The sequence below is a fragment of the Netta rufina genome (genome assembly GCF_964035555.1).
Source record: "Netta rufina genome assembly, chromosome: 17".
In the NCBI taxonomy this organism is placed as follows: Eukaryota; Metazoa; Chordata; class Aves; order Anseriformes; family Anatidae; genus Netta; species Netta rufina.
The window spans coordinates 10090658-10199974 of record NC_140141.1 but is presented as its reverse complement, the minus strand read 5'-3'; the positions used below and the strand labels follow the sequence as shown (position 1 = coordinate 10199974).

At 46.4% G+C, this 109317-nt stretch overlaps 4 protein-coding genes across 5 annotated transcripts; 3 read left to right on the top strand and 1 right to left on the bottom strand.

Annotated features, from left to right (window-relative positions):
- Positions 1 to 8544: 8544 nt before the first annotated feature.
- On the top strand, positions 8545 to 30500 carry FBXO21 (F-box protein 21; the record flags this gene model as incomplete). The annotated part of the gene is made up of 12 exons (XM_084297030.1): positions 8545 to 8750; positions 11628 to 11763; positions 13461 to 13555; positions 15640 to 15761; positions 16963 to 17109; positions 17931 to 18064; positions 18297 to 18433; positions 19210 to 19386; positions 20190 to 20322; positions 22862 to 23052; positions 24061 to 24218; positions 27323 to 30500. 12 exons carry the CDS (start codon positions 8545 to 8547, stop codon positions 27499 to 27501), a joined length of 1815 nt encoding a protein of 604 aa, XP_084153156.1. The 3' UTR covers positions 27502 to 30500.
- A 574-nt stretch (positions 30501 to 31074) lies between these two features.
- TESC (tescalcin) lies at positions 31075 to 35705 on the top strand. 2 transcript variants are annotated; one of them, XM_084297257.1, is made up of 8 exons: positions 31075 to 31165; positions 33766 to 33835; positions 34264 to 34344; positions 34626 to 34765; positions 34852 to 34913; positions 34986 to 35093; positions 35504 to 35551; positions 35621 to 35705. In XM_084297257.1, the coding sequence occupies exons 1-8, from the start codon at positions 31108 to 31110 to the stop codon at positions 35696 to 35698; spliced, it is 645 nt and encodes a 214-aa protein (XP_084153383.1). In that variant the 5' UTR covers positions 31075 to 31107; the 3' UTR covers positions 35699 to 35705. The 2 variants fall into 2 exon arrangements, with proteins under 2 accessions (XP_084153383.1, XP_084153384.1); XM_084297258.1 differs by lacking the exon at positions 34264 to 34344.
- A 3710-nt stretch (positions 35706 to 39415) lies between these two features.
- Positions 39416 to 90839, bottom strand: FBXW8 (F-box and WD repeat domain containing 8; the record flags this gene model as incomplete). Its single annotated transcript, XM_084297023.1, has 12 exons — positions 39416 to 40777; positions 40997 to 41141; positions 41859 to 41975; positions 43923 to 44096; positions 47774 to 47901; positions 57814 to 58023; positions 59307 to 59503; positions 66791 to 66948; positions 80084 to 80172; positions 80784 to 80948; positions 87775 to 87879; positions 90537 to 90839. 11 exons carry the CDS (start codon positions 90837 to 90839, stop codon positions 40997 to 40999), a joined length of 1791 nt encoding a protein of 596 aa, XP_084153149.1. The 3' UTR covers positions 39416 to 40777.
- Positions 90840 to 93785: 2946 nt separating this feature from the next.
- Positions 93786 to 94052, top strand: HRK (harakiri, BCL2 interacting protein; the record flags this gene model as incomplete). Its single annotated transcript, XM_084297154.1, has 1 exon — positions 93786 to 94052. The coding sequence occupies one exon, from the start codon at positions 93786 to 93788 to the stop codon at positions 94050 to 94052; it is 267 nt and encodes an 88-aa protein (XP_084153280.1).
- Between the last annotated feature and the right edge of the window lie 15265 nt (positions 94053 to 109317).

Sequence of the window (109317 nt, the reverse complement as noted above, 5' to 3'; positions counted from 1 at the left end):
CGTGACGCTGGGGGGAGAGGGTCAGGGACCGGCTGCATCCTAGAGCTTTGCACGCTGTGAACGCTTGAACCCTCTCCCAGGTGAGACTGGAAAGCCACCAGGCTGGGAGAGAAGCAGCTCCAACCCCGGGTGCAGGAGGCACCTCCCGGTGACGGATCCTCTTGGGAAGGCAGAGCTTGGAGGGCTACAGAGGCTCCCATCGCCTGGTCCCGACCGAGGGCTCTCAGCAGCCTGGAGAGCATCGCTTCCACCTTAGTGCAGGCTCACGAGCAGTTCTGGGACAGCAGACCCCAACCCCACCCATGGATTCGGGAGCAGAAAGTGCCAGCAGGGAGCGACCTGCCTGCCAAAAGAAACACGCGGCACCTCGGTGGCAAAGCCCGTTCCCTCTCGCAGGCTCTGTCCCAGCAGCACGGGATGTCTCGTGTGAGAAGGGAGGCGAGAGCAGCTGCAAAGCTGCTGCGTGACTCTGGGTCCTGCCGTGCTCACACCTCAGCCCAGCTGCAAAAGCCTGGCCCCACGAGCGATCTGTTAACACCGTCGCGGGGAGCTATCAGTCCCCTTAGCAGAGGAAAGCTGTCCGCAAGGTGAAGCGCACGCGACCTTGTGCGTCCTTCCTCCCTCTCCTCCCTTCCTCCCCCTCGGGAAGGTTTTTGTCCTCCTTCACTGCAGGGCACGGCTGCAGCCCCTGTTGGAAGCAGGGACACGGGGCTGGAGGTTGGAGCTGCTGTCCCCCTGCTGTCCCCCCTCTGCTGCACTGTGCGCCGGCATGGAGCAAAGCACCCGCACCGGCGACAGCAGAGGGTTTGTCCGGGAGCTGTAACAATGAGCTTTGCAGTCAGAGGGCAAGGATTAGCCGCCCTAATACAAATCCAGAACAAAAAGAGCTGCAGGAGGTTTGCTGCTCCCCCAGCCTCGTGGTGCAAGGTGCACTGGCTCCCCTGGCAGCACAGATGTCACACGCTCAGCCCCGTCTCCTCGTGCTGTCACCGCCTTCATCAGCCTCAGCTCCCTGGGTGCTCGGAGCAGCTCCAGCCCAGGATCCCGGAGCTAAAGGCCAGCAGGCGCTGGAGAATTCAAGATCAAGGTCTCAGTTTTGCTGCTCCCTGCAGAGCACTTGGCAGGGCACGAAATGCGAATGAATGCTGCCACGGTGTGGCCGCAGCCGAGCTCGTAGGGCTGGCAGGGCTGGGGCTGCAGCAAGGTGCAAGGCTGGGTTGGTGTCACCCCTTGGGGACTTCCTCACGGGGAGGTGAAAGCTGGACAGGATGGGACAAAGGGCACCCCCAGACCTCCCCTGGGGGTTGTGCCCCAGCCCCAGGGCGGGCAGCAGGGCAGAGCGGGGTCCCTTTGGTGCTGGGATGTGTGAATTCGGGCAGAGGTCCTGCTGCTGGGAGCCAAATCCTTGGCCCTGTGTACGTACAGCAAGGCTGGCCCTAACCCCCAGCCCTGTGGCTGCAAAAACAGAACTAAAGACCAAATTCATGTCTCATCCCTGCCTTTTGGGGAAAATGATTCTGGCTCTAGACGTCGTGCTCTGCTCCTCCTGTTAGTAGAAGCAGCAACGCAGCCTGAAAAAGAGTGAGTGCCCAAAGAAACGTCCTTGTCTTCGTCCTCTTTCTAGCTCATCCTGCGTTGCTGGCAATTAGGTTTTTCCTGTCCCGCCTTCTGCCTGTATTGCTGGAACTTCTCACGTGGAAGTCCTATTGCTGCTGCAGTCTGTGCCTGGGATGAACTGGCATGCTCTCCCTGCGCCCCAAAGCCTGCCATCTCCACCTCCCCGCTTCCACCCCAGATGCCTGTGGGAACACCAGGCAGCACACGGCTCTGTGCCTCGCCTTCGGTGGGATTTCCAACGGGGCAGGCAGCCAACGCTGGCTGGAGCTCAGCGGGCGTGGGGTAGGTGAGTCCCTTAGAGCCCTTTGGGAGAGAAATGCCCTACAGGAGGACGGTGCTCCCTGCCACGAAGTCCATGAGGTTTTATGTCCCCAGGGCTCCGAGCTTCATCCCTGCTCCCTCTGTCTCAGTAGGACTATTTGCTCCTCGCAAGCCACACCACTGGGACTTCTGATTGTTTTTTGTTGAGTCAGTCTCCGACGTCTTAACTCCCCCTTCATTCCCCTAACCTGCAGGGGCTTCGCACTCCCCTCGCGCTTAATTTTCTCCCACGGCGGAGGGGGAAATAAACCTGTGGATCTGCTTTATCATTCCGCAAATGCGGCTCTTCCGCCGCTTGTCTAGACTCTGCTCGTCTCGGTGTGACACGTCTGACGCGTGGCTGCAGCCACAATATCTCCAGCATGCATAAATGGCAGAGAGCGGGGTGGGCTCTGTCGTGGATGGGTGCCCAGAGCTACCCGGGGGCATCACGCCTGGAGGAACCGAGCCCCTTGCACACCCAGCTCGTGAATCCATCACCCATGGGTGCTTGCTGCTCACCCAGGCTCCTGCACAGCCCCACGCAGCTCCTGAAGCACGGGGATCCGGGACCTGAAGGACACCGGTCCTGTCCCAGTGCCCCAGTCCCTCCCCTGGAGGACATCCACCACCACTGCCCCTTTTCCAGCAGCTCAGCTCCTTTTCGCTCCCCAAGGATTAAACACAAAGAGGCTCTTGTCCAAACAGGAGATTGAATTTTCAAGATGCTACAAAGTGAGTTTTTTGTTTTGTTTTGTTTTGTTTTGTTTTTCTCAAAGATTTTAATTTGTAAGTTTTTCCAATGTCCACAGAAAGCTGTGTATGAACTTGAAAACTCGTGGGAAACGGTTCTGTGTTTTCCCGACCTGCTGTGTCCACTAGCAGGGGAAAATAAGTTGTTCATTCAGTGCAAGGGTACCTGCTGCCTGTGTTGTTGATGACTTCAAAGGTTTCATCTCCCCAGAAGGACTGCTTGGGAGTTTGCTGCTCTTCTTTCTATTGCTATCTATAAGAGACAGCGGGAAAATAATGAGACTTCTCCCATCAGGAGCAGACTTGCAAAGACAACACCTCCACGATCATTGCTGGGTAGACCTGAGCTCACTGCGCCAGAGGAACTGAGCCAGCTGCAGCCACACTGGCCAGAAAAATGGGGTTTGAGTTTGGGCAGCCACGCTCCTTGCCCTGTCCTGGGCCTACAAGTCCCCAGTGGTGGGCACGGGGCTCAGTCCATGCTCTGAGCAGCCTGAGCCAACGTGTTCATGCAGGACTGGAAAATTCACAGCTGTGTCCTGAGCAAACGAGACTGCATCAATGCAGAAAAGGAGGTGAGACGAGGCAGGAGCCGTGTGTCCAGTCCAGCTCCAAGCACTCTGCTGGTTCCTTTGTTGGCATGCGATGCCTCTCGCCTGCCCTGAGCTCCCTCCACCACCTCCCTCTGGAGATCTCTCCTTTCTCCTCCTCAGCCCTGCCCTTGTGCCCGAGAGGCGCAGGGAGCTGCTGGGCCAGGGCAGGGCCTGGGGGTGGCGATGGACTTGCAGTGCCTTGTGCTGGGAAGAGACCCTGGGGGTGCCCTCCGGTTCCTGCTCCCTCCAGATCTGCTCTGAGCACACAGAGGCGGGGGGCTGAGAGGAACAGATGCATTCATTTCACAAGAGACATTCTCAGCGTGCAAATTTCCCCCGGGATAACCGAGAGCAAGCTTACAGCCCTGCTCAGCTGTGCTCTGCCATTAACCTGCTGCTGCTGGGGCTTTGCAGAGGTTCGGAGGTGTTGCAGGGTTAGGTGTGGGTGCAGACCAGACACCACCTCCTGCACACACGCTGCTCTGTGAACCTGCCACGGGCTGGAGACCACGTATTTATTGAGCTGTTTTGGGGGCTGTGTTTGTGCTGCAGCCACGGGGACCTGCACCAAGCCCGAGCCAAAGCTGCCACCTCCTAGCACGCTATCACTGAAGCCATTCCAGTCCTCTGATTTATACCTACAGGGAAGCTGCAGAGAGTTCCTGGCATTTTTGGAAGGAAAAATTTTATGCTCAAAACTAAATTTTGTTCCTGCCTTCACTGGGGACCAGTTCTCGGCTTCAGAATTGCTCTGATAACTTTGCAATTGCTTTGATCGTTCCAGAGGGGAGCGCAGTCCCTTTACAGAACAGATGGAGACACGCTTTCAGGACCATTCAACTTCGTTGTCGCTCTGTCTTTTGTTAGAACAATTTCTGCTATAATGGGAGGAGCAAAATTTGGCCAGTGCTGAATGCTCTTGAAAACTGTATTCCTGAACTCGGACAAAGTCCACCCAGCATCCGAGTCCTCCCAGGTACAAAATGCCCTCCACAACCACCGGCTTTCTGTGGCGCTGGGGATGTTCAGCAGCTTGCAGGATAAGGCTTTCACAGCAGCAGCAGCAGTTTCATGACGGCAGTGTTTTCGCGTGTGTCGATCTGCACTTGCACTTGCCTGCAATGCATGACTCTAGTACTCCATTTGAAATCTACCCTTGACGGGGAGATCTGAGCTCTAGCTTCTTCCATATGGCCATGTGTATTTAATAGGAATTCAGGGGAGCTGGAGAAAGCTAATGAGATTGCTGCTTTAAAGCACTTGGTTCCAGAAGTAAAATAGATCTTACCAGAGGTTGAAATTGGCTTGATTCTGGCATGGCTACAAGGGCAACTCATGAAAGATGTAAGCACTGTGATGCAGTCTTACCTTTTTCCTGCTGTGTCAGGAATAAAGCAGGCTGGAACGTCTTGGCTTCCACCCCTACAGATGTTGCCACTGAAGGCTGTGATGGAAGTTTGAGCCATCAGAAAGACAGGGGGAAAAACCAACAACAGCAACAAAACCAGACTGAGAGTTCATAGCTGAGCAGCTGTGGCTTGTTTACCAGTGAGAGCACCTCACTGCGAGGGCTGCTGTTTCCCTGCCCACTCATTCATGTACCTACCTGGCCCAATTTCAGGATGGAAGGAGGGAGGAAACACTTCAAAAGCAAGAAAATTGGATGTGTGAGCCTTGCCCTCAGCATCTCTCATTTAACAGGAGCTGGCAGGCCAAGGCTTTGCAGACACTCTTCATTGCCAGGGCAGGGAAGTGGGGAAGACGCCGGGGGTTTCTCTGGGACCTGCAGGAGCCAAGGCTTGCAGAAGTATTTCTGGGGCTGAGGAGCGCAGCACAGAGCTGAGCTGCAGGTGTTCTTCTGCATGGCCTGACTGCAGTATTGGGACGTGGCTCTCCGTAGGGCTGGTTGAGAAATCTGCTAGTGAATAATGCTGGACAAAGTGGTTTTCTTCCGGGGGCTTTCTTAGTACTTCAAAAATAAAAAGATGAGATACTTAAAAAGTCAACCTAAAAGAACAACTGATTTGGGGGCTTCTTTTTGTTGCTTTGTTTTCACATGTTGGCTTTGAGTGGGGAAAGCAAAAGAACATAAATCAAAAAAAAAAAAAAAAAAAAAGGATTAAATTGAGTATTTTATCCCCACAATAATTGTTAATGGAGATTTTATAATTTTCCACAGGCAATACATATTCAGCTCCAACAAGAGGCATTAGTACTGCTTGCTGACAACCCTATTTTTTATTTTTCTCTTGTGTGATCGTGGTATGGAACCATGTCTTAAGAAGATACACTTTACAGAACCCAACAGGATGGCCAGAAACAGATGTTTCAGAATCTTCCCGTGCCCAGCATCGAAGTGATGGCTTCGAAGCCAATGAAATTCAATGCAAGATGTCTGCTTTGCTAGAATTCTATAAAACAGCTGTATGTCCAGAATGCCCAAGGTTAAATGTGCTCTGCTGCCTTGAGATGCCTTCAGAAACCCTGGGATCTATATGCTAAAAAGAGCTTGAGAATAGGTTCCTTAGTCTGTAGCAACATCACAAGTTCTTCTAGATTGTACACAATTCCCCAGGCGGTAGATGAATAGGGTGAGATGACTTTCAGCCAGGACTCATTGCTTTTTAGATTGCATGTAGTTAGAAACATGAGTTCTGCCAGCCACCCAGGGAATTTGATATTCAGTGCCAATTAATTTTTGTAATAGGAACAGGGGTTTATTCCCTTGATTTCCTTAGGCACCTTTGAAAAGCATAAGCATCAAAGGTTGGTTTGTAGGTGTTTTGTTTTTGTTTTGTTTTGTTTTGTTTTTTTCTGGTGGCCTTTTTCCTGAAGAGCAGTGGTTCCAAGCTGAGAAAGGAGACCACTCTGTGAAGGTAGGAGCTTTGGGGCAGGCAACTCCCAAGATTTCCACTGCAGAGGTTTTCTAAACTCTTCAGATGTGGGTAAATTCTGCTCTGCTAGATGGGACTCCAATTTCTCTTTACTCTCTGGTCCTCCTGCTCCTTCCTCCCTCCCCTGAGCGCCTCCTCATGTCACTGTGCCTTCATTTGGTTTGTAAAGTGATGCCGTGATTTAAGACTGGCACATTGACTTCACTCTCACTTCCCATCCCATAAGACAGGTATGTGTGGAGGGGGGTGTTTATTTTGTAAACGTGCTTCTCATGTGATTCTAAGGTAGGTTTCTTCTGAGGAGTGAAGGGGTGGGGACAGCGGGAGCAGGGATGAGCCGGTGTTGTATTTGATCATACCAGTGCTTTAAGCGGTCAGAAACATGGTTTTCCCCTACCTCTGAGCTCTCAATGCTGCTAAAATCTCTGCCATTCGTACAATGTACTCCAGCCCCCTCTCTCGGACTGACTCTGGCTCTGTTTGCAAGATATCCACATTGTTCTAAAGCATGCACCTCTTTCTGTATAGTTCCGATCTTCTGATTTTATGGAATACTTATGCCTGTTTGCATTACAGTCAAAATAAAAAAGTGAACTAAAATACAGCAGACATCGGTCTTCTCTTATCTGTGTGTTTTTAATGCTCAAAGGCCTCTTCTGATAACTTGGCCTTGCTCCTTCTCGCTACCTGCATAATGTCAGAGCGCTATAAATAGGACGATAGCGTCAATCAGCGATATACACTTATCTGCAAGACACAAACACTTTCTTGTAAGGTTGTTTGACTTCACACATTACATGTTTCACATCACTTATACCATGTCCACTGGGAAAACAGCATAGCTGAGCAAGGAGGGCTGTTTGCATGCTATCTGTTGGGCAGATAGGAGCGTTCAGCAGTTTTACCCTAGGCATTGCTGTAGCGACACTTCAGATTCAGCAGCAGCATTACCTTGGACATCACCAGTTACCTCAGAGACCGCCGTGGTGCTGCCTCAGATATGGCGGTGGTGTTACCTCAGATGTGATGGCAGATACGATGCATTAGACATCGCCAGGTCGTTATAGCAGCCACAGCAGCAGATGCTGTGGTGTCATCTCAGTCCCTACGGTGGTGTTACCACAGCAAGAGCGTTACCTCAGACATGGCAGTGTCACCTCAGGTATTACCGCAGCCATGGAGGTGGCGTTACCTCAGGTGTTGCCACATATTTGGTGTCTGCATTCCCTCGCTATTAGGGACGTGGTTTAGTGGGTGATATTGGTGGTAGGGGGGTGGTTGGACCATATGATATTGGAGTTCTTTTCCAGACTTAATGATTCTATGACTACACAGCCACGGTGGTGGCATTCCCTCAGGTATTACCGCAGCCACATCAGTGGCAGTGTAACCTCAGGTATTACTGCAGCCATGGAGATGGCGCTACCCCAGGTACCACCATATAGGTGCTGGCAGCATTCCCTCAAGTATTATCACAGCCACGTTGGTGCAGTGTTACCACGGGTATTACCACAGCCACAGAGGTAGCAGTGTTACCTCAGGTATTACTGAAGCCATGGAGATGGGGTTACCTCTGTTATTACCAGAGCCACAGCAGTGGCATTCCCTCAGATACTACTGCAGCCATGGAGATGGGGTTACCTCAAGTACCACCACGTATGTGCTGGCAGCATTCCTTGGGTATTACCAGAGCCATGCTGGTGGCAGTGTTTTACCAGAGTCATGGTGGTTGCATTCCCTCAGACGTTACCAGAGCCATGGAGGTGGTGTTACCTCAGGTATTACCAGGGCCATGCTAGTGGCATTCCCTCAGGTATTACTGCAGCCATGGCAGCGTTACCTCAGGAATTAACACAGCCATGGCAGTGGCATTACCTCAGGAATTACCACAACCATGGCAGTGACATTCCCTCTGGTATTCCCACAGCCACGGCAGCATTACTTCAGGAGTTACCACAGCCATGGCAGCATTACCTCAGGTATCACCACAGCCATGGCAGCGTTACTTCAGGTATCACCACAGCCATGGCAGTGGCATTCCCTCAGGTATTCCCACAGCCATGGCGGCGTTCCCTCAGATACTACCACAGCCACAGCAGCGGCATCCCCACAGCCATGGCGGCGGCGGCGGCAGCGCCACCCCCAGCAATCCTCCCCCCTGCCCGGCCAGCCCCGTTGGCACGATGCAGACAGCCCAAAGCTGGTAGGGACGGGCAGCGCTCGGGGGGAAGGGGGGGGCAGCCATACAGCTCCCCTCTCCAGCGTGAACTTTACAGACGCTCCCTAGCGCCCGCATTGCCGGCCGAGGAAGGAAGCGACGCTCCCTAAGCCCTGCCCGCAGGGGAAGAAGAGGGGGGGGGGGGGAGCCGCTCAGGTAAACACCCAAGATGGCGGCGGCGGCGGGAGGAGGAGGAGGAGGCGGTGGCGGCGGGCGGCCGGGCCTGGCGGAGCTGCCCGGGGAGCTGCTGGAGCTGATCCTGTGCTGTGGGGTGCTGGGCGCCGCCGACATCGGGCGGGTGGCCTGCACCTGCCGCCGCCTGCGGGACGCCTGCCAGCCCCGCGGCAAGGTGTGGCGGGAATGCTTCCGCCTCAGGTGGGCAGCGCCCGGGGGGCGGGCGGCGGGAGGGAGAGGAGGAGGAGGAGGAGGAGGAGGGGAGGAAGAGGGAGGAGGAGGAAGAGGAGGAGAAGGGGGAGGAGGGAGAGGAGGGGAGGAAGTAGAACGGGAGGAGGGGGGAGGAAGAGGAGGAGGAGGAAGAGCAGGAGGAGGAGGAGGAGGAAGAGGAAGAGCAGGAGGTAGAGGAGGAATAGGAGGAGGTAGAGGAGGAGGAGGAAGAAGAGGGAAAAGGGGAGAAGGAAGAGGAGGAGAAGGGGGAGGAGGAAGAAGAGGAGGAGGAGGAATAACAGGAGGAAGAGGAGGAGGTAGAGGAATAGGAGGAGGAGGAGGAAGAAGAGGACAAAAAGGAAGTAGAAGAATAGAAGGAGGAGGATGAGAAGGAAAAGGAAGAGGAGGAAAAAGAGGAAGAGGAGGAGAAGAATACGATGAAGGAGAGGATGAGGAGGGATAGGAGGAAGTAGAAGAGGAGGAAGAAGAGGAGAAGGGGGAGGAATAGGAGGAAGAAGAAGAGGAGGAGGAGGGATAGGTGGAATAGGAGGAGGAGAAGTGGGGGTGAGGGAGAAGAGAAGATAGGAGAAGGAGGAAGAAATGGAGGTGGAAGAGGAGGAAGAAGGGAGGGGGACCGGGAACAGGGTGCACACACTGTGCCTGTCTGCTGGCCTCCCGGCCCCACTGCGCTGTGCTCTCGTTTTTTGCAGCCACCCCAGCAGCCACGGAGGTTTGTCCTGTCCCAGGATGAGGCTTTGGGTTGATGTTTGCTGCTTGGGGTTTCATTTAGCCCCAGGGTGGTCACAGTGTGCCTCGCGGGGGGCACAGCCCTGCTGAAACCCCTGGAGCTGTTGAATTGGCTGCGTTGCTTCCTTTCATGGCTGTAGAAGCACCAAGCTTTCGCTGGGGCCACCAGCCTGTCTAGAGCAGGGCACGCTCATCTGCTGCCTGCTTTTGTCTGTGTTTTGGCACAGGAAAAGCAGCAGTATGCCTGTAAACACTTGGCTTCGAGAACTCAGCAGAGTTAAACGAGGGGGTTATTCCCTCTCCTCCCTTGAAAAAAGGCTGCCTGACAATTACAGCCTCCCCTTTTCAGCAAGCTAGAGCTTGGCATGGCTGGCCAAGTATTTTCACCGGTTCAGCAGTTCTAATTTCTGAAGCAAACCTGAATTTCTACAAGTGCTTCAGATCCGACAGTTGAAATTGAGTATGGTGGGCGATTAGCACATGCTGCAGTCCTCCTCTGTCTCTGATAATAGAGCTTTTGGCAGGAGTGTGCATGTTGACCTCGTCGTCCTGGCAGGATTCCACCTTGCGTAATTGTGTTTTATTTTCCAAAAATCATCAATGTAATTTCAACCCAAGAAATCATTGTTTCTCCTGCTACAATAAATGATCGTAACTGTTATTACGACGTGGCTGCATTTCAGCGATAGATGAACAGCCAGGGATCCATTAGGAGAAAGGTTACTGTGTGATGTGAAGCTATTTGGTTAGTCTTTGACTTTATTGTGTAACTGCGATGGCAGTGCAGTTTTATTTTTAACAGGCAGTAAAATATCTTCAGGGTATGGATGGACAGAACAGTGCATTTTGGTCTGTTGCTAAAAATTATTATACGGAAGTAGTGATTTAAATATTTGGCTGTAAATATGCAGGTAGGGATATAAGAATTGTCCTGTGTATATATATGTATTATTTTCTATATAAATATATATATATACACACACACAAATTACTATTTATATTTATTTATATAAATAACCTGAAAAGAACCTAAGGCAATTCATGTAGTTGAAGAAAGATAACACTGTAAAAAAACAATGTTAACCAATAGAATGTCAAAATGTGGGGAAAAAAAAGCCCCCCTGCAAATTACAGGAGGCCTTCCTCTTGTCTTTCTGTCCCATGCTGTCCAAAATATTTCCACCTGTGCTCATCCTGCCTCACATTCATACCCAAATGGTCTCTGTGCCTTCAGAAGAGTCACAGGTATAGCTGCACTGGCATATATTTTATTGCGTAGGGCTGTGTAATGGCAGCATGTGCCCACTTCAATAGGAAAGGTGCTGGTGGGGGTAATAGTCCCCAAAACACTGCCTTTAAGTTAGGCTTTCTGTTTGCATACCTTGAAATGCTTCTTATTAAGCTATAAATTGTGTGTTAGCTTTTAGACTTGGTAAAGCAGGTCCAGCTTTCTTTTACACGAAAGGGGTTTGGTTTGGGGTTTATTTTTTAATATTTCTTATATTAAAAATGACCTGCAAAGTCATCTAGCTGTCACGATTTGACTTCAGAACTCTGTTTCCCTCCAGCAGATGCTGCCACCAGCAAGGTAGTAGAGGAAGCTCTGGTTTGTGCGTCCTTTTAATTAGACCCACAAGGGTAGGAGGAAGAACACAAGACAGTGAATTCTCTTTGTTAGTTGGCAAGTTAGCTTGAACGTGGTACATCTTCAGAATAGCAAACTTTTCTATTATAAAACTCTTTATTTGTTTTACTGATGCAATACCTGTGTTTATCTTGGAAAGCTCTGGAGGAAATTTCAGAAGTGTTCAGCAGGTATAGATATTGAGATACCTGGAGTATGAACCTTTTGAAGGTTTCCTGTTAACATTTGCTGTTGACAGGCCACAGGAGAGCTTACTTTTAAAATAACCAGTAATATTGAGTTGAAATCAGTTGGATTTATGCTTTGATGCCTGAGTCAGTCATTGGATTAATTTGTACGATTACATCTGAGGCTGTATTGTCTCTTGTCAGTGGCTCAGCTCCTCAAGCCATGTGGTTACAACTTTTTACAGTTCTGGAGATCCTCAGCGATGCTGAAATACTAATGAACCTGTTCGCTTCTGTCTTGTTGTATAGGTGGCCATCGCTGCTGAAATACTACAGCCACACAGACGGTGTTAGCTGGCTTGAAGAATACAAAGCGCGGCACAATGCTGGACTAGAAGCCCAGAGAATTGTAGCTTCGTTCTCCAAAAGGTTCTTTTCCGAGCACGTAAGTCATCCCTGTGCATGTGCAGTAGCCTAGCTGTTTGGTTAGTACTTTGTAGCAGTTTCAGGTCTCTCCCCACATATTTTTCAGCTGTGCAGTCAGAATTCGTATTGCCTCACTTTATGTGAGAATGCTAGACTGCCGGCCAAAATGAGAGAGATGGTCCAAAATCCAAAGGTACAAACTGTGCAGAGTCCAAGGCACGTTCTGCAGACCACATATGGCTGTTGCTGAGATCCTCATTGTGTCTTTATGAGCTCTTTGCTCATCGCTGCATGTTCAGACCTGGCTCTGTGAGCTCAGCGACTTCTGAAGGACTGATAGTTTCTTTGCACATACCACAGCCTATCAATTTATCTCCCTGCAGGCCTCGTGCAAGGATATGCTCCTCTGAGAGTTGTCAGGAATAATTTGAAAGCAGGACTGAAGCACAATAGGTTCACTGAATTGGAAAGCATATTATTCAAGCTCTTTACCTAACCATGACACCACACTTATGTGTCTTGTGTAAAAAGTGAAAATTTAGTCTCTCAGAAAAACTTACTTAAGCATGGAACATCAGTTTCATTGTCTGTTTGCTCAGTTGGTGGCTGTGGGTTTTGGCTACCTATAAGGTTTGGGTCAACCTGAAATTCTGTGAAATAGACTTAAAAGCTGCACATAGCTAAAACTGATTTTAAAAGTTCATGCTAGAGCCAGTAAATGGTCACTCCTCTCTATCTCCTTTGCAAATACATTGTGGTCCAATGAAGAAATCCCCAGAGGCATTGGAGACCCATATCGAAGTCTGATTTTATGCTGGCAACTGTTTTTTGTTTTTTTTTTCCCCAGAGAGAAAGGCCATGAGGCCAGTAGAAAATTAGGAGATGCATATGTCTTGGCTCTTCTTTTTGACCTATTCCACTGTGGTTGCAGCAGCTAGACATTTTAATGTGGTGAAATGTGTGTCAGGGCATTAACCGACCGCAGAGCCTCCTGGCTTCCTACTGTTTCAATCACGTATGCAAGGACTGTTGAGAGACCATTACTCAGCAATACCCGAATTCCTAAAAATTAGGACTGTCTCCTGTGGGGCTAGAAACTGCAGCTTGCTTCTCTGCTTAGAATTGCAGGGAGGAGACTTTTCAACCCAATTCTGCTAGATCCAGTGGAGTGCCACTAAGATACAGTATAAAAGGAATCCCATTTTTTTCCTTAAATTTTGTTAATTTCCTGTACTGAAAAGCTTGAAAGCAAATAAGATTTTTTACAGTTCAACCAGAGTTTAAAAATTCCAATTTTTGCAAGAAAATGTTACGAATATAGACACAAAAATTACTGTTTCAGATATTTTTTTAGATTAACAACCTGATAGGTCCAGTTTGGCCCTTGTCAATATTGCTTAAACAGTTGAGGTTTGAGACTGAAATGAAAGCTCCTGCTCCACTCCTTCATTCCTTCCTTCCTCCAGGAGCAATCTGCTACTCTAGGGAGGGTATGGAGAGGTTTAGTCAACCACAGGCAGTTGTTTCCACCTTAAAGCTTGGGCCCAGCCTGCCTGTGATCTGAAATGCCAGGACTGGTCCATACACCTCTGCAGGAGCCCCAAATGCTGTAGTAGTTAGCTCAGGTTGCTGTAGGGTTTTGAGACTTCGTATGAAATCACGTTCTTTAGGAAACAATCTCTTGTGCTCTGCATAATTCAGTGTCTGATTTGGCAGGTCCCCTGTGATGGATTCAGTGACATCGAGACTCTTGGATGCCCAAGTCACTTCTTTGAGGATGAGCTGATGTGTATCCTTAACATGGAAGGAAGGTAAGAAAGAATAAGAAGTATTAGAAGTGGAAGGGATTTTCTCCTTTCAGTCGCTAAAGGAGAATGGTACTGTGATGGGTGCCTGATGTCAGCTTCACTCCTTTCATCACCCCAAAAACCAACATCCCCAGGCTTGCTGAGGCTGGGGAGAATTACTGTGCGTTTAATTGCAGAACACATTTAATACTCCCAGAAGAACCCGTGTAAACCATTCTACAAGAAGGAGGTCCTCTGGCTTCGTGTTGCTGTTTGTTGCTTGCTTGTTTCCTTGCAAGTTCACAACAGTTCTCTCAGTATGCGTACTTGCCTCTCTGCAGTAGTTTTGACTTAAGGATTTCTCCTGTTCTTTTTTTTTTGTTTCTATTTGAACCTGGGCCAGTCTGCTGAACTGATTTGCAGGATGGGCCTACAACACAGGAAGGAACAGCAGTACTTCAGTGTGGATTGCCACCATAAATCCCTCCCCACATCATGAAACCACAGCCTTTTTTTTAATCTGTTGCCTTTCTTAGCTGTAGTAGATAGGTACGTTTTTTGTCCCCAAATAAACATTTGAGTTTAATTGAACTACTGCAAAATTTGCAGCTTGGTAAATTCTTTGGACAGGTGAAATGCCAAGTGGGTAAATAAAACTTTTGGTTCACATCTGCCTGGGTGTTCTCATTACCATGGGTAACACTGAGCAAGATGAATAGTTCACTGGCTTGCTTGAAGGCTTTTCTGTTGGTACCATATAAACAATGCTGGTTTTGCTGTGATACAAAGCAGCAATACATTTGTCTCAATGGGGTCTAAAAGCCTTGATTAAAGGGACTGTTAGTAGAGCTTGGAAAAACATAACTGGAATGACAATCATCTCATTTTTGCCTTTTCACATCCATTTTATTACCTTCTCTATTTGAACTGGGACTAAACATCTCTCATTTGACAACTGGTTAAAAAGCTTTTGAGCCTTCGCACTGGCCAAATGCCTCCCAATAAAGCAGAATTGATGCTAATTACACCCTGATTAAGCTGTAGTCTTTGCCATTCAGGAGCGTTAGGCTAAATCATTTCCCTGGAAGATATCCCAATAAAGCAGTTGTCCCTATTGAGCGTCCCAATGTATTGGAAGAGGATGAAGTGTTATGAGGTTTGATTGTTCTCCTGTTCGGTAGGATGGAGAAGACTGATTTGACCTGCAATCTGGAGGAGAGAACAGGCAAGCGGGAAAAAGATTTTTTCATGAAGAAAGGAGCTGGACTTGTTTTAAAAATATGGCAAGGACAGAGCCAGGATATCAGCAGAATCCTCTCTTGTGTTTGTGTCTGTTTTTATTTTTTGATTTTTGGTTTCAGGAGGCACCATTCCTAACTATTTGGTGTAAAAGTGTGCGCTGAAGCAATGGGTAACCCATTGCTGAAGGCCAGGGCTTGCTCAGATGCATGTGATTTGAATGCCTCTACGGTGGGCTGTCATATTTCCAGTGACCTCTTCAAATCAGCTCTCTGCTGCTTTTTGGGCACTCTACCTTCACTTCTTAATATAGAAAGTGTAAGGGATTTTACTATGAAAACTGTAAGGTTCTGGATTGTGTGATCTACAGGCCAACTATTGGTCCCTTCCAGCCTTTTTTGAGTAAAAAAGACATTTTTCTCTGGCAATTTTGTTCTGAATATTATTGGACATACATTCCTGTCTCTCATCATTTTTTTTGATTGGTGAAATGATATTTTAATATTCTGGAGGGACACAGAGTCAGAGGACATTTTGTGAATAAAATATTGTATTTCATTCAGATATTCCTGAACTACTTTAAGCAGGATCTGTGTTGTTTCCTGTGATACTGTATCTTCTCAAAATGCTATGTTAGTGACAGGATAAAAACTGAAGATGATGGGGACAATATTTTGCAAGTGTTGTAAGTTGTGTTTCTTTTGATAAGTATGCTCTTAATATTTACCTCTTTGGCTGACTCTGTGGTGTCATTGGTCTTGTTCAGAAAAGCAATGTCTAAAAGGTAGATGTCTTCACTGGAAAAGTTAAATGGAATGTTCACTCTTGAAGTGCTTGTCTAATACAACTTCTTGTGTTTCATTGTGCAGGAAAGGCCTCACCTGGAAGTATTATGCAAAGAAAATTCTCTACTTCCTACGGCAACAGAACATATTAAAAAATCTGAAGGAGTATCTTCAACGCCCTACTGATCAGCAGTCATTTTTAGAGGGTAAGTCCTTAGCAGAAGTCCGATGCAGAGCAGTTAATGACAGCTTTCCATCATTGTTGTTTTACTTGGAGAGAAGCTTCCTTGCTTACATGTCAACTAGCCCCTGGACAGTGACTCAGAATTAAGTTCGGATTTTTGCTGTACCTAAAATCCTTAAAAAATTACGGTAATTGCATAGCATTACATCAGTAATCAGGATTCCATTGGCTTCTTTCTGTGCTGTATGCTCAAATAGTTGTGCCTGGACAGGTAAACAGAGAAGCAATGGAAAAAAGTTAAAATACTTGGATTTGAACAGTGCAGTGAAGAGATCAGCAGTAGTTCAGCATCCTGACCAGCTGACATTGCAGAAGCGTTTTAACTGTGGCCTAGGGGCTGAACAGGGCCTATCAGACCAAGTGATCTGATTTCAGGTCAGCTCCCTACCATCTCCTTTCCCCAGAAAGGTGAAAAACCTCTCTCCTTTCTCCTTGGACAAGAGCAAGGAGCGTGCTGCAGGCAGGGTGAATCAGTGCAGGTGAATTGATTGCAGGTGAATATAGTTGATTCTAAAGGTTGGGCAATATGGAGGCTTTGGAACGAGCGTGGTTGACAAGATGACAAGGAGATTATTCTGAGAAAGGGCTATTTTTTTTCTGCAGAAGTTTGACAGGAGAGGGTTGGGCAGAAGAAAAATGAAAATCTGTTATAGCGGGTTTCTGACAGGAAGATGGAGGGCAGGCATGGAAGGATGAATGTAGCAGAAGAGGGAGCATTGAGCAAGAATGATGGCGATTGAGGATGTGGCAGGAAGAAATCAGAACTGATGCAGAAGTGAAGTTGAGGTTGTTTGAGGCTCCGAACAAGAAACATGAGCTGGGAGGATGCCAGGAGATGCAGTGTGACAGGAGTTGGCTGGTTAAGTAAGACTTGTCCAGCAGCATACTTGCTCAATGTACAAATCTATTGCTTTCCTTTTCAGAAAGGTGGGGTGGGAAATACAGAGTCTAACTGGCATTTATCATTGTCAGCTTGTTCTCTGCATTTTGTGATAAATCCAATATACAAATGAGAGTTTTGAGAAGAAAGTTGTTGTGTTGTGCTGCAATTTCTTGCTGTATGCCATAGATGTGGAATTTAGAAAAAAATAAGCAAAAAACAAAACAAAAACAAAACAAAAAACAACTGAAGTCCTGTTTCTTATGTAGTTTGTTTTTTCCAGGTGCTGTTTTAATTGACCAATATTGTAACCCGCTGTCAGACATCTGCTTAAAAAGTGTCCAGGCACAGGTGGATGATATCACTGATAAAGTGCGCAAAGTCCTTCGGACGAAAAATGCGAGGCACCCCAGCTTGGCTTCCAAGGCAGGTACTGTATAAAAGCATATGCTTTACTGCAGACCATTTCTGCAGGTCTCAACAGAGGCAGATAAGGTGAAACAGCTGTTGAATTATTGAAGCTTAAAGCATTATTGTCCTTCATCCAATTGAAGCATGTTCTGACATTTGCTTAAACTATCATTTAGGCAGCAGCTGTTTGTTCAGCCGCAGAAGCTCGATAGCCCAAGGTTGTCCATCTGATGCTGTCTAGGCAAAAAGGATTGGTTTGTGGTGGTGTTATTTTTTTTTTTCGTTTGTCCCTGAAGTCTTAAGCAGTCCTGATGTGTGTAGCAGAGCCGTGGGACAGGTCCTTTCCTCAGCAAGTCTTGGCAAGTCAGCAGCAATAGAAAAGGTATAGGCTTTACCATCTCCAAAGGTCAGGCAGCATCTTACTTCTTGTGTTTTTATAAGCATTAGTCTAATCTTTGCTGCTTTTCAAAGAGGGAATGACTGGTCTGTCTGTGTCTGTATATCTAGAGTGGTCAAACTGGGACTCGAGCAGTGAAAGCACACTTCCCATGCCTGGCCAGTGAGACTGTCCAGCTACAGTGCTGTGCTGGCACGGGGTGGTCAGGGTCAGGTCCTGCAGCTGCAGGAGGAAACAAGGCAGCACTGATACGCAGCTGAGGTGTGTGGCAATCCGCTGAGCCAGGCCACACCCTAAGCAGAGCACTAGGGCTGTGTGCTCCAGCCAATCTCTTGACTATTTGAATCAAGATGTCTTTATGTTCTTTGTACGTAAAGGAATTTTGCTATGAGGTTCAGTGCATGAAGGTTAAGTATACTTGTCTTCTCTTTGTATGTTTTCAGGAGAGGTCCTGATTCCAGAAGTGGAGCTTCAGCGGCAGGTACTTGATGCTATGAATTGTGTCCTGTATGAGCAGTTAAAATACAAAGGAAATGAGCTGGATTACTATAACTCCCTGAATTCATACATTCACCAGGTACGTGCATGTTAGGCAAAACCTAGGAGGCTGCAAGGCTTGAAATGCTACTTGGGGTGTTTCATATGACAAAATGTAGTAAAAAAAAAAATCTGTCTCTGAAGAGTAATTTCCTGTAAATTTCCTGTCATCTTTTAGTGCATATTCAGTTAAGTTGGCGTGTTTTCATTTGTGAATTAAAACCTTGGAGGTTTTTTTTTTCTTAATATCCCCCACTTTTCTATCCTTCCAGGTTTTGATCCGCAGGACAGGAATTCCCATCAGTTTGTCTGTGCTTTATTTAACAATTGCCAGGCAGCTGGGAGTCAAACTTGAGCCAGTCAACTTCCCTAGCCATTTTCTGCTGCGATGGTGTCAAGGAAAAGAAGGGTAAGTGATCTGCTGTCTTTTGAAGTTTTATCATTTTATTTTTATTTTTTTTTATAAAAGCCACAAAGAATTTACAGCTCCAAACCTACACCAGGATATTTAGTTATTTTCCATCCATAATTATAAGGAAAAGATCGGCTGTCTAGAGAAACTTTCCCAGAACTCAGTTCTTCTGTTAAGGAAATATAACAGGTTTCCTGAGTGTGAAATAATAGTAAGTATGAGGTGATTGTTCTCCTGTTTAATAAGATTACAAAAAAAAAAAAAAAAAAAAAAAAAGGTGCTTATTTCACTTGACCTTTCACACAGAACAGCTCCTAGAGGCCATTGCGGTTCTACTGTGCACTCTTTCAATTCTCTGAGTCAGTGCAGGACACACCTTTGACCAGATTGTGATCAATTTACAGAAATGTATATTTTGTGAATGACATCAGCAGTCCAATTCAGAGCCGTGTTTTTGTCTATATATACCCCTTCTGGCAGTAGGCTTCAGATACCATATGTGTGGGCTCTGTTACACTTTACAGTGCAGCAGCATCATGTAATCTAGCAATAAATACAGCAAACCTGAAAACACGTGAAGGAAAGAACTGGAACAATGGAGTGAAAAACGAGAGAGAAGGTAGCAGGTGATCTCTTTGTACGAGGGAGGGAGCTGAGGTATGAATGGGACATTTTTAGAAACAAGCTTGAAAGTGCTAGGAGAACAGAAATAGGTAATCCTGCTTTACCACAAGGCCCAGCATCACAGCTTGGTTTCCTTGATGTCTTATTAGAAGCACAGATATTTTTGACTACACTTACATTGACGCCTTTGGGAAGGGGAAGCAGCTGACCGTGAAGGAGTGCGAGTACCTTATAGGCCACCACGTGACGGAGGAGTTCTATGGGGTGGTGACTTCGAAGGAGGTCCTGCAGCGCATGGTGGGAAACCTCTTAAACCTGGGCAAGCGGTGAGTTGTAACTGAAGTCATCTGGCCCGTAAGGGCTGTGGGGGAAAAAAGGGCCCATGGTGTGCTGTCTGCCTGTCTGATACTGCCTCTTCGCAGTACTGGAGTGAGGGCTTTAAAAAGGCATCAGTCACACCAGGCAGTCTTGAAAGCTCTGGATGTCACATCGCAGTGTCTAGTTGCTTTTGATCACCTCCTGCAGCAGTATTGCATGGAAGCAAGAATAGATCGTTTTCACTCAAGAAAATGGACACAACTGTGTTGTGTTTTTTTTTTTTTTTTTTTTTTTTTTTTTTTTACTATGTGAAAAGCAGATAGGAACCGTTCCCTTGAGAGCAGAGACCTTTATGATGACCAGGTAGGCATAAACCATATGCTTAGAGTAGATGGTGCTGTTGGATTGTTGACAATCTGCTTTTGTTTCCAAATGTCCTGCTAATCACTTTCCCAAGTAGCAACAGACAGAAATCAGAGAGTAAAAGCATCGCTTTAGGTGTAATTAAGCAAGGGGAACAAAAGCAAATTTCAGAAGGAAGTGACAGAGTGAATTTTCTGAGTATGATCATTTGACCAAGTAGAATACTGGTGAAGTGGGAGGGTAGAGGCCGGTTTTCAATTGTGTAGCATTTTCCCTTTCCAGCAGGCTGTTGGATGTGATGAGTGACTCCAGGGCTGACTGTCACTTACATGGAGTGAGCATGCCTGTACCTGTAGCACTGCTTTTGGTGGCTATCCCTGTACACCGGCGTATTAGGGATAGGAACTGAAGAGCTAGCCTTACAATTGAGTTTCTTTTTTGCTGGCAGAGAAAGCACTGATCAGTCTTATCAACTCTTGAGAGACTCGTTGGATCTGTACCTGGCCATGTATCCGGACAATGTGCAGCATCTAATGCTCCAGGCTAGGTTATACTTCCACCTGGGAATCTGGCCAGAAAAGGTACCTCGCCACTCGGTCATATGTTTTCTGATAGGCTAAGCATTATTAACACTAGTCTATTGATTTTTGGACTACATCAACTTGCATTACAGTCTGCCACAAGTTGTTTCTGTAATAAACACAATTGAACGAGTTATCACGTTTCGGAGAATCAATTTCTACTATGTGAAGCGAGGAAAGAGGATGACTCTTGCTTGCTCTAGGGGAAACTCGTGAGCAGCCTCAAGTCTGAGTCATAATTTATGATTTACAGCCCCAGTCTGACAATTTGTCTTAAAACCAATACTGTGGACTTGTAGCTAGCTGTAAAGTGTAAGAGGTAAGGACTCGGTATGCCTAGATTGAGGTGGTGGTGATAGGAGTCTGGCTGGAGTCACAGGAAAGGAACAATTACCATATCAGGAAACCTGTAGGAAATTATCTTTTGCAAACAACAAAGCTGTTCTCTGAAACTTTAGGTACACAATCAGCGGCTCTTGTGAAAAAGCAACTTAAAAAAGAATCCCAAGGACAGGGCTGTTAACATCACCTTCAGCCTTGAAGAATCCTGTGAGCGTGGGAAGGACAGCACAGACAGACAGCAAGTTGTCTAAGTCATCCGTGTCTTTGACTGAATTTGGGGGAGGCACAGGGAGAAAACATGTAACTCAACAAACAAACAAAAAAGTATTTCTTTAGCACGTCACTGCAGCAAAGAGAGGTTTCTTTGTTGAAACCGCCTGTGCTTTAGTGGAATTCACTCCCTTGGGCACTGCCTGTGCCATATCCAAACGTTAGGTTTGGGTGATTCGGCAGAAGGATTGGCTGGACAGCTGGGCAGAAGGCAAAGCTCTTCCCATTAAATTAATTGAAACGTGACTGCTGGAGAAGGTGCCTTCCTTTAGAAGAACAAACTGTGCTAAGTTTGCTGTTCCTTTCTTAGGGCAGCAAGTTTTAGGGTTGCCACAGAAAAATCAGCCCAAAGTAAGAAATTATTGGGGGGGCCCACTGAGCTGAAATGATGAGTGTACATAAATAGAGGAGAGCTAAATGAAATACTGGAAGATTTCCCCTTTCTGGCACTCAGCTTTGTGTTCGTGAGGCACGTGGGCTTTACGTACTTGCATTTTGCTGCCCCTCAGGACAGATAATGCCCCCCGTGGCTGACTCTTGCATATAGTTCTCTGCACCACTTTGCCAGACACAACGAAAACGTACAGCTCCAGACTTTTCCTATGGCATCCTCACATGCATCCAGTCCTGCCAGGCTATCGTATAGGATTACAGTTAGCCAGAGAAGCCTGTATGCCTGACAGAACAGAACATACCAGATTTCAGAGAGGTCTGCCAAACTTACGGAAAGTGGCACGAAATCTTAAAACTCAAGCAAAGCTGTCCAGAATGTTGTCCTGAATGTTTGCAAATAAGAGTAAATGAAATTGCCAAGAATCTCTGGCAGCCATGGTCACTGTGCTAGGCCTTCCCCTTTCTGCAGGATTTTTCAGTTTTCACACCCTTCTTAAGGCAGTAAGATGCCTGCCAGCAATTTAAAGTGCTGAGAAGCCTGAGCAGTATTTCTTCTTTTCTTCTGCTTTTTTTTTTGAGTTTATTTTTTTCAGTGCTGGATTGATGCTCATGCTGAGTAGCCTGAGGTCTCCTCTTCTGCCCCACTCTAAATTCAGGTTCACCAAAACTTGCAGCATGTGATCAAGGAGATGATCCTTGATCTCTTGCCAGTTGCTGAGGGGTGTCAGATTTTGGAAGTGAGGCAGCGTTTGAGGTGTTTGATGTTGAGATGGATGTGTCTGCCTTTTCCAAATCTGTTTAGACAACATTTTTGTTAAGAACAAGATGCAAGAAGATAAAAACTTGCTTTGCCTGCCTGTAACAAACCTGGTGGCAGCTGTTCTGTCCTGATGCTCCAATGGCATGCCAGAGGGTGTTGGTAGGCTGGTACTTTGGATCTACAGAGTCTGCTACTTTGGGAACACTTTTGAAGTCAGTGCCCTTTAGTTATCCTGCATCAAGCAGGTTCTCTGTCTCCTGTTCGCTATTTCATGTTACAGCATCGTACGGGTTATTTGCATTTCCTTCTGTGCTGAGGAACTTTTTAAAGCTAAAATGTTTGTTCTGGAGTACAGCAGAAGTCATCTGAAATCACTTCACAGCAGGGGTTCAGCAGACTAGCTTCAGAATTCTTCTAACATCTCAGAAACCTTGAAGCAGTGTCTTTGATGCCCTGTAGCTGAAACACGTGATGCCATTAGCTTGTATGACTTAGTTTTAGGGAGTTACTTTGTTCAGCAGTGCCCTTCCTTATGAATAGGGAGCTTTAAAAATAGAGGAGAGCAATGTTTGCAATTCCTACAGGATAAGCAAGCGTCTACTCCTTGGAACCGTGTAGTTAGAGCAAAGTTTCTCGGTTCTGTGTGGAAAACTTGTGTGGCAGACTTCTAGGCCTGGGCACTTAGACCCAGCTAACACGGGAAGTGTATCTGTTTGTGTTTGACTGCTGTAGAGGCTTGTTCTGAATCTGTCAATCTTGTTTTGCTTGCTGAAGGTTCTGGACATCTTGCAGCACATTCAGGCCTTGGATCCATCCCAGCACGGGGCGGTCGGGTACTTGGTTCAGCATACCCTAGAGCATATTGAGCGCCGGAAGGAGGAGGTGGGACCCGAGGTGAAGCACCGCTCGGATGAGAAACACAAAGAGGTCTGCTTTTCCATTGGGCTGATTATGAAACACAAGAGGTGAGCTCTTCAAAACCTCCCCTGCACTAGCAGGAGGCTGCACTGTAATGACGAGTGCAGAAGTGTTTGTTCTGGCCGTAATGAGACAGGGTTTTATCTGCCAAGGAGGTACCTGGAACAGAAAATGTCAGGCACATGCATCTATGCTGCATACCTCTTAGGAAAATGGGGGCAGCTCTGTCTCTCCTTTGAGAGAGCAAGCGTTTTTGCTGCTGCTTGTTTGCAGAGAGGTTTGCGAGGTGCCTCCTGTGAGTCATCATGTATCACAGATAAAAATTTCCACAGTCCAGAGCTCTCGAAGAAACATTTGCAATCGGTTAATGAGGGACTGTGGAACAGAACTGGTTTCAGAAGAGATGAGATGGCAAAGACAGCTTATGAATCTTACCCTGCGCTGTTATTAACTGCCTCTTCCTGCATTGCGCAGGGGCTTTGTGTTCCTGTCTGCACAGCCCTGCCAGAACGACGTGCTGGCACTGTGTGGCTGTGGCCATTCCTCCAAACAACTCCGCGAGACATCTGAAGCATATTTTAAGTGTCAGCAGTGTCGGTTATGATACCTCACAATTAATCTCATAAATACTCTGACAATAATGCTGGCTTTGTTTCTGGGAATTAGCACTGGGATTACCGTGTCTGTGTGATGGGAACAGAAGTAATTGCACAGCATGGTAGAGTGGTTGATTCCCCTCCCTGTTTCTTGTTTCCTGTTCTCCCTGTTGCTGACATCCCAGTCTCTTCCCCGCTCTCATTTCTTGTTCAAATTTGGCTTTCCTTTGTCCTCAGCTGTTTGTTCCTGTCTGTTTGCCCAGTCACTTCTAGTCATTTCCCACCCACCTCAGAACACAAACACGTACGCACACAAGTTTTTTTATAATGATGTTCTTCTCCTCTCCTCCTTGTGCCTGCTCACAGGAGGCTTCTGTTCCGTTCGTGCTCTATTAGCCTTGACGAAAAGAGCTGGCTCTGGAGTTTTCATAGCCTGTGTTGTGTATTCTTTTTAATTAGATATGGCTACAACTGCGTCATCTACGGCTGGGATCCTGCCTGCATGATGGGACATGAATGGATCCGAAACATGAATGTCCACAGCCTCCCACATGGCCCCCACCAGCCTTTCTACAACGTGCTAGTGGAAGATGGCTCTTGCAGATATGCTGCTCAAGGTGAGCAGGAGTCTCCTCAGTTTGCTGTCTGTTAAAAAGTGCAGTAGGAGAAGGCGACGCTTAAGTGATCAGCTCTTAAGTAGGAGGCATGAAGTGTAAGTTAAAGTTGGGGTAGGAAGGAAAATTGTCTTGAATTCACAGACATATTCTGTTTGATTTCTGTGAAATCAGTCCTGCTAGGGATGAACATTGAGGACCCCTTTGTTACAATCTCCTCTTGCCCTAGAAACAAGTGTGTGTTGGACACGATTGGTTTTATGGTATAAACCAGGATTACTGCTTTTGGAAGAGCTAATTCAACTTTTTCTGAAGTTCAAAGTTCTGTCAGCAACTCTTGCTTTGTGAAATTATGGTCATGCTTTGGGAAGGACCTCAAAGTAGGGTCTTGTGAGAGAACACCCAAACTTTGCTCATTAGGGCATGGTTCTGAACACCTTTCACTGAGAGACTTCGTGTGCTAAGATCCCAGAGAACACGAATAGCGTGGCTTTTGGTGCCGTCTCTGGTAAGAAAGGGACTAAAATGAATGCCTCTTCACAAATGCCAAGAGGTGCAGAAATCTCAGTTGTGTGTTCTTTATACACAGTACCATGAGCAAAATTCTTATCTCATGGTCAGAATATGAGGTTAGGATAAGGGAAGAAGTGTTGAACTTGGGTTAAAAAAGTCTGTAACTCTGTACGTTGCAATCAGGGTGTTTCTTTATCTCCTGTTTTTCTCCCTGTGACACAGAGGCATCCCATCCAGCTGGCAGGGCAGCTGCACAACCCGATCATATTTTGTTAAGAGAAGATGCAGAAGCTGTTGAACAGGAAACTATGGACAAAATGCAGTTCAGCTCTTGCTAGGGTGTGCTCCTAGCATGTTCTGATCCCATACCTACGAGCAAGAGGTGGTTTTACACAAGGGGACACTCCTACCTTTGTAGCCTGAGAGTCACATTATATTCAGTAGAACTAACAAAAAAAAAAAAAAAGGGGATGGAGTAGAGATGCAGGACATTGCAGCACTACTTTGTGGTTCATATTGAACAGTATTTTACTTCTTAAATAGTCTGGAAAAAAAAAATATTTTGTGCCATGGATTAATTTTAAAATATGCACCTCAGTGGAAACTAACGTGGTATTTTTCCACAGCGCTTCTGGGGTTGAGTCATCTCATTTCTTATTCTCTAATTGTTTATAAACAAGTATAATCAGCTCTGATTACAGCTGGTTCCTGAGCACTTTGTGTTTTAGCCAGGCTGTAGTTTGAAACTGCTGTCAGTGGCATCCAAGAGTTTTGATACTGCTTGAGAAAACCAGGGGGTTGTCTTTGCTTGCTGAAGTCTTGCTGCCTGTCTGTTGAGTATCCCCTATAAAATACAACCTAAGATTACTTGGGAAGGGAGTATTTCATAACCTATTGACCTGGCTTTAAGGAGGGAATGGTATTTTTTTTTTAACTGAGTCTTTGTAGATTTAACCAGAAATAACACCAAGCTTATTATAGGTGTGCTCAGTTTGAGTCCTTCCTGTAAATCCGCAGGTTGAGCTGTCGCTAATTCCAAAACACCTGCCCTGTGCAGCAGGCTTGGTGTCTACCTGTCTGCTCTTGTCCTCCCTTTGTTTGCTTGCTGGCAGCACGGGCCAGGTACCTGCTGTTCCAAAACTGCTCGTCAGCACGTATCTCAGGCTCCCCACCTTTTCAAATCCGCTTCTCCCATTCTCCTCCCCCCTGCCAGCTTCTGTTTCATCACCGTGTCTGTCTGTCTGTGCACAGCTCGCTGCTCAGCCCTGTTTCTGCAGGGCGTATCGCAGTGCAAATCATTCCCCTGTGGCTGTACGGGACGAGAAGGGGCCTCGCAGCCCACGGGACCACACCAGCCCGCTGGGGTGCAGAAAGCTCTCGTGCTCTTGGCTGCACACAGTGACATATGGTAGCTCTTACCAAAGTCCAGCTTGCTTCGCAGAGCCTGCACGGATGAATACCACTTGTATGTGCTCTCTGAAGTGAACTTAGCGTGTTTCAGAGGCAGATGGATTATTCCTGAACCACGTTCTCAGCATCCCAACATGTTGCCCCCCTTACCTTGCAGATAAGGTACTTTGGGACACAGGCAGTGTTGTGTTTGTGTGGTTTTTTTTCCTACCTGTGTATCTGGCACTGTGCTGGAAAAAATGACATCATCTGGGGACTGCTGCAGGGCACCTGCACAGGTGATTTATTGCTGGGCTGCCTCCCCGTCACCCTGATTTAAGCAAATAATCAGGGAGCAAACAGGCCCTTGGCTCAGGTCACCGCTGCGTTTTAATGCTAGTGCTTTGTTTACCTGTTGTGCTTCATCAGGTTAGAGTTTAGTGCAAAGGAGGAAATGGGGTGCTCTGGGAAACAATTAACGTGCTCGTTCTGGGGGCTTCTTACTTCGGGAGCCTGGGATTTAGAAAAGTGAATTTTGCTGTGTGAGACATGCTTGGAAAGCAGGCTGGTGCCTTAGAGCTGCAAGGCACTCGAGGCTTTTTGGTGGGAGAAGCTGGCGCCATACGTGTTTTTTAGGGTCCTAATTAGGGTTAGGTATATTATTACGTTTAGGGTTTTGCCCTGTGATGCCTCTAGGGCATCCTAGAGGAAACTGGGGGTCACTGGGTGGCTTCTGGGGGGAGCTATGGGCACTGGGTGTCCCTGGTAAACCTGCAGAGGGCATCCTTGTGCAGTCGCCCACACCTTGGAGCATTTGGATCTCCTGGAAACTGATGTCCCGCGGGACCTGAGGGAGCAGAGCTCAGTGCTGCAGCTTCTCCTTGCATTTACAAACAAGACCTGCGGTCCCCTGCGTGACAGCAGGTCAGCGTCCTGTGCTCCAGCCTAACGTCAGGCCAGGGGGTCTCAGGCAGGAAATATTTTGGTGGCACTGGTAAATGGGGTCAGCATCAGCTAGGAGAATAGGTTCTGTAAGCGAGCCTGCTGGGATATTCTCTGCCTGTTTTCCTGGGTTAGGGTTTTTTTTGGTTGAAAGCATCAGGAGGCAGCGTTTGTAGAGCTCAGAGACATCAACAGGAGTAGAGAGAGGCGCAGGATGTATGGCCTTCGTGGGGGAATAACTGATTTGTTTCCTCTCCTAACAGAGAACCTGGAATACAACTCTGAGCCTCGGGAGATTCCTCACCCTGACATCGGCCGCTATTTTTCCGAGTTTACCGGCGTTCACTACCTAGCAAATACCGAGCTAGAAATTCGGTACCCGGAGGATTTGGAGCTGACGCGCGCCACAGCTCAGAAGATCTACAGTTCAGGCAAGGAGTGAGCGCAAAAGGCGTTGTGAGGACAGAAGCAGCCGGAGTGTAGCTTTGCCCTCTTCTGCAAAACTTGCCTGGAAGGCAAGTTTGGTGACAATCCTTTGGCTTTAATGCATTGAAAACTGCATTAAACTTCATAACCGGTGCTATAGCATCTTTCCGTTGCCTGCCTGCCCATTCTGGCCCACGGGGACACGTCGGTAGCTGAGGCCAGGCGTAAGGATCTCGCAGGGACAGTCGTGCTAGGGAAGCGCCTTGTCCTACGGAAAGATCTGCCCCTACTGCTCGTTCCGTGATCGTCTTGCCTAGGAGGCTGGCGCAGTGAGACCCCTGGTGTGGAATACTGGAAGAAACTCCGACTTCCAGAGAAGTTGCTTGTCCTTGCGATGTTGTGGGGTTTTTGTTTGGTTGTTTTCGTTGTTGGGTTTTTATGTATATCTCATGCAGGTGATAGTTTTTAAAGCCTCCTCCGTTTGACTGTGTCTCCTCCGGTCTGAATCTTTGGTCGGATTGTGCTTCACCTCTGTAGTCTGATTGTTCACAGAGCTACTCCTCCCATTCTGAGCATCCTTACGGGCTGGGAAAGAGCCCCTGCAGCAAAACCAGAAGCAGCAGCAAGGCTTCCAGGGGTGCCAAGCACCGTGGTAACACCAAGGTCCAGCCGGCCACCTCACACCTGACACAGACTCTCCTAAAGCAGAAGACGAGCTGCCAGCCCTTTCCTGCGCCTGCCAAACCCACCCAGCCCGTGTTCTTACCTTGTTCTTTGCTCTGTTCACTGTGTGTGTTCGTGTGACCTGCGGCACAGCCCTGAGTGCTCCCAGGATGACCCTGAGCCCCTCAGCACCTCTTCAGGGGAGCTCGGAGGTCACTGTCGGAACAACCCCACAGCCCATGGGGAGCTGCCCATCACCGCTGCCTCTGGGCTGTGGGTATTTATGCAATACAGTGGGATCGGGACTGGAAACGGGCCAGCCCTGGAGACAGCCCAGCGGCGTGTGGAAGAGAGATGTTAATTCCTGCAGCTCGAGGCCTTTTTCCTTTTTGCCAAAGGAGAGCGGATTTTGGCGGGGGGTGGAGCGGGGACACGCACTGCAGTGCCCAGAAGGGAAGAGGCTTAGCAGCTCCCTGCACGTGGATTTCCACACGGCTTAAAGGCCCAAATGGAGTCACTGCAGAGAAGGTTTTCCTCTGCATTCAGGTATTATGGGGTGCAGAGTGACACATACAGAGCCTGCAGAGCTCTGGTTCCTGAAGCAAAGCCTGCAGGCTGGCTGCAGCAGCGTGCCCTGTCACTCAGCAGTTACAACACCGTAGCTCTGTCAGAGAGTTAGGCACCGTGCCCTGTTAGGTGGAGGCTCTTAGTCTATTATAGCACTTCAAATATCACCACGTGCCATCCCACACCCCTCCTCCTGAGAGAATGCTTGACCTGCATGCCACCCTACTGAAGTACAGTTAATAATAGGAGAAATAAATACTGACAGCCCAGTGATTTTCCCAGGGGAGCGGTGGTGGTGGTGGTGGTGGTGGGCTGTAGGAGCCGTGGTGCTTTACAGCAGCCCTGCGTGGTGAGTGGTGAGGGTGCTGCACTCCAGGTACCACTGCATCTTTCAGTAGCTGTGTACTGAAATGAATTTGGAGGGGGGGATGGATTTCCTCAGAAGCTGAATGGATCCAAGTGAAAGCAGGGCAGGAAATCATCAGGCAAAACCTTAAAATCCACCCCTCTTGGTTTTGAGGGTTGGAGTAGATAGAGTTTGACTCTCCAAACCTTTCTGAGGGTTGAAAGCAGATCCCAAAGCATCCTGACAGGGATGCAAGGTAGGGAACGGGACTGTTGGGTCACGAGGTCAATGCTGGTGGCTTGGAACAAGAGCAGGGCTCCCCATTCCCAGCCTCGGCTCTGATGGTGCCCTGGGACAGCGTCCGTGTCAGTGCATTTCCTGGGGCTCTGGGTGTCCCTCTGCCACTCTGGTGGCACCTTGCCCCTCACAAGCACACCCAGTTACCATGCCCTGGGCTCCTGGGCCTGTCGGTGTGCTGTCTGGATGCCAAGTAGAACCGTGCCATAACAAAGCCGCAGCCACCAACGCGGAGCTGCCCAAAGCTGCTCTGAAAACTCCCGTGTTCCTCCTGCAGCCTGGGGCCTGGCGGTGTTGCTTGATGTGGGTTCAGTCCGTAACTAGTCTTGGGGAGGGGGAATTGCCCCGTGAGTTTTTGCAGCTTTGGTCCTACCGTGTGTTTTCCCATGCACCCGGTGGCTCCCCTGTCCCCCTCTCCCCTCCTGGCCGTGCAGCCGCCGTTTCCCCAAGAAGGCAGGAGAGGATCCCAAAAGTTCTCTGTGTCCATGCACAGGGTCTGGGTCCCCATGAGTGATGTCCCTGTGCTCGAGATGTGTGTCACACCTCACCACCTGTCCTCTCTTGTGTCTGTGCAGAGCTCACTTGGAAAAGGGGCTGTTTTGCTTCCAGGAGGAGGTGAAATTACTGCCTGAGCTCCCAAAAAGCCCTGCCTGGTGGGCGTGGGGTGGCACCAGCAGCCCCTGGCTCCCCTGGGGCAGGGGGTGCAGCTGATGCCCCTCTTCTCCCTTGCCTTTTTGTGCCATAAGCTGGGGCAGGGCAGGTGGTGTCACCTCAAAATAGCTTTCTGGGGAGTGAAGGAAAAAATAATAGAGGGTGGAGGGGGAAGAGGAGGCGTGGAGGCAGCACGGGAGGGGCAGGCAGTATCAGGAGGTGCCTGACCTGGGGGAAAATGGAAAATAACTGTAAGGGAGACTGGCAGTGGCCGTGGGCTGGGTTAGAGCAGGGCAGGGGGCTTGTGGCTCCCCTGTGCCATGGGGCAGAGCCCCTCGGGCAGGGAGCAAGGGCTGGGGGCTGCAGCCTCCTCGAGAGGTCCATCCTGGTGCTGCTGCTCCGGAGGGAGGCCGGGGAGCTGCAGGTCCCTCTGGCAGCGTGGGGCAGCCTGGAAGCGATGCGGTTCCTTTCCTCTTTGTGCGTGGCTTCAAATCAAATAAAGCAAACCATCCCCCCTTGGTACCTGCTGCCGGAGTGTGCTGCTTTGCTGCGCCGCCCCACTCCTAAAACCCTAAAACCCTTCCTCACTTCCCCAGGGTGTTTTTCTCTCCCCCTGCACTGGGGGAAGGTGGTCGTGGTGGGGCCTGGCAGAGGCTGAGGATGCCAGAACCCCCCTGCTCCCTGCTGCAGCCCCCCTGCTTGGGCTCATAGCCTCAGGGGAAGGATTTCAGCCCTTTATTTTTTTTTTGGGGGGTCCCCTACCACCTTTTGCCTCCCCCTCCCACATTTTTCTCCCTCCATCTCCCCACCTTCCACAGGTCACAGGCGCGCGGCACGGCCGGGGGACCCCCTTTTACCCCCCCTACCTTCAACCACCCCCGATCTCCCGGCCTCTCCTCTCCCCGGCAGGGGGCTGTTAACTCTGAAACCTAACGACGGCGAGGCGGCGGGGAGCTCAGGGACCCGGGGGAGCCCCGCAGCAGCCGCCGCCGCCGCCGCCTCCTTTCCCCGTGCGCCCGCCCTTAGCGGCGGCGGAGCCCGGTGCTGCGGCCCCCGGCGCGCCGCCTCCCGGCCCGGCTCGGCCCGGCACGGCCCGGGATGGGCTCCGCGCACTCGGTGCCCGCCGAGATGCGGGCGCTGGCCGACAGGACCGGCTGTGAGTGCCACCGAGGGAGGGGGGGACACGGCACCTGGGGGGGACATGGGATGGAGAGGGGGTAGGGGACGTTGGGGGGCGCATGGCACCCGGGGGGGGATGTGGGATGTGGAGGGGGATGCGGCACCTCTGGGGGGTGGCAGGGCACCGGAGGGGGTGTGTGATATGGGGGGGGCTGTGTGGGGATGGGGACATGGCACCTGGCTCGGGGGGGGGCTGCGTGTCACCTGGGGGGAATGTGGCACATGGGGGGGGGACATGGCACTGCAGGGGGCTGTGTGGCACCTCGGGGGATGCCATCGCCCCAGGGTGCTCAGAGCAGGCTGGGCTGGGGGCGAGGGGGCTCTGCTGGGGTTGGGTGCAGGGGTCCGGCACATTGCCCTTCCTGCTCCTTCCTCCTCCCTGGCCAAGGGCCGGGCACCGCAGCACCCACCAGGGACCCCAGGGTGAGCCCAGCCCTGCCTGCAGGCGGACAGGAGGGGGCCGTGGGGTGGGTTTTGGGGAACGTCCCAGCCTGGGGGTGCTGCCAGGCTGCCCAAGGGTGGCACCCACATCACGGGTCAGTCCTAGAGCAGGACTTAAAGAAAGCAGCTCCCAAAAAAGTCCCGTTAAAACAAGAGGGATGGGGGAATTGCATCAACTGGTCCGACTGCTGGGGAGGGCTCAGGGACAGGGCAGTACACCCTGTGCCTTGAGGCCCAGAGGCCAGAGCTGCCCCCATGGTGCTGGGAGCCCTTTTTTGGGGACCATGCCTGCTCCTGGCCATGGTGAGAGGCCATGGGGGCAGTGCAGAACCTCTCCGGAGCATCCCCTCCCCAGAGCATCCCCTTTAGCTCAAGCTGCACAAACAGCCGCAGGCTGGGAAGCAGCAAACCTTCCTTTTAATATATATCTATATGTTTCCCCCCACCTGCTTGGACACAGGCCCGCTGTGTCAGAGCACTGAGGATGCTTCGCAGCGGTGCCAGCAGCCGCTGCTGCCCTTGAGGCCGTCCTCCTGCCGGGCAGCCTCTGCCCTTTGGGCAGGTGCAGCGCTTTCACCCTTCCCAGGAGCCTGGCTTTGGGGAAAAAGGGAGGAAAATCCCTCCCTTTGCCTTGGAGCAGGGGGAGACACAGGGATGGACCCACAAGCATCTGTCTGGTGGTCCCAGTTTTTGTCCCAGGGGTGTTTTCTGGGACATGAAAGCTTTGGGGCTGCACCCACGGCCCCGATGCCGGCGGCTCCGCGGCCCGGCTGCTCCCACGGCGCCGGCGATGCTGGCACGGGGCGCTGGGAAAGGTCGCGGCACCACGGCCAAAATTGGAAAGTGGAGTCCAGAGAAAGTTTCCATGTGCGTGGACAGCAGCAAGGCACGAGAGGGATTTAGGGAAAAAAAATAATAATAATAAAAAAAAATAACCTCATATGGGTGAATGGGGCTGCCCGTGCGTCACCGCAAAGCCAGGGTTGAGATTGGGGACTGGAGGAGGGGGAGAAGGATTTAGGGGGAAAAATAACCTCATATGGGTGAATGGGGCTGCCCATGCATAAACGGGGAGCCAGGGATGGGGTCGGGGGTTGGAGGGGGGGCTCAGAGCCCCCCGGCCCCATCCCATGGAGGGGAAAGGGCGAGCTGCCAGCGCAGGCAGGCAGGGAGCCACCGCGAGGCGCAGGTGGGTTTCCAGAGCATTAATAGGGCTCTGGAAACGCTCGGCAGGATCAATACGGTTTCTATTTCAAGGCTGCGAAACAACAGCAAAAAAAAAAAAGCAGCGAGGGACGGTATTTAAACATAATAAAAGAGAGAGAGGGAGAGAGAGAGCCAGCCAGCGTGGGCTTGGTATTGACCTGTTGTCTCCCAGCTGCCGGAGTTAACCACTCGCAGCCCCCCAGCTGTATGTCAGGATGCTTTTCTCTGTAGTTTAGGATGCTTTTTTCTCTTTCTCCACGCAGCCAGGGGAGGCCGACGGCGGTGCCGGCTCCGCAAACAGCCCCGGGCTGTTGGCTCCTGGGCTCCTGGGAATTGTCACTGTCAATATTTGCAGCACAGCGCCAGCCTGGTGCCGCCTCGGGGGGTTGCGGGGCTGGGCTCCAGCCCGTGGGGAGCAGCTGGGAGAACAAAATAAAATAAAACCCCGCGGTGGAGCAAGGCGGCTGTGGGACAGCCCTCAGGGATCGGTGGTTTGAAGCTTGCCTTTGGTTTTCGGGTGCCAGTGCAGCTCCCCCCACCCAGCCTTTCTTTCTCCCTGATGGTACACGGGTGGCTGCTGTCAGTTTGGGGGGCTTTCTTCTTTTTGTGTTGTTTTCTGTGTCCCATCAGCCTCCCAGCATACGGCAAAGAAACAACACTGACCCCAGGCTGCAAATGCTTGGGGACAGTTTGCTGGGACAGGAGCAGGAGCAGGAACAGGGGCAGGAGCAGGAGGCTCTTTGGCTCTTGCTGGGGCTGGGGGGGCTTTGGCGTCGTCCCCAGGCTTTGCAGCAGGTTTTGGTGCCCAGCGGTCTCCTGGTGGCAGTGGGGCTGTGCCCCCTGGCAGGATGTGAGCTGGGTGTCCCCAGGTGTCCCCAGGTGTCCCATGGGGAGCTCAGCCCCCTTCTCCTCTGCTTTTTCCATCGGCAGTCACCTCGGAGCAGATCGAGCACCTGCACCGGCGATTCAGGCAGCTGAGCCGGGACCAGCTGACGATCCGGTACGGCGTCCCCCTCCCTGCTGCAGGGAGACCCCCCCACGCTTTTAGGCTGCCATGGGGGGGTGCCCGGCCGTGCCATCCTTCCCAGCCGTCCCAGGAAGGCTGCAGCATTGCAAACAAGAAGAAAGAGGTGGTGAAGCAGTGATCTGGGAGCAAGATCGCCCCTGCCAAACTTCCCCTTTACCCCAGCCCTAAAAATCAGTTTGGGGAGGGAGGAGGTGAGGTTGCTCAATAGCAGCCCCAGTGGGTTTGGTAACTGTATTCTCCCCAGTTTCAAATTGCTTTCATGCTGAACTGGGGCAAATTCATGCAAAATCATTCTTGTTGTGATTGCTTTGGAAGGACGGGGCCAGGACTTCTGTCCCAGCCCGTCAGGGGCTGCTGCAGCGCTCCCCCCTCCTCTGCTGTCTCTGCCTTGTTCTTTGCAGCAAGGAGAACTTCGACAGCATCCCCGACCTGGAGTTCAACCCCATCAGGGCCAAAATCGTCCATGCCTTTTTTGACAAGCGGTAAGAGCACCCCCGGCCCCGCGGGGAGGGCTGGGGCCAGCTCCTGCATGAGGGATGCTGAGGGCAGGGTTTAAAGCTCCCGTCCCCGAGGGCTGAGATGGAGCCAGGCTGGAAATTATGGAAATTGAAGCTGAGTCTTGGGGAAAAAGCTGGTGCCAGCTCTGAGCAACATGATACCATGGCTGAGTAGCACCGGGGCCACTGGGACCCGAAAGCTTTGGGGTGGGATGGGGCGAGGGGCTCGCGGCTTCGCCCATCCCCAGCGGCTCCGCTCTCGGCAGGAACCTGCGGCAGGAGTCATCGGGGCTGGCGGATGAGATAAACTTCGAGGACTTCCTGACCATCATGTCCTACTTCAGACCCATCGAGATGAACATGGACGAGGAGCAGCTGGATCGCTTCCGGAAGGAGAAACTCAAATGTGAGGCTCGGCCGTGAGCGCGGGGTGGCCGCGGGGCGGTGGGACAGCAGGATCTGACCCTGCCGCCCCCCTCCTGTCCCTGCCAGTCCTCTTCCACATGTACGACTCGGACCACGACGGGAAGATCACGCTGCAGGAGTACCGAAATGTAACGTGGAAAGGGGGGGGACATGGCTGGGACCCACTGGTGCCAGCCCCTTCCTCACCCGCTGCCCCGCAGGTGGTGGAGGAGCTGCTGTCCGGGAACCCCCACCTGGAGAAGGAGTCGGCACGCTCCATCGCCGACGGGGCCATGATGGAGGCAGCCAGCATCTGCGTGGGACAAATGGTGGGAGAGGGATCCTTGCTGTACCGCGAGGGTGTCAAAAAAATGGGGCTGGAAGGGGCCGTCCTGCCCTGAGCATCGTCCCCTCTCTCCAAAGGGCTTTGCCTTGAGGTTTTATTGCAGCCAGCAGCTTTTGAGCTTTTTTTTTTTTTCTTTTTTTTTTTTTTTTTTTCCCCATGTCAGAGCACCCCAGGGTGAGGCTCCCCAAAGAGCACCATGCTCACGGCTTCGGTGCTTACAAAAGAGGCAGCTCCCTGCAGCCCCGGGGATGCTGCGCTGGCTGGGAGCTGCTCTTGGGCTGGTCATGGGGCTGTGCACCCATGGGGACATGTCCCGTGGCCCCAAGGGACCAACCCGCAGGGGATCTGGTGCCATGGGCGCATCCGTAACGCGTTCTCTCTTGCTGCACACAGGGCCCGGACCAGGTGTACGAGGGCATCACCTTCGAAGACTTCCTGAAGGTTGGTGGCCTCGCTCAGCTCCCCACCAGGAGCCCGAGCCCGGCCCTGCTCACCCCCGGCCCCTTGCAGATGTGGCAGGGGATCGACATCGAGACCAAGATGCACGTCCGCTTCCTCAACATGGAGACCATCGCACACTGCTACTGACCCTGAGGGGCAGGAGGAGGAGGAGGAGGAGGAGGAGGAGGAGGCTGAAGCAGGAGGGCGAGGAGGACAAGGAAGAGGAGGAGGAGGAGGAGGAGGACGAAGACTCCACAGCAGCACTGAGCGCGGTGCAGCCGCCTGCGTGCCTGTCCCGAGCGGGGCCGCGTTCTGCTCTCTAGAAACATAAGAGGCTTTTATCTGTAATAAAAGATATTTCTCTTTTTACTCTTTGCTGAGAAATACGCTGCCAGCGCCCGGTGCCTGACAGACTTCTCCCTGCACAGGAAACCTCCCCAAACCCTCCTCTCCCCTTAAACCTGTGTGACTTTTTCCACCAGGAATTACCCCAGCTCCGGTCCCCCCAGCAGGGCAGGGATGCGGGGACATGGGCACACGAGGATGCAGGAGGAGGGTTCCCAGCAGCCTGGCGCTGCCGCCCCCACATGTTCCCGCTCCTACAAGCCACCGGAGATAACGGGTTGTTTACTGGTATTAATAACCGGGTGGCTCCAGGCGGATTGCCGGCTCTAAGGCAGCCCGAGATGGGAAGGCGGCGGGGAGGGGGGGAGGGAGAGGAAAGGGCAGTGGTTATTTTTAGAAAAGCTGGAAAAATTTGGTTTTGGTTGTTGTTTTATTATTATTATTATTATTATTTTCAAAAATAGCTTCCCCAGTGACATGGAAATAGCCCCTGCCCCGGCAAGCAGCCAGCAGCCCAGGAGCGAACACTGCAGGCTCGGCCACGCACCCGGAGCCAGCACCAGCCCCGGCCGGCATCCGTCTGTCCAGCTGGGCGGTCTGTCCCCACTGGAGGCTGTTTCTGCAGCTTTGCCCCTCTGGAAGGAAACCACGTTGGAGCACGGGCAGCCCCTGGAGCTGGGGGATCCCCCCCTTGCAGCACATGGGGCTCGCCCTGGGTGCAAGGGCTGGGGAGCATTGGGCTGGCAGTGATGGAGCTCCCAGTGATTCCAGCACAGCGTTTGGGGTCTCCCAGTGCTCCCCGGTGGCAGCCAAATCCTTGGCTGTGCTTGTAGGGCTGCAGGACTCAAGCCCCATCCTCCTCCAGACCCCTCCTGGGCTCACCCCTGGCTGCATCAGCACCAGGAGCTGGGACTGAACCCCTCCTCATCATCATCATCCTCACTGCACCAGACCCTCACTGCTCCCTTCCCTCCCCAGGAACTCAAGAGCCCACTGTCCAGCCCCGATCCCCCAGGTCTGAGGAGCAACCACAGGCTCCTTTCCCCCTCCTCTTACAGGAATTCCCACAGAAATGCTGTGAACAGCCCTGCTGTCCCCACCCAGCTGCAGATCCATGCCCAGTCCTTTTCCTCCGGGACCCACGCAGCGGGCACAGCACCACTGTAAAGTGTGACCAAAAAAAAACCAACAAACCTGCAGTCCCAGGAGCAAACTCCCTAGCAGTTTTCTTGGAGCATCAGCATTTCTTGCAGCCAGCAAAGGCTGCAAGCAGCATGCAAAAAGAAGGGGGCAGGACCGCAGGGTTATTTATAGCCCTTGAGCTAATTATCTGCACCCGGCTGCTTTGTTAGGGCACAAAAGGGCAGCGTGGGGCAGCCCAGGGCACCTTGTCTGCAGCTTTGCTTCTCTCCTGTTTGTCTCCTCTATGGGAAACGGGATGAGGAGTGTGCAGGAGGAAAGTTACAGGGAGCAGATGAAAGGGACAGCAGGACTCGGGCTGACAAGCCTGAGCCTTGCCGCCAGCAGGGGACCAGGATAGAGGGCCAATGTCACCATTCCTGGTCCGGGACAGGCATTTTCTCTGTTAGTTTCTACCTCTTGAGCCACTGCCTCATCTCCCCTTCAGCAGCAGGGAAGGCTCCGAGGTACCAGGGGCTGGGAGGACGCCAGCTCTGGCTCAGATGCACTGAGCCATTAGAAATATGCAATGAGAAATCAGCAGCTGAAGGTTTTAGGGGACACTGAAGAGGGAAATCAGCAGCCAAATGTCATTGAAAGGAAAAAGGGCTGCAGAGAGGGGAAAAAAGTGTTGTGTTTTTTTTTTTTCCTTCTTCTTCACCATCACAGCACATCACTACTAGGTGCTTCTCCACCAGGACAGGGAAGGACAGTGTGCCACATCCCAGCCAAGGACACAAAACACTTCCATGGGGTCTTTGGTGGTGCCCTAGACCCATAGTATGTGGAAGGAGAGCTGTTTTGTCAGCACAGCACTAGAGCTGTGGGTCTCCTACCTCTGTCCTTTGCTGCAAGGCTGCTCCGCTCCGCACCTCCCTTCTCCTTTTTTCTTGAAGCAGAGCTCTGGCTCCTAGAAGCAGCTGGCGGCTGCGATACAGCCACAGCCACCCCCTTTGATCATGCATTCCCTTTGGATAAAAGAGGGAAGAAACTCGTGCTCCAACACTTCTCATGTCCAGGAAAGAAGTACCACACGTTCTCCTTGAATGCCTCCTTCAGCCGTCCCCAGCTGCCCAGGCCACCAGCCTGGTGCCTCGCTCCATCCCCTGCTGCAACGTCAGCCTTCAGCCCCTGGTGAGCCAACAGCACTGGTCCAAGTGCCCCAACTGCAGCTCCTGAACCTTGCCTCAAATCCACCCACCTGAGATGTCCCCACATTGAGTGAGAACCTGTGCCTAGGGGACACAGCAGGGCTTTTCTGATCATGTACCGGTAGCACCAAGTCCCAGGGAGGCCCCAGCTGGGAAAGCCAAATTCATCAGCTCTCTCTGCTAAAGACTGGATGGCGACGCCGTTCTCAAAGTTATTAAGGAACAGACTTCATTTGCATCTTCTCCAGGGTTAGCTGACATTTAAACAGTTGCAGAGGCATTTGCTGCACTCCAGCACGCACTTCAGCACAGTATTAATGACTACCCACTGAAGTAGGACATCATCCCTTTTCAGAATCGAAAATTAAACTCCCATCACGGATACTCTCCAACAGCCTAAGTGCCCTCATTTGCATTACGAATGCCAGTTAAATATATACACAATCCTCTGCTGTGGTACAACTTTCCTAAACAAATTCCAGTGACATGAGAAATGGACCACCCTCCGACCCACCCAGAGGGACTGCATCCAGAGCGGGCAGGACAGGGCCTCTTTCCCCACTAGAGTTTACCCCAAGTCTTCCAGTACCCCAGCGGGGTTGACGTTTGGTCTCAAATTGATGACTAGGAGGTCTTCTCTGTGTAAGCCAGCACATACCTCCATCAATCCAAGTGCATCCATTTTCTAGCAGCTGCCAGGGAGCAGCACAGTGAGACAGACACGTCCTCGCCCCTGGCAGTGCAGAAGGAGAGGGAAGTCAGGAGGTAGATGCCTGGAAAAGGTCTCAACCCACGCTGGCCCAAGGCAAACTTATCTGCTGCTTGCAGCAGGGAGATGAAGAAAGACCAAAGCTGCCCTGAGATAACGAGGCCAGATGAGGAGAGTCAGCAGCTTAACGAGCCGAGGATGTATTAAAGTGAGACAGGGCACAGGGTCACGGCAGTGAGGCAAGGAGAACAATGAAGGCGGAAGCTTTGTGTTCGGCCACATCAACAGACACGAGGCTTGAGCAACCCCAGAACTTACTTGTACTACAGGAACTGTTATTTATTTGACAGGTTTCAACTACGCTCTTGTCCCAGCTACACATTCGTGACACTTCTGGCTGTTCCAGGAATAACGGGGGGGGGGAGCTGGCTTCCCAGAATGGTGGAGGGGAAAAAAAAAAAAGAGACCAAAGGCTTCTTGAAAAGATAAAAATTTATTCGTCAGACAGAATGACCAGAATGACTTCCCCCCTTGCACTTCTTACATCAGTCCATAACCACGAACAAACTCACTGTTAAAGCACAAACACACACATGAAGGTTGGCCTAGGGGTCATGGAGAACCACCCCAAGCCAAACACAATAAAGGGCTGTGAAATACTTCTTCCAGGCAGGAGGAGGCAGAACAAAGCTCTCCAGGGGCTGCCTCAGTGACCAGAGGAAGAATTGAAGCAATTTCTGCTTGACAGTACAGCCAGCCCCTCTCTTGCAAAGGCTGATTTAACAGACTGTACTTATAAACTGATTCCATTAAGCCAGCAAAAAGTTGTTAAAACTTAATTTAAACTTGGTTTACATCACCTTGGCTTGCACCAGGACATTCACAATGGCAGAGGACAAACAAAAAATAATTTTACAACAGTAAAACATATCCATACAGGACTTGAGCTCTTGGTCAACCTAACTGGCTCTACCTATTTCTGTGCAACCTGTGATTAAGGTAAATCCTTACTCTCTCTTTCACCTGAGGTATCACAACTTAGCCCTCAGATTCTTTGTAAAATAAGCGCAAATTAGCAATGCAGGGGGACTGCAGGCAGTTCGTCCCCTCTGCTTATTAAACTGACACGATCAATTGCCAGCTCAGCAGTGAGGAAGGCTTTGGCTTGGCCTGGTGACCATCAGGTGGCACGAAAGGCGTGAGCCATCAAATAAAGTACCTTAGAACTAACCTGAGACATGATGGCCTTGTGTTTCAGTGCACAGGGTTTATTCCACCCTAACAGACCTAAGAACAAAAAGTCACACACACATGTACATATATACAATCAGAAAACATTTAATCTAGGATTTTAGAGACTTAAAAAAAAAATTTACATATTTTAAAATAATTTTGATATGTGTGGCCTGCTGAGTTTCCAGGCACCCAGTCTGGACGAGGCCAACCTTCACGTTTCTCTCCATCAGCCTCTGCTCTCCCAAACACCGTAACCCTCTGAGAATATTCCTGTTTCTAGACACATTCTGGTGCACTTAAAGGAAAAGAAGAATGAGCAGCTCATTATAAGGAAAAAAACTCCAATCACGTAGGGCTCAGCAAGATGCCTGTCTTTTCCCCTCAGGATGGGCAGGCATCTGCAGGCTAGGAACTCCTCGATGCGCTCCCAGCCTGCCACCATCTCAGCAGTCTGCCACTCTGGGTTCTCGCTTCCTGACCAGCCCACATCCCCTGCCAAGCTGGGATCAGTGGCATTTTTCCCTGCAAGCAGTGGGAACGAACGTCTGTTTGCACCGAAGCGTGCTGCTCCCCTTCGTTTGTCGGTCTCTGTTCCACCAAGCAGACCTTTGAACAGCACAGCAACATGTTTTAGTGGTATGCTCGAGGGCAGTCATACTCTGCTCTGGTTCACAACCCCAAGGTTTTTGGGTAAAACTCAGCCCTTTTGATGCGCCTGCAGCTCGTGTGATCTTTTTGGCATTTGTCCCTCGTGAACCTCCTTTTTGCCTACAGCCACGGACTTGGCAGAGAGCTGGACCACTGAAGCCAAGTAAAGTGAGTTACCTAAATGTTATCGTAGGGAACTGCGAGGCCAATGTTGTAGTTGTAGCCAGTCACTTCGTCGTAGGAGGAGCGGCAAATAGGAAGGACACTTTCTACAGCCAGCTGGTCCACTGAGAACTCGTAGGCATAGATGATTCCTCGATGCCTGTGCAAAACACAACCAGGGCAGCATGCTAGCTTAATCATATATTTTAGCAGGGCAAATTAGATTAGATTAGAGTTAGAAATTGCCAGAAAAGACCAAAATTCAGTGCTTCGGAAGATGAATATAAAAACCCATCCCCTCTGCACTGGGGCTATCTGTGCAGATTCGACATGAGAAAACTCCCACCTGCCTCCTTCCATGGACCCCACCAAGCCCTGGCAACAAACAGGGCTGAATTTAGCAACGCGGAGACATAACTGTCATCTGCCGAAACATTTCTAATCTATTCAGGAAGGGGGAAGGAAGTACATTGTAGTTTGATAGTTCAATTAGACATGCTAACATCCATCTGAGATGCAAATATCAAAACCTGGAGTTTAAATACCAGCAGCTTTCCTTCAGGAGGAGACATCATTACTAATATTAGTCAAGCAAGGGAAGGGCTGTATTCCCCGTCTAGCTTCAGTGGCCTTTAGATTCACCTGCTGAAATATGAAATGCATTTTTTTGTGTGTTCAGAAGTAAACAGCCAATTCATCAGCTGTTCTGAAAGTCTTCTCTCTCTCTTTCTCTCTCTCTCTTTTTTTTAAACATGCCATGCCTCTCTGTTACTGCTCTGGATGATGAGTCAGGTGCTTATTGTGCCATTTTTAAACATCTAATAGAGCTGATCTTCGCAGTGCCAAAACTCCTACCCTTCAGAGCTGCCTTACTCACTTGCGGTGCGCAGTAAGGTCATCATCCATGATGCTGCTGCCTCGGGGAGTCTTCTCATCGGGGATGTTTGCAGTGATCAGGCTATGGGAATTAAACCAGATATAGCGGACTGGATGTCTGAAAAATAAACCACAGCACTGAGTGAGATGCCACTTGCATTAGACTCTTAAAATCCAAGCACAGTAAAGGGTTTGCTCCGGATTAAACAAGAATTCATCTCCATCAGTGCCCCCTCTATGGTCAGGAGCTGGGAAGCTGCACCTTTGGCTCCTCTCCTTCTGTCTGAAGTAGATAAACATAGCTTTTATCACCATCTAGTGGACTATTACTAGAATACAGGCCAGAAAATATTTCAGACACTTGGCAGCACACAAGCCATGCCGGATCCGGGCTGCCTGCTTGCCTCTCTGCTATAAGGACCGCATCTGAGGGATGAGCAGGATGCTTCCCAAAGCCAGCTGCTCAGCCAGGACCTCGCAGCCCCCTCCCAAGCACTGAGCGAGGGATGATTCAGAAATCCACTCTGTGGAACAGGCTACAAGGGCTGGTGTTTCCCCCTCACTGGTGAATAAACCGACCCTGAACCAGCGTTTGCTGTTCAAGTAGGGGTAACTCATCAGGTTAAGGGCACTCATCTCCACGGCCCTAACCTTCCTCCTGTCCTCTCCCCTGCTTCTGCCCTCGCTTTCCATTCATGACACTGGCTCTTGGCAGGGATAACAACTCGCACACCTCTTTGGTCTACGAAGGCCTTTTTGATTGAAGTGCTCCTTTCCAAGTCTTATATAGATTAAACAGTATTTTAAACATTTAACCTAATGGTTTCACTTTGAGTACATTTTCCCCTCCACACCAAAGCTCAGCAGATCTGCCCTGCTTGCCCTCCTTCTTGGCATGCTCATTAGTGCTGCTCCAGGAGATAATCAATGCAATATTGTCCTTAATGCATCGGCTGCATCACATTGGGCTTTGTAATTCACGGGGTCAAAAGAGAAGGAGATACCTGCTATTAATCAATGACAACTCCAACATGAACTTCTCTGACTGTAAATACCTCATCTGCCTCCTCTGTGGGGAAGAGGCATTAAAAGAAAAAAAATCAGGATGTATCTGTTCATTTTATTAAGAACAGGGCATCACTCAGTGGCTAAATCCTTGAGGTCTTCATTCAGACAAAGCAGACTCGCTGGGAATTTTACCTTGATCAGAAAATTGTGATTTGTAGCAACTAACAGTCTTCTGTCAATTCCAGGGTACTGATCTCAGCTTGTACTTTCAGCACTGAACATTTTGTGCTTTCAGTACAAACTGTTACTCTCTTATCAGCATCCCCGAGTTTAAATCCCAATCTGGCTTCGCTCGTCACTGCTAAGGGAATGCAAAAAGGAGGTGAACAGGATCTCAGGTACTGTACCAGGGTGCAGAGGACAGAGTCAGACACAACCAGTTACACTGAAGCCAACAGCCAGAAGTCCAGCATTTTAAATCCAAGTATAAAGTAAATACTGGTTGACACTGATAAAGTAAAATACTTGTTGAAGATAGGGCAGAGAGAAGAAGCTGAGGTCTAAAGGTTCCAGGGGGATGGACGGGTCAGAGAAGGAGCAGGGGAAAAGCAGCAGCAGCAAGTCCTTGGAAGTAACACAGAAAAGGCAGGGGAGATTTTGGGGGGAAATCAGTCCTCTGGTGAAAGTTTTTTTCTTTGGGGGTTGGAACTAGATGATCTTTCAGGTCCCTTCCGGCCCAAGCCACTCTATGATTCTACAAAGATGCCAGCTGAGCTCTATGGAAAATCCAGGGGAGAAAAAGCTTTCATTCTCCTTTCCCTAGCTGAAGTGCTCTTTTTAACTATGAAGTAAAAAGCCTCTGAAAGCTCATGGTACACAGAAACATGCACATGAATCCAGTCTGGTTCTCAAATCATGGGAAAACAAACAGAACTCACAGAAGCTTTAGATGTGGGCATGTTGTTATTTTGGTCCTGGATCATCCCATTCCCACATTCCTCCTGTCTGCCAGACCTGACAAAAGCCCTTGCATAAGATCCCGTGTAGACAAAGTTACCTGGCATGCGTTTCCCAGAGCTTGGTGCCCATCCGCTGATCCCACACGCACACCATGCCCTCTTCTCCTCCGCTGACAATCTTCCAGTCATCCATCTGTACCGCAGACACCCCTAACCGGTGGGCGTAGAGGGAGCACAGCGATTCGCTTTTGCGGAGGTCGTACACCCTGACCCTAAATGAAAGCAGATTAAGGACAGAGATAAAAGCGGCTGTGCATCTGCAGCCACTCATATTAAGTGTATTTTCAACCAAACTGAACCACCAGCAATTCACCCAGAGCCTTTTGCAGAGAAAAGATCACAGGAATCACTTGAAATACAGAGTAGGAGATGAGGTCCTGGCTGAGGTCCCTCCACAGCACCAGCTCACTCAGTAGTGGCTTGACACTTTTTTGTGCCACTGTATTTTCACTCGGCCAGCTATTATCAAAGATTTTTTTAATGCAGACTTCTCCCAACCTTCAGGCTCTTGCTGTCTTCTTTGCAAGCCAGAAGTGAAAGAAACAGTAAGTGAAATTTGGAGAAAGCTCCCCTAAATCTGTTCCCCTCAAACAGTTAGCAATACTGTGAGGCATAAAGGATCGTGTATTTGGCATAGCACTAACATACCCTACCCCCTCTGTACCCAACCCACGTCTGCTAAGGCCTAGGGATAATAATATTACAAATATCAAGGAAAGGACAAGCTATTATTATGAAGATCAAGGAAGTGAAAACATGCAGCAAATCATGAGACAAATCAAGGTTTCTACACTTGAGTTAATCACCAATACTGAAACAGAGCTATCCACAAGTACCCAGCAGACAGTATCTCTTCTGGAAAAGGTTTCAAAAACACTCCTAGTGACTTTGGGCACCTTTTAGGTACATCTGAGTTTCAGAAGTTATTGAATGAAGAGTTTGAAGAGAGACTTATTGAAGATAAGACTGTGTTTAATGAAACAGAATGTTAGAAAAAGAGCTTACGATTTCAACCAGTGCAACAAGTCCACAAGAATAAAGCTAATGGTGTTAAGTTTTAAATCCAGTACATGCCACAAAGAGTATGTTTTCTGATCCTTATGTATCAAGACTAAGAGATAAAGCAAAGTGCACGAGAGAATAAAAAAATGCAGTGAGTGAAAACAGAAGTAAAGGGGAAATACTGATCTCAGCTGAAAAGAAGCCAGAGAAAGTTCCTCCCAGCTGAGGGCTATCAAGAATGAAACCATCAGGTACACATTAATTCAAAAAAAGGCCAAAACACACTTGTTCCAATACATTAACTGTCTTTTGTTCAATACCCCCGCTATGATCCTAATGGTGTTGCAAGTCTTTCCTTTTCCTTTCTCAAATGGAGATTGCATCATATGATTTTACAAATAACACATTTCGGCAACTGAAATAAAAGGCCGCGGAACAGTCCAAAACTCCAACAGAGCAACATCCATCTGACAGGCAGAAAAACATGCTGGAACAGAGCGAGGAGCACACTTTGTGTGGCTCTGCACTCACCCTTAGGAAAACCCCCTCACAACAGTTGCTGATGGCAAAAAGGACTTCTTGCTTTCTCCAAATCCAGCAGAGAAAAGCTTTGGCTACACATTAGAGCTGTGCTCTGGGTAAGGACGGAGCGGTTTGGAAGCGTTCACACTCAGCGCTCTCCCTGTCTTCCTGCATGTGTTCTGTGTGACAATCAAAGCTTCTTCTGTTTGGTAAGCACAGTTGGAAACAAAGATCTGATTGTGTCCTGGTTATTTCATTAGCAAGGACCCAGGTTTCAGGCAGGTGTCCATTCTGGCACACCCCTGGAAGAATTACAGGCACACTTGAGTTGCTCAGATGGTTTTTTGTTTTGTTTTTTAAAAAAAGGGAAAGCATTTTGCAAATCTAATGTGATGCTCTGATGCAGACCTGGCATGGCCCTCCATCTCCTGCCTCAGCAGCTGGGCTCAGTGGGAGCACATCAGATGCATCCTAGTTCAAGGGAGCTGTAAGGAAAGCCTTCTTGTGCCCAGGCTTTGACTCTCCTGTTTGAGTGCTTGTGCAATAAACTCACTTGCCTTTAGGAGAAGATGGAACATGTTTTGATCCACACTTTTCAGCAATGGTGTAATACTGGGTTTGCCACACTTGCTCTCCCAATGCTATTTACTCACTGTCTCAGGTCCCACCAAAAAAAAGGTTGCTGTCATGCAGTGCATCAGTACACACTCCCTATTACCAGATCTTGTAGCGGCGTGAAGCACAGCGAAGTAATCAAATAAATCACCAATGCTTCAGGAGTAATTTTTGAGAGTTTCACAGGTCCTACCAAAAACATGTTACTTCAATGGGATCATCCATCATACTTTTCAAAATCATAGCTTTGACTAACAGAACAGCATACGCCAGCAACATTTTGGAAGTGCTGTATTTAATTACAACAAGACATCTTCCCAGTGGCCACGTGGCAAGGTCTCTATTTAGTATACTTGCTGCATAACAGGGCTATGGAGCTTCCAGTCACATCCCACCTGTAGGTAAATTATCCCACATATTAATACCTTTCACGCAGCACTGCAGGAGAAACTGACCTTTGACATACACATGGTCCTGTCTCCTGGATGCCAAACTTATTTGCTGAACTATTGATTCCTAACCTCTTGTTATTTTAGTGATGGTCAGCCCCTGAACTCAGTCAATGCTTGAGCTGAACAACAGAAAATCTTTCTGGAGGGGAAAGGGCAAGACGTTTACTCTGATATAAAGGGAGTAAATTTTAAATCTCACTTAAAGGATATTAACTTTATCTACTCTCTCATCGATGTGGGAAAGATTAAAATCGCAGGTAGTTTTACTGGGGTGCTTTGAAAAATCAATTATCTGCTTTTAGAGGGGGGAAAAAAACTCTCAGGGATTCAATTACACCTATCAAACTTCAGATATTTCCTTTATCCTCTTTGCTGAGGAAGTGTGAGGTTTGATTCCACTGCCTATTCACCGAGAAGGAAAAAAGCTGTTTGACAAAATAATCATTTTTGCAAGCTGCTGCACTGGCGGGACAGAGGTCTGGGATTTGGCAAAGGGAAGTATCCGCCTTACAATCTGATACCCACCGCCACACCAGACCACCACCTGCAGCCTGATGCCCAGTGCAGAAAGGAGGAGGGAAGGAACAGGGAGCCATTAGAGACTGGCTCCTCGCCATCCCACATCTCCTTTGGTGCACTGGATCAGACCCCACAAATAACTAGCCAAAAAAGAAAACCTAAAAATTGGACTCAAAGGGTCTTTTTAAGCACTTTAATCCTTTCGCACTGACTGTTCCCAGCGCGTCCATTCCTGGCACCAGATATTGTGCAGGGAAAATCCTACTCCCCAAGCCAAGGAGTTAAAGAGAAAGCTGCTAATCAGCTAAATAGAAGCTGGAATCTGTTCATATGAAAGTCTCTCTTTTTTTTTTGTCACCTGAGGGACATCACAGTGTTCCGAAATACACTCTTGACATCATTTGGCAGACGGACCCATCTCATCCTACATGATTCATCCCTTAGGTTATTTTTTTAATATCAGAAAGTGAGCTTTTAAATGCCAAACTAATTTTGCGGGTGGTGGTGGGGAAGTGGAAGATATTCCAAGTGGTCTCGCTGGGCTGTACACCAACTGCGTCCACCAAATGGCTTAAAAAGAAAGTCTTCCCATGGAGCTTTCTGAAACAAAGCAAACTGGCAGCCACATCCAACTATTACCTAATATTTTGTTCCTGAAGTTCACGCAGGCTGCATTTGAAACATTAGAGGAGAAACAAATTCTAGCAGGTCCAGATGTAGGACAGCAGGACAGGAAGTAAGCTAATTTGAGAAGGGTTACAGCTCTTGGTAGTACCTACCTTCTGTCTTTATTGCCTGTAACGAGCATGTTTGGAGGACTGTCCTGGAGGTTGACGCATGTGAAGTCACCCATCGAGTTGCCCAGCTTCTTTAGACACTGACTTGTTTCCAGGTTGTAAAGAAGAACCTGGCAGAAAGAGAACAAACACCGGCTAAATGTAGCATGAGCCCAACTACATATTGCTGCAGCGGGAAGTAGAGCAGAGTTAGCATTGTCTCAATGCTCTAACAAGTAGCCAACACACACATCTATCCCTATCGAGATGGTCAACAACATACATTAAAAAAAAAGGAGAAAGTTTCACAGTGGAAACCACTGCAAAGCAGGGATTCAGGGCTCATGTCAACCAGCAGCAGATAGGTTTAGGTCTCAGGCAGTCAGAGAAAGCTATATAGATTTTCTCTCTTTTTTTTTAAGGTTTACATGGAAAAGCAAATCATTTCTTTACCAACTTGAATATTGGAAAGAATAGCAAAAGTAAACAGCATCAACATTTGGTAAGTTTAGACAGATGGACTGTTCAAGACAGACTCAATCAACTAGAGCGAAAATTACAGAGCAGAACCGAGCACTGACTCAGCGCTGACAGGCCCTGCGATAGGCTTTGTGAAGAGCACTCAACAAACAGATTCAGAGACATATAACATCTGAAATGGCAGATCAGATGGGAAAGGAATAAAAACATCTCAGATTTTAAGCAATATCCAAGATGATGCCGCCAAAGACTGGAAGAGAGGTACGCGTTGTTTCCCTTCTGTTCACCCTCCTGTCCGTCGGTTTAATCACATTCGCTGTCTTTCCTGGGGGGCCAGATGAGATTTATCTATATGGGCCTTTCAGCGAGAGGGAAGAAGTATTTTTAGAAACAGAAAAACATACTGGGCAAATCCCAGTGAAGCTCAGCACAGTTCCTGGTTTTACATGAACTTGGAAAAATTATTAGATTTCATGGTGATGCTCCTTTAATTAAAAACCAAAGAAATAAAAAAACAAACCCTATGACCATGAGAAGAGTAACAGTATTTAAAACAACAGAAAAAATCCCTATGGTTTCCATGGCAACATCAGCATGGCTATGTCAATGTCACTTGAATACTCTTAACTTCTACTTTTCTGTAGAAAAAGCACGCAGCTTAATAAATATTACACTGTCTGTGCACATTATTTCAACATTTGCCAGAACAGCGATTGTGATGCTGTCTGGCCTTTTACTTCCTAGCTGTGCAATTTTAACATGCATCTGAAAGGTTGAATTAAGAGAGCAGGAGATCATTTTGTGATGGATGCCTCCAGGCTACAAAAACAAACCTTTATAAACCTCTAGGAATACTGCAAAGATGGGCAGAGACTTTGCAGGTTTCCTCCTTCTGCTCCCATTTCTCCAAGCTAAAAGGAAGGCTTAGTTTTATACATGGATATTATCAGCTTCCTACCAGAATCAGCACATTCATATCCAATTTGCTCAGTTGCTTACATTTATTATCTCCTAACCAGTTCCAATTCCCAGCCTTGTCTTCATTAAGTTATCTGCTGTTTTACTGCTGTTCAAATTACTTGCCTTGAATATGGGTTTTCAATGTTTTTTCATCCCTGAAACCCCCCAAAACAAAGCAACTTTAGCCAAGCTCTGTACAGCAAGAGACACTCTACCTTTGCATGGAGACTTGGGACGTAAAAGTTGCTAAAAATTAATTTGAACTTCCATACCTACTAAAAACATGGCTACAAAATTGTTTGAAAATCTTAAGTCATTAAGGTGCAGAGCAACATGCAGCCTTTTTCCACTTGCAGAGCAGTTTCCAACAGCTCACTAACCAAAACCAGGGAGAATGACATTCTGGCAAAGACGCTTTGCAGAGTTTTCAGTGCAAAGGAAATTAGTATCTCTGCCTGGCAACCAAATTTCTCCTTGGAAAGTTTTGAACAAAAGACAAAGTCAATAAACTGCTGAATTCAACTTATAAACAATAAAGGATGGGGTCAACAGCAATATATTCCAGCTCCCAATTTGTGCCCCTGAACCAGCCATTCCCAGCTGTACATTACAACTCTGGAGAAGAGAGGGCCAACTGCTTCTTCCTCCAAAGTCCCCTGGGGCTAATACTTAAAGTGAGCATCCATAAACTATTAATTTCTCTAAATGACCAGAGCTCCCATCCACCCCATAAACATACAATACATACTTGAACATGCAGTTATGACCATGAAAGACTATAATGAAAAATTGCTTCCACACAGCATTTAAAGTTTCCACTGTTTTCAGTCTGAGCAGATGTCCCATACTCTCCTGTTGCAGTCTCAATTTAGACTTGTGACAACCCTTACATGCAGGCAGCAGCAGCTGAAAAATGACTTCTCTCCACCTAACTCGTAGATGCCCATCACTTTAAAAATGTTTGCATCTGTAAGAAAGAGAATCTATAAAAGTAACAGTTCAGATCCATGAAATGGGGGGAAAAGCTTTTGTCTTCATCACCTTCTTCTACCCTTTCCAATTCCTTCTCTTCTCATGTCAGCCTTCCTTCTTTGGAAGATTGCTTTTAATTTTTTTTTTTTTTTTTTGTAACGCACCTGTGTATTTCTAGCCAATTAGCCCTACCATTTGGAAGGAAGGTGCTCTTTGTGGTTTTCAGCATTCAAGCTTCTCCCATCTTTAAATTGAACTTCTGTCTTGAACAATTTTATGGTCTGTAAATGAATTTCAAAACCTTATGCTGACAACCTGATAGGTAAAGAAACAAAAGGAACTCAGAATGCATTTTAAGGTCTGAATAATAATTTCTTGAAGACAAGGGTTTTAAAAGCATGCTGATGACAATTTTGAAGTTGCTAGAACACTTCTGATGAGCTCTTCTCTAATATCCCAAGGCAACAAGGATTTTCTTTACAAAGGCCAAGGAAAAAGAATGAAAATACCTGGTCAATAGGGACTTGAAATAAGGGCCTGTATGTTAAAGGGCAGATAAAGCATAAGATCTTTAGGAGGTTTATAATCCTATAATGCACACTGCAAGGGGATTACCCTTTTAAAGACATTTATAATCCTATAATGGACACCCAAGACCAGTGACCTAATAGGTACAGAACCGAAGGTAAGCGAACCAAGAGCACTTGGGTGTGAAATGAAGTACCCTGGGATAACACACTAACGAGCATCCCTGCCCCCCCCGGGACTTCTGGGACACAGAGGAGGAAAAGCATTAAATACTCCGTGCAGATGTATCAGGATCTAACACACAAAATAAAAAGCGTTACCTATTAACATTGCTCAAATGAAAAAGTCTAAGTTATTGGCTGAGAGCCAGGCAATCTCCCAGAATGCTTAATAATTCAACAAGCCAGAAATAGCTAGAGTACCTTTACCATTATGTTTAGTTAAAGACCACAGAGATTAGAAAACACATTATCCATCTCAGAGGCGATTCTTTCCATGTTACAAGTCCCTTAACGACCTTTACCATCTCTCCCTCTCTCTCTCTCTCTTTTAATAAGGCTGAGCAAATGGGACTTCATTTTATCCGATTGCCACAGACTGGTGGTATTAATTATTCATGCTCGTACTCTCTTTTGTTAAGGCAGTGCATTAGACTAATTTCCCTCTTTACTGCCTACGTTGGGCAAGTCTCAACCCGTGGTCACCGTCCTGATAGATGCGCTGAGAAACTGGCAAGTTCCTTAGAAGAGGCAGAGGAAGAAAGGCAAACTCACTGTACTCCAGGAAACTGCAGATCGGTGGGTACGGGGAACTCTCTTTAAATGCCGTCCAAGAACTCAAGAAAGAAGACTAAATTAATTCACAAAGTATTAAATCTCCGTAGCCAGAAGAGCTAAGCTGTGAGCTTTGTTACATCTCGCAGCTAAGTGAGGTCAAGCATGGTCTATGTACTCTGGTTGAGATACTTCCAAGAAAAACCAAGGAACTGAAGGAAATGCTGTTGATGGAACTCTTCCATGCATGTCCAATACCCCAGCAGGTGTTTCGGGATCCTGCGTCGTTGGAGATGTCTTTTTTGGACGGAACATTAAAACAACAAATCCCCAAGCACTTGTTATCAAAGAGCCTGTGGTACTTTCAGCAAGAGCAGGGGTGTTCAACCCACCGTCCTGGCTGACAGCCAGCAGACAACTGCTTTGTGAAATCGCAAGCTTCCCTTGCAATCACGCTTCTGCTTCTTGTCCCGACTTACCACATCTCAGGGCTAGTAAAACGCTGTCTCACAACTGGGTGAAGCACTTTTTAAATATATATATATCTATAATATACATAATTCTTCTTCAGATGAAGTATTAAACAGAGTATCATAAGCACTGGCAAAATATATGCCAGAAAACCAAGCCCACAAAGCCTACATCCCTTTCCTTATTGAGTAACACACAATACATTTGAGAACTACTTTCTCAAAAAGAGCTGTCTAGGACAGAGGTTTTTAGCTGTGACTACAAAGAGCAGTAAGCAGTGGATCAAAACAACATCAAAAGCTTCAAAATCTAAGATCCCCAAAGATGCAGAGGAACAAGCAGCAAGACTGGGAACAAAATTTGCATTTATTTTCAGATTATCATTCTCCTCCTTTCCTTCTGTCCATCCCTCTGCCAAACCACAGAAAACATTGCCTGAGTACACATGAATACTGCCAGCAAAAGAAGGGGTCACGAAATTTCAAGTCCACCGTCAATAAAAAGGGAACTGGTTTTTGCTCAGGTTAATACCATTCAATCCAGAGAATATCTACAAAAGTGATAAGGCCACTTCATATGCATTTGCAGGAGAAGTCATCAAATTAAGTACAACATATGGCACACACCGCTGCAAGTATGAATTTTATTTCTAAAGGGATGTGGAAAAAAAATGTTTTCAAAGTTTACAAGCCTCGGGGGCACAGTTTCCCACTGCAACTATATTGAATTGCCTACTGTAAATAAGGCAGATAACACTGCAACAACAACAAAAAAATTTGACTATTAACAAATGCAAGGTCAGCATATTGATACTTGTATACAGAGATAAGTGTTCTGGCTCCATAAATTTAAAGATGAGCTAAGATTTAAAAGGAGCAGATGAGGGAGACAGACAGACAATCAGAGAGAAAGAAAAAGAGTAAATCATACACAAAACAGCCAGTAAAAAAAAAAAATAAAAAAAGCAGTTAATATACATGAATAATGGATGTTTGATTTAAAAGCAGTTTACTCCAATATGATGTAATTTTTGACAATCAGCCAGAGAGACTATTTTGCAAGTTCTTGCCAGATATAAGTCATTGTGTAAAGCTGGTAACACAACCATTTCTCCGAGCATGTGGAAAATTGACTTTCATGCCATCCTAAAGGTGACTTTATGCTGGCAAACAAGCACTCTTATTTCACGTGAGCTTAGCTGCAGCAAGCAGCCTTAAGCAATACTTAAAAACCCGCACAGAGAATTGCAAAAATAACAGTCTGAGCAGCTTGCAGCAAATCCAGCAGCTCAGGTGCCAGCTACCTGTTCCTCCAAATGCCCACACCTGCCAGAAAGTCACGTATAAAGCTAAAAGCAAGCAGAATACAGCTTTTCCTTTTAAGTCTTCCTTTGACTGGAGCCGAAAGTAAGACTCCACGCTGGTGGCAAGCAGCGGAGCCAAGCACCGTGCAGGCAAGCACTGCACAAGCTTGGGCAGTGCAATTCTGCCAATGCACCTGCAACCCCTGCTGTTCCAGCACTGGACACTTTGTGGGCATGGGCTGCCAGCCCCCAGCACTGTGCCAAACCTGATGGGTTTGTGATGTGGACAGATGTCTGCTAGGACCTGGAATGAGGGCACCAGACTCATTTAACTTGTGGCTGAAGACTGATGTAAGAGTCAGGTACCCTGAGATGAATGAGTATTATGTTTACACATCAAACCACCCACCCATTAAGATGCAAGCCCTAGCCCAGAAACGCTCTTTCCCTAACCTGAGAATAAGGTAGGTGAAAGGAAGGCAAAGTAGTCCTTAAAAACTAATGAATTCTCTTGGTTTCACAGATTAGTACCTTAAATATACACAGCACATCCTAGCAGCTACGTTTTCAAAACCTGAGATACTTGCCACCTAGGAAACTGTGCCAATTTTGAGGTATTCATATTAATGTACAAATAATGAAAAAGAAAGCAGAATGTCATTGACAGCAGTCAGTAGAAAAGGGCTTTTTTTTTTTCTTTTAACTTGCAAAATTATTTTTGGTCATTTACAAGCATAGAAAAATCAAGATGGATTACTGCTACTTTCCAGCTAGGCAGAGGTTAACCAATGCAAAATCATCCTGTAAAATTTCTGCAAGGAAAACTTCTGGTCTCTCTGCTGGACGGTATTCCTTGCAGTGCCTGACTTACGGGCAAATCCCACATGTTCAAAATCACTCACCAGCAAGACCTGCCCTGCTACGGGTATGAAAACAAGAGTTCATGAAGATCAATTTAGTGAAAATGAGACTATTTACAAGGTTCACAGTGGTTAAGAAAACTGAAAAGCACTTACAGAATACTGAAGTCTTTGGAACTGGAGACATTATGACACCGAAAGAGACCATGCAAGCTTACCAGTACACAAAGAAGAGGAATTCAGTTAAAATTAAGTACAAGATGTAAAGGTTCATGTAGAACAGCTCTGACCTAAAAATATCATCTAGGAGAAACTGTGAAGTATGAGATTCAATTTAAAGGATTATTTTAAAATTTGTGATTTCATTTTTTTTCAGTTAATATCAGTTCAGATAACTCATGTTAGCAGGCAGCTGAAGAACTCTGTGGAAATGTTAAATAGAGGTACAGAGAGGCAGTATTTCCATCACTGATGAGAAAAGACAGGTAATATTGAACAGCATTCATCAAGTAGAAGCTAATCATGAGCTCAAAAAAGAAGAAAAAGTGACAGCATAACAAACAACTCCCTGAGATCAGGCATCTGATCTCAACATATCTTGCCTTTTGTTTCTAAGATGGAGGATCTAAACCAATTACTGTCCTCCTTTCACCCCCATCTACCTGTTCTGAAATATTGGATACGTCTGTGCAAAAAAAAACAAAAACAAAATACAGACACACTCTGAAGTGTCTTATGCACGCAACATAAGAAGTTCAAAGTTATGAGTTTGAAATTCCCTTGCATACCGTGAAGTTTCTTTGCTGCAGAAAGAAAACAAATACCACCACCTCCCATGACAACAGGAGGTAATCACCAATAACTGCTGAAAACATAAGATGATTTCAGCTAAATTTTAGATAAAGTATTTTTGCTCCCTCAAAAGAATGAATTACCTATAAATTTCACAGAAATAATCCACATCAGGAGAGAGCTCACGTGAGGTTACAGTAAGAGCCCAGACTTACTTGACAGCAGAAGGTCCATTCAGGGATGCTCATAAACATACCAACTAGGAGGAAAGCTTCAGTGAGATCTCCCCATCAGTGAGACAAAAGCATCAGCAATGAGATAATGTTAATCCTGACAGCCACAGCACTACCTTCTTCGGAGATTTATATCCTGACATGAAGAGGACCAAAGCCAGCTCTAGTTTAAAACTGTGAATGCCTGTGGAGTTCGAAATTGGTTTTGCATACAATATGCAAAACCTGAATTGAAACACGTGAACACCACACTTGGTAATGCTGCTGCAGCATCAGGATCACGTGTCTCCCAGCTGTGTGACTCAGGGGAATGTGCAACTTCTGGACACCATCCCTCAAGGTACGTCTGTTGGATGTCATGAACACTGCTCAAGGTTGAAAGGGAAAGGTTAGGATTTAGTATCTTACCTTATTATTACCCATTTATGAGCCAGGATGGGAACAGAGATCTCAGTATTTGAATTTGGTATTTAAGGAAAATAATACATTGTATGTTCAGTTAATACAGCTGAAACAACCCTTACTAAAGATTTATTTATTTATTTTTATGTTAAGCTAACACAAAAGAGTTGGAGGACCACTCAGCAGACTAGCCTTCAAGACAATGCAGCATCCTTGGGTTTTCAGATGCTTACCAAGGTGGAAATTGAACTTTTCCTATAGATGAAGCATTTATATTCCCCCTCTCTCCTGCATGGATGCCTGTCATCTAGTAAGAGGCAAGTCTATGCCACAGATTTGATGTTTTTCTCCTCTCCAACATAAAAGTGCCTACAAAATTTATGCCTCAGATCTCTACTCTGCTGTCAAATTTGGTTAAAATTAGACAAAGGTTTTAAAAAAGGGGGACAAAGATGGTTTCCCTAACTATATTTTCTTCAGAAAGCAGGTTACAAGTCAGTAACCGTAGGATTGCGTGCCTACACTCAGGAAGAAAAATAAAATCCCTTAGGGAAAACAAAGAAAACCCCAAACAGAAGAAACCCAGCTTTTCCACCACAGCTGCATCGCCAGAACCAAGCAGGGCTGGAATTCTTCATGAATACGTTTCTGAGATCAACTGCTCTCCCAAAGACAGATTGTCAACCTGTGACCAGCGTAATCAACCCAGGCAAAGTCCCTTCACGTCTGTGCGAGGTGAGTAATTATCATAATAGACATTAGTAATTAATTTCCGGCGTGATGTCAGCTGGTGCCGCAATGCCAAACAAGCGTCCTTGTCCAACACAGCCCAGCCGTCTGCACGGCTTCAGCCCCGTCTCCCTGATTAGGATGCGTGCTGATGTGCTGCTTAATGCAACCTGCCATCAAACAGCAAATACTTCCGAACTAAATGAGGAAATATGTCCGGCTTTACAGAGCGGCACTCCGGGGCCTAAGTAGGTTTCTCTCTTCCTTTACAAGGCACAAAGGCGATCACCGATGTAATGCTCCTGAATGAGGCAATTTTACCTTCTAACCTCCCACCTCTGGGGGAAAAAAGAATTGGATTAGGACAGCAAAGGAATTAATAAAGACAGCGTGGCCTCGCAGCATCTCTCAACCCTAGAGGTATTTATGGTGGCCTCTGCATTTCCCTGGTGAATGTGAATTTCAAGGGTAAATTAGATGCAGCTGGACAGATTTATTCATAACACAGAGGTAGTCCTAAATAAAGCATTCCTGGTCTAGTTGCTTGCCAGGGAAAACACTGTGTTTTTACACCACAGACCACAGCTCCTTTCATCTGGTTGCTCACCTCCTGCTTCCTACTCCAGCGGCCCAAAGCATTCTCCTTCCCAATTAGTTATTAGCTTATCACATGCCTGAAGTATAACCACAAGCAAAACAGAATGAAATTAGGGGACGGGAAAATTAGGAAAGATGCAGGAAAGGGATAGATACTCTTCTCGAGGTTCCTGGAAACAGGTCTATCTGCAGCCTGGTCCCTGCCCTGGAGTGGGGCATCACGGTGGGGTTGCTGCATCCAGGAGGAGGCTGCTGCCAACTGTGATCTCCAATGGGATTCCACACACAAACAGTTATTTCTGTTACCTGTGTGAGTCTGAAGACTCCCCAAAAAGCCCTTCCTGCAAGAAAGTATGTTTGAGAGCAGCTGTATTAGAAGCCATGAGTTTTCAGCAGGGTTACTAGAACAGTGTGGTTTTGACTTACCTTGCCACTGCTAAGATGTGCTGATGAAAGAAGCCACCTGTGTCACTGGGGTTTTAGACCTATGATTATTATTTAGCTTCCTCTAATACAAGAGTCACACCACTCTCACCAGTTTGGAAGTAGCTTAGTTCAAACACCCAAGTGCACACACTGAAAAAACATCCTCCTAGGACTGCACACGGACATGTGCGAGGCTTGACACACTGCTCAGGATGTCCTCATTCGAGAGGTTCAGGGAGGGTATTGTTCTGTCGTTTTTTGTTGTTTTGGTTGTTTTTTGTTTGCTTGTTTTTTGGCCGGGGGGGTGTTTGGCTTGGTTTTGGTTTTTTTTGTTGTTGTTGTTGGTTTTTTTTTGAGACTAGTTCCCCCTAGAGGATCACTGGTGCAGCACAGAGCTGGGACTCAGGAGCAGAGAATGCAAAATATTTACAGTGAATAGCAGGGAAGAAACAGTCATTAGCATGAAAGGTTCTTTTGTTAATTACGAAGGCGTAAAATTATTATAAAAGATAAATACCTGATTGGGCTCATTCAATAACCAGCCAAAGCCTTTGACCCCAAAGGCTGCTTCATGAGCAGACACATCAAGACACGTGACAGGCTGACCATAGACAGAATGGAGAATTTTGCCAGGATCTTCTCCTTTCAGGACATAGACGATGTCTTCCGCAGCTGCTACTGCCACTGGACTCCCCAGAACATCTGGAACCAGATTAAGGAAGTTGACCTAAAAAGAGCAGACTTTTTATTCTTATTTCAGGCTAAAATTCTTTTACATCTCTACTGCCATATGCTGAACTAGCAAAGCTATTGATAACTATTGGTTATCAGCAACCCTGATTCATCCCAAATTCATTTCAGATGAAGTCTGAGTATCGATTTTGCTTCAGAAACAAGTTTAGCTCCTATGAAATCATGTATTTATGTCCTAAACCAAGAGAGAAGTCAGGACTTGACTACAAGACAACCCAAATTTCAACCCATCTTCTCTTAGGCCTCCAGCGTGACATTGGCCAGATTTATGCGGCCCTTCCCATTTCAGTAAATGGTTAAAACACCGCAGAAAAGCCTTACCATGGGAAAGGTTGAAACTCCATAACAGCACAACTGATTTCTAACCCAGCCTTAGAAGAGTGGTATCTTGAGTGTTTCTTTTGTGTGTGGCAAACTGACATCTCACAGTCAGCAAGATGCAGGCGTACAATGGATCCAACTATGATGGAGCATGGTGTTGTTTTAACATTTTTACCGTGATACTTCTTAAAATGTTTGGGGATTTTGTTTATTTTTAAGTACCATAAGATTGACTTAGCTTTGAAAGAGGGGATAAATCAGGAATGGCTTCGATCCCAACTTCATATCCATTAGCTATGCAGTCTTTTTTTTTTTTTTTTTTTTTTGCAATAGAAAAGAAGCTGCAAGACTCAATTTATTCTTACCACACTTCTTTCCCCTTTCCAAAAAATGTTGATACTCTGAGCCACAGTAGAACTTTAGAGAATGGGATAGCTTTTGATTTTTAATTAAAATACTCTCAAAACTTTAGTGACAGAAGGTGCAACCTAAAGAAGCTGCACGACTAGTTACAGCTTCACAAGTGATACTATTAGCTCATCTGCAGTATCCTGCCTCGGAATTAATCAGATAGCGTTGATCTGGAATGAGACCTTGAGTTTTAGCTCCAATTCTATGCGAGAAAACTGATTTACAAGATGAGCCAACTTAGTTTAATGTTGACAAAAAAAATAATTAAAAACAGCCAACCTCCTGCACCATATGGACTTCTATTCATTTTCACTTGTAGCTTAAGCCAGCATTTCACCCTTGCTCTTCAGTAATGAAAGGTTCATCCATTAACCTGCTAAAAAATCGTAGCCTCTAACTGATAATTCTGTTATCTATTTCATGCAACACTCTTGTAAGATTTTTATAAGATTCCTCTAAACCATATCAAAAATAATTAGCAGATCAGGAGCTCCTGGAACGAAGCTGAGTAGCCTGGAGACTCACCAATTTCTGGATTTCAAATGTTCCTGTAGTTTGCCAGAATCCCTTGTCATCAGGGCTTTCCACTTTGACCTCGAAGCCAGATGCTGTTGCTACCGTTGCACCCTCTGAACCAAGAGCTAAGGCTTGTATCCTCTGATTGTGCTGGTAACGGTGGATTGGCTCTCGCCCTGTCATCAGGCTCCAAACACTAACAGTTCCTTATAATAAAAAAAAAAAAGTAAACACTCATGTGTTATCTTAGAATTTAAGAAAACCTTGAAAGATCACTTGATGATGTAAGCTTATAAACATTTTAATTAAAAAGCATGTATACGGAAAAGAGAGTCCAGAGTAGAACAGAATTTCAGGATGCTACATAACAACACATAACAGCTTCAGAGAAAACTTTCCAAAATTATGGGTGCAGGCATTAGAGGCTGTGTTGCTTTCTATACAACACTGACTTTCGGATAACATTGGTACCTACCTTGAGGAAATCTCCTTGACTTCTCTCTCCCTTTTCCACATTTGGAGAAGATTGGACTTAAAGAGGGACCTAAATTCTTACTCTACTACACACATACTTGATCTCAAGTACCACAGAAATAGCAAGGAAGAACCCACATCCAAACTTAAGTCCTTCTGTTGCACACATAAAAGTTTTAGAGTGAAAGACCTGAAGCTCTACGCACACAGCAGTCACTCTTTACAGTTAGTTTGCAACCAGCAGCAAAGCTCCCAATCCTGGTACTCTGGAAAACTGAAAAAGCAAGAGTTCAATGCTCTCAGAAAGCTAAAAAGCGCAAACCTCGAGGAATACAGAAGTGCAAGTCGAGAGACGATGCATTTGCAATCGCACATTTTCCCTGCATAGATCACTGATACTCTATTTAAAAGCATGGTACATTAAAGCAATAATCTGAATAAAAGCAACCTTAAGCAATTAGGAGCGTATTACAGAACAGAAGGGCCAGACAGAATGGGAGACTCCTGGGCCACCTTTGCACTGAATTAACTGAGAAGCAATCTTCAGACATGATAGACAGGACTGGAGCTGGAGGAGCCTTCCTTCTACTCAAGTATGGCCATTAATGATGAAATGATTAATGATAGCCATTCCTTCAAAAGGAGACATAAAAGCTCTGACAGACAGCTGTGGACGGGCACCAATGCCAGTTTGCAAACACTCCTCCCGCGTCCCAAAGGAGGTGAAGCAAGAGTGTGGTAATGAAACTGCACATAGTGAAATGGTATCTAAATGAGTTTAAATTGATTTATGTTTGCTTTTGTAAAGATTATTTGGTATCTGGAAAGTGCTACCGATGTGAAATAATGCAGATAATCCTTAAGATCCCTGTCTAATGGCACTCCCACTGAATATTTATATTCCTCGCCATGGGAATGAGTACCATAATGGGGACCATTTTTGTTTTATTAGGGATGCATATTTAAATTAATCTGCTATTTGCCTAAACAATTAGCTGCCTCTGTTTGTTTACACAAAGCCAAAACTGCAATTAGGCTTCCATCAAAAAGATAAGTCCCGACTAAAACTGTCCCAATGGAGTCATAAGGGCTCAGAGCAGAACTTCCCAAAAGTACTTCTTAGCATAATGGTAATTATGTTAATTGCTTGAAAGGTAAATAACTGCTGAACTGGTTTTGAAAAACAGAACGCTGGCCTGCATCACGCAGACTTACACTTAAAACAAGTTAACAAATACAAACGGATGGCACGGGCTGCAGTCTCCTCTGCCCGAGGCGCACACCTCGGTCCGTACGCTGCCAGTCCTCAGCTCCTCGCCATGGCAGAGGGGACGGGTCAAGCCTGAGCTCAGGACAGCTGTTTTAAACAAGCAAACAAAAAGGATGATCCAAAATTTTGGTGCTGTCAGGTCACAGATGTTAGACACAGACCTTTTCCTCAGACAGGGAACGTCACTGCTAAGCTCCTCCAGGCAGGGTACTTTCAACTTTACTTTTGCCAAAGGTTTATCCCAAATAAAGATCACTTTTGTGGAGGGAAAGAGGAAGCTGCTTTGCTTTTGGGGGGTCTTTTGTTTACACACCTCTGCAATAAGTATTTTCACAGTTTGTTTTCTTGCTTGTTTTTTTACACACAAAGTTCTGCAAAATTCCAAAAACCATTCTAGTTACACAACCCCCTTCTGACCACATAAGCAAACTGGGAAACCTGGAATTTAGAGTTCTGCTCTCCAGAACCAGGCAGCAAAGCCACTGTTATTGCGTCTCAAACATCACAAAGAGAAGACGGTGAAAATGGAGCATGCAATAATACAATCTGTTCAAGACAGGTACGTGGCTTCCTACCAAATGTTCAATAGCAAAATCTGTCCAGGACACCTAAACATTTTATCAGGCAAATACAGCGTGTGTAACACCTGATGCACAATATGGTGTGAAAATATCCCTAGTACGACCAACAAAACTAATTACTTGTAAGGTCACAAGTTAACATCTGTTTAATGAGGCAGCACAACATAAGGAGTAAAAAGAAGAATTGCGAAGTGTTATTTCTCTTTGCATTCCTTTTATTAGGATGAACAACTATTTTCTCACAAAAAGATTACTTCTCCCCTCCTCCAAAACAGTGTTCTGTTCTGTATGTACATCCTCCATCCTCACTTCCAGTCAAAACAAGTTTATTCATTTGCATATGACAGCAGGAAAAATTTATTTATGTATATTTTTATGCAGAAAAAGAAAACACTCCACTGTATTTATCAATAGGTAAAGCTATTACTAGTTCTAAAAGTGCTACCTTCAATGTTCTTTCTTCTCCATTTCATTGCAGAAACAGCAAAATATATTTATTGGTGTGTAAGCCTTTGTAACAGTTAATCTTGTTTGTGTAATAGCACTAAAATGTCACCATTATAGTTAAAGATATCGGTGTGGCAACATAAAAAAAAATTAGGCATAAGATTTACCAGTGCAGATGAGATCACTGCTTTACATAGTCTATCTTCCTGCCTCCAGCAGTGACCAGTTCATTTCCAAAGCAAAAATCTTTGCTAAGGTGAAGATAAGGTTGCAAGCGTACCATGTATTTTTCCGTGTGAATACTGTAATCTTAAAAACGTTAGAAAGTCATTCAGTCAAAGTTACAAGTAACACTTTCACAGCATGCTAAAACCTGCACTGCCATTGTGATTATTCGGATTGAACTCTAACAGTTAACTCCCGAAATTGATTTGGAAATTACAGCTTAAATGTTGTCGGTTCAAGGAAACAAGTTAAGGGCAAGAGGCTGATGAAGGTGGTGTGACTACCCGCACCTGATGTTACAATTGCTGTGCCGACCTCATGGACTGTCCCTTCAGCCCAGGTTGCACAAAGAATCGAGGTCTGTAACTTCTAACCCAACGCATTGTTGAGATGTGGTCTGATGAAAGGTCCACCTATTGCAATTCACTCTCGATTGCAGGATATTTGGATAAAACATTAAACTGTGAGTCCGTCGTGCCTTACGCAGCGTGCTGCTGTGTGGTCCAATTTTCGCTAGCCTCAGTGAGCATCACACACGCTCCTGCTTTATCAAAGGTGAACGGCTGGAAGCTGCTCTCCATCAACATCAACAGCGCCGGGCTCCAGTGCAGTCCCCTCCTTACAGCTGGAAGCACAAAGCCATCCTGCAAAAGCAGCTGGTTTTTACACCTGTCCTCACCTAGGTTTCTCACCGGTATAATAACCCAACACCTCTGCCACAAAACAAAGCACCTCTTCTCCTATAAACTAGCCTAATCCTCTAACGGGAAAAAGGCTGCATAAACACAGAGGCAAAAAAACACATTAAATCAGGTTTACAACCATCATGACAGGGTGGCCCATGCTCCTAAAAGCTACCTGCAGCTACCTGCTGCCCTCGGCTGAGCTGAGGGAGGGCCACGTCCTGGTGCACAGCATCCTGCGCTCAGCTCCCAGCCACACATTACATCAGCTCTCCCACGTTACGATGCTGCTGCTAGCAGTGCTGACAGCCCTAGAAAATACACAGAACAATTTACATGTCCGTTACCTAAAACAAAACAAACCACAGCGAATACAGAGCGATACATATGCGAGAGCAGGGGCTCTGGACATGCTCCTGGTTTTCATTTTCACTCACTCCAGCTCGTGCACAGCCCAGCTGCACGGAAAGGCCAGGAGCTGCTTAATTCCCATCATCTACGTGACGTTTTTCCTTTTTGTAGGTCGCAGTCCTGCCACTTCCTATTTTGATTGAAGCTCATCAAAAAATAAACAAAACAAATCTGTTCCCCACCTCTGAAAACAGTTCCTATTTGTATTTTTTTTCCTCCAAGCTGGGAGCATAAATCTATTTCCTTATGATTTGGAGGTGCAGATGACAAAGCCTGGACTTCATTCCCAACTCGGCGACTCGAGAGGCAGAATTCTCTGACCTAGGTGTAAAATCACACACCATTTAGCCAGGCCAAGGGTTTTGTATTGACAGCCACCTGCACACCTGTGTACATCTTACGTGAATAGGTATACTGCTGCGTGCTACATGCAGTTTTCTTCAAAGAAACCCAAAACACTCGCTTTCCTTAGTTTGAGGCAGCCTGTTTCCTGCTGGAGCTATTTCACAGCAGGTCCTGGCACTTAGGGGAAGACTCCAAACATATTACTTCATTTCTGTCTCTGCAAACAGGGTACAGAAGGGACAACACCCGCAAGCAGCTCTAAGGGCATCGGAACGGACAAGACAGCAGATTTCCAGTCCCAGAAAGCGGCACTGCCAAAATTCCCTTCCTGGAGCCTGCCAACAAGCAAGCGCCACTTCTGATCCCTGCAGAAGCCACCTTCCCCTTCTCCAGGATGCTTTGTGTCTTGCAAAGGGCCCCCACGTCCTCCCCACACGTCTCAGCGCACTCCTGTAAGCAGGAGCACCACCCCGTCTTGCCTACACGAGTATGAAGCACTGCATTCAAAAACCCCAAAAAGACCAAAACCCCAAACCCAACACCCAAGTATGTTCTCTTGTCGCACCACATTGTTTTCAAGTCAAACTATGAGACTCCGGAGGGCGGGGGGAGGGTGATGGCTAAAGTAGACCGCTGTTTCCCAAAAGCTGTGGCTCGCAGCCAAAGGCAGGCAAGCATGGAGCAGATGGAGTCCTGGCAAGGCCCCTACTGTCCCTGCATTAGCAGCATCTGCTCATTACCCAGAACCCTCGCCTGCTTTATCTAATGCTCCAGGAAAAGCATTTTGATTTGATTCATTTCAGTTCGGTAACGTGCAACACAATTAGTGGTAAAATCAAACTGGAGGGCTGCCAGTGCTGACAATAGGAAACAAGGCAGAAGAAATATGAGGCCAGTGGGTTGGAATTCAAAAATCACAACTGTGGATCAAGTTGCCAAGTCCCGTTGCCCCAGGTGTACATGCAGTGCCCCCACTGAGTATTGGCATGGGCAGAGGAAACTTCATTTTCTCCCCATACATTTCTCTCTCATTTACCTCTCCTTGCAGCTTGTTCCTTGGAGGATGACACCGTCGGAAATGTTCACCAAAAGTCACAATTCAATTTTTCTTTAGTGCCATCGCGGAGTTACAATTCACTTTGGATGCAGGCATCCCAGTACGACAAACCTTTTTCCTTGCTGTATTTCCTATGCCTTGGGAAGTGTTTGCTACTACCGAACCAGAAAGCAGTGCTGCAAGACAGGCACGGCACGAGCAGAATCTGCCTGTTAGCTCTTCCCTGTGATCAGATGCCAAGGACATCACTGCGTGAGCTCTGTTGAACTGGGAGAAACTGATGTTATCTGAACGAGTCTGCTAGCCAGGGATTCGACAGAGAAGTCTAGACTCTTTGCCTGACAGCACCACCTCCAACACTAGCAGATGGTTTCTCTGTGTTAGTCAAACTTACAAACAAAGAGAAAAGGGAGCTGGAAAAGTACAACAAAGAACAATCAAACACATTATCTTCAAAGCCGCCCTCCCCCCCCCATGTTGAAAATAATTCTCTCCACCAAACTGTAAATATGTGCTTTCAGATTCCCGTTAGTAAACATTTCTAAAAACAGTTTTTACAATTCCCTGTTCACATAGAAACTAATCTATTCTGACCAGGGTTCTCAAATCAGAGTAACTGCCATATCACAGAGCCCATTAAAATTTCTACCCAAAAGAATAAAAGATGCAGAGCTTTATGCAAACTAGCATAGTCACAGCACACACAGGACTGACGACAAGGAGTGTGACAGAAAAAAACCCGAGACAGATTATTAGATTAGTCAGTGGGAGACTAGAAAACAAACAAAAGAACCTCTGCTATATTCATTGTTTGGCACATTGGACAAAAAGCCAACACTTAAAACCCTCACTGTTATAATTTCCTATGACTCAAGTAAATAATATTAATGACTGTTTTGTAATACCAGACTCGTTGTTGTCAGAAAATGTTTCCTATCAACAATTCTTAGCCCCAGAAAACAGTAATAGCACAACCCTGACTAGAAACAACACTACGAAAGCTGAGCTTCTTGAACATTTATTTTCAGATATAAAATATATAATTTACTTATAAAATAAAACATAAGGATTAGAGATTTTGTTTAGATTGCCCATTTTGGTTTTGCTTCCACATGCAAAAATGCCAAGATTGTAGTATGTGTGCAATGATGTCTATCTTAAAAAACAAAACAAAACAAAAGCACACAAAAGGAAAAAAAAAAAAAAACGAAAACCCCACTGTCTTTATTCACACTTAAGAAAAGGTGTAAGTGCCAAATCACACAACCTAAAGAAAGATGCTAAAAGCTGAGCTCTGCCTGGGCAACTCAACCTGGGACTCCAGTTGTTAAGCACTGTTCAACTCTGACTTTTTTTTATTTGTTGACCCCAAGTCCAGTAGATGTGTAGTTGGCTTATGACTCTTGTTACCCTTTATACAAACATCTAAGGATATTTAAAACAATGCCTATAACCAGGATTTTATTAGTTTCATTAAATATTAGGTCACAGTTTTTATTTCTCTATATCAAAGTACATAATAATCCAACAATGCAAACCACTATTTTAGTTAAGAAAATGTGCATCCATAAACTGCACAGGGAACATAAGAGGACACAGACTAATCAGACATGCAAGTTTACCACTATTCCCATAACAAAGCCCCACACTACCCTGAGGGAGTTTTGGATAGAGGAGAATGCTGGTGGAAGAATATTTAATATTTTTATAGCCAAACAAGTTATTTGCTTAAGATACTTTGGCTGGACTACAGCCTGGCACTCAAGCTTTGTGTAGCAGTTCCAGTAGGAATTAAACATCAGTTTTAATGGGTGCTATGTTCCAATGCCTCCTAATGCATTTAGGGTTATTGGCCAACTTTCTCACATAAAAGCAAGTGTGTGCGTGTGTGTGTATATACAGGATTACAGACACACAAAAAGCTGAGCACAGCTGCTTCATTTTTGTAAAGCTTTTTTTTTTTTCTCCCCTAAATAGGGAGGAGAGTTGTGGTTACTTACCGTCCTCGTAAGCTGCTACAGCCAGAGAGCTGTTTATCCTCACAAAGGAGACATGTGGCTGAGGTCCAGCATCACCAGGACCGTGCATTGGTTCCAGGATGGGGGCTGTGTAGTCCCAGGTGCGCGTGTCCCACAACCTCACTTCCCCTGATGTGTATCTGGAAAGGAAAGCTATTATTCATTCCAAAAACATCTCAAAAGAGGTAGCCGCAAGAGAAGAGAGGAAGGAACAAGAAGTGTCTGGAAACTCAATGCCATTTACAGCTCCTAGACTGATTCTCCTCGTGTTTACAACCCTATCAACTTTGTTCATTTTATTCCCATTTACTGAATGAAGCACTGAGTCTACTAAGACAGGTAAATTGGAGGTACAAGAACGACACCACTGAGCTACCACAGTTTACCAACTATCAATGTTAGCTTTACAGATAAAATGCAATGAGAGCAGGGCTTCAGGAAAAAAAAGAAGTTAATCAGTAATGAGTCTAAATTACATCATGGCAAAACTTCAATCTGTTTCCTTTTAGTCTTTAAAAATGTATGATTGTGGTTGTGCCAAAGAAAGGCTGTTTAATCAGAGTATTTATGTACATACATACAAGCATTCACATGCATACACCCATCCAACCTACTGCTCTTTATAGAACTAAGCTCCTCAGTGCCTCACCAACAGATCACTTGCCTACATCTCTGAAGACTAATTAATTTATTCCTAGCATCAAGTGTTGTCTTCAGAATTAAAGCAATGCTTCTTTCTTCACAGAAGACTCCCCTACCAAAATATCAGAAAAAAAGAAGCTTAACATCAGACAAACTACACTTTGCTAATGAGAAAATCAAAAAACAGAAATAAGCTTCTCAGATAATACTGAATATATTTAATGGAGTGAAGGCTGTAACACAGCAACATAAAAACTGTTCTGTGCCACACAACGTACTGTTAAAGGAAAAAAATAACTCCTGTGTCCTGCAGGCAAAGTAGAAGAGAAGCTCCCTCTATGACTGGTCAAAAAATATGGTCAATTTGGAACAGCTCAGTAGTTAAAGACAAGTTCTGACACTACTGTGACAATTAACAGTCTCAGATGTCTTTTTCTGCCATACCTGAGATGTGGATTCTGTTGGAAATGAAGGGTGTTTCCTGCTCTGTCAGCTTTGTTGCTATATCTTGCTTTTTAGGAGAAGAACATTTCAAGAGTGTTTCTTAACCTCAAGGGTCTACAGGGCAGAAACTTGCCTGTCCCATATTTATGACGAAAATAAGAAAGGACATGTTTACACAGGTAGCAAAGGAAGGTGCTTAATAAAGGTTCAGAAGATGCTGGACTTCAGGACAGGTTACCCAGCTCTTCGGGGCGGACCATACACCTGGGCTGCAGGCACTCTGGAGCAGATTTCCAACATCTCTGTGTGGAAATTCTCCACTACACACACCTGATTAAAGTACCATAGGAGGTGGTACAAATTGTTAAGCAAAATGAGATGCACATTAATTCCCTGCACTGAACTAGAAAGCAAAGAGACCTGTCCTTGTGAGACCTGCCTTCCTTTTCAATGCTTTACACCATGAAATAGAAGAAAATGAGAGGATCGGGAGGGATAGCACTTCTCCATCCTCCTCCTTTTGCAGAAAAGGCCCAGGTCTCCCCATAAATTTTGCTTTTGTTTCCCATTTACAGCAGCACTATTTGAAAAGAATACCACAAGAAGGAAGCTTCCCCAAAGCAAAGAAAGATGTTTTACTCTAGACAAGCTGTCCAGAGCAGTCCACAGGAAATATCACCAATTTGCAATATGGAAAAGCTCCCATTTCAGATAGGTTTTAAACTTTGGAGATGAAGCACAACAAAAATTGCATCTGGAATGGGTAATTGCACATATCTGTTGTGGTTGCACTCCTATCCTCACTCCCTCTCCAATGATGACAGGCACACGCTGGAGAGCTTTCACTTCCATACCATGAAACTGTGCTGCTCTCCCCCCCTCAGCAAGGACCTGCTGAATACAAAGATTTCCTAGGTGTACCTCAGGTATTCCCTGGTGGGTTTGGGACAAATAATACAGAATACCACAAAAGAGGATCCCAGCCATAATGCTCATTCCCATTCTGTCAGGAGAGAGAACCACAGAATCCCCTAGGTTCGAGAAGACTTTCAAGATCACCAGGTTCAACCATTAACCTGACCTAATGAATAACATCTGAGTGGAGCATTTTATTTGCCAGGAGAAGCACACAGTGCCTACCAAACTCTATCTTCATGCATTTTGGTCCAGACATCCCACCAGTGCACTGCAGGCCAAGACAAGTGCCTTAGGTTTGTCAGGAAGAGAAGGGAGGAGGGCAGTAAGGCATCTCTGCCCCCATCCTTCCAGCATCCCTCCTGCCCCGTTTCGCTCAGCCCCACCACTCACCTCCTTCCCAGTGCAGCATGGCACCACCTCAGTCCCATGCAGCAAACCTCACTGACAGAGAGGCATTCCAAGACCACACTGGAAAGCTAAATGGAGGTCTGGGTTCGGGCACTGAATCAGAATGGGGAAATGGGAGACATAAAGCACCTCCTCAGCTGACAGCACACCCCGCTGGCCATCGCCATCAGTTCCCAGAGCACGGTGGGCCCGTACCAGAACTGAACTGGAAGAGTGTCAAACGCAGATGAGTCCAATTCCAACCTAAAAAATTTAATGGTTCAACTCCCGGCTTTTAATGCTGTTGTAAAGAGCAACACACTTTCAATTTGTAACCACAACAAAAGGCTTTTAAACTATTAAAGCAATGCCTTGCTGTAAAAAAATAAAAAGGCTGCTTTATTGCAGATAATTGACAAATCTGCCATATCAATATAGATGGCTGAAGAACACGCTGCACTGCACAGAACCTATTCCTAGATAACTTCAGTATTTCTATTTATTTCCTACCACAACATTTTTTTTTCCATTTCCCCATGAAAATTTTGCCTGGGCTACCAGCTACTGAATGAAAGAACCCCAGATTGAAGTCTGCTGCCACGGAACAGGCAGAGCGCTCCAAACTCATTCAGTTACTGATTTTTCTACCACAAAGGCTATGAAAAACCCACAGAGCTTTCTGCTGGAGACAGAATAAAATATTTTTAATACAACAACAAATACGTACTATTGTTTGAAATAACCAACAGCATTCAGCTGCTGTTTTCCTCCACAGCCTACCATGCTGGGTATACTGAAATGATTATTCCAGTGGCACATAAACACTCTGATATCTAATACAAGCCAGCTGCAAAAACAAAACAAACAAAAAAAGAACACAAAATCCCGAACCTAAAAATCCGTGTTCTCAAGTTGAAACAAAAATAAAACTGTTAAGACCTGATGTATTTCATCAAGAAAGGTTATTCCAAGTCTTGCTTTCCTGAGCACAACAGGGCGCAATGCAAGACTATTGCTTAATGTCCCAAGTTTTTCCTTCTCCAGATACCCTCTGACCTGATGCCTTCCAACTTTCTCCAGTGCCTGGCTTTCAGCTCTGGGGCTGCATGCTCTTCTCCCAATTCACCAGATGCAGCTGCCCTTCTCTTAGTGTTTGACAGACACTGCCCACCCAAGTCACTCAGCTTTTTTGAGGGACCTACATTTCACTTCGCTCTTGTTCTTTTAAACATCTCAGTGTATCCACGTGAGTAGAAGCAGCTGGAGAAAGAAGAGATACATTTTTCTTACTATACTTCTTCACTCTGACAGGTCAGTACTGTAACTCTAGACAGATACATATATACATCTGTAAGGGAGTCTGCAAATTCAACTTAAGCTTTACAGAGGAGTAAAATAAACTTGCTGAAACAGAACAAGAAGTGGAATGCATATGGTATAGAGAAATTGATAAAAATTAAATTCATACGTTATCTACAAACGTACTACAATAAAAATACCTGCTCACTAATCAAAAGCATTTCAGCATCTCTTTACTGACAGTAATGTCATAATGAGATGAACAATTTCCTCGTGTCCTCTCACATGAGTGAAAGCAGAAGACCGAAGGAGAAGGAGACGGGGGTTAAAAGCTGCTGCTGTCCCACGATGGCTGGGAAGCAGGTGGTGAAGTGCAGAGCACATGTGGGAGGAAGCGGAGATGGAGGCTGTGCACTGCTCTAATGAAGTGGTGCTGAAGAGGCAGACGATTTCATAAGGAGAAAAACATCAGGAAACTGGTCAGAACACAGAATCTCATCTGAAAAAGCTCAACTGTGTTGGATAGCAATAGCCAGAACAAATTTGGGGAAGAGGAGGAGGGGGAGGCTGATCTCTCTCCAGAGCCCCAGATGTCTTTATCGTTGCCTAATGACAATTATACTCAACCAATTAAGACACTGCTATCACAGTTGCATTGTTAGTAAGCCTTTGGCCCTGAGTGTTGATGGCTGTCTAATTAGTGTTTGTGCAAAGTACAACTGCAACTAATATATAAACTGACAAATACACAAAAGAAAAACTGTTAACAGGAACATTTTCAAAACAGTAGACTCTACTCATTCAGTCCATGGCAGCAGCAAAGACAAACCGCTTTCCTTCATGGCCCACTTACTGCTGGCACTGCAGAATTTCACTTCAAACAGGCAGGTCAACCAGACCATCGCTGGCTTTCTGTTGAAAAGGGATGTTGGTGTAAGTCCGTTCCAGAGGCTGCCTCAAGCACACCACTCCAGGGCAAGTCTCACTGCACTGAGTTGGTCTGAACGCCAAAGACTTTTGGTAAGACACCTCACAAATCAGTTTATATTTTTCATATTTTTCTCCAAAGAAATCATAGCAAGAAAATAAAAAAGGAGGAGAAAGAAAAGCCTTTGTTTCACAGTCAGGTTTGATTTCCAGAAGGCAAAGTCTGTTCAGTTTCCAGATACCTGCGGTGATCAACAAAACAAAACAAAAAAATCCAACAACTTTGTTTCAGGCAGTCAGTGACCATCTGTTAATACTCAAAAGATCTTATTATGAAGTCCTTACAATGTCAATGCATTTTATTGAAGTCAGTAGGAATTTCGCTCAAGTAACAATCTCCAGCTATAGCTCTGTTTAAACGGATGCCTGTTGATAAGCAAGTAAAATAATGAGTATTTTGCACTGTCTTGCTGCAACAACGATCTCAGACCTTTCATCCGTATTCCACAAAAAGCACCTAACCAGTCCTTCATGTGGTTAATTAGGGTACCTAGTCAATGACCCCCTCAGTAGACTTAAGAATAGAGTTCAATTAGCTATGCAAATTGAGTCCAAACACCTTTGTTAGTTGGTTCAATCTGCTCTTAAAGCTTCATTTTTCACTAAGGCTCAAGTGAGAAAGTGGTAATTTGTAACGTTCAATTTCAAAAACCTCTTTTTTATTTTCAAAAACCTCTTCATCAAACATTTTGCAAGTTACAAAATGCCTTCGTTGCAACACACAATGATGAAATTATTAAATAGATTCTGCCACCTTCTTTATACTCAACATTAAGACCCACAGCTTTTCCCTGAAGTGAGGGAGAACGATACACAGCTTACTTACGAGAGTCAGAGACACCTCACAAATAAGGCTGGATGAAAGATGTAGCAGCCCCCCAGCCTTCCTGTGCTCTCATTTACAGTTAGAGATATTGATTTTGCCACTACAAATAAAACCAGCAGATAGCTTGGCTAAGGGATTTCTTAAGAGAGATTCAGGAAAAATGTCTAGTAGCAGTTACAGAATACAATGACGGAGTAAAGAGAGCTACTTTGTATGGCAGAAAGGAATATAAATGGAACACAATGACAAAAAATGAAATACAAGTGGGATAGAAAAGATTTTTTTCTGCTATTACACAGAGTGGCAGAAAGTTACAACAAAAACACAAGAAAAAACAGATGGAGGTAAACAAAACCAGCACTTGAAACCATCGTAACACTGGTAGAACAACTTGATGTCTGTGATTCCACCCTAACATTACTTTGGGTTGCTGCACAAGAGCAGCAATGAAAAAAGTGACTGAACTTGTACCAAAACTGGTTTGGAAACAGTTTAAGGCTTAACACGTAGGAAGTATATTCTGAGCATCCCTGCCATCAGTTCCTGAACACTTACAGAAACTAAGCTGGAAAAGAGCTTACACCTTCGTTCTCATAGCCTTATTTAGGAAACCATAGCTCTAGAAAGTGGGTTAAGCTGCTGCAGAGAACATGAAATTCTTCTGTAATCTGTAACAAAATTAACATTTCACCAAGTTCTTCTGTGTGCCTTACTTTCTTATTAATTTTAAGCACATGCAAATGCCATACCAAGGGAACAGAAACAAGCCAAAGGGTTATATGGCAGGCAAAACATTTTAATGAACACTTTAAAAAGAAGTTAGAGAAAGCCAAACTGTCTCTAGCCATTTCTTTTTTAAGGCCAAGAACCTCCCATCATTAAGAACAAGGCTCCATTAACAAAAACAGCCGCTCTGACCAAGGAAACATAGCACAACGTGTACTGCCTATGGCTGCTGCCGTGGGAGGGGAAAATATACATTTTTTTTCAAGAGAACTCAGGAGGAATTACGATGTAATTTGGGAAGGATCTGGTACATCAGCCATATTGTTTGATAAAAGGACAACCCTATAATGGAACAAATAACACAGTGGCTCCGGTTTCAGACACGGGACAGAAAAGACCATTTGAGGATGATGTAAATTGATCTGTTTGTGTATCAGAAGGGATGCAAACTGCAACACACTGCAACAGCAGAGAGGAAAAGCATCACCTGAACTTTAAAGCACTGATGGCAACAGAGGCTGGTAGGTCATGAAAACTGTAAAAATGAACTGTCCAAGAAATTCACAAAAGAAGAAAGATGGGCTGGTCCAGCCTCGGCAGAAAGCTGGGTTTTACAAGCTCGCAAATAACTGCTGTGACTTCAGAACAGCAGGCATCACTTCACATACAGCAAATCCCGCTGCGGCAACGCGTTCTTCTGCATCCAATCAAACCTGTAAGTAAACCAATAGCTTAATGGTGGGCCAGGCTGGAAAGGGAGTTGTCACAAAGAGTCAGTATCAAGCTCCTGCTATTGGTTTCACCTGAAAGGCTCTTTTTTCACCAGATGACAGAGAAGCCGATGTGCTTGTCACTTAACACAACCTTACCTAACTCCCGGAGTTTGTCACCTGACCCCTCTGAACTCGTGATGTCATCCCGTTTTCAACCTCCTAAAGGTGACTCACATGAAAAAACAGGTCTGACACTTATTACTTCTTAACAATGACAAGAAAGAGTGAAGAGAGCACAAAGGGTTTGGGGGTGGTTGAAGGAAGAAGGCAAGTGTTTTTGCATCCTTCCTTCCTGCTTTGTTTTACATCCAGGCTCAGCCACCGGGAGGCGAGGGAGAAACCTCTCAAAGTTGCATCATTATGCCGGTGAAATTTAAGCAATTAAATAAGGAAGGGGTTTGCTCAGGCTGTTTAAGACTTGGGTTTGTTAACTTTTATTCATTTTCATTACTAATTAATATTTTGGTTTCCTCAGGTCTGCATACTGAATTAAGATGCAAGAGCTAATAATAAATACCTAGAGAATAGCCCACAAGCCCTATAGCAAAAAAACAAATTAGATGAGAGTTGACATGAAGTTTTTAAAAGTGCAGAAAAGTGTTTTCAAGCCTTTCGGGCTAGTTTCACACATCATAATGAAGCTAAAAAGGGTGGCAAGCCCATTTGTTAAAAAGTCATTTGCAGGTCACCTTTGAGCAAGAGGAAAGCAGTGTGGAAGGTGATCTTGGAGAACAAAGAAATCCGCCATATAGCAGCAACTGCTTTAAGTCTGTATGTTGCTTATAGTGACTTAAACTGCAAGGCCCACAACGTTCAAAGACACTGCAGTGTTTAAACTCTAACTCCCATAAGACTCCAGAATAAAGACAACTTTATTAATAAAGTTATCTTGGTGCACTTAGCTTCTCAGTATGGCAGAGTCAAAAGGTATCATTACCTCTAGAACAGACGATTCCCCTAACCACGCAGGATATTTAGAGAGTTCCTCTGTTGCCTCTCATTGCCTTTATTAAGCAACACTGCCCAAATAAAGGAGAAACACCATCTGTGCCAGGTAGCTCCACCCTGAAAGGAGAAGTGTTAACCTGCAGATTCATGGAGGGCACTCAGCAGATGGATCTCACTGGCCCCTACCTCAAAAAAAAAAAAAAAAAAAGTATCTAGGAAAGGAGAAGGAGGAAAACCTCTGAAGTTAAAATGTAGAGAGAAGAACCCAGGGCTGACTCCCAGCCTATCTGTAAGGGGTGTTGAGGCTCCATGCATCCACTGATGTGTCTCTGTGGCACAGTGCAGGCATGTGCCACTTAAATCTCCATTTATGCAAGCTCTTAACTATGTACCACATGTTCTTAAAAAAAAAAAAAAAAAGAAAAAGCATCAGACACCTTTGTATTTCCAGGCCTTTGGAACAGTGATCTTATTACAGCTCTCTTCTGTTGCTTTCACTTGGAAAGCCGTCAGAGCTACAAACGGCACCAGCAAAGCCAAAGTGCCCTCTCTGCAAGCATAAAAATAGCCAACACAATGCTCAACAAAACATCAGCCTTGGGACTGATGCAGCCGTGGTGTGGTTGTACACGGTGCAATGCGAGGTGAGATGACAACCACCAACACAGGGCAGGTTTACCACACCTTGCAAGGACACCCACAGGTGAGCACTTCACAGAGCCAGAGAGCCTCACAACACACTACTGACCTGTTACACCACGAGATCCACTGCGCAGTGACACCACCAGCAAGCCCCAGGTTCACACTGAGATCTGTATCTCAAGGAGGACCTGACCTCTGACTACATATGCCTGTCAGCGTGTCTGTCAACACCACCAAGAAAAAAAATAAATACTGATTTTACCATCCAAATATGCTCCTGCCTAAAGAACCCAGATTTAAGATTTTATTAACAGAAAGTGAGCAAATCCAGGCATTCTGTATTGAAAGCAAACACACAATGGTATCAGGTAAAGCAAACATAAGCATCAGTAGTAATTTATAAGAGCCAAGTAAGCAGACATAATTCCTTTAAGTAAACTCTGACTTAAGGAAGAAACTACATTTGAATTGAGTAGGGAGAGGGGGGAGGACAACATCTCTTTAAAGAAAATCCTTCGAGACATGTAACTGTAGAAAGGCTGGCGAATACAACATTGATTGGGAGTGAGGTAACCACAAACACCGCTGTCTCAAATGAAAAGGGATTCAAGGTCTGACCCAGAAAACAAGCATCGTAACCGCTGGGATAAAATTTTAATGATAAACACAAGATGCTCTGCATGCAGGCCAGATTGAATTATCTGATGTCAGCCAGTAAATGCGAGGCGCTCTGAGAAAGAAGAGCTGCTAGCAGCCACCTTCGACTCGCAGCTCAGGTTGCACTTAATCAATCCTTGATATTCTGCCATCTTCTGGCTTGAGCTTTGGCAGCAGCACAGGGAAAGTACAAGAGAGTGCAAGAAAATAGGGACTTTTCTCTAAGGAAGAGCCAACCCTGTATAGCTCATCTTTGCCTCTTTACAAGAAATTAATAAAGAGATCCACTCCTGGACCAGCTCAGGCAAGCTATGCCTCTGTGGATTACACTCATAGCCACTGTTATAAATCACCCTGTCCACAACCTGTACAAATTCCTTTTTGGAACAATTAGAACAAAAACAAAACCTCTACAGCAACTAAAATAAAGCTGCATCATTCCACTTTCCAGCAGAGTCTGAAGCAGTATAATGAAGCATGCAAGATGAGGTCTATCAGAGCACAGGTTCAAATCAAACACCGTTCTTCCCAGGCTTGCTCCAAGATCCAAAATACACAAATATGCTGCTGGAGAACTTTATTCTCCCTTCCTTTTTATTTATTTTATTTTTATAACCGTTCTCTGATCTCCCAAGATCCTGAGCTGAACCTCCTGAAACCAGGGAGCAGCTGCTACGCACTGCCACAGTTTCCAGCCATAAAGGCAGAACGTAATGCCTGGCTGGCCTGACCGAGCTGAGCCAGAGCGCTGCAGCTGCTCCCCAAAGTCAGGCATCAAAAACCTGCTCAAAACTGAGTGGCCCTATTTGTCTCCAGTGCAGCAACCTGAATACAGAGGGAAAAAAAAAGGTAAATGATGCCACAAGCCACTGCTTACAAAAACAAACAAACAAAAAAACACACAAAATTCAACACCCAAAATTAGCTTTAAGATCATCGCCAACTTCTCCAGCCTTGCAAAGTCACAGGCTGTTGTTTAGCTGTATGCACATGGCAAGCCTTGCTGTAAACTATGATTATTCACATGTAAAGCTAAGCACATAAGTGTTTGTGAAACTAGAGATATAATCATTAAATGTAACAGATAATTGATATTTATACTGAGAAGAAAATTGACTTCTGTTAACCTCAGCTATTAAATTACTTCTTCAGTACTGAAAGAATGCAACAGCTAACTATTGATCACTAGATTCATTACACTTTTATGACAAATTTGAAAGCACAATGCCATTAAGTACAGTACTATAAGCTGGGAGAGAAAGGGGTGGGTTATGTTTGGATTTAAACAAAAAAACCTTCAATCTACCTCAATACTTACTAAATGTACATAATGGACAAAGTAATTCCCTGTACGGTAAAGTAATATCCTCATAAGTTTTAACTATAAGTCTGTCTTCTTTGATCTACACTACTACAAATGGAATAAAAACATTTATACAAAAATAATGCAACAAACAACAAATTTGAAAAGATCTGTATGCCCTGCCAGAGATCTGCCAAAAAAAACAAGTGTTTTGTTTTATTTTTTATAGGGGGATGAACTGGAAATTTTAGTCTTGAAGACTTCATTCTCTCAGGTAGTGAAAAATCAAAAGATGAGAAAAGAGAAACAGTTGGGAAACAATGACCTGTGTATGATGCTGAAGACACCTGAGGCAGCAGACACATCCAGCTTTTGTAACAGTACCAGTAGTCACGTTTTCTTATTGTTGTATGTTCCTAAATTAGTTGGATAGTTTTTGAGATATTACCGGGAGGAGAGCAGTGTGCTATTGTCTTGTAGACTTTGATCATCACTGGCAAAACAACAAATTCACCTTCTTTGGAGCAAGATACAGAATTGCTTTTGGATCTCAGCAATTTGCAAGATGCCTGCAGAGATCTCAAGCTATCAGAGCGGAGGGAGTGGCAAGAGGTAAACAGCAAAGGAAGTAACACAATTTTTGTGTTCTACTATCCTAAACATTTAATTTACAGAACAGGTAAAGTCAAACAGCTGAATTTGATTTCCTCATGTTGTTTTATCAAATGTACGCGCACGGCTCCATAAAAGGGCACTTCATTCTTAAAATTCATTTTCTCACTGAAGGGAAATTATTGAAGATTAATTTGAGTGAAAACCTTAATATCACTTTTCCCAGCGGAAGTGCACATGCAGCTTTTCCATCAGTTGTTTCTCACCTGCTCACTTATTTTTGTGAACCTCAATTCCTCAAGAGCACATCTCCTTTCACTGTGCCAACTCAGGTGAACTCACCAAAAGAATCAAGAGCACTGGAAGAACTGGGAATCAGTACGAAAAGATCATCCGAAACCATGCATAAGCCTAGCTTCTGTGATACACCAAGCTAGAAAATGGACTAATGAGTTTAACATACAGAACAAACCTCCTTTGTTTATTAATCCTTTAGAAATTATTCTGCCTACCTTCTATGTACTGCATGTTTGGATAAAAACACAATGGAGAAAATGAAGAAAAAGAAGAGCTGGAGATTTTGGCAGCAACATGGAGACAACTGGGGCTTCTGGCTCCCAGAAAAGTACAGGAGGTTTCATTAGAGACAGTGGAACAGACACAGTAGCATGGACCCCTAGCCAAGGCCAGGAAACACAGTGCCCAGGCTGAAGGGCACAAAAGAATGCAGGCTGCAATCTGCAGAGCTGGATCCCAGCTGCAGCTCACAGCAGCCTGGGACCTGCCACATCCTACAGGAGCCTCTGCAGCCCAAGAAAACTTCAGCATCAGGCAGGAGCAATGCAAGAGCTGCCGTACTCCAGCAGCACGAGTTCTTCATGTCTCTTCCCACAGCCACTGTTTAGGTTAACCACTGTGTGGCACTGCCCGTCCAGAGGTCACACGTTACCCAAGTCTTCCGCAGAAGCATTTTCACCATATTAATGTAACTGATTGCAGCAGCAAAAACATTGCATGGAAAGCTGCGAAAGAGCAACAATAGTCAATGAGATGATAGGACAGCAAAAAAACAAAGTGAGACCTCCAAAGGGAAAAGTAAAACAAGTGGGAGAGAACCTAGTAAACAGTAATCATAGGAAAAGCTTGAAATCCCCCTTTCACTCCCGTTGTCTCCTAGTTCACACTTGAGCTTTCACTTGCCCAACAGTGTGCAAAAGCATTTCAGCGTATATGGGAGTTACCTACACTCACTGTATTTCAAGCCACCTTTCCTTTAACTGACAAGTTAAAGGAAATTTTACAGTATTTTATAGGCAGTTTTCTCTCATACCACAATGTGTAAGCAAACCATTAACTTGGAGTGCTATAAAATACAGGACTCTGGCATATTAGAGGACAATGTCCTCTGCCCCAAGATGATACCATTTTTATTTACTAGTGTGACTTCTTCTGGAAGGCTGGCCATTACTGAACCTGTAAAATTCAAGCAGAATACAGTAAAAACTTACCTCTACGGAGGCAAGACGCAAAAATCTCTGCCAAGAGTTTGGGAGGTTCTTAAGATAGCATTTTAAAAGTGTAAAACAAGTGAATAACTAATACTAAATCACAGTCCTGACAAAGTCTGATATTATGAGAAGAGGAGGTTGAGTTTCTCCACGTTTTTCTTCCTAATTGTCTTTTAAAAATGGGGTAGAACAGCGATAGGCCTAAATTTATCTTGCCACAGGACACACCTATCTTTGAAATGAGAAGTTTTTCGGGGAAAAAAAAGTAATACACTTTTTCAATATGTGTCTACTTTATTCTGTGCGCTTCTGCAGCAAAGCAGTAGATATAGTTCACTGGAAATTGGAAAGTTCATTGGAAAGTACTGCAGTCTCTCCAGGGACTACTGTAAGCTAGCATTACAATAAAAACTTGCACTGGTGAAGTGATTTGTAGATATATATGTAGAATTATCACTTACCTTAGGGCCAAAGTTTCTCACCCACAAGGGAACTGCAGTCAAAATTCACCCTTGTTGCTTCGAACTGATGCTGCTTTTGAATTTGTTAAGAAGCAGCCTGAGACTCGGTGAAGGACAAATGAGCATCACACAACATACTCACCCAGCAATAACGACTCCATCAGAAGAATGTACATCACAGAGAACCTTCCCCAGCTCATACTGCAGCTGACTCACAGCACCAATTCGGTTCTGTGCAGAAAGATGAGACACGGTGTTGGTATTGCAATGCATTCATCTACCAAGTTCATTTGCTTCCTCACAGCAAACTCCAAGCTTTTCTATTGCTCCTGACAAGCTGCAGTGCAGCTGAGAGAGACTGATATATTTTATGCTTCCTTCCTGGAATTTTTTACAGATGGAAAACGAAGGAGAAAGAAGCTATCATTCTCCGTTATCATTCATAATCATTAAGTAGAGAAATGTATCTACCACAACAAAGACATGGCGCTTGCTTTCTGCTAAGATATGTAATGAACTGAGAAGGAGCCTTCATCTTAAGGACCGATTGTCGTTACCAAAGGACGGCTGAAGTAAAATCATCGCTCTTTCACCAAAGTCAAGGGAGTAGCACAGCAAACAGAAAGACTCACTCCCCAAAGTAATCAGTCACAGAGGAGGAAAAAAAAAAAAAAAATTACAGCTGGGGCAAAGTCTCATAAATCCCCCAGCAGCTTTTCCCTTTTAACTAGCAAAAAGAAGCTGCAATACAAAAGACCAACTTTTCACCGCCACTTGTTTGAACGTGGTTCCCACTTTTCCACAGCATCTGGATCCCATTAAACCAATCTTTCCCTTTTTACCTTCCAGTTGGTTCTCAAAGTGTGCTCTTTGGCACGACAGTCCTTAAGGGCGAGCTTCCAGCAGGAATGGTCAGAGATGCTCGTATCTAATAGGTATCCTTCCTGTTGGCACAGCCGGTACCACAACACTTCATCTTCTGCAAGTATTTTCCAGGTTCTGCTGACCTAGAAATCAAATATATATTTTCTGTATATATGTATACAGAATTATTATATGTTAAATTATTAGTAGAAGTTCAGTTTTACATAAAACAATATAACATTTCTGTTCATTCTTTTGAGCATAACTGACTCGAAACACTTGGTTTCTGATCCATTAATACTCCACACCAGTGTTCAGTGGCCACAATCCTAACCTGAAATATGAGCGTCACAGAAAATCTGTAAGGCAAAAGAAGCAAAAAAATGATTAAGGCAGTACTGTAAGCAAAAGTATGAATTTATTTTCTTATTTGTAGCTAAGAAAACCTTGCAGATCACACCACCAACCTACTGACAATGCCTGATTAGGTGGTGACAGTGATTTCACAGCACGGCTGAGGTTGGAAGGGACCTGTGGAGATCACCTTGGTCCAACCCCCCTGCCCAGCAGATTGGTTAAACAGGGTCAGGTTTAGGATTTGGAGAGAGAGAAAGTGCAGACTCCTTTGTGAGTGGGGTTGGGAAAGGGCTGCCAAAGGATGAGGGCTACCCAAAGTTCTCCGTTGTGAGCACTATTTCATGGCAGCCCTAGGTGGGGTGCTGTCAGACCTGGGTGCTGGCTGGGGTTAGGAGAGAGAGAAAGCACCTTTTTGCAAGGTGTGCACCTCTTGTATTACAGCCTGCATAAATAGAAATGAATTATTCAGGTTATCAAGTAGCCTCAAGTTGCTGTTCATTTCAGAGGGTGCAGCTTCATAATTAATTGCAGGCTTAGATTTAAAGATTCAAGAGGTAATAGGCTATTTAGGTAGCACTTGTAATTCTTAATCTAAAAAAAACAACAGGTTTAACCAATGAAAGCTGTTACCAGTGAGAGCAGCAACCAATCACACACTGTTTCCGGAAGATTAAAAAAACCTTCTCAGTCTGACATCACTTTCTGGATGCTTAATTGGAAGCTGCTGTGTCTCACTCCCAGGATTGCACCTAAAAATCTAGGTCCCCTGTTCATAGGAAACTCACAGGACCACCTCCTCACGTTTACTTGCCATTCAGTCCACGTTTACACACAGGTAAAACAAAGCACAGTGGAGAGAAAAATAAACCATCACTTGTTCTGTATTTTTTGAGATGAATTCCTTTTATATTTTGTTATCTGCATGCATGCATTGCATCAGACTTCTTAAAAACACAGCTTTTAGCTATGAAGCACAGCTTCACAAAATCATTTACACTACGAGGACCACTGAAAGTGTAAGATCCTTTTAGCTGCTACAGACATGCAGTAAGGCCACAGAGCACAAGCCACTGGAGTGCCCAAGCATGTGCTGTGGCTTGCAGAGAGGTTGAGGTCCAGAAGACCACTCGGTCCTATTAATGTGACCCTGCTTACAGTTCTCCTTGAGTCACAGGAGTGCAAAAACACCGTATACAAACAGATCTCTCCTTGGAACCTTTATGAAGCTTCTAGCTGTTGTATTTACATTGTGCTCTCTGTGTTGGTCTTCTTGTAAGGAAGCACGTGTGACATTTCTGCTTTCAAAAGCCAGTGTCTCATTAGGAATCAGAAATTGCATCACATCTCATGACCTATTTCTTCCAAGAGACAAGTAGAGGGTTTGATACAAGAGAAAACTTTGAGGAAGACTAAGCAACATACAGATATTTTTAGCACGGCTTGGAGCTGCCACAGGGGCAGTTCAGGCTGGGTATCAGGAGAAGGTTCTCCACCGAGAGGTTGGTTGAGCACTGGGACGAGCTCCCCAGGGTCGTGGTCACGGCACCAAGCCTGCTGGATTTCAAATTTTTCATTGTACAATTGCGTGTACAATGCTCCCAGACATGTGGTCTGATTTTTAGGTGGTCCGTGTGGAGCCAGGAGTTGGACTCAGTGATCCTGTGGGTCCCTTCCAGCTTGGATATTGTTATTTTCTATCCGTACAGGAGAGCAGCTCTCGAAGAGGAATATCCAAGTCCAGGCATTCTAGTTAGTCACCAAGAGACCTCAGTTCAGAGGACACACAACCCTTTCCCATCATCGAAGAAAACAACCTGGATAGGGCAATAACAACTGCCTTACAAATTACCAAAACAGCACCAAGTATTCTCTAGTATTATATGGCATTCTGCAGCAAAAAAAGCAGGGACTTCAGTGCTTGATGTTCCTGCAACTATAGGGACACTCTCCCAAAGTTCAAAAGGGAAAAAAAAAAAAAAAAACAACTGCAGTTTAATGGGGAATTTGCTCATGATTTGATTGTAAAGCAATATAAACCTACATAGTATTGCTCAAAGGAAAAAAAAACATGAGCTTTTTGCTGACACACAAAAAAGCAGCTGTTGTGCAGTAGTTGAGCACCCTGGTCAAGCTTGGTGAACAGTACAGGCACCTCTCTCTGCCCCCAAAGCAGGGGCACCTTTCTGCTGACATGGAGGAGGTGAACGCACAAACAGAAGCGAACAAAGCCCAACTATGCCCACTTGCTTTAAAAGAAAGAAAGAAAAAAAAAAAAAGCAAAGAAAAAAAAAAAAAAACATAAACCTTTGGGGTTTGCCAAAACAGACGGTGTTTGTACAAACCTTTCTGGTTTCAAGGTCTTAAAAGCGTTTTATAAAGACATTAAAAAAAGAAGAGGGGAGGACGACTACATAAAATTTAGACTGCCTATTCAACTTTCAGGAATAAACATTTAAGGGGAATAGAGATCCTATCCTATTATGATTTTTTTTTTTAAATCAAATTACATCGAATCCTGCTGCTTTACAAGCATGAATTTCCAAAGGGTCCCTAACACAGCCTTTTCTTAATGCACCAAAACTGGCATGACAATCCTTTGTAAAAGCCCCACTGAGCGAGCCTCAGCTGCAAGAAATCTCTAATAAAAGTGTCTCAAGCATTTCACTTTACAGCACCACTGTGAGCTGCTGCATTAAAACCAGCCATTGGCTTGAAGTCAGCTTTATTATATCTGCTTGACTTCGAGTTTCAGGTGAGGCACTGAAAGCCAGAGTATTACAGCTTTATTTATATGCACCCATACATCCTGCTTGTTGGAGAGGAGCTGAGGCACGCAAAGCTCTTATTAAACTATGAGCATAATTATTTCCAAATCTACACCACATACAAACTCCGACAACGATCAATGACAACATCTTACAGGGTTGTTTATAGATTTAGAGTCTCCAATTAAATTTTGTCGTTAGCTTTCCTATTATCCTTTTACTACAGTTCTCAACTGTTCTCAGTAAAGAAACTTCGTTTTCCCTTGGGCTCTACACGGGAACACTTTTATATCTCTAGTTCGGCAAGCAGTAATGCTTAGAAGGTCTTCAAAGGCTTTTGCTGACATAGGTTTTGCTATGTGGTTTTGTGTTTGAAGGATTCTTTTTTTTGTTTTTCTTTGCAAAAACAAGCAAAACAAAGAAACTAAAATGAACCCACCTCTTCCAACAAATCTGAAATTCTTCTAATCCTGTCTTAATCAACTGGCTGAAGTCCTAATGAAGGTTTATTCATCCTTCCCCATCTGATAACTGTCTTTGTTTCGTTAGGTTTGTTTTCTTCCCTGGTCACACAAAGATATATTCAAGGTTCATTTGCTGAATCCAGGGGCCTCAATTAGAAATATCTGGACCTTCAATTCGGTACAATGCTTGGCGCCAAATAGTATTTAAGCCAAAGCCATTCAGATGCACATTTACCAGGTGGAAGCTGCTCATCTTTTCAATTCACAGCGATAATGTTATTTTAAGTCTCATTCTGAGCCCCTGAATCAGGAAATCCTTATCCATCCATTTCTCTGCTCTCCCTCTCCAAACTAGGAGGATGGGTGATTATTTTTACCCACACACAACCACAATAAAAAAGCATGTTCATAAAATAACTGAGATTTTATTTTTCAAACATCTAAACACTACCAGTTTAACAGTTCCAGAAGCTTTAACAGCAAGCATCTGTAATTCTTGATTCATGCAATTCATTCTTAAATTCCTAGAATGAGTCTCCCTGGGCCTAGATACACACACAGTTGTCGTGTTGGGAAATGTTTCTAAATCATCTCGAGATGAAAACGCTCACACCTCTGCCCTAGCACTGCTATAATTCAATACACGCTCTCCAGAAGTATTTCACACCACAACATGTCATTTATGCAGCTTTTGGTATTTACTAGAAAGCAGTAACACAACTAAGAACACAGAACTTCCCAGATGGAACATGTCACCTTACCACAAAGCTGGCAGTTTGAAGGTCACATCCTAAGGCCATGAGTGAATTCAATCCCTGGTGCCTGCAGCATCAGCCCTAAATACCACAAGAGGTTCTAGTGTGTTTCAATGTGTCATGCTCGTGGTGTCCCCAGTGACTGTTGTCCTTTTTCCTCTACATCACAACCATGAGGAAGGAGAGGCTGTTCTCAAATCCTCATCGCAGGAGTCACAGAACAGCTGCTCATAACACGGAGCCTTCCTCCAGTGGTCAGAAGGGAAATCAAAAGGTGCTCTTAATAGTCTGTAGGGGCAACACAAAGCTGAGGAAAAGAAGTGCTGCTACTCTGCTGAGACATTAAGTCCCAGACACCTTTTTCCTCCGACTGTATAGAGGGGATACCTGCTGGGGCTGGTCTGCTGGGTACTACTGAATATGACACAGCTACTGCGAACCCACCAGAGCTCAGGAACTGGTGACACCATTAATTTATGGGCTGCACATGGCGTTAGGATTTCAAGTGCCATACGGATAGCTTGTGTTTTATGGTACTAATTCCAAAAATCAAAGAAAAGCTGCAGGGAAGAGGGGGAGGGGGAAATATCAGGGTGAAATTAAAGTTCTCCAGAGCAGTCTGTGGTGTGATTAAATCTCAAAGACACTCCACAGTCGGGCTACTTTACTGTTAGTCGGTTACCAATTTGGCATAAAGAACTAAGCAAACAGGTTTTCTCCAAAGGCACTCACATAGTTCATGATGCCAATTCCACTAACTGGCCCAATTTCACTAAAATCCCAAGGCACTTTAATAAAAAAACATTTCTACGATAACACCGTAAAGCAGCAGGGCTTTCCATTTAACAGAAGAGGGCTTCCTCCCTCCCCTTCAAAAACAAAATCACCAAGAGAAAAATGAAAATGGTATTTATTTTTATTGCTCTGCTTTTTATTTAAACACGTAACAAGAAGCCAGCTCCCCACTAAAAGCACTGGATATTCATCTCATTCGGAAAACCTTGTAAAAACACCGGGCATTTGCTCAGCTACCTGTCAGCTGCCACTTAGGTCCAACTGACTCAGCCTTAGAAGGCAAACGAGAAACGTGGAAAATTTCCTAAGTGTTAAACACATCTTATGAGAGCAGGTTCAAGTTAAAAACAAACGTGAGAGAGAAAAATCAAACGCAGCTCAAGTGCAGAGAAAAGGAGCAGCCCCTCAGCAGCCAATCTTTTACTATGCCATAAGGTAACCTGATCATGCCTGAGAGAAAGAAAGAGAGAATAATCTTAAAGTAATCCACTCCAAAAATGCAATCCTGCCCCTTTTTGTGGAATGTGGCCTTTACAGGTTGTACCTCTCTATGTTAAATGGCAGAAACTCAAGCATATCTGAAAGCTTCTCTTTTCTTCTAGACAGTACCAAAAATAGTTCTAGAGATTTTTTCTCCTCTGCAACAGAAGCCTGGCAAGAGTATTTCTCTTCTACCAGTCTGCAATCCTAAAAGGCATTAGCAAGTCAAAGAATAAAGGAATAAAGACCTCTAACTATTTAAAACCATGACTTACTCATACTGAAGGGTAAAATCCCATTTTAATTTCAGTGCATGTGCAATTTGGTTAATATTTTGTCTAGTTTACCATCCACTACAGATGTCCCCTGTCACTTTTGGGTTTTTACACAGTAACATTTCCTTATCTTACAAACAGTCCAGGGAATATTCGAGTGTAACACAAAGAACCATTCTGATTGGATTTTGCAAAGTTGCAAGATGTGCTTTGCACATCACAGTTCAATAAACACCAGCCGGAAACACTAAACAGCAATCATGGGAGAAGTTGGCAACGCATATCCACAACATTCTACTCTATTTCACAGGGTAATCAGCCCGTGCTGATTAAGTTTGCTTTGGAGACTCGTTCAGAGAGGAGGTTCATCGTTCAGTGTGTAGAGAAACGAGGCAGGGACTCAGTAACATGGGCTGAACAGTCCTAAGTATAAACACGTGCACGTTGTGTGTATGGTAGTAAGGCCACGTGAAGAAAAATGCAGTTTACAACAATGCAAGAACTACATGTACGTCTGAGAACAGACTGCTGAAAGCATTATCTTAAAGCATTGCCAGAAAATAACAAACTAGGGGGGGATCAGGAATTAGCCTTACGTGAAATTATCTAAGACAAAAGTCTTAGACAAAAGACAAAAAGTTGCTACTCCACTTTTCTCTGCAATACTTGTCAGCTTTCCATGGCTCAAGCCTCATGCTATTATGTGGGGGAAGCAGCTTTGTTGCCATTCCCTTCTCACTGTAAAGTGCTAAGCTCTAAACATTACAGCAAGACAGTCACTTGCTTCTGACTACATTTGCTTGAATCAAAAGATCTTTGGAAGCATTTCTTTTAAATGTTAAGGTTTCACTTATGTGCAAGTCGCAACTGCTTTGGTTAACTACACTCAATTGGAGGCCATAAATGTAGCTCAGTTATGACTGCTTTTCAATATGCAGTTTTGGAAGCATTTCCAAAAGCGCAATCAGCTGAGCCACTAGGGCTAACACACCTTCCTTGCATCAAAGTGCCTGACTGTCGCTTGAACATCTGCCCATTGTGTGCAGAATAAGGGAAGCAAACTGCCAGCAGCACTTACCTGAGCACACCTTCCCAATTCAGCCTTGCCCAGGTACTGAAAGATCTTCAATGCCAGTTCATAAGGCAGCTGGACATCAAAGAAGGGAACCTCATTTATTTCATTCTGAAAAGGAAAAAAAAAAATATCCGTTAGGCTTCTTTATTGCACAACTAGATACCACTAAAAGGTACCATGGTATTAAGAAAGGGCATTGTATACTCGGAACCATCACGGGTCCACAAAAAGGGCAGAAGTAATTCTCCTTCTCCATCCCATAATGGCACAACATCAGACAGATGACGCTGGCACAAAGATATTCGAGCTACTCCCTGTTCTCCCTGAATCATATGAGGTAAACGGGAGTCATATTGCTAACTGGAGCTAAAAAGCAAATTGAAGAGGACTGCAAGGCTTGTCTGTTGTCAGATGGCGCAGGAAGGCAAGACAAGTTCTAATAAAACTATTGCTCTGAGGTTTCAGAGTCAAAAAGACCAGAAACAGATGATGGAAAACAAAGTACCATTTTGATCTTAAAACTGAATGGAGATGGCATTACTGTCTGTTTCTGTCCTTTGTCAGAAACATCAATTTTTAATAGGAAATGTATTGAAAGACCTGCTGCTTTAGCTAATTATCACAAAAACACTTCTACACCAAAGAATCCATCACTTACCTAAATACCTAAACAAAACACACATGCCCTAGAGGGACTTTTTTTCCTTAACTACTGCATTATTAAATCTTTTTGAGATTGCTGCATCAAGAGTTGTCCTCTCCTGCATTTCTATCTGGCGACTCCAATTTTCCTATACTACCTAATAGAGAGACAGCAAAATCAGCCCATTGTGAGCATTTCCTTAAGTCACTCTGAAGTTGTATGCTCCAGAGTTTTTTTTCCTGGTGTACGCATCCCACCCCTCAGGTGTGTCAGAGCTCCCGACTGTTCCCCATGAGCCTCCACAGAAAGTGGAGAAAGTGCTTCTTAGTGCTTCTCTAGCCCTGATACCTTTATGTTTTTTTTGGTTTGTTTTGTTTGTTTTTGTTTTTTGTTTGTTTGTTTTTTTGTTTTGTTTTTGTTTTTTAAAGTAATTATCTTCTATAACAGCTCCTTGCTTGTTTAAACATAGATTCTTTGCAGTGCCAATAAACTGGCAATAATGTGTTTACTTACAGTACAATTACACAAGAAAACTATTGTATAATAAAGTGCAAGATGTTAATGTAAAGCTTTTTCCACACTAAAGACAGGTGTATAGACAGCAGAAAGATGGGCAAAGCTCCCCTTAGGCCTTTTTAGCAAGACAGCCTCAGTCTATAATAAACGCTGGAACTTTGCACTTGTTCTGTAGTTACTTGAAGACAGACTTGCTGCCAAACCTCCTGCTCCTGTCCCTTCTCACACATCAGCCTCCTGCACAAACGGCCCCTTCTCCTCTCCCTTCCTTCTCAATGCCCTCCGAACGAGAACCGCTGGCTCCACTCCCTGCTGTGGATTTCCACAAACGCTGTTTTCACATGGCTTAAACTGCACCTATTTCCAGAGGGGACACAAAGCAGCATTAAATAAATAAAAGGGGCTCTAGGAGTGCGTTTCCACGGCCACACGCAGACAGACCTCGAGCTGGCCAGATGCGAACCAGCCCGGGTCCAGGAGCCACACAACCGTTTTTGAGCAACGCGCTGCCCAAACAAGTAAGATGAGCCATTCGGCAAGGCTTATTAGCTCTAGGCGTAGGAGCCCAGGCACAGCACCACTATGAACGTGCTGCTTCCAAATTGGACTTGACTCGCTTCCAACCAGCAGAACCTGCTCTGGCTGCACGTACCAAAAGACATCATTGGATCCAGGCTGCCTACAGACAGGCCGGTATAGGCACAGCGCTCAAGACTGACAGCTCCTTCATGGAAAAGTTAAAAAAAAAAAAAAAAAAAAGAAAGAAAAAAGCAGCTATACAGATTTTTAAACTGACTTGTAGGAGTGGCTTATAGTCAAACTGTAAGCACAGGCTTGTGACAAAGCACAAGCTCACACCAACTCCTTCCTAAAGCAATCTCAATGCTAGGGAGAGATCCAGATCTTCCCTTCCTACACCCCAAATTCCCCCCAGCCCGTTAATAGCACAGCACTCAGTAACGTTAAGTCAGCAGCAGCCCAACTCCAAGTCTACTGGAATGAATCCAAATCTCAGATACTGCCATCCCCTCTGAGACAGATTTGGGCTCCTGTGTACTAATGGAGCGCTAATTCTTTAAATGGATTAATTTGTGCCTTGCAGACAGAAATTTAATCTGTTCCTTTTAATTTTTTTTTTTTAAGCAAAGAGTAATTAGTCACAGCTAGGTTAGCGAGAAGCAAGAAGATGGGTTTCCCCCCTAGTTTTCCTACGCTGTAAATAAAATCTCTATTGCATTTAGAGGATTTACCAAAATAACTTTTAACCGGTTCAGAACTGTGTTTAAGACTATTCCCCAATTAACTCCTCGACGCAAAGAATCCATACTCGTGTTCCTACTACGCTGCAGCGTCACAGGGCAGGACACCCTTAATTACAGCATGCACATCAGACAGCTTGAATAAGCAAAAAACACACAATATAACCTATTTTAAACGAATAAAAGGCCCCGATACCGCCTCAAAGGCTGGAAGGCAAACTCGGGAAGGCTGAGAGGGAGACTCTAAGACCCTTCAGGGGCCGACCCCACACCGGGGGACGCTCGGGGGTCCCTCCGGGAGCTCTCCCCCCGCCGCCTCCCCTCAGCCCCGGCTCTCCCCGTCCTACCAGGTCTCGGATGAGCTGCCCCAGGAGGTCGTCGCCGTCCCCTCCTCCGTCCCCCGCGGCCTCCTCAGCGGGGCGGCCGGGCGGAGGGCTGCTGCGGCAGCGGGCCGGGGCTTCGCCGCCATCCAGCAGGCCGCGGGCCAGCACCAAGTAGCCCGGTTCCCCCGGTTCCTTGGGCTCCCCCGCTTCCCTCGGCTCCCCCCCGCCGGGCTCGGCCTCCTCCCTGCGCCGCCGCTTGCCGCCCCCCGCCAGCTCCTCCCGCCAGCGGCGGCGGAACAGCTCCAGCTCCGCCGAGCCCCCGGCCATGGCGGCGGGGCCGGCCCGGCCCAGCCTCCCGCCGGCCCGGCGTGGAAACCGCCCCCACGCGCCCGCCCGTTCCGCAGCGCCATGGTTCCTACCGCCGCCTCCTCTGGCGGTGTTTTGGGGCGGCCGGGGTCGTTCCCGCAGAGCCGGGGGGACGCGGAGGGGGGCGGTGGGAGATGGGCTGCGGGGGGCGGCCGCCGCCGGGATGAGCCCCCCGGGACGGGGCTGAGAGCGGGCTGAGGGGCGCCGCCATTTTGTGGGCATGAGGGAGGGTGCGAGGCTCAGGGGCTCGGCGTGAGGGGCCTCACGGGGGGCTCAGAGGGGCTCAAAGGGGCTCAAAAGGGGCTCAAGGGGGTCTCAGGAGTCTCACGAGGGTCTCATAGGGGTCTCACGGGGCTCTCATAGGGGTCTCATGGGGGTCTCAGGGGTCTCACAGGGTCTCAGAGGCTTGCAGGGGGTTCAAAGCGTCTCACAGAGGGCTCACAGGGGTCTCACGGGGTCTCGGGGGCTTGCAGGGGTCTGAAAGGGTCTCACAGGGTCTTAGTCAGGCTCACAGGGGTCTCTGCGGGTCTCACAGGGGGCTTCCAGGGCTCTCTCAGGGTCTTGCAGGGGTCTCACATGGGACTTAAAGGGTCTCACAGGGGTCTCACAGGGAGCTTTGCACAGCCTCCACGCCCCCCACTTCTCCCACCAAGGTTTCACCAGACGCCCCATGCCCCTTAGATTCCCTTTGGTGTCTGGGGTTGCGCTCACACCTATGGAGCGGTGAATTCAGCACTCCACACTGAGGTCCAACACATCAGTCTGCACAAACCTGCAGCTGGGAGGCTTCAAACACCTTCACACCCCACCAGCACGAGACTTTTGAGGTGGTTTTTGGAGGAAAGGATGTTTGGGGAGGAGACAGTGTCCAGCTGAGTCTCCCCGGTATCAGCCTGCTTTGCTTGAAGACGATTAAAAGCGGCTTGAAGCCGCTAAAAGCAGCTGCTGAAACATTGGTCAAGGTGCTGCTGTTGCCTCAGCAAGTCCAGAGGAGCAGCTTAAAGATCATCTACACAAGCAGAGGGGCATTTTAGTTCTGGATTTTATTTTTTTTTCATGTGGATTACCTCATCCTGGAAATGCTGTATTTAGCCACCCACCCTTCACAAAAAAAAAAAAAATAAATAAAATAAAATAAAAAATAATAATAAAATTGCCTATAAAACTCCCAGTTGGGCTTGGAGGAGGATCTCTGTGGGGTACATACTCTGACTTGGGGAGCCCTGCCATGGAGGGACTGCAGAGGAAGAGCTGCCCCTGCAGCAGGACTGCTCTGGGGAAGACATGGGGGGAAGAAGCCCCCCAGGAGGGTCTCCACAGCCCCCTGTGCCATACCTGGCTGCTCTGCTGGGGGGTGGCAGCAGGCTCCCTGATGGGGAATGGGCCCCTATAGGGAGACTGCTGCCCCATGGGGAGCTGCAGGGAGCCCCCGCTGCCATCCCCACAGCTGATGTGTTATAGTAGGGTGTCCTGCTGGGGGGCTCTGCATCCCCCTGGTCAGTCCCTGGGGGCGGGTGAGGACGCCGTGCACGGCTCCTCCTCAGCCACACAAACTGTGGTCAGAATCAGTAATGCTCCGGGTGATGAAATCCCCTCCAGCCCTGTGTAATCCCCCCCTGCTGTCCTCACCATTCCCGCACTGTCTCGGGAAACTCCCGCACCGTCCCCAGGTCCCTGAATGTCCCGCTACACAAACACTGCCCCTGAACCCCTACACTGTCCAACCCATCTCCGTGCTGTCCCTCTGTCCTCACACTGCCCCCCATCCCGCAATGCCCCCCCCGTCCTTCAATTCCCCTCCATCCCTCCCATCCTGCCCACTCACCCCACAGCCGCTGTCCCTCAGTCCTCACAGCACCCCCCCAGTGTCCCCAAACCACTCTGTCCCCCTCCCGGCCCCTCAATTCCCTCTCTGCCCTCCCCATCCCACTGTTTTTGCTGTCCCCCAATTACCACTCTACCCCCTATCCCATTCTGCCCGCCCTGTACCTCAATTCCTTCTCTGTCCCATCGTTCTCTGCCCTCCCCATCCCATTCTGTCCCCTTTGTGCACAGCCCCGTGTCCTCCTCTGCAACCCTGTCCCTCAATTCTCTCTGCCCCATCCCTCTCTGCCCCCCCACTTTCCCCATCCTTCAATTACCACTCTGCTCCCCATCCCACTCTGTCCCCCTTGTCCTTCAATTCCCTCTCTGCCCCCCCAGTCCTCTCTGTTCCCTCGTCCCACTCTGCCCCCCTGTCCCTCAATCCCCACTGCCCTCCCTGTCCCTTACTGACCCCATGTCCCTTTCTACTCCCATCCCGCTGTGGTCCCTCAATTCCCTCTGCCCCCCATCCCTCTCTATCCCCTGTCCCTCACTATCCCCCCATCCCACTCAATTCTTCCTGACCCCCATTCCCTCTCTGCCCCATTCCCTTTCTGTATCCTGTCTCTCACTGCCCCCCCATCCCACTGTGACCCCCATCCCTCAATTCCCTCTGCCCCCCCCGTCCCTCCCTGACCCCCCCATCCCACTCTGGTCCCCTCATCCCTCAATTCCCTCTGCCCCCCCATCCCTCTCACCCCCCCATCCCTCTCAGTCCCCCCACCCCTCTCTACCCCCCATCCCTCACTGCCCCCCATCCTCCTCTACCCCCCTCCCCCCCCATCCCACCCCCCCTCCCCCCCTATCCCTCTCCCCCCCATCCCCATCCCCATCCCCACCCCCACCCCCACCCCTCTCCCCCCACCCTAGCGCCGCCCCGCGGGGGATGATGTAACCCCCCCGGCCCTCCCCCCTCCCCCCCCACCTCCTCCCCCTTCCTTCCCCCTTCCCCTCCCTCCCTCCCCCTTTCCCCTTCCCCTCCCCTCTCCCTTCCCCTCCCTCCGCACACTCCCGCGGCACTCGGCGCCGAGCGGCGGCCCCGCCATGTGCCCGTGCGCCCTGCACGGCGGCCCCCCCGCGCCCTGCCCTTGCAGCCCCGGCCGTGGCGAGCGGCCCTCGGCCGCCGCTCGCCTGGTGGCCGCTCGCCTCCGCCGCCTGGCCGATGGGCTCCAGCAGCGGGCGGAGCGCCGCAAGGCGCGGGGCAGGGGTCCCTCGGCCGCCCGCCGCCGCCTGGCCGCCGTCGTCTGCCTGCTGTGCGCCCTGCCGCCCGCCGCCGCGCTGGCCTGGCTGATCCGCAGGAGGAGCCTCTGAGGATGGGGAGCGGGGCCCCCCGCTGGAAAGGAGCGGGGGAGCTGGCGGGATGAGCAGCAGGTGGGGGACGGGGGGAGCACGGGGATGGGATGGGGGTGAGGGTGGGATGGGGATGGGGATGGAGCCGGGGTTGGGATGGGACAGGGATAGGATGATGATGGGGACGGGGATGGGATGGGGATGGGATGATGATGGGGATGGGATGATGATGGGGATGAAGACGGGATTGGGATGGGACAGGGATAGGATGATGATGGGGATGGGGTTGGGATGGGATGGGGATGGGATGATGATGGGGTAGTGATGGGGACGGGGTTAGGATAGGGATGGGATGATGATGAGGATGGGATGGGGATGGAGACGGAGTTGGGATGGGATAGGGATAGAATGGGGATGGGATAATGATGATGATGGGGATGGGATGATGCCGGAGGTGGGATGGGGCCGGCACTGCTCGGCACGGGAGGTCCGGCCCCGCAGTGCCCGGCGCGCTGTCCGCGGTACCGGCTGCGGCGGCTGAGCGCGGCCCCGGCAGCGCGCGGAGCCCCGGGCTGCGGGGACGGGTGGTGGTAGCACCGATCTCCTCCGCTCCCTTCTCCCCTCGTCCCTCTCTCCCCGTCCCTCTCATCCCTCTCTCCCCTTTCCTCCCTCCCCGTCCCTATTCCCTTTCTCCCCTCTCCCCTCTCTCTCCCCTTGTTTTTCTCTCCCCTCTCTCCCCTCTCTCCTCTCCCCCCCGTTCCCCTCTCCCAGCAGTCCCCAAACGACCCCTTTCCCCTTCCCTGAACTTTCACAGCTTCCAGCCCCGTGCCTTCCCCCCCAGCCTCCCCGTGTTCTCGCTGGGCAGTTTTGTCCCCATGCCCGCACTGAGATCCCGGTGGGGATCAGAGCAGGTCGAGTGCCAGCCCAGGGGCACGGAGGATGCTTGTAGCCCCCTGCCCCGTGCCTGTGAGCCCCCAGCCCTCTTGTGAGGGGAGGAACTTCCCCGTGTCCTGCCATCCCCTCTGGGCTTTAGAGCCCACGGGTGCTGCAGGACACCCACCACTGAGGTCGCTGGGTGCTGGGATTTCCTTGCAGGACCACCCGGAGGGGCTCCCCCTGGCTCTGTGTTTTGGTTAATGCCTCACCCGGTGCTGGAGGCTCTCCCCAAGGGCAGTCCCAAACCACAAGCCGGGGAAAAAAGCATTTGAGTGCAGTTACCTCTGGTTCCCAGAGCCCCCTCTGTGCCCTGGAGCCACCGAGCAAACCAGCAGGGAGACGGGAGGTGCCTGGTCCTGTAACCCTCGTCATCTCCCTGGGCTGGGGGGGACAGCTCTGCACCCCCAGCCCCAGGAGACCCTGGGATCCCACAGGGATGCGGGGAGCTGGTCCCAGGTGCCATAAACTGTAAGGTGCAGCCTGGGGCAGCTGGGGGGCTCTGAAGTGCTCTTTGGGACATGGACCTCCCCCTGCAGACATGAGGAGCAGGGGCTCCTGTTTTGGGTGCATTAAATTACATCTCTGAATGCCTCCTGGTGTCGTATTCCACCGGCTCAGGAAGGACTTAGACAAGACCCTAAAATAAAGCAGCCAAATAATGCCACCAGTGCTGTGGCCGACCTCCTACTGTTAGTTTTAGCTGGGCTGTTTGTGGTCATGGGCCAGACCTCGTCTGGCAGGAGTCAGGGCTTTGCTTATACTGCAAAATATCTTGTGTGCTTTTTAGGTGCATGAAATGTAGTCAAAAATGTCTGCATAATGTGGGGAAAAGTGTGGTCATCTGGAGAGTTTAAAAGTAAGGATTTCCAGCAGGTGTGTGCGCACGGCGTGCGTGTGCGCGGGGCTTGTTGTTGTCTGTCGGGCTGAGCCACGGCTCCTGTGGCTGTCAGTGGGTTCAGCTGCTTGCAAAGATTTCTTTGAAAACAAACCCAGTCTTTAGTTATTTTTGGTGAACCAAAGCAGTGCCTGTGGCGTGGGGCAGTGGGGCCGTGGGCTCTGCCTTCCCTTCCCATCACTTTGTGGCAAGTGTGGTTGTAGTGTTTGGAATCAAACCCCCATCTCGCTTGTTTGTCTGTGCTCAAAAAAAGTTGAAACCCGAGGGGAGCTGCAGCGATCTCCCTTATCTAGTGTCTCGATCTCCCCTGTCTCACATCTCAAGTGGCCTTTTCTTTCTTACCAGCCTGGGGAATTCCCTGCCCAGGCTGTGAATTGATCCCACGCAGAGATGTGGCAGGTGAGAAGGGCTGGCAGAGCAGCCTGCGCCTGTTTGGATTTTAAGTTTCTGTGAAGGTTTGCGTAGCTTTGGTTAGGCAGATGATTTTTTTCCCCCTGATCTCGTGCTGTGGAGCCCTCACCTCTGTCTGGCTTTCTGCACGTCAGGCCCAGCACTAACCAGTTACTGGTAGAGTGCTTTGATGAAGGCGCCGTGGAGGAGCGAAGCCTTGTCCTCAGCGCAGCCGAGGCTCCTTCAGCATGCACAGCCCTTCCTCGCAGCTTCAAAGGCTGCCGCAGACAGGACGTGCTGAGCTGCCTCCAAGTGCTCTGGGGCTTCGTGAACGCAAATACAAATGTCAGTCCCTGCAGAGGTCCTTGTGTGCGAGGTGAAGCAGTCTCGGGGATACAGCAGGCAGGGGTGGGAGAGGAAGAAGTCCCCTGGCTGCCCTGTGCGCAGACCTGTCCGACTCCCGGCAAGCTTCTAGGCACAAGTGACCAAGCTGTAGATGGAAACACAGTGCAACTGTGAGAGTAATAAATACATCCTCTGCAGCTCAGTTTTTGTGTTGTTTTTGCTGTTTTATTTTCATTAGTAGTCTTCCTGGATAGCGCTTTGCTCGCTCCAGTGGAGACAGCTGATCATCTGCAGCGCCTCAGCGCCCAAGTGAGGATGGGTTAGATTTAGAAGAGATGTTGTTAGACAGCAGAGTGTTATTAACTCAGCAGAGTATTTCTGAACAAAATTAGGGCATCCTCAGAGACACTGTGTGGTGATAATAACTTTGTTCTGCAACAAGATGGAAAGCCCAGGCTTGTGATCCTGGGATTTCACAGAATGGGTCATACGAGGAGAGTAACTTGTGCACCTAATGAGCGTGCTGCCAAGTCAGCATTTGGCTTGCGATCTAGTGGCCACGGAAGGAATAGAGAAGTTAGTTAGGGGAAAGGGCCACTTTCAACTTGGCTAACGACTTGAGCTCCCCTCCTGCGTTTTCAAGCAGTAACAGTGTTTGTCCTTAGCAAACGGGAGCGCACGGACTGTTTCTGAGGGAGAGGGGTAGTGGTTGTTCCCACAGCTCCTCGTGGCTTTATGCAGCTGTGCGGCTCAGGAAATAATCCTGTATGCTGGGGAACCTCTGCTCGCACAGCCCCCAGGTGATGGTGCCACTGGAAGTGGGATTAGGCTGCAGCATGTGACCGACTTCTGTATCTGTGGACCATGCCTGGGATTTGGGGATGAATGCTTTGCAAATGGCAGTTTTATAATATATAATCTGACATCACCTTCAAATATCCAGCCAGGGCATGAAGTATAGTTGTCATGTGCCAGTTTGGCATGGGATGTCACTTGTATTTTGCTCTATTAGTTCAGAAGTGGCAGTGTATTAAAATCAAACCCTACATGTCCCTGCCAGCCTCGCCAGCCTGGTTCTGCGCCCACTGCGTTGCCAGTAATTCCCCCCGCTGTTTGCTGCTAGGTTCACGCAGAGCCACTCTGTCCAAAGTCTCAGTGCAGTTAATTATCTGTATTAAAATTGGGTTGATAAGATTTCTGGAGATGTCACACTGAGCTGTGCAGGAGTGCAGAGAAAATTAAGGACCAGAGGCAGTGCTGCTAATACAGGGGGAAGCCGGCTGGCTCAGCAGCGAGCTGCGGCTTTGCAGGAGGACAAACATTCAGCGTGTTGCACCCTGTCTGCCTTCCTGACACAAAGAGCCCAGCGCTGCCGTTTGTCCTCCTGCGATGCCAGGAGGGTGAGGGAGCCTGCTCGTCCTGCTGGCAAGTGTCCTGCTCACAAATCCCACAGGGCACCCTCACCCCTCGCCCCAGTTAAATTGTGCAAGAAAAGCCTTAAACGTGAACTTTCATGCTGAACAAGCAGCGAGAGTTCTCAAAAATAAGCAGCAGCCCAGAAATGCCTCTCGCCAGGCAGGCTGTGGCCAGGCAGCCCACTCCTCCATGGGAAGAGGTGAGCCCCTGATATTTCTTTACCCTCCTTGGCTTCCTAAATCTTCCCGTACTAAGACCTCCCAGACACACTGTTCTTCATGTTCTTCTCGAGTAGATCTGCTCTTCTTTCCTCTTACCTCCCGAGCCCCCTCCTAATTGTTTTTTTTTTTTTTTTTTTTTTTTTTTTTTTTTTGTCTTCCAAGTTACCCTTCTGTCTCCCACAGAGATGCTAATGAAGTGTGAGTGTACATGGATGCGGGCTGCTGGGGAATTTGACAGGGCTCTTGCCCAGCCCTTGTTTCCTCATTAACCTTCTGCTGCATGAGGAAGCAAGAGCTTCGTCTCTACCTCCAGCTTTCCCAAGCCCTCGGATATTTTTTTTCCTTAAATATACTCATAACTGTTATTTTGTTTATTAGGAGTGGAACAGGTGCCAGCTGAATTGCCTGTGTAAGCCGTTTAGATCAAGAAGTGACATGCTGGCACGTTAGCCGTGGCTCCTTTTGCCAACTGCTTTAGGGGACACGAGCTCAGGTTTTCCTATGGCTTTGTGCAGGTGGTACCCAACCGTGGCGCTGCGTCCTGCCTCTGAATGAAGATTAGTTAAAGAAGTGCTGAGATCAGACCAGGGACCCCCTGCCTGAGTTGTTTCGTGGCCAACCTATGCAGCATCCTGGAGAAGAGCACTTTTCTACCTTTCTTTTTTCCATAAACACCACCTTAGCAGGCTGTGTGATAAAATTGTAGAATTTAAGGCTGGAGAGTTCAAAATAATGGAGAAGCCTTGATGTCCAAATTATTAAAAGCAATGGGATGCGTCAAGGCTGACTGAGATGGTTTTGCAAGTATCGGCCAGCATAATTTGTCATCTCACAACTTATCGTTTCATCGATGAAACGAGTAAGGGCAACTTTCTGAGCAGAGGCTGCATCTCCTCAAGTGACCAGGAAGAAGGGAATACATCACCAAAGGGAATGTTAGTTACCATGAAAAATTTCAAAGCAGATGATTTTTTATTTTATCTTTTTTTCAATCCTTGTTCTCAGTAGACTCTGTTTTTCTTATAGGAAGTCAGCTGTAATTCCTTCTTTTCAGGAATAAATGAATTTTTTCTGTAATAGTGGACAATCTCCCAAGAAAGTTTCAACGCCGTACGAATGACACCTAAAATAAACAAATTCTCAGCAGCTCTATGCTGGCACTCTTCTCAACTTACTATCCACCCCAGTATTACAAGTAGGATGTAGTTTGGCTTTGCTGAGCCTTATTCAGACCCAAAGTACCAAATTTTGATCTATCTGCTGAGTGCCTATTGTGGGAAATTTGGAGTAACTCCACTGAAGTCAATTGGGCTGCCCTGGATTTACAGTGCTGTAAATGAGATCAGAATTTGGCTCAAAGTATATTCCATTAATGAGTCAGATACTGGCAATGCAGCCAATGTGCACCCAGAAATGGCTTTAACACAGCCTAGGATATTCAAAATTGTTTTATTGAAAGGCGGGCTGAAGGCCAGGATTCTGGGGTTCTCTTTTATTCTTTCCATGAAATTCACCTTTATGCAGAAGGCCAGCACGAGGCCGATGCAGAACTTAAGAGCCATTTAAGCTCTCAGAAATAGGGCTTGTGAGATGCATAAACATCGCGTGGAGCTCTCTGCCTGCCCCAGAGCAGATTTATCACTCGGAGTTCAAGATGTTCTAGGATTTATCAACTTTTACGGGTTTTTAAAGATTTTCTGTATGTTAAGTGACAGAGTGAGACCGTTTGTAAAACCTTCTGACACCGTGGATGATCTGTTGCAGGCCGGGTACGGCACAGCAGGGCAAGGGTTCATAGCTGGCATTTGGAAGTGCTACTACAGGAGAAACAATAAATAAGGATTAAGCGGCTTTGCTTTGGAAGAAATTGAGTCAAATCCCGAAGTCTTTATTCAGAGGTAACCTGAGTAAATAGTTCACCTCTCTAAGCAATGACATCACGGGCTCTTCCTCAGCATCGCCAGCCCTTCTCAGCACCCTACGGGCAGCTCAGGTTGTGCCTTCCCTTCCCACCCTAGCTGATGTGGTTAATTTTGGAGACCTCTCTATAAAGACACCCTGCGAGAAATGTAGATGTTGAGAATCTCCTCCTTGTGAAACGTCAGGAGGCTGGAGAGAGCCGTGGTGCTGTCTGTCTGTCTGTGCTCAGCGTTGGCTGCGACCTGGCTGTGCGGTGTGGAAGGCCAGGATGAGATGCCAGTGAGATGTGTGTGGGAGCCTGGGTGGCAGGAGGGTGCATGACTTCAGGCAGCCAGGCCAAGGGGCCAGACAGGGACACGAGTCAACTTTTGGGCTATTTCTTGGCAGCTGTTTATTGGCAGACTGTGCTCCGTGGGCTGTTTTTGTGTGGCTGGTATTATCATGTTCACACTTCTTCACATAGTAAACACCTTTCCCATTTACCTACTGCCAAAAAAAAAAGTAGCTTTGCAAAAAGAAAACGAAAAACTGTCTCCAGTACTTCCAGAGTGGGTGTGTGTGTGAAGTCTGTGCACATGCAGATATAGAAGCCATAAAAACCGTGTGGCTAGCTGGTAGCCTTGATCACAGCAAGACAAGTGAAAATGTGCTTCAAGTCGAGATGATTCATTCTGGCTTTTGTCCTTCATGCTATTTTCACTGTTGCTTTAGCTGCCTCAAAACTAGAAAGCAAAAGCCGTAAACTGAGAGCGGGAGAGGTTGTATTTGCCACATCCTGCACACACCAGGCAGCTGGCAGTACCTGGGATAAAGCAGATAGGGATAAATCTTAGGAGGCTGATCCAGGGACGTTCTAGGTTACTTGGAGCCTGTTGCAGTACTGGCTTTTGCCCACCTTCTTCACCGCAGAGGTTTCAGTTAACCTCGGGGGCAGTGCTGCTGTATCGTGATAACCTCTGCAGTGGTGTATGTGGAGCAGTACTACAGAAGGGAGGGAAGTGACTCTGGGTTTACATCTGGGTTTACATTAACGCTGATCCGAATCTGCCCCCAAGCTGTTTGCCAGCCCTAATTATGCTCTGACTTCATGGCTGATGCAGTCTCAGAGTCAGCTGCTCCCCCCTCCCTCCTCCTGCCCGGCTGAAGTCACCTCATCCCGAAGGCCAGCGGAGATTTCTCCGCTGAGGTTTCTGTAAGATCACTCCTTGCCACAGTCTCTGCAAGCTAGACAACACAGCCTGAAAGTTGGGATCTGCCCCAGCAAATGCTGGTATCGACAAACCTAGGTATAAATGCAGGAAATGGGAATTTCACAGTCGATGCCCCTTGGGCACCTCTCCTGCTAATTTGCACTTAGATGGGTGCCTTTCTCTGAGCACTTTATTAATTAAGGCTTGCAGCCCACCTATGAGGCAAATAAGTTATTACTGCCCTCATTTTACAGCAGCAACTGCAAGAAGTGGTTTGCCCAGGGCCACAAATCTAATCAGTGGTGGAACCAGGAGCGAGCGAGCTCTTCCAGTCTCTTGTGATACTCAGTGCACCCCATTGCCTACCTGGAACAAAATTAATGGCTTCCCTAAAAGTTAACATTTTTGTTAACGTGATGTAAATGAAGATGGATCGCCCGAAAGAATAAGCCTCACAAAGTGAGAGCTCACCAGAATTCCTGCAGCAGTGCAGATAAAGGCGTCATCTCTTGTGTTGAACCACAAAACCGTCTTCCCCATAAATTATATACCTCTTCTAGTCAGTAAATTTAGCAGGAGGGTTCAAGCATAAATTTAAAAGAAGCTTTTATTGTAACCAATGCATCAATATAATTAAAACCAAACACAATTCTTTTGCTTTCTTAGGCTGGAGGAAACCCTGTGCCCTTGGAGAAATTGTTTCCCCTTTTCCTACAGGGAATCCAGAGCCTGAGCAGCAGCTGTGAAGAGTGGAGATAAAGAAAGAAGTGGAAGATGTTGGAAGTGCTTTGGGCAACGTGAAGAAGGATTTGCACTGAAGGAGCTGTTCAAGGGCCCAGCAGCAAAACAGAGACACATACATGCTTATATATAGAAGAATGTAAACCCTCCTGTATGCATACGTTAAAATGTGCATGCCTTGTTGAGAACGTAAGCAACATTCCTTGTAGATGATGGTGGTCTGAGCATTCGTGCTCCTGCAGTCTGAGTCAAAAGATTAGTGATGTCCTTGCTGTAATGCTAGCATTTTCTCCACTGCACCTTGTTTGTGGTGACATAAATGTCCCTTTCAATGCAGCAGGATGAAAAATTATCTGTACATCCGGAGTTAAGTAATACCTTGACCAAACTCGCTGCAAAGTGGGCATGTTCTAGCCTTGGTGGCGGAGGAAGTGGTGCTCAGCAGCTTGGACAACAGACAGTTTGTGTGTGTATATATTAAGCGCTATAGCACCAGGTGAGATAAGCTTTTCTTAAGACTTTTGTTTCTCTGGTGCTACATTTACTATTTGTCTGGGGCTAAACTGCCTCTTTGTGGTGCTACAGTTTCCCCAAGAGGATGTTCTGAAACATGGGACAAGGAGAAATCTATTTTGGTTATTGATATTTATACACAAGATAGCAAAAAATAATACTTGTTCAAGAAGGTGCTATTTTTTTTTCTTTCTTTCAACCTCTGCATAAATTAAGACAGAAAAGTAATTTAGCCCAGAACTTTATAAAACTAATTTTCTTTGGGGCAGTTCTTTTTCTTTTGTCAGTTCCGAGCTTGGGAAGCAGCATTCGCTGAGGTGGCAAAGACACACCAGCTCCTTTCACTGCAGTGTACATGTCAGATCTGCTAACGCAGAATCTTCTACAGCTCTGGAGCTGGGTGTTCTCCTGGATGCTGAGTGAAGTGGTCTCAAATCCTGTTAACCAGGATTTGAAGAAAAGACCTATGGAAAAGAACTATATCTAGACTAATCAAGAGACTAGAGGATAATAGGAGAACTTGTCCTTAGAAATCAAGAGGCTTTTCCCAGCCTAGTACTGAGCACTTTTTTTCTTGCAGCCAAAACTACCTGTCAGATTCAGGATACCTTCCAGAAGCTATTTACGGTAATTCTTAGGCACATTTTTTAGAAACATTTTTCCTGGCTTCAGATATTTGCAGCACAAAATTAACCTTCACATGGCAGGGGTGAATTTTCAAAGGCATAAAGGGATGTCAAGATTCCAGTTTCCAAAGTTTGGCTCCTTGTCTTTAAAAAATACTTTCTAACCCCTGCCCAATCAAGGAACAAACCGAGCAGTTGCTATGTCCCAGTCAAACTTTGCATTTTTGACTACTGCAGGAGAAATGTTTCTAAGCAATCTAAAAGCTAAATTCTCTCTTTATCAAATATTCACCAATGTGTTTTGGGCACCTGCACACATATTCATGGGAATTATTGATCCAAGTCAATTCACAAACAGCAGAAAGGGCTACACTGAAAGAGCAAATTATTGCTAATGAATAACCTTGCCCTACTTTATTTTATGTGCAGTGGTGGGAGGGATCATGTAGCTAAGTGTATTTTGTCTATTGATAGAGTTTGGATGGCCTCAGAACCACAGGGACTACATCCACCGATAAAACATTTTTCTACCATTTTTGGCCTGATGCTCACTAATACTAGGCATCCTGTATTCCTTCCTGGCTCAGTCTCTGATCAGAATAAGAATTCTTCTAGCAAATGGAGGAGCCTCAGTTGATTTCAGCAGGGTTGCAAGTGCTGGATTAGTGACTGCTGGATCAGGCATAGTCTTAAAAATACAATCTTCTGCAAATCACTCAAACAAGGAAGCGAACTTGTGTGTTCCTGTATTGCACAATAGTCAAATTTGAACAGAAAATAATTGATTGGGAAGACTGGATGCATAATTTTGCTACAGAGGACACATAACCTGAAGGGGGCCTTCCCTTTACCCCTTCTCTCACCCTGTGTGTGTACCCCATACACGGAGGTAGCCTTGTGAGAACGCAGCCAACAGAGGAGCTAGCTTACATTTCTCAGTTTCAAGTATGAGGGCTCTCCCACATTTCCTCACCCTTAACAATTACTATTAGCTCCTGAGATCTGAATGTTTTAATAAACTACTAACCTGGAATGTACATTACTTTTCCCTTGCATCTTCTGTGCATACGGTTTGCACTACCACTGTTTTATCCTGCCATGCTGGCTATTTGAGCTTGCAGCCTTGAGACTTCTTGCAGCATTTTTTCCCAAAGAGGCAGTTCCCCTGAAACACTACAGCACACAGCAAAGGAAAGAAAAAAGAAAGTTCTGTTCTTATCCCTTTGGGAAAGCCCCTTAAATCAGTGACCAACCTTAGCACAAAGTGATTGGCTAATCTTCCCGAGTCCTAACTCACCATGGACAAGCTTTTCTGAAAAACAAGTAACCGAACCAAACCAAAAACAAACAAAACAAAACAGAACTCCCAGGGAACCAGTCTCTTCCTTGGTTGTTCCCAACATTCAGCCACAATGGCAGAAGGCATGCTGCCTGTTGTTACTCTCATGAAATAAGAACCAAATCTATGGTGCTTCCCAAGTATAAACAAGAGCAGGAACAGACTCCAGATCCTGCTTTAATCCTGATTTGCTTCACTTTTGTAGTTCTAAATGGGATGTTTGATGTGAACCAAGGGTTAACTTTTGGAGACTTTCATCTATTAGTTGCTGGGTCAAGCAAGCTTTGCTAGAGAAACAGCTTACCAGCACTTTATAGCTAGCATTCACTGTACATAAATGGAATTACTTAATAGAGGGTATGTATTTGTCAAAGCCTTACATTTTCTGGTATAATTGCTATTCTTGAATGCCTCCATTTTTTGAAAAGGGGTGTTTTTATCCTTTTTAAAATACCTGATTTAACCCTGGTTGATGTTTGTACTAGAAAAGAAAGCATGCTGTATACTCCCCTAGTGCTGTTCATACTGCATTGCAACAGCTGTGTGAGGTGGTGGGGGGTTTCTGTACCTTCCTCATGGGTAGGAAACCAGCACAGTTCCTCTCTTTCTCTCTCCTCTTTTTTTTTTTTTTTTTTTTTTTCAGCAGCCAAGAAGTCATTGATTTTGATTAGCTTCGCAGTTGTGCCTCAGTGAAGACTGGGGAGTGCTCTCTAAATGAAAAAAAAGACCTCATCTTAGGTTTCAGCAGACGGTGCGTGTGCAAGCCAGAGGAGGAGGTTATGAGATCATAGTCTATATAGAACACTGCATAATGTGGCTGTGAGGAAAGTCTTTATTAATTTTTAAAGCAGCACTCCACCAAGATAGCTCCTATCACATATTGGAATTTCATATTTCAAGTTAAAAAAGCAGTACAGCATGGACCACTAATCAGTTCATCTCCCCTGACTGTTAGAAGAAGTCACTTGGCCAAATTAATTCTAGGATATCACCACTGTCTGATTACAGACAGCTGCGTTACACCCAGGACAGAATTTAGTCTATTGATTCCAGATTCCTTAGAATTATTTTCTGTAGGTAAGAAAATATGGAATGGGACCAGTTCTACCTCTTATGTTGTACAGGAACAGCAGTGCCTCCTAGGACAAGCATCACCCAATGGAAACAGAGCAAATCACCCAAATCAATGAGTTGCCAGTGATGAGGAATGAGAAACCCATCGTGCTTCTGTTTTAGAGCATGTAGGCATGCAGAAATTATCCTAATTTAGCTAAGCCCATTACTAAAGCAATTTACTTAAATCAGAAACACTTGTTAAATCAGTTTAATCTGATTTGTGAATTTGTTTTTTTTTTCTATACCATGCTAAAATTATAACTTCAGTGCAAAAGCAGAAGCTGTATCTTCTACTGGAAATGATTAGAAGCAGATTTAGTTAAACTGATGCAGATTCTATATCCACAAACACCTTGGCACCAGGCACTTTCCCTGCTGCCTCGTAAGATGAAACAATTTGTTCAATGCTGCTATTGCCATTAGCCCTTGGAGGTTGAACAGGCAGAGGAGAATCTCCCTCTGGGAGGCAGTGGAGAAAAGGGAAGCAAAACCAAAGGAGATCCTTTCTGAAATTCTGCCGTACCATGTACAAAATGGCTAACAGTGAGGACAGGATAACACATCTACCTTAATATGTATTTTTAATTTTTCTACAAATGGTTTTGAGAAAACAGCTGTCCACAATTGTAACAGAAGCCTGGGTGTATGTAACAAACTACCTGTGGTTCCCAGTGAAGCCCACATTTTTTGTAGGCACACCAAAACTTCATGGTTATATTCTACCTCCACAACTGGTTGAACAATACCTTAACAACTGTTCTTAGAGCAAATTTGATTTTGAATCCAAGCTTCAAAACTCAGCCTCATTCTCTGCCTCAGTGTAACACTCTGAAAGTTCACTGCTTTCTGTATGCTGAGTTAAATTTGTTCCTCTCTCTCTGTACAACAGGTTAGGAGACACTGGCCACATGAACTCAAAATCCAAAAGCCTAGGGAAGTCTAAATAAGGTAGGACTTGATCTTAGGAAAACACTAGTCTGAGTGGAGGAGAGGAATCCTCACATGATGCTTCTACCTTGCTCTTCTAATTCCATGCTGGTCTGAATGTGCAAGACATTTTAATTCAAAGGGCTATCTTTGCTTATAGTACAGGTTTATTCCTGTGCCTGGCATAAGACACTTCTGTGCTTCTTCCCTCTGCCTATCCTACTGGCTTGAACCACGTTCCACCTGCATAAAAAGAATCTCCATCAGTATGTACTCCAAATGCACTCCTAAATTCGTGTCTTCCGAACTACAGCTCTGCCCTTAGCAGTTGTGGGAAAAAGCTGACTGTTCCAAAGGTACAGAATTTGCATTCCCCATCTGCAAGATAAATTCAAAACTACAAAATTGAAAAAAATGGTGAATATTTTTTCTGACAATATTTATTTGAAAACAAGAGTGAATTTTCACTTAACTCCAATCACGCTTCTTCAGCGTTCACTCTGCATAAATACTTGAGTACTTGAATTTCACAAGTTTTTAAATATTTACAGGAAGTGACTTTGGAGCTTGACAAATATTCACTGAAAGCTTCTGGGTATTGAACTGTCAATCTCCATGCATTATTGGTTACAGATGCCACCTAACTGCAATGGGATTTAGTTTTCATGGATATTCACAGCATAAACTTTCCAAACAATTTGAAAACTGCAGTTTATTGCAAGAAGAAATCTCCCCATCACCTTAAATCCTTAGGACATCTGAAAAATTTCCAGTCTGCTCCCAGATGCATTTCTAACAGAATAAAATTGATGAAATGCAGTGAATACACAATTCCTTGCACATTACTGATTTAGTACTATTTGGATGTAAACTCTTGCAGAGTCACTGTGCAAGTTTCCACCCTCATAAAAGCAAGAGCAAAGCCTATACTTACTGTTGATACAAATCCACAAAGTCTCCTGTTTATAGTTGGATGTGGCTTCTCTTTTGTAAAAGGAATTTCATATGTTGAGACTCTTTGTACATATTTATAATGACTTTATTAAAAAAAAGAAAAACTACTGTTAAATGGCAAAAAAGGCTCCGGCTTTTATTTTCCACTCTAAAATTTGACAGAATAATTTCCTTTCACAACCCTGTCTTCCCATGGAAATCAACAGAAGTTCCTCATCAGTTGTTACCCCTGCACATCTTAAGGTCATATGTCATGTTTTAGGAGGGTAGAATTATCCTGCCCGACAAAACCGTCACCGTAACTTAGCTGAGGAGGGAGAGTTTGGCAGACTGCTGACCCCACAGAGCTGTCATTTCCACAGTGTCCAGGCCCCAAAATAGGGACAGAAGGATGTTGTTTTAATTTAACAGCTACATAATAGTGGCTTATAGTGAATTCTTCAATTTTGTGGGACTTAGATTTGATCTTTGTTGGGCTTCCACCAGAATAAACATCCACAGCATAAAGTTTCACCTTACATTTAACACTAATTAATCTTAACAGAGAGGTGGAGCGCTGGATGATCCACAGAGTCTCAGGCACCCATGCCCTCTCAGATACAGGCTCTTCCCATACTGAAGGCCTCACGTACAGATCACAGTGCTCCATTTTGTCACTGATATAGCTCACTAAATAGCAACAAAAGCCTTCTGTCTCAAAGGTTAGCCAAACAGCAGCTTTCCTGAGTTTCTGTTGTATTAAGAAAATGGAGCCCTGCAATGAGTTACATGCACACAGGTGTCAGATACCAGTGAAACAAATCACCAGAGGAGCCAGCCATCTGTATGGGAACCAGAATGCTGCTTTATAATAGAGGGGGAAAGCAAAAATCAAGAATCTCTGAGATGAAGAAAATGAAAAGCAGTAGAAGTTCTTCAAAAAATTGTGGTGCCAGTGCAGGGATTCTTACATGGGTACCACAAGCACGCAAGGTACAGGGCAATTCTTCCCCTGTGTATTAGTATCAAGTCTTACCACAAGACTTTTTCCGAGTCCTTGGGCTGTAGCAAAGGGTTTGAAGTATGTGACAGTCCTCTCTTACTCGGATTGCTGACTGGGAAAAAGTGGCCAATAAAGAAAAAATGTAAAAAAAGAGAAGGACTATAATAATGGCAAAATATATTCCCCATGTGTTCTTGTTGATTACCTTCCTCCTTTATCACTAAACTAAACTAAATAAATAAATAATGTTGAACCAGTGCTACAAATGCTATTTGTAGTTTTAGGCTCATACTGACCTTTTCATACTTTCTCCTAATACATTTTCCAGGAGCATTTAGAAAAACATCAGAATTAGAGGTAGCTTTTCAAACATTTCAAAAGCAGACACTACCAACCTTTTAATTAATTGGCATAGCACTGAGAACTGAAGACGAAGACTTTCATATTAAATTAGTCTGCTGGCAGACACAGGAATTTTCCCTTTTCCCGGTGAATATACCAGACTATCACGCAGAACATTTTTATGCCCACTGAAAACCTCACTTTCTTCCTTCCCGAACTCTCTTTCTCCATCCCAGAAAGTCTAATACCACTGGAGACAGCCACTGGATTCCTTGGCTCAGTTTTCCACTGTCATGGGATCCATTTGACAAGAATCAAATTGCTTTGTTATGAAAAGTAAAGCTATTCCTCCTCTATTTCCCTGTATCTCTCAGACCAGATTTGGACTATCTTCCCTGCTCAGGCTCTGCCTCTCATCATTTCTCCTCTAGCC

Coding starts and splice junctions, on each gene's coding strand:
- TESC (XM_084297257.1), top strand. CDS start 31,108: ATGGGCTCCGCGCACTCGGTGCCCGCCGAGATGCGGGCGCTGGCCGAC. Junction 34,345..34,625: donor CATGCCTTTTTTGACAAGCG/GTAAGAGCACCC, acceptor CGCTCTCGGCAG/GAACCTGCGGCAGGAGTCAT. Junction 35,094..35,503: donor GCATCTGCGTGGGACAAATG/GTGGGAGAGGGA, acceptor TGCTGCACACAG/GGCCCGGACCAGGTGTACGA.